At 33.9% G+C, this 143549-nt stretch overlaps 16 protein-coding genes and 1 long non-coding RNA gene across 31 annotated transcripts in view; 11 read left to right on the top strand and 6 right to left on the bottom strand.

Moving 5' to 3' along the window:
- LOC107064638 (uncharacterized) overlaps positions 1 to 400 on the top strand; it is a 1876-nt gene extending 1476 nt beyond the window's left edge. Inside the window, exon 3 of the mRNA XM_015317536.2 lies at positions 124 to 400. Within this exon, the coding sequence (XP_015173022.1) occupies positions 124 to 365 (242 nt within the window). The 3' untranslated portion in view covers positions 366 to 400. The remainder of the gene's footprint in view (positions 1 to 123) is intronic.
- A 554-nt stretch (positions 401 to 954) lies between these two features.
- LOC107064637 (uncharacterized) lies at positions 955 to 3615 on the top strand. The gene is made up of 3 exons (XM_015317535.2): positions 955 to 972; positions 1773 to 1839; positions 2217 to 3615. The coding sequence occupies exons 1-3, from the start codon at positions 955 to 957 to the stop codon at positions 3464 to 3466; spliced, it is 1335 nt and encodes a 444-aa protein (XP_015173021.2). The 3' UTR covers positions 3467 to 3615.
- Positions 3616 to 23653: 20038 nt separating this feature from the next.
- Positions 23654 to 28862, top strand: LOC107064466 (uncharacterized). Its single transcript, XM_015317160.2, has 5 exons — positions 23654 to 23916; positions 25550 to 25962; positions 26213 to 26617; positions 26710 to 27129; positions 28305 to 28862. Exons 1-5 carry the CDS (start codon positions 23728 to 23730, stop codon positions 28828 to 28830), a joined length of 1953 nt encoding a protein of 650 aa, XP_015172646.2. The 5' UTR covers positions 23654 to 23727; the 3' UTR covers positions 28831 to 28862.
- Positions 28863 to 29621: 759 nt separating this feature from the next.
- Positions 29622 to 59196, bottom strand: Cad74A (cadherin 74A). Its single transcript, XM_015317501.2, is given in 16 exon segments — positions 29622 to 30589; positions 30778 to 32422; positions 32500 to 32794; positions 32862 to 33170; positions 33249 to 33808; positions 33883 to 34097; positions 34196 to 34548; positions 34625 to 35149; positions 35222 to 35271; positions 35274 to 35462; positions 35561 to 35999; positions 36187 to 36351; positions 36450 to 36721; positions 36909 to 37212; positions 53889 to 54027; positions 59031 to 59196. Coding segments are annotated over 15 exon segments (5571 nt in total). The 5' UTR covers positions 53931 to 54027; positions 59031 to 59196; the 3' UTR covers positions 29622 to 30381.
- On the top strand, positions 40519 to 53068 carry tap (basic helix-loop-helix neural transcription factor TAP). Its single transcript, XM_015317504.2, is given in 3 exon segments — positions 40519 to 48788; positions 48791 to 48948; positions 49178 to 53068. Coding segments are annotated over 3 exon segments (705 nt in total). The 5' UTR covers positions 40519 to 48763; the 3' UTR covers positions 49700 to 53068.
- A 4611-nt stretch (positions 59197 to 63807) lies between the features above and the next one.
- On the bottom strand, positions 63808 to 70784 carry LOC149032208 (uncharacterized). 2 transcript variants are annotated; one of them, XR_016176956.1, is made up of 3 exons: positions 70672 to 70784; positions 68883 to 70066; positions 63808 to 68811 (listed from the first exon to the last, which is right to left on the bottom strand). It is a non-coding gene; the product is annotated as an uncharacterized LOC149032208 (long non-coding RNA). The 2 variants fall into 2 exon arrangements; XR_016176955.1 differs by having other exon boundaries at positions 70583 to 70680.
- On the top strand, positions 70697 to 74903 carry GC (gamma-glutamyl carboxylase). Its single transcript, XM_015317506.2, has 10 exons — positions 70697 to 71063; positions 71366 to 71664; positions 71736 to 72057; positions 72153 to 72335; positions 72407 to 72570; positions 72660 to 73051; positions 73464 to 73664; positions 73996 to 74234; positions 74303 to 74617; positions 74712 to 74903. The coding sequence occupies exons 2-10, from the start codon at positions 71412 to 71414 to the stop codon at positions 74875 to 74877; spliced, it is 2235 nt and encodes a 744-aa protein (XP_015172992.2). The 5' UTR covers positions 70697 to 71063; positions 71366 to 71411; the 3' UTR covers positions 74878 to 74903.
- Positions 74904 to 75711: 808 nt separating this feature from the next.
- On the top strand, positions 75712 to 81744 carry LOC107064625 (organic cation transporter protein). 3 transcript variants are annotated; one of them, XM_089173661.1, is made up of 10 exons: positions 75867 to 76364; positions 77067 to 77188; positions 77283 to 77342; positions 78040 to 78211; positions 78289 to 78528; positions 79504 to 79762; positions 80212 to 80380; positions 80464 to 80792; positions 81057 to 81340; positions 81426 to 81744. In XM_089173661.1, exons 4-10 carry the CDS (start codon positions 78047 to 78049, stop codon positions 81687 to 81689), a joined length of 1710 nt encoding a protein of 569 aa, XP_089029787.1. In that variant the 5' UTR covers positions 75867 to 76364; positions 77067 to 77188; positions 77283 to 77342; positions 78040 to 78046; the 3' UTR covers positions 81690 to 81744. The 3 variants fall into 3 exon arrangements, with proteins under 3 accessions (XP_015172995.2, XP_089029787.1, XP_015172996.2); XM_015317509.2 differs by lacking the exons at positions 75867 to 76364; positions 77067 to 77188; positions 77283 to 77342 and adding an exon at positions 75712 to 75845; XM_015317510.2 differs by lacking the exons at positions 77067 to 77188; positions 77283 to 77342.
- Positions 81745 to 81855: 111 nt separating this feature from the next.
- Positions 81856 to 90175, bottom strand: LOC107064592 (odorant receptor 10). Of its 7 annotated transcripts, none has more exons than XM_089173662.1 (9): positions 89487 to 90175; positions 89242 to 89379; positions 85134 to 85251; positions 84765 to 85026; positions 84517 to 84636; positions 84301 to 84391; positions 83518 to 83681; positions 83309 to 83441; positions 81856 to 82562 (listed from the first exon to the last, which is right to left on the bottom strand). In XM_089173662.1, exons 3-9 carry the CDS (start codon positions 85180 to 85182, stop codon positions 82509 to 82511), a joined length of 873 nt encoding a protein of 290 aa, XP_089029788.1. In that variant the 5' UTR covers positions 85183 to 85251; positions 89242 to 89379; positions 89487 to 90175; the 3' UTR covers positions 81856 to 82508. The 7 variants fall into 7 exon arrangements, with proteins under 7 accessions (XP_089029788.1, XP_089029789.1, XP_089029790.1 ...); XM_089173663.1 differs by having other exon boundaries at positions 89582 to 90175; XM_089173664.1 differs by having other exon boundaries at positions 89790 to 90175.
- On the top strand, positions 87845 to 89184 carry LOC107064595 (ubiquitin-ribosomal protein eS31 fusion protein). The gene is made up of 4 exons (XM_015317430.2): positions 87845 to 87958; positions 88375 to 88489; positions 88607 to 88824; positions 88910 to 89184. The coding sequence occupies exons 2-4, from the start codon at positions 88387 to 88389 to the stop codon at positions 89057 to 89059; spliced, it is 471 nt and encodes a 156-aa protein (XP_015172916.1). The 5' UTR covers positions 87845 to 87958; positions 88375 to 88386; the 3' UTR covers positions 89060 to 89184.
- A 144-nt stretch (positions 90176 to 90319) lies between the features above and the next one.
- On the bottom strand, positions 90320 to 93122 carry LOC107064594 (ribosomal protein S27A). Its single transcript, XM_015317429.2, has 4 exons — positions 93103 to 93122; positions 90939 to 91053; positions 90604 to 90821; positions 90320 to 90517 (listed from the first exon to the last, which is right to left on the bottom strand). Exons 2-4 carry the CDS (start codon positions 91039 to 91041, stop codon positions 90368 to 90370), a joined length of 471 nt encoding a protein of 156 aa, XP_015172915.1. The 5' UTR covers positions 91042 to 91053; positions 93103 to 93122; the 3' UTR covers positions 90320 to 90367.
- LOC107064465 (cyclin-dependent kinase 2-interacting protein-like) lies at positions 90940 to 101626 on the bottom strand. 3 transcript variants are annotated; one of them, XM_089173669.1, is made up of 5 exons: positions 101412 to 101626; positions 101055 to 101278; positions 100701 to 100809; positions 99907 to 100108; positions 90940 to 91053 (listed from the first exon to the last, which is right to left on the bottom strand). In XM_089173669.1, exons 1-4 carry the CDS (start codon positions 101464 to 101466, stop codon positions 99912 to 99914), a joined length of 585 nt encoding a protein of 194 aa, XP_089029795.1. In that variant the 5' UTR covers positions 101467 to 101626; the 3' UTR covers positions 90940 to 91053; positions 99907 to 99911. The 3 variants fall into 3 exon arrangements, with proteins under 3 accessions (XP_089029795.1, XP_089029794.1, XP_089029797.1); XM_089173668.1 differs by lacking the exon at positions 90940 to 91053 and adding an exon at positions 95998 to 96169 and having other exon boundaries at positions 101412 to 101625; XM_089173671.1 differs by lacking the exon at positions 90940 to 91053 and adding an exon at positions 98461 to 99157.
- Positions 91459 to 92331, bottom strand: Ip259 (NSA2 ribosome biogenesis factor-like IP259). Its single transcript, XM_015317428.2, has one exon. The coding sequence runs from the start codon at positions 92329 to 92331 to the stop codon at positions 91552 to 91554; it is 780 nt and encodes a 259-aa protein (XP_015172914.1). The 3' UTR covers positions 91459 to 91551.
- Positions 93397 to 98261, top strand: LOC107064591 (uncharacterized). Of its 2 annotated transcripts, none has more exons than XM_015317423.2 (4): positions 93397 to 95688; positions 95829 to 95933; positions 96033 to 96195; positions 96305 to 98261. In XM_015317423.2, exons 1-4 carry the CDS (start codon positions 93851 to 93853, stop codon positions 98141 to 98143), a joined length of 3945 nt encoding a protein of 1314 aa, XP_015172909.2. In that variant the 5' UTR covers positions 93397 to 93850; the 3' UTR covers positions 98144 to 98261. The 2 variants fall into 2 exon arrangements, with proteins under 2 accessions (XP_015172909.2, XP_089029786.1); XM_089173660.1 differs by having other exon boundaries at positions 95829 to 95954.
- Positions 101627 to 101775: 149 nt separating the features above from the next.
- Positions 101776 to 104618, top strand: LOC107064590 (cdc42 homolog). 2 transcript variants are annotated; one of them, XR_001475505.2, is made up of 6 exons: positions 101776 to 102085; positions 102484 to 102683; positions 102776 to 102885; positions 102966 to 103163; positions 103256 to 103410; positions 104331 to 104618. XR_001475505.2 is itself a non-coding variant. In XM_015317422.2 (5 exons), the coding sequence occupies exons 2-5, from the start codon at positions 102506 to 102508 to the stop codon at positions 103343 to 103345; spliced, it is 576 nt and encodes a 191-aa protein (XP_015172908.1). In that variant the 5' UTR covers positions 101777 to 102085; positions 102484 to 102505; the 3' UTR covers positions 103346 to 104289. The 2 variants fall into 2 exon arrangements, 1 of the variants encoding a protein (XP_015172908.1); XM_015317422.2 differs by lacking the exon at positions 104331 to 104618 and having other exon boundaries at positions 101777 to 102085; positions 103256 to 104289.
- Positions 104619 to 109785: 5167 nt separating this feature from the next.
- LOC149032207 (uncharacterized) lies at positions 109786 to 133135 on the top strand. Its single transcript, XM_089173659.1, has 4 exons — positions 109786 to 110010; positions 115955 to 116079; positions 116249 to 116392; positions 132846 to 133135. Exons 1-3 carry the CDS (start codon positions 109800 to 109802, stop codon positions 116255 to 116257), a joined length of 345 nt encoding a protein of 114 aa, XP_089029785.1. The 5' UTR covers positions 109786 to 109799; the 3' UTR covers positions 116258 to 116392; positions 132846 to 133135.
- A 6489-nt stretch (positions 133136 to 139624) lies between these two features.
- The window catches only part of LOC107064632 (uncharacterized), a 26051-nt gene continuing 22126 nt past the window's right edge, over positions 139625 to 143549 (top strand). The window contains exon 1 of one of the 2 annotated variants that reach the window (XM_089173438.1): positions 139625 to 141874. In XM_089173438.1, coding sequence (XP_089029564.1) covers positions 141280 to 141874 — 595 coding nt within the window. In that variant the 5' untranslated portion in view covers positions 139625 to 141279. The remainder of the gene's footprint in view (positions 141875 to 143549) is intronic. The other variant, XM_089173439.1, reaches the window with a different exon arrangement.

The following is a 143549-nucleotide window of genomic DNA, read 5'->3' as shown; positions in this document are numbered from 1 at the left end:
TAATTAATTAATTAATTAATTATTTGTGTTTCATCGATTTCACGTTCTACCGTTTCACGATTTTCAAATCACCCTGATTCTAAAGAAGTTTTCACTTTAAAAATATTATTTATTAATTCCTAGGTGGTATTCCTTATGGGAGTGTATCAGGTATGCTAGCAAAATATCCAAGATATTCAAACCAACAAGAGTTCCAATCAAGAAAATTATCAAACATGAAAGCAATTCAACCTGTGATCGTGACACCCAATTTTAGAGCAACAAGATTGGCAGTATCACATGGAACGCGACCTGTTCAGATTTATAATCTTCCAGGTGTAATTGCACCTGGCGTCATCGGCACGATCAGTCAAATTGGATTTTGAAAGGTTCATCGTCATTATCTTCTTCTTGAGAATCATCGTGTTATATCTAATAGAAATATATTTTTTATTGAAGATTCGAGCTTCATCATCTGTTATCTACCATTTCGCAAGCATTCAATAACGAATAGAAATTAATGTTATATATATATATATATATATTTTTTTTTTTTTAAATGATTTCTCACATATTACATATTAACACAGCTTAACGAACGTTGATGCATTTTTATTGTAAATACAAATGTACGCCATATGTTTTGACTTACTAGAATGTAATATTAATTATAATAATATTAATATTAATAATAATAAAAAAGAATTGTAATAATTTATTTAGATATAATGTAGAAAATACGTAGTTACAATTATTATTCGTGCGTTAAGTAAGTTGCAAGCATCGAACGATTGAACCATGTAATTGCATCGAAATGCCGATTATACGTTCAAATCCATATATATATATATATAAATTGATACACTCGTATTATATTTTAAAAACAAAAGGGACACAGAATTGTTTAGAGAGAGGAAAGTATAAATGACATCGGAGTCGTTGCATATACCTTAGTCGTCATCAATCCCACGCACGATGCATTACGGTCTGCACGTGAGTATCTAATGTGCGTACTAACATTAATTACAATAAGTCATACTTTAATTACATGTTTTCATTAAAACAAAATCTTGCAATCGTCAAAGTGTAACTTCGGTGCTCGTTACAAAATCCCAGAATAATTGAATTATAATTAAAACAATGTAATTAAATATTTTAACATCATATTAATCAGAGTGTTTCATATAAGATAATAATACTCGATTATTATTTGATTTATGATAATTTCTAATCTATTTTTCTAAACGATACAATTTCGTATTCTTGATTTAGCCTTTTAACACGGATTTCCTAGAAAGATAGTTCCTGTTTTTAGTCCAATGCACATTAAAGACAGACGTGATTCTTAGAATGATTTAAAAATGAGTTGCAAACGCGAATATTATGCTAATCTTGCATCCTGTTACTGCGTTTCGTGATTTCTCCCGATCGATGAGCGTGTGCACCGAATATCTTTGATTATCCTTAAAACCAACGATCCTAAACAATTTGGAAAAAAAAAAAACAAATACTTTTACTCTTTCCGTGAAGACGCAATCGAGGATAGGCATATACGTAAGAAGGTTCCGCACGAAGGGACTCACTGACGATTTATCCCTCGTCCTTTTAATTTGACGTTTATGCTTCGTTGAATGGAACATTGATAATGTTTGTCATTTTATTCTCTATTCCTAATCTATTCATTAAAAAATATCCTAACCGTGAAAACTTCCTTGTGTTTAAATTAGGAACACCTTAAACTGTCTCATTTGATTAATCAATATATGTAAGAACAAATAATTATTCTTTTATAGATATTCCTATGTTACGTAACACTGTGGAATTTGTCGAATATTGGAAGTGCTGCCAAAAGCACGATCAGTAAGTAAATTATTTAGAATATTTTAATAATGACAAAAATCATGTGTAATTCAATTTGAAGAATAAAAAAAGAAAAATATTTCTCGTTCCGACGAATTTGCTTAGAAATTTTTCGAATTTTTCTATCTCTCCGTAATCCGATGATTTCATGGAATTTTAAATTATTTTTATCTTGTAATGATACCGGATCTTAATCCGAAGCGTGTTACCTTGACCAGACCGTAATAATTTACAAGTTATTTAAATTCCCAAATATCTTACTCTTTAAGTGTCTTCTAAAAATAGGTCCACCTTTATAAGAAAAAAAAACACACACACACAAAAAAAAGAATCTTGTCGATTAAAAAAAAACTATTGCTAACTAAATTTTATTATAGATTCCGACATATTGACGACCTTCGCTAAAAACGTCGCTTCAGTACTGACACCAACTCTATTCGGGGATTTTCCGACCAATCGAGCTAACAGATCATTTTTCGAACTATCATCGGTCACTAAGATCAATTCTGAAAGGATTCCAAGGTTATTACCAAGTAACAAAGACAAAACTGACCAAGCTACAACTACTGAAATTTATCAAGAAGAAATTAACGCTAATAAACATAAGCGTTTAATAAACGTCAGAAGACAGGCTGATGATTTTTACAATCCTTACGAGAGACCAAATTATCCTGACAATGCTGGTTATCGACAATCACAATTTTACGACCCTTACAACGGCCCAAATAATTATTTTCAACCAACCGATGGAGATGACAGGACCAACTTACGTGGAAATTTGAATCTAGGTCGTCCAGTAAATACTAGAAATTTAGCAAATGATGAAAATATCGAATCACCAGGTCGTTTCGATTCTATTTATCGAACTCACGAACAAATTTCTAACGATAGAAATTTTGGAAGACCGTATAATCGTTTGAACGAATTCAATGGCTATTCATCTTTCGAAGATCGACGATCGAGAGGTGATCTCAGATATCATCACAGTCCATTACCAATAGATGGACATTACTTTGGACCATTTGGATTTGGTCCACACTTTCCTTATCATCATCCCTTAGGTTACAAATATCCCTATGGTTATTATGGCAGACGACCAAATACAGAATCCAATAATTCTGGTGAGAATAACAATAGCAAGGAAGAAACTAAAGAAGAAAATGGATCGGATCGTCCAAAACCTGATAATCGTCGACCAATTTATGGTGGTTATAAACCTTTCTATGATTTTCCTCCACCTTACAAATTTGGTCCAGGATATTATCATCATGGAGATTACAATGAAAGTTCCGTAGATCATCGTCATTATCACGATCCTTATTATCACAAGTATTATGATTATCCATATTACGATGATTTTTATCCTGGACCGTTTCGTCCTTATAATTATGGTCCGAAATCGAAAAATGGTAATAAAAATGGTAATAATGATAATGGTGGAGGAAATTCTGAGACACAGGTGAACAAAGACGCGGAAACTATTTCGGCGAGTGAGAAAACGGAGAAAACGATAGATGCTTCCAATTTAGAATATAAAACTAAAATTCCAACGATTCCCTTTGAAGATGGTTCAGAAAATGAACGAATTGCCGATGATGAATTAGATCATATCGATCCTAATGCTTAATTTATAAAGAAGAATTTATGATCTTTCTCAAAATTTCCCGAAAATGTCTTCCTTTTATTTTTTTTTTTGATAAATTAAACAATATTGCATGCTTAATATTATTTTGCGTTATTTTACTAAATAATATCGATTCTACTCTATATTTTATCTTGTTCTATACGTTAAATTATTCAACCTAAAAAATATTGTGTCTGTAAAATTACTAAAAAAAAAAAAAAAAAATAGAAGAAACTTTTCAGACGACCTAATATATTTATATTCAATAAAATGATCTTTTTTTCTATCATTGATGTATATAACCAATTCGATAATTTGTATATAAATAGAAAGATTATCAAATAATTGAGTGTCATAATGATTATTCATTCTCTTTGATCCTATCTCACACTTATTCTATTTCTAGAGGTTTAATTATTCGTTAGCGTGTCTGTTAGATGACAAAAGGAAATAAGTAAGTATACTTGCTATTATCATAGAATGAGAAAAGTTCAACGATACTCGATACTCAATAAAGGAGCGTTCAAATCTTTAATCTCAGACTCAATGGTAACCGTTTCCCATGGTAATGATACCTGCTGACATGTTCCCACTATACATCGAGATAATCCCTATCCTGTGATTATACTTAACTCAACAATATAAAAACACGTTCATATAAAACATATACGATCTACTAATATTCTTCTTTCATGGGATTTAAGTTGCTCTCTTGAAGACTTACTATATCTATGTCGTCGATCACGACCGTATGCAACAAACGTTTATGCAACGAACTGTGCATGTGATTATATAGAATTATAATTCTCTTCGCATATTTCTTAAAATAGAAAACACAAAGACTTTTAAACAAAAATAACAAACAAATTAAAAGAAGAGAAGAAAACAAGTATTTGTCTCTTATCGAATTAAGTAATAAATAATGTGAATAATTAAATTGAAAATAATGATGGATTATTTAAAATGAAAATAAGTCATAGAGTAGGAAAGAAAGATAAGCAATAAAAATAGCTCGTAAAATTGCATTTGACATTTCGCTGTCAACTTGAACATTAATCGTTTGCGTCGACTTACATCATACTATGGTCTTTTTACGCGTCCCTGCACCATACGCAATAGATACTATTAAACTTGGCGTTATCATTGTAACTCACAGTATATTTCTACATTTTATAATTAAATGTTCCTTTTTACTTCTTCTTCTTCTTTCTCCCTTTCTCTCTCTCTCTCTCTCTTTCAATATTATTATATAAATTTTCAGTAGGGCAAACATTCGTCTTTCTTCTCTTATTTCTGTTTCGCTTACGATACTCGTGACAGGAAGGTTTCATTCTTAACTCTCTAACACATCGATATCACATATGGTTAGTACATATATCGTTGAATGATCGCTAATTATGATGCACTAAGCAACGGTTTCGCTTGACGTATTATTTCTCTCTCTCTCTCTTATTTGTATAATAAGCAGACAAGCTATTTACGGTTATTAATCAAGAATCGTCGACGACATAGTCGTTGGGAAGAAATTTGGATGTCAAGGCACTCTATGTATGTATATATATATATACATTATGTTTACTTCAGAATCAGCCACACATGTGCGACCACGCCATGCATTATTCTTTCATAACGTCGTCTTCTATTCGTATAATCTTCCATGACAATAGGTCTTTGCTATTAAGTCCGCCAGAACGGACCAATACCGTAGCCAGGGAAAAAAAAAATCTTATAAACAAAACTACTGCGGTTTTCTTATAAAAGAGCATTACCCGTGTCTAATCTCGACAGTTTTCTTTGAGAGAGTACTCGTCTTCTTCTTCTTCTTCTTCTTCTTCTTCTTTTTGTTAGATCGATCGATCAACGAAAAACGAACGAACGAACGAACGAACGAACGAACGAAAGATGGCCTACTCAAAACTCGTAAGACTAATTTTTCACTATGATTATATAAAAATTAATTATTACTTTTATATTAGGACTTTTAAAAAATATATATATATAAATATATATAAAATAAATAATGTTCTATATGGTAAGATTTATTTATACGTCACGATACGTGTTTTGTCGATAATATATTCACAATTTTTGAAATATCATTTTTTATTTCTTTCTTTTCTCTCTCTTATGAAAAACTTTCTCTGTTACGTGTCATCACGATAGTTCTTCTTCTTCTTCTTAATAATTTTGGTTGTTTTTTTTTTTTTTTTACTTCTTACTTAGTTAATAGTTTTGTTGTTGAGTCTCATCGTCGGCATAGCAGTTGCAAAACCAGGATATCTCGGCTATAGATTTGGTGGATTTGGATACCCATTTGGCGGCTATGGTTATGGCTACAGATATCCATTCTACGGATATGGTCATGGTTATGGATATTATGGTAGAATTTTTACATATTGATTAAACATTTTATATAATGACAAATCTATACGATTTCTATCGATTCTAATTTCTTCTTTTTTTTTTTTTCCTTTTTCTTAGGTTATCCATATTATGGCTTTGGTCACGGTTTTGGTCATTATGGGTATTATATATGATCATTGAACCAATGACAAATAATTTCTCTTAAGAATAATATCAATAAGAAAGTTAATCCTCATTTATCTCATATTTCAAGTTAAACGAAATATTAGTTGGTAATTTCGTAAAAATTTTTTGACAATTTATTTTTACGTGATAATATTGTAATTCACAAATTTATACTATGTTATATCAAATGATTTATTGCATTTATATATATATATACAATTATTTACAATATATTATGTATAAAATATAATATAATATTAAGTGAAATGAAATAAAGAAGATTTACTACGTTGATTCTATTATATAAATGATATTGCAATATTTTAGCGAAACTAACGATTTCAAAATCTTTTGAAAAAAAAAAAAAAAGGTGAAGAAGAAGAAGAAGAAGAAGTTACGTTGAATTAGAAAACTAATTTTAAGCCAGGTAAATTTCTAAAAAGGTGACAATAAATTATCACTACTTTACTACCCAAATATATTTCGTCAGCTAACATTTTTGGTAACTTGTAACAAACAGTGATATAATCTCAAAGACTTTTGTATCATTTATAATACACGTTGCTTAAAAGATCGATGAACTCAAAAAAAAAAAAAAAAAAAAAAAAGAAAAAAAAAGGTTTCTTCAATTCTTTTTTTTTACCACAATTGAATTTTTTACAACGAAATTTCGAGTCACATTTATTAATCGAAAACGTGTATGCATGGCTTGTTGCAATACGAGAAGACATTTTCGGGGTCTCGTGACCCAAATCCATGACCTTCTTTGACCAAATAAATGGTGAATCTTTGATCATGTTTTACAGTCGAGAATCGTTGTAATAATAAATGACAAAATAAAAAAAAAAATAAAATAAATAAATAAGAGAAGCATCTTTTAATGGAAAAGCAAGCAAGATCATTGAATATATAATGCATGCACATACTGATATGTGTTGCAGATATTTATATAGTATATAATAATCGTGTAATTTATCCCATTATAAATGTTATCGTACATTTTCACTTTCTAAAGATGACTCTTTACGAAAATTGCAGCATCGTTATTATGAGATGAAATATCAAGCGCATCATTGATCATGCAGGTTCGTGAAACTTCTTCAACGAATAGCACGAGAGAAAAAAAAAGATGACAAAAATGTTATCTTTAATTATATTTAATCATAGTACTATAATTGACACACTATCAGATATTATTCAAGTAATATATTAGTATTAATAGATGTCATTAATGTAAGGGTAATCATCTTATCTAATATAATTTATACATTATTCCTATAATAAAATAATTTTATTAGAAAATATTGGTCGGTATACCAAACGGGAAAAGACCACTAGGGGTAGACCGAGACATAGATGGGAGGATATTAGAAGATTAGAAGGGACCTGATAGAAATAGGATATGAAGACCACGAATGGAAGGATTGCGCTCAGGGAAGCATGGCTCAATGGCTCCAGGATTTAGTATTTGCGGCAATGAACTTTCGAGTTCCTAATGTCAGTTATTAATAATAATAATAATAATAATAAAATAATTTGTTTTCTATCGAAATAACATACATAATACCTAATTAATATTTGTCTTTGTTAATAAAAAGGTGAACAAATTATTGATAAATCGTGCTCTCCTTTTCGTATTTGTATTCAATGACGAAACAACACTTTCATTTTCTACGAATAACGCATCAATTATTATATTTGAATAATTTATTTCTAGTTTTATTTATCATTACTTTGTTCATACGTTTCCAAATTAATATTTGTCATTGTTAATAAAAAAAAGTGAACAAATTATTGATAAATCGTGCTCTCCTTTTCGTATTTGTATTCAATGACGAAACAACACTTTCATTTTCTACGAATAACGCATCAATTATTATATTTGCATAATTTATTTCTGGTTTAATTTATCACTACTTTGTTCATACGTTTCCATTATTTGAATGATAGCATAAAAGAATGTTATAATTACATCGGCAAGGAATAATTCGAGTCTAAGAAACAATAATGATATGACACGAATGAAGAAAATAGAGTGTTACTGGTATACGTTCATAGAATATTGATCATGTGTCTCATCTTCTTGAAGGATTTTCCTTTGTAAATATATATTTTTTTCTTCTCGCCCTTTCTCTTCTCTTAAAGAAAAAATAAAAAAAGAAAATAAAAGAAAAATCAAAAAATTAAAAAAAATATATATATATATATATACAAGAAGAAGAGAAATAACGATATAAAAATATTCGTGAAGTTTCGAAATCCACGCACGCTTGGGTAATAATTATGGAAAAGAGAGTTCCAATGAGAGTTCGTATCTTCGAAGAAGAGTCGTTGAGGTCGCTTATAACTTTTCAGGTCAACGAGCGTTACAGCATTTACCTTAAGATGATAGTATTACATATATATTTATATATATATATATTTATTTATATGCATAAGCGTATCATTTTATAGCTCGCATAACATGTAAAATAAAATTTTATTAATGCTACCAATCACCCTTGAAGTTTGAAGAAAAACTTCGTCGAAAGATTTGGTCGATATCTTAATCGATAGTCGATTACGTAATTCTTACGAGAAGAATCATCATCGTTAGAAACATCGTAACTTTATATTATTTCTCTCCCTCTCTTTCTCTTTCTCTTTCTCTTTCTCTGTTATATGTATATTATATTTCTTTTCTTTTTTTTTTTTTTTTCAATTTGTTAACCAATCATCCCAATTTGAGAACGGATTTTCTCAGCAGGTTTACCTTGAAAGTTTAAACACATTCCTTATTCTACATTGAATCGAATCTAATTCATTTTCAAGGCTTTCTTTCCTGAAACTATTTCCAAGGTCCTTTTTAACGACCCGTCGCTCCCATCGACAAATTCTTAACCAATCCATATCGACCTTCAATGATTATATTTTCATCTTAAACTTAGAAAGAATTTCATCAATAATTACGACAGATCGATGAGATGAGATGAGATGAGATGAGATGATACATTATTCATAGGTCATTGCCTTACCCGAGATCGAACATCTTCAATTTCTCTACTTGAAATGAATATTAAATAGAATTTTTCGTCTCTTAAACTTTCTACTTGTAACAGTTATTTATTCTTTTATAACCAAAAACCAACAAAACAAAACAAAACAAAAATAATATTTACACAAGACTTTTGCACGATTCGATGATGAATGAATCTTAATGATGATAGATCCTCGAGTGACTTTGTTGAAAAAGAACATAACAACGCGATTTCGAAAATCTTTCCGTTTAACGTAAATAATCTCTCCCACGTTATATGACACCTACTCCAATGTAGATCCGTGATAATTATCTTATAGTGAATTAAAGGTCTCTATCTTGAACGTAATGAAACATTGCTGGATAGAATCGCACTTTATTCAAGTACGTTTCGTGAAATGTAAGCAAAGGAAACATAAATAAGTCGTATCCTGATGAGAGAAAGGTACTACTACCATCACACAATATTTCCGTTACGTCCACGTATAGGTTCAGTAATCAATTTTCAAACTTCTCATTTTATTCTATACCTATCTTATATATTTGTACAGTATATTGTTGACACGAAACAAATTTCTTTCTTTTTTTTTTTTCCCCCATCTCATTCCCGACAATTCTTCTTATCATCCTTTAACAAACATCGTCTTTACAAAGATTTATATCAGAGTAAGAAAATATCGAAGGTCAAAGGAATCTCGATTACGACCTTTTAGATAATATATATATGCATATACATATATATTTACGTTTACACGTAAGAACGTATAAGTACATAGTATACATATGTATTAATACGATACCGTAAAGTTCCTTCATTCACGCTAAAACAAAATATACGAGAGAAAGTTGTGATCTATGAAAGAAGGATTTCATTCATGGATAATTGCCATTAAGAAACTGATACACCGAACGTTACCGTTGGCCTTGAGAATTTACCAATAAGATAATCAGTTTTAATCGAACTCCATGAGTCCGGTATTAGAAGGTTGTATACACCATGAAATCGACCTTTGTAAGCTACATGGCTAATCAGTGGGAAAGAAGTATCGAGTATGTTCGATGAGAGATTTTTCCTCTCGTCACGATCTGATCGATTTGTATCTATAGTAATAATCATCTTTCGATTGTATTCGTTCAGGAAAACGAATCTTTTGAATCTTTCTGTCTATGTTATTATTATATAGAATCTTTTACAACTTCTGTTTTCTAATATGCAATAAATGTAAATGTAAAATGCATTAATGTTCTTTAGATTATTCGTTACGTCGATATTACTTATATCGAGAAAGATCATCTACTAGTTTTATAAATATTAATTAAATTACATCATTTACTAATATATTCTTGTAATCGTTTCATTTAAGATGATTCAAATAACGAATTAACGATTAAGATGATATTATTTTGAATCCTTTGCAATTCAATTTTCAACCAATTCTCAATCCAATCTTCAATCAATTCCAATTTTCCAACGTTACTGACAAATATTACTCATTTTCAGTTATACTTAATGGATATTATTTAATGTATTACTTAAACAATATTTTGTAAATACATATTAATATTAATTGTAAGAAAACAATGAAAAAAGATAAAAGAAAAGAAGAATAATGAAAACACGTTTTTTACTTTCAATTAATCATTTTAATTGATTTTAGCACATATGTGATTTAAATAAGTTTAAAAAAAAATACAATTGGTTTTTCCTTATGGTGGGTGTTACACGTACATGAATGTAACAAATACATAAGAAAGACACGATTGATGAACTTGTACGCCGTTCAAACATCAAACATCGTTTTATTCTTGTTCGATACTACCCTTTATTTCTTGCAAACAGTTTTATGTAATACGTACTTGTACTACCTTCCTTTTAACAATACTTTCTAATCGATTAGTTTTGAAATTATTAGGTGTAATGACTAATTCGTTGCGTTGATATTAAATTTATTGCAACAAAATTGACATTTTATTGTCATCAAAGAATTCGACATTTGCATGAATGATGAATCAGAGTCATCGAAAATAATATACTATTTCAAAGAATAATAGATTTATAATAATAATAATAATAATAGTAATAATATATAATACTATAGTTTTGTAAAAAGATACTAAATGATACTGAATTCATTGCTATAGTTAATAATTAGAAAGAAATGTGAAGATCGATCATATTGAAAATAGAAAAGGGTTGTGTTATGTTTCTACCTTAATTGTTTAGAAAAAAATTGTTTGGAAAAAAAAAACCATAGGTGAAATGAAATCTTAAAAAAGATAATCGTCAATTGTACGATTGCATGAACAGTCAAGTACAGGGACTCTGACATAAAACGTTTCGTCAAATCATTCATTTTCTTTCTTCTTTTATTTAGCCTTCTTATTCGCACGAACAACAATAAGCAACCGTCGTTATACAGGTAGCATTTCCAGTCAAGATCCACATTATAATTACAATGCTGTAGTCGTGACAGGTATCATCGCATCTAAATAACTCGTAATACATTTAAGTAACTACTGAGTTTGTAATTAAGTATCTTTAGAATGGGTCTGTGTGCTAATCTGTATTATAATTAACGAGTTAACGTAAGGTCTGTAATAAGGTATTACGATATTAAATCAAAAAGCGTGTAATGTATATTATAATATATTGTTTTATATATTGAAGTGAAAACTTCTTTAGAATCAGGGGGTGATTTGAAAATCGTGAAACGAAAGTACGCGAAACCGATGAAACAAAAATAATTAATTAATTAATTAAATTCAATATATAATTTAATTCTATATATTTAATTCTATACTATTTAATTCTATATATTAATTAATATAATTAAATTCTATATATTAAAATTCAGTGTAACAATATGTTTGTCAACTAATAATTCCGAAACTATACTCAACTTATCTTAATGAAATTTGCTTTTATTTCACGTGATTTTTTCCAACTTACCACATAGCGCAATTTTTATCGCGATTCTTTCTTTATTTTGTATTATTTTTTATTACTAATTTCAAGATTTTTATTTAGAGTTAGGTTATCTAGGTTCTGTAAGGTTCTTTCAATAGATAGCTCTGTATTACAATTCAATTATTTTAAAGCTTGATTTTTTTTGAAGGTTTCACTTCTATCGTGTGCACACATCTGTTTTTTATACTATGTAAATAGTACGTATAATGAATTTTAATCTTATTTCCAAAATAAGATTTGATATGAGAAAAAGAAAGAAATAAAAAATAAAAAAAATAAAAAATCATTAATTGATATACCTAAACCTCAGCTCATATTTTTCTATTACCAAGAATGAATATATATTATATTATTATAAACATGAATGAGAATATATATCTATATATATCGCATATTCGAAATACTTTCAAATTCTACGAACGATCACGGACACTCGATGAAAATCATGTATATCCTTGAATCCTCCGAAACGGTGGATCGCAAGATTCCGTTGTGTCGGCGTACACAACTCGATGGACCTTTTGAAGATATAACTTGGTTGGCATCGTCCTTCTTTCCTTTTCTTCTACCGAAGCGAACTCTCACTTTCTCTCTTTCTGAATCCTTCTTCTTCTTCTTCTTCTTCTTTTTCATCTTCATCTTCTTCTTATTCTTCTTCTTCTTCTTTCCTTGCTATTGGCTCCCCCTCACTCACATCGATACTCTTTCTCTCTCTCCCACTCGAATCTGACACGAAAGAAGAAGAATTACAGCATCCTCTTGGACACATTGGATCGCAATAATTGCATGGACCGAACGCGTCTCTCCCCCCACCAACCCAATCAGGTGAATCCTATAAATGCTCTGAACGTTCGCTCGGGACGAAGAAGTCAACTCTATCGAGATAGACACTGAAGAAGCTCAGACGCGAGACATGCGTTCGTTTTGACTCGCCCTTCGCTCGGTTATTATCGTTAACGACGAGAGCTTCTTAAATTTAGTGAAATGGTAAGTAATTGACGAAAGTTTTGTGGATATTAGTGATTAAAGTATGATCAGTGAATTGAAACCAAAAAAAAAAAAACAAAAAAAAAAACAAAAACAAACAAACAAATTCATCCATTCTACCGGGAGGTGTGTTTTAAACGTATATTACGTGACGAAACGACGAAAGTGTGATCGATGTGGACAACCTTTGGTGGATCATTGTTTAATTAGCTACTCTTCGGAATTGGCACACTCCTGTGAGAATCACATTTATCGAGAGAAAAAAAAATTGAATATAATTACAATAAATGTAGTACGTGTAGAAAATGTTGCGTGTTATTAGAATTTCTTTTTTTTTTTTTTTTTTACGTGTTTAAAGGACTACGTACTATTTTTCTTATTTTTTATTATTTTTTTTTTTTTTTTTATTATCACAAATTAGATCACAAAGCTTATCTTTGTTGACTTATGATAGAAAACACGTGTTAGTTTGATATCGTTCTAGATTTTTTGCAATCATCAGCCCCTATTATATTATATTGTCCTCGTATTTGATACAATTTTATTTTCAATTATTTGTAATATTAAAAATTAATACCACATATCAAAAAAAAAAAAAGAACAAACTTTCGTCGTTTCGCACTTTCATTCTATGGTAAAATAATATTTCTGACGGTGAGCTTAGTCTTTGGTATTTGCACATAGTACGACCGTGCGCACAACCTCTTAGGAATTAATAGCAAGACTCGAACGACAGCCAGCTGTTGGCGCATAAATGTCAAAGGTTATCATTGTTTCTTAACTAGTGATACATCTGATGGAATTCTTCTTTTCTTCTTCTTCTTCTTCTTCTTCTTTTTTTCTCCTTTTTTTTTTTTATTGCCATTATAAGGACATAAACGAAATAACTTACTAATATGGTGAATAAAATGTTACTCACAAACAACAAATTTCTTCATAGATTGTAAGACCGTGAGACGATGATCGCATCTTTCAAAATACGCGCGAAAATATTATTTGCATTATATTTGCGTTTGTATGATGTCTCTCTCTCTCTCTCTCTCTCTCTATGTGTGTGTGTGTGTGTGTTTTACTAAGCTTATACATTTATCATATTCTAACGAAAACATTTACTTACGACAATACTTTCTTTTCCGACAAATGTTGTTTCTTTTTTTCCGTCAAATATAACATTAGAAAAATGTATTGTCTTAGAAACTACTCTCTCGTACTTATTTTCTTTTTTTTTTTTTTTTACGTAATTTCTTGAAACAAGAGAAAGAAAATAAAAAAAAAAAAAGATAAATGTGAAAATTGAAATTTTCAAAAAGTACTTATAAATATGTAATAAACTATCGAGAACAAAAAAAAGAAGAAATCTTTATCCGCATTATAGACAACTTTCCGAGTAATTTTCGTGAATGCAATCTTAAGGAAGACAACAACAATACGTCACGCAACAAATCGTCTGGTCTAATCCAACGTCCGTTCATTTTCGGACTAGCGCAATAGAGAAATTTCTAAATGATTTAAAGGTCAATTTTGTACGTTACGAATAAAAGACACTGTAGAATCGGTCGACTCGTACGTTATTAGAAGTCGTGAGGTTCTCTGACGTAACGTGACATTCTAACCGATCTTAGATATCTGAGGATGCTCCTTAAGCCTAAATCGTTTCCTACTTTTGCCACTTAAAATACGAAATAATCATGTTTCTTTCATTTTTTTTATTAAAATACTTTTTTTTCTTTTTTTTTTTTTATATACAAAAATAGCTTCTTCATTATCTAATTGTTTGTTTTTTTTTTGAAGTGAAAATTTCTTTAAAATGTGAGGTGATTTGCAAAAAAATGAAACGTGGCGCGATGTAACGCAACGATGAAACGGCCACGATACTAAGTAAGAAGAGAAAAAGAGGCAAACATATGGGATTAAACCTACGAGAGAATGAGATAGAATATATCTATACAGTTTTTTTTTCCTATTCTCTATTCTATTCCTTTTATATCCTTTATCTATTCCTTTGTAATATATGGTAACAATATTATAATAAATAAATTCTACAATTATCTTACTATTGACACTGTGCATTCGTCTCATTCTCTCGAAACTTGATTTTTGGTTGGTTTCATTTCTAACGTGTGTGATCTGCACACATGTTTTATTTATATACACATTATCATTTACAGAAACTAAAATCTTATTAGCAAAAATTGTATTAGATACGATTAATATTTAACTGTTAGTTCATGTTTTGTGTTGAACTTATAAGAATTGAATTAAATCGTGGCTCGTTACTTTCAAAACAAAAGTAGTATAGAAAAGAACGATATTTAACGAACTTACTAAACTATAGTTTAACTACGTGAGTCGATTCAGGAGTGAAAGATCAGGCCACGTCTATTTCTAATCCTCCTCTTTGACTTATACAACATTGTGTTTTTATTGTTAATATACTCGTCTCTATCAATTTGCATACATTATCCAAATATCGATAGAAATATGTTAACAAATAATCTAAAGTAGATATAAACAATTACAATTTTTTTTTTTAATATTTTACATCTAACAATTATTTTATTCTTAAAGAGTAGTATTATATTTTTGGTATTAAAAATATGAAGAAAGTTGCGATAAGATTGTAATTGATAATTGCAATTTCATTACGTAAGCAAATCACTCCTCTTGATATTTTCATACATTTTTTATATGAAGGTACATGTGTCTGTGTGTGTTTTTAGTAAATCGATCTATACACATATAAACACACACACACACATACATATATATAATAAGACAGCATGATGAATAACTTCACCAAATCGATCACACAAGAGAAAATGCTCGTCGTCGTGGGAGTCAGAAATGTAATTCGACTTGTCCATCTTTTCTTATATGAATTTCTTTTTATTTTTTTCTCTCTCTCTCTCTCTCTCTCTCTCTCTCTTTTTTTCTATTTCTTTCTTTTCTTCCCTCTCAACTTTTAAAATCGTACCTTATCTTCTCAACGAAACGATTTATTACCAACGACTAATCCGTCGTAGCTGACATTTATTACGAATGATTAAACAAAGATCAGGTACGAGCGTAAAATCTATGATTTAACGTTGAGCCAAAGTTTAGTGTCGATGATGCGCGTTGATGATCTTTTCAAAATATTTTTTATACTATTGTTCAGAAACATATTACATACTCATATTTATTATATGATACCTTAGGTTAGACTAATCCTAACGATGAATCCCTTTCAAATGATATTTTTCAAATGTTAAACTGAGTTATTAATATGAAGGTCAATGACAATTCGTCATTTGTTCGTGTAATGATTATTATTATTATTATTATTATTATTATTACGATGTTAAAGAACTTTCAATTTCTTTGTGGTTAGGTCTCATAACCACATACTCATTACTCGTACTACAAACAACTATCATCACCTGAGTTTATTACCTTCGGTAGTACTCTAGTCGTTTCGGTGGATTCATCTTATAGTACTATTCTATTCTCACCCACGTGTTTCCTTTCTTTGTATTTATGTAAGACGTTCCGATACAAGAACACTCATCGGCAGGATAATTTATTCTGTTATAATGATCGTCCTCGAAACGTTAAGATAAGATTAGGACTAATTAAAAAAATAAAATAATACCAATAATAAATAAATAAATAAATATTAGAAGATTGATACGAGATAAAATGACTTTGTAAATGGATCGTTAAGATAAAATCAGAATGAAATAAAAAGAAATGAAGGAATGAATAAGTACAAATAGAAATGAAGAGAAAGATATTATAATATTCGTTTAAAGAAATAAAATAATTGTTTTATTGTTTTTCAGTACGATAAACTTATCCTCGAAAGTTGAGATAAGAGACAAAAATGAAAGAAAAAAAAAAAATTAAATAAATAAATAAATAAAAATGAATATTAAAGTAAAAGCGAGGTATTTTTGGTTGTGTAATCGAGAGAAGTCAAATTGGTCAGTAAATTTCAAGATGATCTGCGGCCTTTCGTAAGAATGATAAATACCATGTCGTTCTTCTTTTCTGGCTCGTTGATTTTTTTTTATTATTTTTTCTTTTTTTTTTTTTCTACATCCTTTTCTCTCGATTTTTTTTCTTGTCCTTCTTTTTCTACCTACGTACTCTTTCCTCGAATTCTTCGAAGATTGACCGTCGATTCAACTTTCGATTTCGTCACAATTGGGACCTCTGCCTTTTTGGCCAGACGATGGGAGACAAGACTTTTTCTTCTTATTTTTATTTTTTCTTCAATTTATTTCATTTTCCTGCATTTTATTTTTAAATATCTTTTTAAATGCATCGACTGTAAAATTTCAAAAAGTTCATCTCCATTATTGAAGTAATAAAATTCTACGCTCGGTGAATTATATCTATGAAAAGAAAAAGAATGTGAAATAGGGGAAGGAATAAATAAATAAATAAATAAAAAAAAAGGAGAAAAAATTCTGTAAATAGATAGAAAAAAAAAAAAAATTATCATTAATGATGCTTCGATACTTTACTTTTTTATTAAGAGTGAAAGTAGAAATCTGACGTTCAATAATAGTATCTTCCATATTAGCGAGCGTACAACGTCCTTGTCGTGTAATAATGACGGAGATAAAAACAGCGGATGGATTTTCCATTTGCATGTACCATAAAACAAGGCGGATCTTTGTTATGTTAAGTATGATCATTTTACCTATCAACTATATATATATATATGTGTTATAAGTTCCATGCTTGAGGATTTTTCTACAATTTCAAAATAATTATTAACAAGTAAAAGAGATAAAGAACAATTACGAGGCGTGAAGCATTCCAATTCTTTCAAACATTCGTTACTAAGAAAACTTTCTCCGTACTAACAATTGAGAATAATATAAATAATATATGTACTTTTTTTTGTCTAGCATAGCAAAATAATAGAAAGATACGAACAAATCTGATAAAATTCGAAGAAAGTTTCGATTCTTTTGTTCGTATCATAGAAACCGTATCTCGTACATATCTCGAATAGGCGAATTCTCTTTTTAATGTTTCACAATATTGCTGTCTTTGTTTCTCTTCATTCTTCATTTTTCATTTAATTACGCGTATTATCACGTATAAAGCAACACATAATTAGAAAGTGCAGGTAAAAGAACGCAGAGACGTCTTGGTCCGCGCCTGTTCATCTCCTTGTCTATGCTTTATTAGTACCAAAGTCGTAATGCGTAACTACAACAGGCGTTTACATTATGCAAGAAACTATTTTCACCTGTCTCTCATGTATTCCATTTCAATAGATCTTTCAACGGTGAAAGAAGGTGCCGTATCTAACTCATTGATTTACGATACAACCAAATTATTATCCATGAAAGTTATCAATTAAATTAAATTGATCTGTCAACCTTCCTACAATGATATTTTTATGTAGCAATTATTATGAATAGTAATTTTGAAAATTGTCTGACCAAGGTGACGTACAATTTTGATTATGTATCTTATGATCGTTTACATATTCGATGTGTGATAATATTTAGAAATTAAACTAAACGGCATATATTTTCGATTTAAAAAACATGTTCCACGCACGGCCTGCTGTGTTTTCAAAGATTACATCACGAACGATGTACGACTTCTTCAGAGCTACTCATCGATTTGCGTCTTATAACGCGCTGGATATGGATTGCGTCTTGCTTCTTCGTGAAATGATGCAAGAAAGTTTGCACATCCCATAAGCGATGAAGTACTGACGTATCTTATAAAAGCTATCATTGCATTGATCCCTCGTTATCTCGAAACACATCTTAACGTTTTTTTTCCAAATTGTTAATACGGGGTCAGTTAAGTACATAATGATCGGATTCAACTTTTGATCAAATAATGTTAAAATAAACTCATCATTTTTCATCGAGAAGAAAATTTGCAAATTATTTTTTAAACAAAATATGAAAGCTTTAACAAGATCGTATTCCTTACGATTTCAAAAGATTTAAAATATCAATATTTATTAACCAATGCATTGAAATACGATGCAACGTGAGGCGTATGCAATTTTGTGATAATATATATCGCGTGTTTCACAGACCATAGAGATCCACGGCAATACTCTTGTAAACCACTGCGAAAAACCTTTCGCACACTTCTGACGGACACCGATCTCAGAGAATATTCTCTCTCCCACAAGCGTGCGATCATTCCATATAAATTGTACAACCTAAAGGTCACTGGACGTTTCTTCGAGCTAGAAACGTCATTCGTCGCATTGTATCTATAGGATACTATTATGTACGAATGAGATGAGATGATTCAGTAATGCTCTGTCAATACACGATAAATCGAATTTTAATTAATTAAAAAATTCTTTGAAATCTTTAAGAATGTCATTACATAAAAATATAGAAATTACTTTCACATTCATTCAAAAATTTCAATGCAGTGTATTTAACACTACGTTTATCAAAATCACAGGTTTGTAAATAACGATTAATTATTCAAACTATAAAAACCATCAATGACTATCTTTAGAGGTTTATCAAATTAGAAATCAATAAAAGCATTCATCGTACAGTGTATTTCGTGCCAACAAACCTTTCACGATCATCACTGCATTGTAAGATGTTATTATGTAAGTTCCTTATAGGTGGGGCATGAGATTATCCCACGAAGATGACGCTCGTATTATCGCGAGCTCTTAAGTCGAACAAGTTCACTGAAAAAGAAATAATATACAATTAAAATCATATTTTAATTTTCTTTATTTTTCTGTTAACAGTGGAAGCTGCTGTGTACCGCCACCCTCGTGGCGGTACTCTCCACATGCCATGCGCAGCAAATTGAAAGGGATAAACGGGCGATAGAGAATTATCCAATACCCCAAAGATCATTTGACGGATATCACTACGAAACACCTAAAACAACTTTTACTTTACCTCCTAGGTGAATAAATTAAATAAAATGTAAAATATTACTTAAAGAATATTCCAATTTCCAATGTGGGCAAGAAATAATGCGATGAACGAGTCAGTAAACATTTTTATTTGAATAATATTTCCTTTAACAGGGAGTATACAACGAAATCAACAATACAAACGAAAAAGACGTATTATCCAACGCCAAAACCACCAACGACACCAACGTCAGGATATACTTATCCCACCCCGAAGACTCCACTAATTATTTCAACAAGTACGACGACTACCACCAGGAGACCACCAGTTATTGTGACAGAACGGCCGACTACGACGCCAGGATATACTTATCCCACCCCGAAGACTCCACTAATTATTTCAACAAGTACGACGACTACCACCAGGAGACCACCAGTTATTGTGACGGAACGGCCGACTACGACGCCTGGATATACTTATCCCACCCCGAAAACTCCACTAATTATTTCAACAAGTACGACGACTACCACCAGGAGACCACCAGTTATTGTGACAGAACGGCCGACTACGACACAAGGATATTCGTATTCAACTCCAAGTAGACCTATAACTCCTCCAACAACACCCAAGAAACCAATTACTCAAACAACACCACATCCAGGTTATATAAAATCAACGCCAGAGAATCCGTTAACGTTGCCACCATACACACCAAAACCACCGTACCTGCCACCACAAACACCAGCCATACCACCATATCAACCACCAAGGACTCCAACACCACCACCATATAAACCCCCACAAACGCCACCCAGACCACCATATCAACCACCTCAGACCCCGTCTAGACCACCGTACCAGCCGCCGCAGACACCAGAAAGACCACCATATCAACCACCTCAAACTCCATCTAGACCACCGTATCAACCGCCGCAGACACCATCTAGACCACCGTACCAGCCGCCACAAACACCAGAACGACCACCATACCAACCTCCTCAAACTCCATCTAGACCACCATACCAACCACCTCAAACTCCATCTAGACCACCGTACCAGCCGCCACAAACACCAGAACGACCACCATACCAACCTCCTCAAACTCCATCTAGACCACCCTATCAACCACCGCAGACACCAGAAAGACCACCATACCAACCTCCTCAAACTCCATCTAGACCACCGTACCAGCCGCCACAGACACCAGAAAGACCACCATACCAACCTCCTCAAACTCCATCTAGACCTCCGTACCAGCCGCCAAAGACACCAGAAAGACCACCATACCAACCTCCTCAAACCCCATCTAGACCACCATACCAACCACCTCAAACTCCATCTAGACCACCATACCAGCCGCCACAAACACCAGAACGACCACCATACCAACCTCCTCAAACCCCATCTAGACCACCCTATCAACCACCGCAGACTCCAGAAAGACCACCATACCAACCTCCTCAAACCCCATCTAGACCACCCTATCAACCACCGCAGACTCCAGAAAGACCACCATACCAACCTCCTCAAACCCCATCTAGACCACCCTATCAACCACCGCAGACTCCAGAAAGACCACCATACCAACCTCCTCAAACCCCATCTAGACCACCCTATCAACCACCGCAGACTCCAGAAAGACCACCATACCAACCTCCTCAAACACCAGCCAAACCACCGTACCAACCTACACCAACTAAACCTTCTTATTTGCCTCCACCTTCGCAACCAACGAGACCTCCTTATCAACCACCACCATCGCAACCTACGAGACCTCCTTATCAACCCCCACCATCACAACCTACGAGACCTCCCTATCAACCCCCACCGTCACAACCAACTAGACCTCCTTATCAACCTCCGCCTTCACAACCAACAAGACCTCCTTATCAACCCCCACCATCGCAACCAACTAGGCCTCCTTATCAACCTCCACCATCCCAACCAACTAGGCCTCCTTATCAACCTCCACCATCCCAACCAACTAGGCCTCCTTATCAACCGCCGCCTTCACAACCAACAAGGCCTCCTTATCAACCTCCACCATCCCAACCAACTAGGCCTCCTTATCAACCTCCACCATCCCAACCAACTAGGCCACCTTATCAACCCCCACCATCACAGCCTACGAGACCTCCCTATCAACCCCCACCATCACAACCAACTAGGCCTCCTTATCAACCTCCTCCTTCACAACCTACGAGACCCCCGTATCAACCTCCACAAAGAAATACGATACCCACGAGACCTTTTCAACCTGCCACCTATCTTCCACCGGAAACTACTACTAAACGCCCAACCCCAAGTACCACGCAATCTACAACAATATATACACGAAAACCAACAACTACTACCAGAACTACTCCCAGCAAGCCTTCATCCTATCTACCACCAAATCCTACACCTTCGGTGACGACAAAGGTCTATACTACTCCATCCATTCCAACGGATTTTTCGTCTAAGTTAACGACGAGATCAACAACAATTTACACAACAACACCGACCGTTCCATCGAAGATAACGACTAAGCCAACTTATCTGCCACCAATTACCACTAAGATTATTTATGATACAACAACCCCGACCATTCCATCCATAAGAACGACAAAGTCAACTTATATACCACCAAAATCACCAACCACTAAGATTATTTATGACACGACAACCCCGACCATTCCATCCATAAGAACGACAAAGCAAACTTATTTGCCACCAAAATCACCAACCACTAAGATTATTTATGATACGACAACCCCGAAAATTACAACGACTACTAAGCGTACCTCGCAGAGTACGACAAGAGCAACTTATCTTCCACCAGACACGGGAACTCCGTTCGTTTCAAAGAGCACCTCGTCATATACACCAACTATACCAACTCATAGCACTAGACCTGATCCTTATCTCCCACCATCATCCGAAAAACCAACTTATTCCACTATAACTGCTCCTCCTTATCCTACACCGCTGTACAGTATAACGCCGAGCACACCAACGTACAAACCACCAACGGGAAAACCTGCCCCTACTCCTACTTTACCTCCGGTAACCTACAGACCAACAGGTTACAATTACCCGATCCCTGATATATTCTTCGATTTTCGTAAACGATGATCCAAATAAAATTCGTACAATTTAGTTGAACAACTAAATGTACCGAGTTTTAAAGACACTTTTTTTTTTATATAAGTCTCCTCTTTTTTTTTTTTATTCCTTTTATTTGTATACATTTGTATGTAACACACAATTACACGTTAATCACGTTAATTTAAGATATCGCGCAGTCAGCTAAGTTTCTTCTTCGCGTCAAATAAGGTTAGAGAAAATATTTGAAAATGTATCATCCCCTTATCATATATGTTTTAGAATTTAGAAGAAATCTAAGCAGTACATATAGAATGTAATGATTTGTAAAAAGTTCTAATAAATATTTTTCTTCTTTTTTTTTTCCAAAAAAAAAAAAAAAAAAGAAACAACAATAACATTCTTGTATTATTTGTTAAAAAAAAAAAAAACTTATCACGCGATATAAATGGTTGAACATTGTCGAGGTAAGTAGCCCATAAAGTTACTTGTCTCCTCCTACCATAACGAGCCTCCCCCACGGACAAAGAAAATTTCTACTTACTTGATAGAATCACTAGTGAAAACTTTATGGTAAAGAACATACACGCTTGTTAGTACCATAGAAAGCATCGGAAGAATAACATCTCGTGATAAAAAAATAAAAAAAAAATAGAGATCAATTATTTAAGGTTTTTAATCTGAAAGAGTATTTGAGTATTTAACTTGACAATTTGTTAACAAAATCAAATTCATAACGTATGCATTGATAAATTTATATAAAATGAACATTAGATATAGTCTCGTATCTAATTTATTCGATAACAGTAATTATCGATGAATGATTATAATGGACCCCGATCAATCTAATTCGCGTAAACAAATGTTGCATCCTGGACGAAGAAGTGCTATAAGTATATCCGAACTTGGACTTTATTTCGATCGTAGTGATCGATATCGCAAAAATCATTACAATTCGATCGTGAGGAAATTTGTCATTGGAATAATGGTACTCATAACAGTGATACTGGTAAGCAACAATTATTATTATTATTATTATTATTATTATTCCTATTGGGGTATTAAGTATTTCAAGACGAAAGACCCGGTTTTGAGACCAGGTCCAATCAATTCAACGAATTCGTAATTATTATCTAAGTTTTAGATTGACGATATAAATGAAATTATAAAAAGAATTTTAAACGAAATTGTTACTTAAAGATATTTAGTTAAATGAGCGTTAAACTTTGCTATTCTCTTCTATACAAAGATCACACACAATATGAGCAAATAAGTATGTATTTATATAAATTATGTATCGTGAATCATAGTCCAATGTCTTCGTTAATACTTAATCATTCTAGTCAACAGCTATTAAAATCATATAATTTGTCATATAATTGTAATTATTTCAATTTTCTTCTAATGTAATATGTAATTCTATCTAAAAAAATAAAAAAAATAAAAACATTTTACTCGTATAAATGAAAAATATTCTACAATTTCAGTAGAATAAGTGAATTATGAAGATAAGTTTAATTTTATGAAAATGTGTAGAACAATTTTTGCAATGTCTGGTTAAAAAAAAAAAAAAAAAAAAAAAAACAACAATACAATAACAGAAAACAAACAATTGAGCGTACAATTATCCATTTCTCGAAAGTTTTCTTTGATGATTAATGTGAGAGGTACAATAGAGACACGAACTATTAAAATTTCACCTAAGATCCAAGAGTATAACACCTTCCTTCTATGCATGACGAGCCAAGCGTCAAAGAGATTTCTGCGTCCTTCACATATGGGCCGACCATAGTCATTTTGACTAGGCGGATTTAAATCTAACTACACGCGAAACACATCGAAATAGGGTTAATGAAAATAAGATTTAATTAATAATACCTACATCACTGTATTCGTTAACTGTATCCTCGAAAAATTCTAGTTCATTATAACGCAAACGTAGCTTAACAACAACAACAACAACAACAACAACAAATTTTTATTATCTATCAAATTCATCGTATTATCTTTCAAATCTTAATTTATATAATTCCATTTGTGAATAATTGACAACAAAAATTTATTCTTTCTTATTTGATTCAACAAAAGGGCAGAGAAATGTTTTTGTTTCTCCTGATGTTAAATTCTGACGAAAGGGAAAGGATGATGAGTATAAAGAGGAGAAAGTAACGACTCGTCAGCTTGAGACATCATCAATGTATAAAATAAATAAATAAAATTAAAAAAAGGAAGAAAAAAAAATAAAAAAGAAGAAACTCATAGTTTAATACACAAATATCAAGATACTCGAAAGAATATATTACATGGTCGTTGCTTCTAACAATGCGGAAGTTATGGTTATGTGACTTTTCTCTGTCGAATATTTTTTTCCATAGATAATTTTTTTTTTCTAAATATTCAAGATTTATCATTATTCTTAGTTAACATTACGAGTTCCAATAATTTTGAATGATCGTCTTTGATTATGTAAACTTTGCCTTGCATATACTTTTCCTATTGGCTAAAGAATTTCTATTCTTTGGAAAAGTATACTTTTACTCTTATTATTGCTGCAACCTTTCAAGATTATCTGTAATAATAATAATAGAAAAATGACTTTTTCTCTTTCTCTTTTAATATGAACGCGTGAACTTTTCCTATAGGTGGCTGTATTTTTATACGATTTTACTTCCGCGACATCATCAAATAAAATAAATCAAGAAACTAAGCACATATATGTACTTCAAAATGCATTAAGAAAAGGACCGAGTGTTTCTAAAAAAACAATCGATCCTAAAATCACTTCTGAAACAACCGTACATCCTATAGAAAATCATTCCTATGATGATAACACTGAAGACATGTTATCACATCAAAATGAAACATCTGACCAAGTTACAGAAGAAGCTTCTATGGAACATATGATCGAAGCAGAATCGAGATCACAAAATCCGAGTAATTTTAAATTAAGAAAGAGACTTTTAAAATCTATTGATGATCATAACGACGAGGAAGATGGCCCAGAAAATAAACAACTATTTAATAATCATGCGATGATTTATAGGATAAAACAAAGGTAATATTATTTTCATTAATTATAAAAGATAATATTAATGTCTTGACAACTTGTTATCACATAAGTATTGGTAATTATGACAATAGAATAAAAATCGAAAAATTAGAAACAAATTTATAGAAAATATATATTATAATATAAGTAATTAAAATGTTAATTAAATCAAAAAACACGTTGTGGTTTTTTTTTTTCAAATTGTCTTGACTTATCTTAATTCATTATCATAATTATCGAAATATATTTTGAATAGATATAAACCTCCAGAATCGGAGGAAGAAGATAATTTAGAAGATAGAAAACCAATGCCATTTCATTGGGAATATAGGACCCCACATCCTAGCTCGTTCAAACGTATCAAATTTCCCCAATTAACGCAATATCGATATCCTCACGCTTCGAGAAATATTCAAGATATCATCAAATATCTTACAAATGACGCAGAAATGCCTAGCAGAGGTATCAAGTTCACCGGAGTTTATGTTAATCCTAAGAAATACGATGTTTATCCTGAAATTGCTGAAGCTACTTCTAATTCTGATAGATCAGAAGAATTCGATGATTCTTACTACTCTTCGAATTATAACGGAGATCCATTTTATCAATATAAACCTAAACACCCATCTGACGTTAATCTTTTAGCCACTTCTAATGTTAGGTAACAAATAACCGAACAATTTAGACTTTAATATGAAATAATATTTAATTTATTTATCTTTTATAAACAAAATGTAATAATCATTTTTCTAGATTTTCACCAGCAGGTATTAACAGATACAATCCATATTACGACCCATACTTTGTACGACCAACTTTTACAAAACCACCACCACCAACAGCCGAATCGCAATTACAAAATGCGTATATATCGAATTATCAGAAAAGAAAAAAACCACAACCTTTCAGCGTGATGTTGGATATTTATCCGATTACCGATATAGTCGAACAGAATAAAAAAAATGGCAAACCAAAAGTACAAATTCCTACGGAAGATTACGACATTAGAAGACCGATTCAATTTAATAGAGGTCCTAAATTTTATTCCTCTAATTCTCAACCTATTCCTATAGTGGCTGTACCTAATCAACAGGCTTTAACCGAAGAAGAAGAGAGACAACAAATGATACTTCATTTGAACCTTTATCCAAGAAGAAAAAATAAACTTAGTAGGTAAGAATAAAATTCTTTTCATTTTGGTTAATTATAAATTATAAATTGAAATAGGTAAGTTCTTCTTGATTAGAATCAATCGTTATGATAATCATCATAGAAATTGTTTCCATTAGCAATAAGACTTTTAAAGTTAAAGTCAGAGCTATAAGTGCGTTATTACATAAACAGTATTCAGTTGCTTTCTCAAATCCCATTCCTTTGACGTCGGCTAATGAATCGGCGCGTTCTAACTTACGTCGCGCATCAATAACGACCAAATGAAATCATTGTAAACGACGTGTAATAAACGTTTATGTTTCGACTCCTCTTAGAACGTTTGTAAACTCGACTGACTTTCACTGGTATAGTGAATACACGTGGTATAGTATTAAAGAAGACACGATGATTCTTTCATTCTTTTCAATCTAAAGACGTCACTCATGAGTCGTCGTGACCACAGCCTCAGGCTCGTCAAGAACTTATCTCACGAAATGCCACGGTCTGAATTCGAGACCATTGCGAGGTCATTGAATATTCTTTGTTAAACTAATTTGCATCATTGTTCCAAATATGATCCAACTAGTTTTATAAATCAAAAATACTCGGCTAACAATTGATCTCTGTCAACGTTCATTTTATATATCTTTCTTCTAAATAATATATGGAAATTACGTGTCACGTTGTTTGTCCGTAATAGACTCCTAAACTATTGAACCGATTTTAATACAATTTTGCACATTGTGTGCAGTTTCATCCAACTTGAAATATAGGATAGTTTATATCTCAATTTATAATCGCAATATTATTTGTTTATTAACAAAGAGTCATGATTATCTCTGTTAGTTAGTTCGAAAAGATTCTAACTGATGGCAGTATAAGGTAATTCGTTGACTTAAAGACGTGTGTATCGAACAAGGCGTGGCGGAGCATCTCTAGTTAAATTATGAAATTGAATCGTCTTGAAAATATGTATTCAATAAATATTATAGTCGATTAATGAAATTAATTAAACAATTCAAATTTCAGCTTCGATTTGTTTATTTTTTTTTTTTTTTTACACTCGATAATAAACGAAAGTCTTCTTCATTCATGAGAATTATTATTCTTATATATGCAAATAAAACTTGAGATCAAATATGTCTATCGATTTATTCAAATGTAACTAAATATATTCAAACGAAATTACTTTTCAGACATGAATTAATCCATAGATCGGAGAATATGGAACCCGAGGAACGTCAACAAATGGTCAAAAAGATAATGACACCTTTGGAATCTATTGCTAAACATTTAACCGATCATTCGTCTATCGAAAATTCAAAACAAGATGAAGAAGATGAAGAAGACCTAGAAGATGAAGAAATAATTTTACCAACCACTCATCTTCAAGAGAAAGTTTTGACGATCAAGGACGAAAATAACGCAAACGAAACGAATTATCATAACGAATTATCCGAAAGTTCGATCATACCTTCGAATCATAAATCAAGCTTGGAAGAGGATTATGCTAGCACAGAGAAATACGAGTATGAGGCTCAAAAAATCATCGTCACAACGACAGATGCAACAACTACGATTAATAATGAAAACAGCAATTGTGAGAACACAACAACGATAGAAAATACCAAAATGATCGATATTTCTACCGATATTGATACTCTCGAAGGATTTGAACGATTCGATCGTGGTTTTACTCATACAAATAAAGATACTAATTGAATAAAAAAAAAATGAAAAAAAAAAAAAAACAATTATGCATATATCTTAAAGTAAAAATATTATAAAACGAGATATTTTTTAATTTAAACAAAATTAGAATAAAATAAATATTTAATATCACACACGGTAATTTTTCCTTATTCGTAAAAATCTATATTTTATTATGATCTTTTTTTTTTTTTTAATAAAAATTATTTTAAAATAAAGTATAATATTATTTTGAAATATTTTCAAGTAAAGTATTTTGTTATATAATATAATAGATCAAAAGTAGAAAAATTAAGTGTATATTAGATTTGTTAATTAACAATACGATTGTTGTAGACATTCTTTTATGTTATTTTTTATGTAACGCTTAATAAATGTTATAGTTCCATGAATTAGTATATTATCATTATTATTCTAATATGACGTTATATTTTCAGACGCACATAATACTCAATTTTAACTGCTGTGTTAAAATGTCCATTAGATCAAATTGTTACCTTGACATTTTCTTTATGAATATTTGCATGAAGCAAGATATTCGATTGGCATACGATTACCTACTTCAGAGTTCACGAAAATGACTTTAAAATGATGATTAACGAGTAAAGCATTCTATAACTAGATACTTAAATAAATTACTTAATGTAATAAGCGAAATTATGGATATATTACTTTATACAAGATTAATTATGTTGCAGATAATTCCGCTATCTATAATTATTTCTAAAAAGACTTTTTATTCGTTATTTAATATATATATATATATATATATATATATATATATATAAAACAAATTATTATCGTTTGTTATTTAATAGTTTGCGTAATAATGTACATTTAATTTTCTAATTTAGCATTAGTAATACCCAATGTACAATTTTTTTCTTTTCATTAAATACGATTTATATAATACAAGTGAGATTCATTTTTAAAACGCAGTTAGTTCCAACTACGTGAGTAATGACTATAAGAACGATCAAATTTACAAACTTAATATTACCTTCTTTTTTTTAACCCTTTGAGAACTGTAAACGCATATATTTAATTTAGGCTTCCATTTTCATTTTGTAATGAAAATTCAGTCTGCTCAACTTGCGCTCTTTCGTCAAAAAATATGCAACCTACGGTGTGCTTCTTCGTACAGAGTGGACAGTTCAGGGCACAAGATTAACATTGGAAAGACAGCACTCAAAGGGTTCAAATAAAGTACAAAAGTTATTATCTGAAAGATAAATCGACGTATTTTGGCACGAACGTCTTAAAAAGTATCTAAACTCAGTATTAACATTACACATTAAACTATAATTCGTATTTTATACACATATAGCACCATTCGATAATCTCATTGAGTCAAAATTCTACGAAATTAATTCGTAATTCGACCTTGAAAGTCTTTTAATAAAAAAAAAAGAGTTCGTTCCTGTACATGCACCATAGTGAATAATTGTAAACACTCTATAACGAAACCAAATTGAAATCCTTCAAATTATTTTTCAAAATCCAGCCTACTGTAAATTTCTTAAGACCAAGATTAAAATAATTTTGAAAGATCAAACAATTGTCCTATGCTCTAGAAAGAGTACTAGGATGATAAAGAGTTGTATCAGCACCCCACTCATAAGGACCCTCGTGTGGACCCAAAGTAACCATAGTACCAGGACCCAAAGTTGTGTGGGAAGCTGCACTAACCATTCCTGGTCCAGAAGATACATAACTCAAAGTTGGTCGTGGTTGTTCACGTAATCGTGCATGTTTTACTTGCCGTTTGTATCTGAAACATACAATCTCATCTAAATCTCTTCTTTCTCCGACCTCCTTTCGAAATATTACTATTTCTTGAAGCATAACGCGTTAGAACAAATGCTAGAACTAATAACTAATATTAACACCTAAATAATAAACTCATCTAATTAGATGATAATGAAATAAAAAGAAAAACGAAAGAAAGTATGAACTTACTTTGCATGCATGCAACAGAGTGTACAACTCGATACAATGGCTGCAATACCAACAAGTACAGCTATAGCAAGCACCCACATTTGTGTCATGGAGGCATCAGCCCGTGCAACAACAGCGGCACAATGTTGCACCTTTTCCACGTTGAACGTCTTGTAAACCTTCTTCAATTCCTCATTCTTTGAGTCTGTCAGTAAAGCTTTCATTTCGTCTAAATCGTAAGACTCTTTACCAACCATTTGGAAACAAGAACTAGTAGATGAAAAGTCTAAAGAATTGTCTTCTTTCGAATAAAATTGAGTGTCATAAACATTAACAGTAATTGGTAAAGAGAGAGCCATTTGAACAGCTTTCTCAAAATCCTCTAATGTCTTTCTAACTTCAACAGGTGGCTTAGAGAAGACAAACTTCAGCATATCCCTATCTCTTAACAAAAATATTCTCAAGGTTATGTTAGTTTCTCTACCGTGTGTCGCAGAATTATTAGCTGTCACTACAAGTTCCATATAACCATCCGCATAACCGGACATAGAACCGATTGTTCTAAGCTCACCCGTTTGAGAGTTCAACGAAAGACGAGGTGGTGTAACCAATGATGACATCGAGGAGTCTACCAAAGACAAGAAGGATACATTGCTCATATAATAATTTATCGATAAAGCATCAGAATCAGCGTCACTTGCTTCCAATGTTATCAAACTGGTATCGATTGGTACGTTCAATCTCACCCCAAGAGTAATGTTATCTTTCTTAAATTTAGGTCGATTGTCATCGATGTCGAGAACTCTGATAAGAACTTGCCTCTCCGAAGGATCTTGTCGATTATAAGGTTTAGGAACAACGTCCGATTTACTGGCTGAATATTTGAAACACTTCACTGTTAATAAATGACGATCGATAGACTCTCTATCCAAACGACCATTAGTTCGTATAACAGCAGAGTTATTTTCTAAACGTTCAACCGTGAATAATCCAGCTTCGTTTCCATAAATAATGGCATAATCAATCATTCCATTCTCACCGATGTCTTCATCGATTGCTTCAATGATACCAACTTTAGTACCATTTGAAGTTTCTTCTGGAACACCTAACTCGATCGGTGGACTATCTAAACTTCTCTTAAAATGTGGTTTATGATCATCGATATCGTTCACGATTACTTGAAGTACTCTAGTCGCTTGCTGCGGAGGAACACCCAAATCTTGAGCAACCAAAATCAATGTGTAACTGTCCTTAATCTCACGATCGAGCAGTTTCCTCGTTGTGATCAAACCAGTCTCACTGTTGATCCTAAAAGCACTAGCATCTTTACCAAAATTGCCATCTTCCAAAAACTTAAAAGTTATTTTTCCATTTGGCAGATTTGGATCATCAGGATCGGATGCTACAGCTTGGAACACGGGACTGCCTATCGTTGAATTTTCCGAAATGTAAGCTACTTCTTCAATGGTCGGTCTGATGAATAAAGGAACTCCATCGTTGCTAACTACGTCACCGATGTATAAAATTAAGATTACGTCAGTGAATAAGGGTGGTACTCCACCATCTTGAGCTCGGACACGCATGTTGTATGGTTCTGTTCTTCCCTTGCCTGTTAAAGGTCGAGCTGAAGAGATTTCTCCGCTTGTGTGATTTATCTTGAACAGTCCTGTGATAATCAGATTAATATTAGATTATTATTGATCATTTAAATTTGGTACAAAATTCCAAAGTTGAAGCAATTACCATTAGCTTCCCCTTCATCAATGATCTCGAAATGAATTCGGCCACCCTCTCCTTCATCTGGATCCGTCGCTGTAATATTTACTACACTGACACCTGTTGAGGCATTTTCAGGAATAACAGCGGTATAGGATTCCTGTGGAAAGATTGGTGCATTGTCATTGACATCCAAGATGTCAACTGTGACTAACGCCCTGGTACTCCTTTGTTCTGCACCACCCTGAGGCATGTCTGATGCAACGACGTAAAACCGTAAAACCGATTGTTTCTCTCGATCAAGACTCGTGTTAGCTGCGATCTAAAAAAAAACAAATATATCCATCTAGTAAAGTGTTAAAAAATTAATACTAGATTGTATTGTTTACCTGTATATTTCCAGTAATTGAATCCATCTCGAACAAATTTGCATTCTCGCCTGTTATAGAATATCTTACTTCACCGTAGCCTCTTTCCACTTCTTGTTCTGTGTTCGAACTATCCATATCGGTTGCTCTTACATTCAAAACGATCTTAGATGCTTTAGCTGATTCTAATACCGAAATTTTATAATCTTTCTGTGTAAATTCTGGATTATTATCGTTAACATCTTGAACTTCAACAATTACATTTGCTTCTGACATTTTTCGTGTTATTTCGTAATCCCTTGCGAGAGCACGTACTTTAAAACGAATAAACTGAAATAAGATAAATATATTCAAATTCTAATATTCGATTAATAATAAGATTCATTTGATTGGTAATAAATATAATACCTTTTGATTCAATACTTCGTAATCGAGTCTTCGACTCAAAACAACGTTTCCACTTTGAACACCGACATTAACATACCCCTCGTCATCTTCATCTCGAACGAGTTCAAATCTCTGAACTGAATATCCAGTTGTTGGCTCCTTTGCTGACAGCATCAACAGTGTTGTACCAAGAGGCTGTTCTTCTGGGACAGTGACTCTTATCACTGGATTATTAGGAGACCATCCAGTATTAGTAAAAGTTGGGTTATCGTCACTGTATGCCTGAACATATATGGTCACCTCTGCTTTAGCTATTTGTTTTTCTTTATCGACAACTGCACTTAAATCTTGCGCTTGAACAGTAAGTATTATGACAGCCGCAACTTGGTAATCCAATACTCGGTTAACAGTTATTAATCCTGTATTAGAATTTATACGAAAAGCTGTTTTATAATCGTACGGTGTTGTACTCTTCAATGCTACACCAGTTTTATCAACGGCTCTTATTGGTTCCACGATGGAATATTCCAAATATGCATCCGAATCTGGATCAGTGGCTAATACTTTTAAAACAGACTCTCCTGCAACGCATATGTGTCAACTTAATGCATAGGATCCAATGTTCGTTTGATTATATGTACTTCATTTAATGTACCTATGGCTGCACGCTCCGATACGTAGACCAAATATGTAGACTCGTTGAACATCGGTGGTTTGTTGTTCACATCAACGATATTCACGGTAACAGTTGTACTAGCTGTTTCTCTAACCGGTGTACCAGAATCAATCGCATGAACAATCACTTCATATTTATCACCTCCACTCTCCAAGTCTAAACGAGCATCTGGAGAAACCGTGATGATACCTGAACTATAGAAACATAACGTGCAAATGTTATCCAAAAGCATACAAAATTTGATTAGCAATATAAATTTTAATCGGACTAACAATTAAAAATGTTCAATCACCTCGAATCGATAACGAAATTATCTTTTGCACCTGATGCGATATGATATTGTAATAAATTATCCCGTCCATCAGGATCATTTGCTACCACCCTAATAACTTCGGTTCCCGGTGATGCGTTCTCCAGTAATCTTGCTCTATAACTATTTGGTCCAGGTAGATTGGATTTGTAATTTCCACGAAATATAGGCTTTTGATTTCCAGGTACACCAACTCGAACATAAAGTTTTGCTTCGGAATAGAGAGGTGGTATTCCACCATCCGTGGCACGAAAAACCAATTCGTAAATTCCTCTTTCCGTATCTCCAGATTTTACAGGCCTCAACATTGTCACTTCACCACTATCTGGATTTACCTGTAATAATAATTTTGTTGAAATCGAAATACTTTCAAATACTTTTTAAATTAATTTCTAACAGTAATACACGTACCGTAAAAACATTTTCCGTCAAACTATTTTGCCGATCGATAGTATACGAAACTTTTCCATTTCCTTGCATAGGCCCATCAATATCAGTGGCTCTGATAAACATTTGTGGTTCAAAACTAGTAGCCCCTTCGCGCACCGTCCTAGAATATTCGACTTGTTCGAAGATCGGATAATTGTCATTAACATCTTCCAACTCAATAAGAATATTAACAGCGGAAACTCTTCCACCTCCATCCTTTGATTCCATAGTCAACGAATAAGATTTTTGCATCTCGTAATCCAATTTTTTGGCAACCGAAATACCACCTTTTTCAGGATCGGTTAAGAATTTATCAGCACCGAAACCACGTAGAGTGTAAGTTAATTCACCAAACGAACCACTATCATAATCTCGAGCAAAGATGTCCCCAAATCGAGTACCTGGTTCTGCATTTTCAGGGACAGTCAATTTATAAACAGATTGTAAAAATTCTGGACTATGATCGTTGGCATCCAATAATTGAATATGCACTCTGGATGTTGCAACCTGTACAATTTAATTGAATTATTAAATATTCCTAGACTATGTCCATAAAGTTCAATAAAATTCTTAGCTTACCACTTCACTGGCAACCATTGCAACGACTTCAAATTCCAATTCTCTTTTGATTCATCATCTACGTCATAATCGAGCACACTAACATCTTTAGCTTTAACAACGACAGGTACTCTACCTTGTGCTTCCTCAGGACTAACTGTAAAAGCTTTACTGATTCCAGGATATTCTGGTACGTCTCGTAAGGCCAAAAAATATTTAGCATTATCACCGACATCACCATCGCTAACAATCATATTCAAACCTTAACAAAAATAAATATATTTTTAAATTAAATTACTATTATTATTATTATTATTTTAATAACAATAAACTTAAATATTATATATAAATAATATTCACCAGGTAAAGGAGTATCTTTTCCAATATCTTCAGAAATCTTCAGATTAAAATGATTCTCATTGAAAACCGGTACAAGATCATCAACATCGGTGACGACAATTGTCACGATTGACGTAGCAGAATCGGCCGGTATTTCGTTATTGATTAATTCAGTAGCCTTAACATGAAATGTATAAATTCCTCCATTCTGTAGGATTCTAGGATCCTCTCGATCAAGAGAAACATTCGTGGTCACGAGTTTCCCTATAGTGACGTCACCTTCTCGTAAAACATCCAGACCGAAATGACCCGAATCTTCGCCCTCCAAAGTCAAGAGCAACGGCCTCGGTTCACCTGTGTCACCGTCTCGTGCTCTGATCGTTAAAACCGTATGATTTCCAGCTGTATTTTCTGGTAGAGCTGCACTATACGGTGCATTCAAAAAAACTGGTGGTTGATCCTATACATAAAATATAATACATATTTATTAGAATATATTATGCTAAACATAGTTACACATATATCTTTCCGATCAGTGTTGGTAATTATAGACCTGTGTTGACTACTTCTTTATTAACGGGCACATAGGCGGCATGAGCCGTTAAGCATCCGGTTACTTTCATGACTTTGAACAGAGACCTACTTACTTGAACATCGAGGACGTCGACTGCAACGGTAGCTCTGGCTTGTAGCCTCTTCGATGGGTCACTCGGACTGTCAACTGCTAAAAGATTAATTAAATAAGAATTTCTCTTCTCATAATCTAAAGGTTTCGCCAAAGATATTTGTACATCGTATTTTCCTTCTCCTAACTGAAACAAAAAATATACATGTTATAAAATGTTCGAATGAATTTAGAGAAGACAGTGTATTATTATATCAATCAGAAATCAGAAATATTAAAGAACACCTTTTCAGTCGAGATGTCAAAGGTATTACAAACATCGTCGTCTCGCGATGCTGTAACACATTCAACGTGAATGTCAGCATTGACACCACCATCCTCATCAGTTATCATGATCGTTCCCGAAGGAAGCAATAATCCACCGACTTGTGCGCTTTCAGGCACCCTCGCTGCATACGGTCGACCATGATACATCGGCGGATTATCGTTTTCATCTAGGACTGCTATTTCTCGACGAAGTGATACAGTATTGGGCTCCGAGCCAGCGATACCTTCATCTGTAATATATATATATATATTTCTATTTTATCTATTTCTTTCATCATCTTTTAAACGTATATAACAATATTATTCAATGAATTATTTTTATGAATCGTGAATAGGTTCTGCCGCGCACGAGTGTATAAAATACCGTAATAAGTCGCAAAAGAAATAACGTTGGGAATCACGCCATAGTAGAATTACCCGTTATACTGATGATCACTTCGATCAGGTCTTGCGTCTCCCTGTCAAGCGTTTTTCGAAGAACAACCACACCAGTTTCTCTGTTAACGGTGAAGTACTCTCCACTTATAGAATAGTGTAATTTAGAACCTTCCGGATCCTCCCCTTGAAGAGTATATACCGGTGCACCTGAAGGTGTACCTTCGGAAACGGCCAATCTGGCCATGTCTCCTCCCTGAACGAAATGTGGTGCTCTGTTGATCACTTGACCACGTGACAGGGAGCACGTGGTCAAAAGTAGAAACATAAACATCCACATTGTCGTCTGAAAGTAAACGAAGTATTATATTAATGATAAATACTCATAAAAGGCATTAATTTGTTAAAATTACAGACCTAAAAGTGGTAATCGTAAAACGTTATTAAAGTAGGAAGAAAGAGAAGAGTTGTTAGAACGTTCAACTTCGATGACCCATTATCTAAAGAGTTACGACCGGATAACAGCGCTGACGAGTAAAAAGAAAGGAAGTAGCTCGCGTGCTTGAAAGGATGCTTCCTTGCATACACTCATAAGCAAAACGTGTCTACTTGTAGATATACCAGAGGAGACTCTCAATGGTTTTTTCGTTCTTGTTTAGTATTTAAAAAAGGAAAAAAAAAAAAAAAAGAAGAAAAATATCTTGTAACAAACCACCAACCGGTATACAACTACTCTCTATTTTTGGTGTCTCAATGACTTCGAACAAGTACATGTGGTTAGTGAAAAGCCGTTAGAAATCAGATTCCATTTCAGGAGTCCCCCTTGGAAGTTAAATGCTTCGAGTATCGAGAAAAGTAATTGAAAATTAAAGCGATCCGTATGTTCGTTAACACGATCAAAATATTTATTTGGTTTTGCCTTTAAGGTATATCTCGACTTGTATGATCAAAGTAACGTTCCACGATGGTTGCGTTAGGTGGAAAATTCGAGAAAGCCAGAAAGACGTCGGCGTTGCTGCACCTTTTGTTGGAATCATGCTGCTAACTTTCTATTACACGCCTCGTAGATACTTCCTAACGTCGAACAAAAGTCTTACACAACTCTATTACCTGCCCGGGATAAAATTATAATCCATTACAATTTGAGTTTTATTCTCACGTCATAACTACAGACTAAAAGATTGAAATCTTTAGGAATAATTAGAAAGTAGATAATCGAAATGTTTGGTTTTTTTTTTTTTTTTTTTTTTAAGAGTTAGTAAAACCTCGAATAAAACCATCGTCAATCTTTATTTTAAGATCAACATTCAGTCAAGAGAATAGCGTTCGTAAAATTGTGAGAACAAACGATTCTGTCAGGAGAAACGACAGCTATGAGGTAACTTCCCCACAATTTCTTAGCTTCCTCGTGCGTGCACTCAACATTACTTCCGCATTTCGTACCTTGTTATCAGGGATGTTCCCTCTTTGAAATAACCAGTTATTAATCAAACGGATCTGCCACGTAACTATCCACTTATTCTGATATTAAGAATTTTTCTCGTTCCTAGCAATGAACGATTTTCTAAGAAACAAACAAATTTCTTCACGTAACTAAATAAACAAATACTTTTGTCGAATATTTATTTAAAGATTTTAAAGCAACTAATAAATCACGAAAATTCATTCTAAATAATTCAACCAACTGAACTGATGACTCAGCCTTTGTGAAACGCAATAATCATACAAAATTATTATTATTATTATCATCTCACAGTTAAAAGCAATTTCATCTTTTCATCGTGCAATACGGAAAAGAAACTTCAAGAACCTTGACGACGATGACCGACAAGTGTGTGCAAGTTCAAACAGAAGTGGCCATTACTATCGGTCAAGTACGAAATAAATGATTGGACGAAATCGATCAAATCATCTCGAGTTGAAAAGACTACCTCTTCTAACTGAATCTAATAATAACATAATCATAAAATATTAAAGTATCATCAGATAAATTAAAATAACATTTGTTATAAATAATTATAAAACAATTATGTATGCAAAATGTCTATAGTACATTTTTAAAACAAACTAATAAGCTAACTGTTTTGTGATGGTTGTACGGAGTCTCTTTCAACGTCCTAGACTTGTTAATCGTTGACGAAGAAAGAGGAAGCAAAAGAGAAAGAGGGAGAAAGAAAGAAAAAAAACCGTTACGGCACCTCCCCTCTCGCCCCTCCGTTACGTTACGCGCATGGAATCCTGACACCGCGTGACCAGGTGATGCCAGGATGAATGACTAAGAAAAGGAATATCCTGCCACGCGCTCTTCTTATACCTCGCGTCACTTTCATCGGTAAGAAGCCTCAACACCGTTGTACTTCCTCGTTCAAATTTTGTTCTCATTAATCATTTGCCACGAATTTCCTTTCTTCATAATATTTCATAAATAATGTTTCTATTATATGTCAAATTATATCTTGATTATATTTTATTCAACGATAACATTGTTTCTATCACATTATGTTAAAATACGATAGATGTTAGATAAAAAAGAAAACATTTTATATTTCTCTTATTAACATTAGTTCACATTTAATCGTATAATAATAAATAAACAAAAGCAGTTGATAAAAAATATAATTTTCAAATAATAATTAGAGTTTAATTTTTGTAAGAGAATACTTTCATAATGAGTTTGGTTAACCTTTGCTTACTACACTTTCTGAAGTAACACGCTTACCACACTCGGGTCCTTTGGACCCGAGCGAGAAAAATTGTTATAAAAAAAAAACTATTGTATAAATTTACTTCAACATTTTTTTTGAGACTTCTTTAATATCTACTTAAAAAGATTATATAGGTTTTATAGCTTTTAATTAAATTTAAATATGTTGAAAAAATTACCAAAGTTGAGTACAATTGAGAAAAATGACTCAAGTTGCAAAAAAAGGTCTGGGTCCTTTGGATCAAGTGTGGTAAACAAAGGTTAATATTGGTGTATTTAAAAAAAATAAAAAAATGCATATTATTGAAAAGAATAATTTATCGTAATATTAGATTCGATCATATCGTATCGATCGTTTTTACTATCCACGAACTTGACACAAGTTTCTCGCAAGTTGAAGAACACTGATCCTGCGCCCCCGTAGTAGAGTCATGGACTCTCGCTGGTCAGACTGGTTTTCCTCGAACTGGCGAAAACGACGAAGAGAGTCACGAGTTTGGCAAGATATGTGAATGTCTTTGAAGCAACGAAACGAAACGAAACTAAACTAAACGCGAATGCAACCCAACACTACTTCATATCAACTATTGAGAATGTTAAACATGTAACTGAACGACCATGACCTTAATATCGAAATCAAACGTATCTTGAAATAAGACAGGTCAGGGTTCATTATTTTCCTATAATATTGATTCTGAACAAGATTGATTAATTTTTAATGTATCAAAAAATGAAAAATTCGTACAAAATAAATACGTACCTTAAAGATGAAAGAAAATACTCGTATATCCTTTTTAAACCGATCTCTCAAATAAATCACTTAGTATCTGAACAAAAGCAAATTCCATGAGTGAATATATTTCGCACCTCTCGAACATAATTTCTCATCTCCGTCAACTTCATTCCTTTCGTAAGAATTGTCTTAACGCGTAGAGACACTAGAAGAAATCCTTTCACTTATTACCTAGTTCCTTCCGGTTGCAACGAAATAAAACAACAACAAGAACAAAAATAACAAGATTTATCAACTAAATTGTATCTTATCAATAACAATCGTATAAAAATATATATAGATTGATATTTATACATTTAACATTATTTAATCACATAATCGTAATAAAATCTAAACTTCTTATACAAAACTTAAAGGAATGAAACGCACGAGCACACGAATCTCGAAAAGCATGACGCAGACTGGATGAGAGGAGAACTTAGCCAGTAAGTATTCTTGCTCTCCCTGTTTTCTATCTTTCTTTCTTTCTCTCTCTCTCTCTCTCTCTCTCTCTCACTTTCTGTCTCACACCTTTCCTTCACACATGAATATATACAACACATATACAAAGACTCTAGTTGATGATCTTTCGAAAAACGAAGCGGTGTCTGCCAGCCAATGGACAGGTCTACACTGCATCCTAAGGAGGTATGTGGCCTCCGCTATAGGAGTGGAAGGAATGAAGACAGAAAAGAGAGAGATAGAGAGAGAAAGAAAAAGAAAGAAAGAAAAAGAGAGAGAGAGAGAGAGAAAGCTGTACCAAGCCGGAATAAGGAGAGGCTACAGCCAGTCCCCGGTAACTGTGCGCGCGAAAGGGGCACCGGTGCTCCCACCTTAGCCCTTCCTTTCGTCCCTCCTGCCCCTTCAATCCTTTTCTTAATATCACCTTCCTTCTTCTTATATATATATATATATATATATATATATATATATATTCTTTCTTTTTTTAAATACTATATGTTATATACTATAATATGTTAGAAACATCATCGTTGTTAAATATATGTCGAGAATTAGCATCTTAAGTTAAAATTAATGTCAATGTATTTCTAAAACAATACTTATTTATATAAAGAAAATTGACAATTAGGCTAACAACATGTTAATGATTAATTATTAATATTGTTCGATAATATTTCATTACTTTGTTTACATAAAAGATAAACCATAAATATATTTTGTATTATTTTTCTATGAAATTTCATTGTTTGTTAAGGAATATATATATATATATATATAAATGTTATAAAAGAAATTGGTGATACTGATGACATACATTTAACGTGAAGATAATAGACTCTTCTATTTACTAGTTGGTTTTTTCTTTTCTTCTGTTCTACCTTTGTAAGAATCATAACGGAAGATAGATGTGGAAATAGAGCGAATCGATCATAACTTCGAACGAACAGCTATTTGTTCGATCTTTTTAAACACCTCTCGTAATATAAATAATATTCAAATGGTAGATAGTTTGTTAGCAACTCGTCTGCATATGTTAAATTTGTTGAACTATTGGAATGCACGTTTATCTTAACAGACACAAAGAGGAACGTAGAGACGTGACAAAAGTATTAACATCTAAGTCACGCACGTGTTTAATCATATTCTCATTGTACATACAATTCTTTTAGTTGAGATTTTGTATAATTTATTATAATGTATATACATACTTGGCAATATTTTTTATCAAGATAAATAAATAATTTAATTATGACTATTTAATACATTAAATTTATACTTTATATCACCTCATAGAACAATAATCCTATTAACTGCATTTTTGTTTTATTTTTAATATTTATTTTTACGTAAAACTTAACACAAAATTTTTACCACTGAACAACAATTTTATACAAATTATTTAATGTGTGTGTGTTTTTTTTTGTAACACGTTACAAATTAATAATATTTTTTTACCTTAATTTGTAATAATTTTTAAACAATCAAACAATAGGCAAGCTCATACATTTAATAATTTTATTATTCAAATTAAACAATTCTCGTGTCTGTTAGGACTGTATTTTTGTTTTATTTTTGATATTTATTTTTACATAAAATTTAACAAACAATTTTTACCAATTAACAACAATCTTATACAAATTAATAATATTTTTTTACCTTAATTTGTAATAATTTTTAAACAATCAAACAATAGGCAAGCTCATACATTTAATAATTTTATTATTTAAATTAAACAATTCTAGTGTCTGTGAGGATCATAAATAAAATTAAAAAAAAATACGTAAACCCAATTTAATTCTTCCTCGTGAATCGTTTTATTTTCTCACTTCCACAATAAACAGGAATCCAATTAGTATTCGTGTTAGTTATACATCAATGAGGCAAGATAGATAACTCGGCCGTCGTTGTAAGTCGATCCTCTCTCATTGGTTGTTTCTAGGAATAGTTCAAAAGGTCCTTTTACCAGTAATACTCTAGCAAGCTAGCTAGCTAGGCTAGCTAGCTAGAACCAAGGTAAGCAACACGTACAAAGTATAAACTGTGAAAGAGCAACGTTAAAATACCGACCGTAAAATTCCCACTTTTTGTCTATTCACTATCTTTATTTTGATTTCTTTCTCTTTTTTCTTTTTTTTCTCTCAAGAAAAGAAAAAAAGGGAATTTGACCAAAGTGGCAAAGGTTCGAAGTGGCCCAGGTAAGAAGATGAAGAAATGAGATGAAAGATAAAGGAGAAAAAAAACAACAACAAGTGGGAGAGATTGCTAGAATTTTAGAAAGAGTGAAAGAGAGAGAGAGAGAGAGAGAGAAAGAGAGAAAGAGAAGAGATTGGCGAATCTTGGAGAAGGGGCTGTGTACAGTTAGCAAAGGCCGACTCGAACAGCTCCACCTTCAACGATAAAGTGCCAAGCCATTCTCCGAACACGACAGAGATCATTTTATTCTCTCAGAATAGTCCACCGAGAGAATAGTTCAACTATTTTTTCTTTTCTTTTTGTTCATCATCTTCCCCCCGTGCTCACTTGAAAAACAAACAAATCGATTTCAATGTTGACCACTCAAATCTCAACGCACATTCCCTTTCACACAAACATTCCCGTGTCAATTACATTTTGATTAATCTTATGATACAATTAATTGAACTAATTCGAAAAATAATGGTGATTACTTAAAAAAAAAAAAAAAAAAAAAACAAACAAACATTAGTTACATCAATCTCTTCTTAACTTATCATTAACGTATTAAACTTGTATTCTTTCGTTGCATACAAAAAATTTGAACATACTCGACCATTAATAATAAAAATGGCGTGCCACGATGATTATGTCACTGCAACAACTTAAACGAAGCGTTAAGTGCGTTTATAATGGAACGGCTTGAGATGTTGGCAAAGCTGTGTGCTAAATACGAGGATACGTCGAAGGAGAAAGGACGAGTTATGTGCGAGATAGAAAAAGAAAGAAAGAGAAAGAGAGAGAAATAAGTTACGTAGACGTAGCGGATGCACTCTTAAAAGCACGATGAACTAACTATGAGGAAGAAACTAGAATGGCGTGGGATAAAGACATATAAATCTGCTTGCATAAAAGATCATCGTGTTGATCTCTTCTCTTCGACTGGCCGACATTTTTGCGATAGACTCTCTCATAACTCTTAGACCCTGGGAATTCTCTCTTGATCGTGAATACTTTTATTTATGTGTATTTGTATGTTACCATTGTAAGTGTACAAGTATGTGTTTCTTATGCCGGTTAACCCACTTCTCACGAAGCTACACGCCTTTTACGCATGAGACGAGATCACCTTTTACACGTGAAAACGATCGTTCATGTGTGCTGTAACACACAGTCGATACTCGAGAAAGAGCTTCTTTCGTGCTAATTAACGGAATCTAAAGAAAAAAAAGAAAAACAGAAAAGGAGACAAGTATTACGTTCTCTCTCTCTCTCTTCGTTTGCAGAAACTTATTAACTCATTACAATGTCATGTAATATTTAAGTGTCATGTAAATACTTAAATATCATTTTATTTTCTATCTATTATCGTTGCTTTGTGAAATTCATCATATCAATTAATGAAATAACCAACTATTACGATACAAATATTTTAATAATATTTTGAAGTTTTGTTTTAATAAACTTAATATTTTAATATGAGTTTATGTATAAATAATAATATTCATTTAATTTTATATAATTTTGTTTACAAGTATAACGAATAATAAAACTCAATTATATAGGATGAAACGTCGTGTAATTTTAAAATTACATATTTAGACTTATGTTTTTCATTAATAATAAATGACAATTTATTATTACTTTATAACAGAAATTTGTAATTATAAATATACCATGTATATGAAATATGAGATATTATTTTTATAAAAGAGCAATAAAACGTGAAGTTAATGAAATTAAAAATTAACGGACAATAAAAAAAAAACATGTAAGAATTCGTATAAAATAAATTCGAACTAACTCATTGGATATTCGATTGAACGAAGCTTTGAAATTCGATTTATAGCTATAGTCATCGATAAATTATCCAATTAGAACGAATCGTTTTTCGGCGAATGTTCAGAACCCTTTTTGCGAGACAACGAATTTCTCTTCTCGATTCTCGCTAAACCCTAGGCACGCCCCATTCTTTTTTTTATTTGATCTTCAATTCTGCACGCCCCAAGACCAAATCTTTCGTGTAATTTCCAATATTTCCGAGTAGAATCGATCGAACGAACATGTGTCCTCGGCGTTCTCGATTTCACGGCAAACCTTTTATCGACGACTACGGTTTGGTACGAATTTTCAAAGTGTCAAAAAAAAAAAAGGGGTAACCGTTATAAGTTGTAACGATACTTTTTTTTTTAGGGAAAGGGTAGACTTGAATTATATTCTAGGGTCTTCAAATACATCGAAATGCAACGAATAATGCGGAACGATGAAAAATAATTTTGTTTCTTAACTTTCTAACCTTCGTCAATTTTTTCCCTAAAATTCAATCGAAGTAACTAAACATTTGAAAGATTGAAATATTATGAACGTTTTCTCTTTCGGAAGTATATTCAAATAAAAACTACTTTGTGAAATGGTTATATTTGTTACAATTAGTATGAAATTTTATAGCAAATCGTTAAAAGTATCCATTTAAAGAAAATCTTATGGACAAGTTAAATGACATTAATTGTCTTTGAGAAAGCGCGAAAGTTTTCGCTAGAGTGATCGTGCTTAAGCAACCATCTCTAATCGTGAAAAAGAAGAACAATTTCACCAAGGAAGTTTATAGAAAATACTGGTGTAAAACAGGAAATTATGTACAACTAATATGTATGTACATTCTGATAATATTCTATCCTAGTAATACCAAGACTATATCTACCTTTTATACCTGTTTCTTTTACTTTAACGTTCAAATTCTACAAAACATTAACTTAACCCCGACATTGAAGCGTAAATACTTGTTGGTGTCGTTGATAGCGGAAACAATTTGTTTTTTTTTTACTTTCTCCACGACAACTAATTTGCCTAAAGTCGTTAAACGAGAAGTCGTATGTAAGTATAGGGGAACAAAAAAAGAAAAGAAAAAAAACATTCGCTACATTGAACGATAAAACAAAACCATTGCAAAATTGTTCGAAAGTAGTTTAGTCAGTTCTTTGATCGATCGAATGAACGTCAAAGTAAATTCAATAGAATCAAATAAAAATGTAAATCTCGTTGATTCGACGTAACACGATAGCTGCTCGATCGAGTAAAATAAATATTTCAAAAAGAGACGAGTAAAAAGGTGAAAGTGAATTCGATAGAAACTATCTCAGGAATTATCGTATGGATTTTAGCGATAATTTTGCTGTAATATTTTTTCAAAAAAAAAGAAAAAAAAATCAAGAAAAAAAAAAGGTAGGTAGGTAGGTAGGTAGGTAGGTACGATCGATTCAACAGGGAAAAGAGCCGCGAATAAAGGTGAAAAAAAGGGTCGACGGTGATTTGCACCAGCAACGCGAGAAGTTCTGTTTGTTCTCATTGAAGAAATTATTGACAGTGCACTCAGAATATCGTGAATATGTCATGATAACAAATCGTTAAGCAAACATACGACACGTGGGTCCTGATATATTTTTCGTTCCTGTATTATACGTCACCTAGGTGTCTTTTTATATTGTTCGAGCTGAGTCAAAGAGACACGATTAAACGAAGCTCTACCCACGATGGGGATGTAAGGATAGAATTATTAGAATTCAGAAGGCACGATCTCTTTCCATTTTTTTATTATATTACTTACTTGTCTTACGTAATTGACAACATGATTGATGGACGTTTACATAATTCCTTCCTTACTAACTTACTTGTCCTATCTTTTCGTCAATCCCTTCTAACATATTTTAATTTTAAATTCATTAAAAAAAAAAAAAAAAAGAAATCTATTCTAATTTTCTAGGTACGATATCATCTTCAAGATTAATACCAAACTTCCACATCCGAAAATTTTCTAATCAAATATTATCTATATAATGTTTTCAATGTGGTATCCGCCAAAAGATATGAATTATCGAATGTTGTCTAAATAAGCTTAAATAATAGAAACCTATTTGACATACCAAATTTGCAATTCGATATATGATTTTTACGTTGTATGACTTAGTCGAACGATGGTTTCTATAGCAATGTCATATAGGCATTATCAACTGATTAGCGGATACGACATATGGTCGTAGTTGGCTTTATTAGATTACCTGCCACTTATGTTTTAGTTACATATTGTGCGTAGCGATCAAGTCGAGACCTATGAAAGTGCATATTTCTTTATAAAGACAAAATTTTATTCATCCAGGTAAGTGAACAAATTCAGATTGATCTATTACAAGATTTACATAAAGATTCTACATGAACGAACAGCAGGATATTTTAAAATTCGCTCTTGCTCTAGCCCCTGAAAATAGGCAATCCGTTATACCGTGCAGCTATTATGGCTCACAAAATGTATTATAATTTACAATAAATGAAAAACAACGATTATAATTAATCAAAAACGTAACATAATTTTTTTTTTTGCAAAATAACAAATGATCCTACTCGATAAAATGAAATTAAGATAAATAACATTTAAAATCGTAAGTTTGTACAAGAGGATACACGTGACATATCTGATTAGTAAACGAGACAGGAATAATTATGAATCATTCTTAGAGAAAACAACATAAATGAAACATGAAACTGTACGATAAAATACGTCGAGATAAATCGTTTTGTTTTCTCGGTAGACAGAGTTAAAAAGAAGGGCGCTCGGTTGTACGCGAAATCTCAAAGCGGTGTAATCACCCTAAAAACCTCTAATCTTCTAACAAGGCAGCTACATGCTTCTGTCTTTCTCCCTCTCTTTCATTCTCTCTTTCATTCTCTCTTCCTGTTTTTTTTTCTTTTTTTTCTATGGCACGCGTCTAATGCATATAGAGAAAAGTGGGGGGTAGGGGAGAGAAAATGGGAGGAGTAAAAAGAAGGGAGAAGGACGAAGGGAGAGGAACGTTAGGTACCCCTCCGCAGTGATTATGGGGTGAACTCTTGGTACGGTGCCCCATAGAAGGTGGCCGTCGAGTCTCGTGGAGGGGGCGAAATACCCCCGGGACGGTATATATGCTCTAAGAGCCCCTTCCCACATGCACAGTACCAAATTGTACCCCGCCTAGTCCGCTCGTTCGATTCTTATTTTCTCCTTTACGTTATTTCTAATCTTCTCTTCTATTTTATTTTCTTCTATATTCTTATCTTATTCGTCTCTTTCAATTTTACTATGACGTGACGATAATACGATCAACAATATTTTTTTTTACATATTTTTCAATTCTTACGAGTTCAATTGTGATTCTGTGATCTCTTACGTGATATATATATATTTCCTGTGTTTCCAGAGGATTATACAATTTTATTGTCATCTTTAATACGTTCAAGGTATATATAATACACTACAACCCAAAAATTTGAGTACACCTACTGCATTTGTATGAAACACTTGTGAACAAGCTAAAGAATCAATTTTGTTAACAATCTTGCAATTCCTGCATGTCTTTTCTGTAACTTTGTTGTTATCAAAATTTTAGTAGACCTATCAAATTCTAACTAATAAACTTTTGTAGCAACCGATCTTATTTATGATATTATATTACAATATTTTAAACGTTCAGCTTCTTCGCTTTTATTTTCTAAGAACTGAGATGATGATGTCTCAGTAGTTTAGTTTAACTCTGATAAGGTTGGATATAAATAATACGATGAAAAATTAGCAACTTCAATTGACGTGTATGTAAATTTTTAATCGATGGTTTATTAGGAAATGCATGAACCTGTTTGTTTACAAAATACCATGTAAATTTTCGTGTGTATAATTTAATAAATAAAGTTAAAGAGAACAAATATACTTCTATTAGTTTGATTATCGTGATTGTTTTTGTGTTATAGTGAGTATTCGCGATGTCATCGGAATATTCGTTCTGTAGCGAGGAGGTTTCGACGAACATTCCAGTTCTTCCGATTCAGGCTTTGAAGTGAGTTTTGAATCTCCAAAACACGAACTATCCGTGGATCCACTCTTTGCCCCAGTCAAAGAAGAGAAACGTAAAAAAACTCGAAATACGCGAAGTAAAAGTCCAACTCAGGTAAATATTTTCAAGCCCCATTTTGAATTATTAATGTTATTGCTATTAAACTGGAAAAACTATTTTACAATCTGTCAATGAATTTTTCATTTGGTCAAGAATTAATTTTTGAAATATTTCTTATTTGAATCAAAAATCAGTCAAATATTGCTTGACAACAATAAAAATAGAAAGATTGTCGATAAAATATAGTAAAATGAAAGAAAGCAAATTTTGTTTGATGCTACAGGTACTCAGATTGAAAAGAAATCGTCGAATAAAAGCGAACGACCGTGAACGTCACAGAATGCACACGCTGAATGATGCACTGGAGAGACTGAGAATGGCCCTACCAACATTTCCAGAAGATGCCAAATTGACGAAAATTGAGACACTTCGTTTTGCACATAATTATATATGGGCTCTATCTCAAACTCTAGGAAATTCGGAGAGCAGTGAGGTCACCGTTAACGTCGGCAACGTCACAGTTAGCATCAGCGAAAATGGCAACATGATAACGTCATCAACCGGAAGCTGCGCTGTGGCAGCACAAAAACGACTTGGACCGAGTCATGCAACGACATTCCCCTATCCTCAAGAAAGATTCGTACCGGAATGGCAAGAATATGATTACTATAGCGATCAGAGTGTCAGTCCACCAATACCACAACAATATCAACCTTGTTACGAGCAAAGGATGTATCCACATCATCAAATTCCTCAACCACATCATCACATGGCTCATCACAACAGCATGTATCAGTGTCTTTAAGTTTTTATAATAATATCGCGTCGTCTCGTTTTTTTTCGTATAAAATTATTTTCAACGAAATAACAGACGACATTTTCTATATTTATCTGTGCCATCGAATACATTTCTATCATGCATCGAGCCATTATCGTATTTGAATATTTTCAATACTAATATGGTTCTACCGGTCATGTGTTCTCTTAACGCGAATTCATATATCGCGTAACAACAATACCAAAGTGTTTGCAAAGTTACGATAAATTTAAGGGGATATTCTGGTCTAGAAGCCTAAATTTTAGGCATTTTTCAAACTAACATAAGATAAAAAAAAATGAAAAACATTTTTAGTATCCATTTGTTTATATGATGTTTATTAACATTTTAAGAATACAAAAAAAAATCGTGAAAAAAAAAAACAAATAAAAAATTCGTAGAAATACAGGCTGGTGAAGTGGGGACTACAAAAAACAAACGGTGCACTCTGGTTGACATGATTCCAATCCTTGTGGTGATTTGAAACACAAAAATTTGGAAAATTCTTAATCAGTAAAGATGTCGCTATCGGGTGATCCTTAGCCAAAAAAAAAAAAAATATAAAATTCACAAAATGGCGTCGACATGAAAAAAAAATTGTTTTCTAACCCCTTTTTTTGATCTTTTCGAATTTTTTTTAAAATACTAAGAATTAAAATTTTTCAAAATCCAAGGATCACACGATGGAGAGATATATAAAGAAGATTTCCATCAAATTTCAAAGGAATCGATCGAGTAGAACTTGAGATATCGTGTTAACCATCTCAAAAAAAGTAGTTTTGAGAAAAAACGCGTTCAAAGTTTCGCGTAATAAGGGTAGGATACTTCGTCACTAAAACAGCTATATCTCCGAAAATAATTTGAATTTTAAAAAATCCTTTTAATGACATATTCTTAAAAGGTTAAGCTTTGAAAATATGAAGAAAGAAAAAAAATCGATTAAATTTCTAGACCAGAATACCCCCCTTAATCGAACGAAAGTTAACCGTAATATCATCAATATATATTTACGATGCAATAACGAAAACGTTAAGACAAGGAGAATTACGACGGAGAATATATATATATATATTTTTTACATACTGTTTCGAGATCGTTTTGTCCAAAATTTCGAACAGTTCTTTCAAAATAAATTAATCATAAATTTAGTCAATTTATGGCGTAGGAATGCGCGAAAATAACGATACGTATTATCGTAATTTCTTCTCCTTCGTAACTACTATCAGTATAACCGGTTTAATCGAGAGACTACGAGTCGATAGTCGATTAGGAGTTGTAAAAAAAGAAAAAGAAAAAGAACAAAAAAACGAAAAAGACAAATAAGAACAAGAAAAAAAAAAAGAAATCAATGAACAACGCTAAAAGGTTATCGTTATCTACTTTGTAAGAGAGTAATCTATTTAAATCGAATTTAGAACGTTTAAGTTAATTATAAGTTAATTATTATTATTATTATATACACGCTATATTTTTTATTAGCAATCTCTTCCTAATCCTTCGACCTCGATAGTTCAAAGTTACAAATAATTTTGATCAAACTCTTTTTCATAGACGACACGTATTAGTACGGGGGTTCCTTGATTGTTCTAGTCATCGATGTATTTTATTGTTTATTTTTAAATATAATATCGAACGCTTGATCTCATTTATTTTTATTATCTATAACGTATATGTAAGTCGATAAAAGAGAAAAGTAAAAAAGAAAAAAAAAGAGAGAAAGAGAATAAAATATGTATTATTTTAATTTTATAATTAAACTAGATAGAAAAATAACGTCGTCCTCATCCCACACCAGTGCTCTTATCTTTATTACGAAATTATCCATTCAGGGAATAATATATTGTACAGACTTTATATATATATATATACTTATATATCAATGAATAAATCATATTTTAAATATAATCATTATCCTTGTTATCCTTCATTTAAACGATACGAAAATAATCTTCGTCAAATTGGCTAAAGGATCGATCCACTTTATAGGAATGATGAAATCGCTTCCTATTTCGAATGAAAGGACACGTGTCGCGGCACGTTTCTTTTAAAGGAACAACCGTAGGACAGATGTATCACAAATCGTGCATGAGATTACACCTACCCGACTAATCCTAACGGATTACATCAGGAACGTGACTTTGAAATGCTTAGTAAATGTATCATCTACCAATTGAAAGGCAGGTTATCCTACCGCAAAATCATGTCATTCCATGACATTCCCTAACAATTACCTGACATTTATAACATTTCATAGAAAATGTATGAATGATAACTAAGTACTAGAACGATTATGCATAGTAAAATATCGTTCTATTTAGTAAATCGAAAAGCGAAGATAAAACGATTTCCATAACAAGAGTAAGTAGGCGTTTTCACCCTCTTTCTGATCGAAGTGCCGATCGAAGTGTTAGAAAAATAAATAGCTGAATACGAATACTTCATCGAATGGAAAAGCCAACCGAAAAGAAAAATAGAGACGAAGACAGTCTATCAAAACAATCGTGAAAAGCGCAGTATGGAAGGAAAATATTTTGCTTCGATTTCGCAACTTTGTTCGTTTCTCTAACATCGATAAATATAATAGAGGATTCAGACAAATGTTTGATAAAACACTGACTGATAAATTTAATTCAATATATCCGAAATACAAATAGAAAAGTGAAGAAACAATTATTAATTTTCTTTAATTATCTTGTATCAATTTTGATGACTATAATTTGTCAAAATGACTTTATATATTCGTATAAATTAAGCAAAATTAAGAAATATATTTAACAGATATTTTGCCAGAGACATGTCATAGAAATTCGTCACGTAGTTTAACAATTCGATCAATAATTTCGTATATAGATAGAAACTATTTGCAAACAGCACGCAAGCTGCGACGAATCCGTTAGCACGCTCGATAGTTTCCCCAAATCTTGCCAATAATGGTAATAGTTCAATGGAACTATTATGTCGACGATATATCACTGTGTGCATAACGTGACAGAAGGTTTAGGATCCAGAGATTCTATTGGGATCCAAGATTTTAGGGGATTCCATCGTTTTTGTCGATACCTTTACCCCGCTCCTAATAACCAATCAAACATTGCTAAAATTAAATCTTTCAACATTCAAACTGGCTATAATGATTAGATAAAAATCTATGACAAAGTTGCTATATCTGTAATTTTTAAATTATGGTCACTTTAACAAACATTGATTACATTGATTAATGTAAAAAAAAAAGAAATGTTGCAATTATATCAAAAACCAATATTGATTTTGTAATTTCGTTTCATAATTCGAAAGAACTTGTTCGAACATTCTGTATTAAAAAAAAAAAAAAAATCATCGTACAGCAAAGTAGAAAACTTTTTTAGCTTACTCAGACAACTCACGGCAAAGTCGTGATTTCACTTTAATCGACCTTTCGTTGGGTCGTTTCTGTCGAGTGCACATATCGATCGCATGCACGGCCGTCATTGTGTTGGGGTGCTGGTCTGTACGGTGACATACTGGTGGCTGACAGCCTTGGCTCCACCGTTGAGAGACAGAGAAAAAGACTGTATAAAGGGAGAAAAAAGAAAGAAAGAAAGAAAGAAAGAGAGAGGGAGGGTAGTTCAGCTACGAATTCGAAAACAGGAGAGAAGAGGGAGCATTTTCCTAATTCAGAAAAATTCGTGAAATTACCTTGACCGAATCGTTGAGCACTTAATCGAAGATTAATGGCCATGACTGCGAAGCAAAATTGCTTCCTGCAGTAGTAAACGAAAATGATCGATTTTATTTTGTCCATGAACACAATTTCCAATCTTCGAGATTTCTAAACAATATCACGTATTTAAAAAAAAAAAATATATATATATATATAAAAAAGACGTGAATAATCACATTCTTGTTAGATTCAATTTTTTAATTCTATATGAAATTTCATCGGTTACAACGTCATCCCCTGTTACGTAGTATAAATTTGTTTGTTTTTTTTTGTCAGAAAATAAGAAAGAAAGAATAGGGAACGTGTTTACCCTAAAAGACTATCGACGGACACACAGACACGGGTAGCAAGGCAACACGATGAAATAAAAAGGAGAACTCGAGAAAGATCTTTAAGCGTCGTATTTCGGCATCTGTTTAGCTCGTGCTAGCTCGTCGTATTCGTACGTAGGTACTGCTGCCAGTAGAAAATACATACATGCGTGGGGTAGAAAGACGGCTTTTCATTGTGAGTTGGCATTTGCAGGCTTTTGTGGTAAACCACAAACAATGGACGTTGGAACAGTAGTCGTACGTCATGGAACTTGCCCTCTGATTTTCCTCCTCTTCGGATTTATCTATACACATAAACGAAGATCGGTTTGCTAGTAAAAGATATCAAGTCTAGTTTTGTTTTGAACTTTTTTTCATTGTAGATTCGTCAACAATGAAAATAGTTTAGAATTGATTGACAACAATCTCAATATTAAATAAGAATTATTCATTTTTAATCAGACGATACGTCAGCGTTTCATCCAAGTCGAACATAGAGACTGAAGAAAGTTGACAGTGACTATCGAAAATAAATATAAGTACCGAACCAAGTATAGAGTACTTTGACTCGCGATCGAAATATAGGGGACAGATGTCTACGGGGGGCAGGTGTACCCCACTGTACGCGTGCCAACCAACCCCCCACTGTGCTGCCATTCAAGACTATAATTTACTTGAAGAATGCCCGGCCTAGCTAGGCATTCATCCCGGGATGACGTGAGCCAGTCCCTGTTTCATCGAACCTCCGAGTCCTTCGAAGTCGATCGTTCGTCCCCAGCTTGCAAACCATAAGCGATAACACCACGAATTAACGATAGACATTTACCAGACTTTCTCTTGATCAATGAAGTTTTTCTCTTTTGTTCATTTTTATTTTTGAAAAAAAAAAAAAAACTCAATTCAATCATCAATCACTGATTTATTGAAACATATTTAAACAAATCAATAATATTTACCTCGTGTATTTTAAATCATCTGAAAATTTGTCAATAACTATCAAATGTTCATACGCGTATTATTAATCACCATGAGTAGTATTGACACCCTAGAATCAGACTTTAATTACATACAAGAGCATGGATTAGTGTCTATGTTAGAACCGCCTTGGACAAATCATTGATTTAGTTTCCTCGTGGATCGTTCGCGGAAGTACGCGTTTTATTGGGTATATAGGGTGAGCTTACGTAGGATTACACGCGCGTTCAAAGCGCATTTGATCTCGAACGGTGAGTCTGTATGCGTTTTATTTGAATCAGGGGTGGAGTTTGTTCCTTGTGTGGACTTAGCTAAAGAACAAAAAAAAAACGAAAAGATAAAAAAAAACAAATAAAATACGACGAAACCTAGGAGAGACAACGTTTACACGAATTCAAATTGAAATGCACCTATTCGATCGAATAAATTCAAATAAATCTTTAATGCACTATTAACAATACTTTTAAATTTAAATATCTCCGAAGAATTTGATAGTTGTAAATTGAACAAACGGTAAATTTCATAGAAAGCATTGAACAGCTAAATATAACGGTGATGAATATTGAATTTCACAATTGTTCTCGCATAATCCACTAAATCGTCGATGAACAGTAACTTAATATCATAACTGAGCTTGTTCAAATTGATGAGCTAACCACTAACCAATAAATAGAAACTTAATATTGTTAGAACTACTTCTCAAGAGAAGACAAAAAAAAAAAAAAAGAATATTATTGAATGGGAGAATGATTTCACGCAAGCGTTATTCACATGAATGGCGAGACCGATCTAACGCTAGCATGGCAAACGGTCAGTTGCCCGTAAAATTTGAAACTCGCTAAAGAACTTATGATGGAATAATAAGTGATCGGACCGTTTAAATACGCGCCATAAATTTCATTCAAATGTTCTGACATCTTCGAACAAGCAAATCTTAACAAAAGACGATTGTGAAAATGTATTATACATAAAATATAAAATAGAAAATAATTTATATAATACATAATTGAATAAAAATTTTGATTAATATTTTTTGAAGAAATTACGTAGAATCTCTATGAAAAAAAAAAAAAATAAAATAAAAATAATGTTAACAGCATAGAAAATAATAATTCATAAAGATGCGAAATATATGCAATGTTATTCCTCCACTTTACACGGTGCCCGTGTCCCATAAGCAGTCAAGTGGTGTGGTGCCGGTAGCTGCTCGTGCCTCGTGAATTTTTCTATCCTTCTCATACCCAAGTAAAAATCCCTCGGTTTGTCGTCTCTTCTACCCTCCGTTTCCCCCTTCGGACACTGGCTGGCAGCTCATTAAACACCCACAGCAACCCTCGGGCAAAGCCGAGCCCTCACCCTGATTTAACTATTGTTCGATTCGTCAATGTATACGTACATACATGTTCCTTCACATAAATATACACATACACGCTCACATATACATGGTCAATCGTCGTAGACATCAACGATGGCAGCACCTTCGACTGGCGAACGCGTTCGCCATCATCGAGGGATGACGGCAACTACGACCATCTGTCCGTATTTCGGTTCGCGCCAACTCCAAGTAAGAACCACTTACGTGCGCAGTGGTTCTTACTTTGATACATGAGAGAGAAGAGAAAGAGAGATAGAAAGAGAAAGAAAGTGGGGATAGGAAAACGAGATTTAGTTGGAGAATGCAGGATATACACGTGTCTGTTTAATTCGCAACCTCCCTCAGGGTTGATTGGTTAACGAGCTTTCTCCTCCTTGAATCGACTCTTTTCCTGCATTTTTTATCAACTATCAAAACTTTCACGGAATATCGAAATTCGTGTTCGACCATGTGAAAATTTATCAATAAAATATTTACAATAAAATCAAATAATAACTTTCGGAAAAATATCCTGTTGTAATATTGATTCTATCTAAACAAAAGATAAAAAAGAATGTTATTTAAAAGACAGGTGCAACTAAAAACTCTGTACGATGATCTTTTGTTCATGATTTATCCATTATTTTAACTGGAATCGTATCGTTGTAATATTGAGCACCACCGGAAGCAAAGACATTGACGTGTCCCGACTACGACCGGTACACCGGTTTTGATTGTGATCGTTTCAACCCCATTCTTACTCCTTCTTATTTTCCCCTTGCCCTTTCTTATTCGACCACCTCGCGTTCTAACTGTGCACAAACCCTACATGTACATTATTATTTCATAACAATCGCACCGTAGCTGGGATGATAACTGTTATATATATATATATATATATATATATATATATATATATATGTTCTATCACGCGATGTCTGTCACGCTTCGTAGGATAAGTCATCGCTTCGACAAAAGATCAGTATTTGATATCTATCTTTTCCAAGTACATAAATACATCTACCTTTTAAAACTGCAAATTATAAAAACTATATATATTATTAAATTTAAAAAAGTAGGTCATTGAAAAACGATCATATTGACTCAAAGACGACTCCTCCTCTATTTTAATTAATTTTTTTTTATACCAAAGAAACACGATAGGGTGGACGATGGCTCGTCCGTTTGTCCAATGGTCCATTCCTATTATTTGATCATCTGCTAACGAGTTTAATTTCCATTTAATTCTTTACCTTTCATAGTGGAAATAAAACGAATTAAAAATCTATAACGAGTGACTTCGTATATGTAGAGGTACATACATCCGTTTCTATCGACTTCTCAAGAACACTAACAAAAATCTTGAAAGTGTAGCATTCATGAAAGTCGTTCAAGAAAATATACGCTTTTACGTGTGTTTACATATAACATACGTATTTTTATATAATAAAAATAACTTTCAAAGTAAAATCAATTTAATATGTGGCTCTCTTATTGATTTTTTTATCAAAATTAAATACAAATTTCTTTCGTTCATTTTATCAAATAATTTGATTTACAATATAAACATATCTCGTGTAAATAATGTCTACCTTTGAATTAAATAAAGTTTAAAAAAAAGAAAAAAATGAAATATTAATCGGATACTTTCCTTTTCTTTTTTTTTTTCTTTATTTTCACACGCACCTCAAATTTCTCACGCGTGCGTCTTATAGAATATAAAAATTGAGATTTAGCCGTTAATACGAAATTTTCACGGAAGATTTTAACGGAAGGAAAGGACCACCACGAATACATAGGGCCCCAGCACGAAATTCTCGTCGAAGCGTGCGCCCATTTTTCACGCTTCTTCTCCCACTCCCTTTCTCTCTATACTAAATGTTGAAAAGAAGAAAAAAAATCTAAGCGGTCCCTTTGAAATCCACCACCTTTAGCGGCAAACATCTAAGATATCTAGGATCGCGGTTAGTCGGTGATTGCAAAGACTAGGATTTTCGCGCTTTTGACCCTTCGGGTTGGGACGATCATCATAATCATCATCCCACTCAAGACGATAGATTTTTCTTTTCTTTACTCTTTCCCTCATGAAAAATTATTTCGAGTGAGTTTCTCTTTGAACTTTCGATCGGCCGATCGCGAACGTGAGACTCGAAGACTAGGGTGCATTTCCTGATACTTGTGGTAAGAAAAAGAAAGAAAGAAAGAAAGAAAAAAAGGGGGAAGGAAAAGAAACAGTTCTTTTTTTTTTTGTTACTTCTTTACTAATAATCGATTAAAAATCGTTCGAACGAACGAAACCGTCTGCCGGAAGTTTCAACTGATCCTTGGTATAAAAACTTTATAATACCAAAAAAAAAAAAAAAATAGGAAACCGACTGATCGATTAATACCACGAAGCATTTTTTTTCATTTACTTGCTTCCACATTGTCGTTATAGTTAAGCAAAAAAAAAATGACAAACCATGAAACAACATCCTCTCGACGAATTTGTTCACACACACACATATATATATACCGCAAGGTATCAGCCTAAGCAGGGAGAAAATAGGAAAATCAAACGGGTCTTGGTTTATTCCTGACGTCCATAACGAATCGATTTTAATGCATTACGAGGGTGAGCAAAGCGTTTAAACCACCAGTTCCTATAATTTCAAGCTACTTAACCATTTTGAAAAGATTTATCAGCACGAATTTTTAATCAAAAAATTATCTACGATTTTTATATTTTTCAAGTGAAAACTACTTTAGAATCAGGGAGTGATTTGAAAATCGTGAAACGGAAGAACATAAAGCTGATGAAACAAAAATAATTAATTAATTAATAAAATTCAATAATATAATTTAATAATTCTATATATTTAATTAATTAATTAATAAAATTCAAAGTAACAATATGTTTGTCCACTAATAATTCCGAAACTATACTCAACTTATCTTAATGAAATTTGCTTTTATTTCACGTGATTTTTTCCAACTTACCACATAGCACAATTGTTATCGCGATTTTTTTTTTAAATTATTTTTTAAATACTAATATAAAGATTTTTATTTAGACGTTATCTAGGTTCTGTAAGATTCTTTCAATAGATGGCACTGTATTACAATTCAATTACCTTCGAAGCTTGGTTTTCTTTGAAGGTTTCACTTCTACCGTGTTCATTATATATATTATCTATTATTAAATTGTTAAAGTGCGTTAAAAAGATTTCTTAATAAAATCACGCTTCCATCTTCGATAATCACTGACGCTTGCTCAATTCGAAGATAATAGGGCTTCTGAAACCTAAAGTAACACCTAACAAGATATAAGGTCTAAAGACAAAGACGTTATAATAACTGAGAACAAAGTCTAAAGATGTCAATTAAATCAGAAAAATAAATCGTTAAATGAATTCTCTTAATTGTATAAACAATTAGAAATATTTCTCATAAGTTATTAGAAATGTTTTCACTCGTAATTATCTTTTGCGGATCCATTTAATCGGCTTACAAGCCACTCTTCGACACTTTCCAACCAATTGGACGAACAACCCGCAGAGTAGTTTTCGCATCCTCCCAAAGTATAATATTCGGCACGTGCCGGTCACGTGTCTAGCTTGATGGATCTCACATGTGCGCTTCGTTTATGCGCATTTGGTTACGTTTAAAAGGAGCAAGGTGTTCTCCATAAATAACAACTATCTTTCCTTTCTTGTATTTAGAATTAAAAAAAAAAACGTTCCAAAAGATAATAACAATAAAATAATAATAATAATCGGATCGTCCGCTATGAAGTCGCGTGCTAACTCGAGTAGCTTAAGGGACACTTAAAAAAAAGGTATATAAGTAAAGAAGATTATGTTTTTTTTTTTTTTTTTTTTTTTTTATATATGAAAAGATCTCATGCTGTTCTAGGTAAAAATGGTTAACAAAAAAATCTTATTAGAGGAAATGTTAATCATTGAAAACAAATTTGTTAATTATTGAAATAAAGCTTATTTGACAATGATAACAACAAAATCTTATGAAACAACATTTAAAAGAAAAAACAAGCACAATGGGAAAGAGAAATTAAAAAATCCTACTTCAGTCTCTGCCTTATTTCTGTTTCTGCTGTATAAATAAATAATATTACAATATAAAAAATATTTTCATATAAAACTCAAATTCTTAAATGAAAACTATTACAATAATTAACAAAACTCTAAAATGATAGAGATTGAAATTTTCTTTAAAATAATCAATACAAACTAAATTCTAATATTGTTCTAATTTGTTAAATACGATTATATAACAACCTGTTTTTATTTTTTTTTTGCATAATTTCCAACGATTCTGAACTTTTCCCACAAATAGGTCCAACCGTATTACTTACTTCACCGATCGATCTTACATGGGCTTGACCTTTAATCGAAAAGAAAAGTCTGAACATTGTGGGCATCGTAATGGTGGTCGCGTGCTTGATCCATCGACGCACGTGATTCCCGATGTGCGATTGGAAGGGAAAACGCCTTTCGACAATCCTGCTGAGAAATTGATAGCTCGACCAAGTTCACACCACCGACACGTGTTCTAAGACTAGCCTGTAAAAGTGCCCTCGTAATTGAGATATCATGATCGCTTTCACGCCAACGACAGATTCTTAAGCTAATTCCGTGACGACGGCACGTGCCACCCCGGAATGTACACGTGATCCTTCAAACCCTCTTTTAACCGTTAGAATTATTCAGAATTATCTTTTGTGTGTCTTCTATTTGTTCCGTTTACATTGAACTTATAACAATTATAAAACGTTTTTTCTAAGCTATACTTAAAATGATAATTTAAATCATTTTAAAATGCAATATACGTAGGTTGGAACTTAAATAGTGGCAACTATTTATTCACAATCGATACAAAAGAGTTACATGTTTGATCCTGTTACTGTCCTTTAAAGTAGTCACCAGCGTTGTGTAGAACCCGTTAGCAGAGCCTGTTCTGTTGATGGTGGAAATGGAGCGGTCTACTGTCTGTCGAATCTCTGGAACAGTTCTGAAGCGAATGCCACGATGGGTTCCGCATGAATTGACGGAAATGCAGAAGAAATGGATGCGTTACGACGCTTGCTTGCGCTATGAGCGCAAAGGAGAGGCTTTCTTACGCCGTATCGTAACACTGGATGAGACATGGCAGTACTCATACAAAGAATTATAATCGGCCCATCATTAGGCCATACATGGCGGCCGATAGTCAATCATCGGCCGATGATAGGATACTATGATTGGACCTAGCATGGCTGATGGCCCGAATGATAACGCTAGGCCAAGCCTGGCAAACCAATCATCGACCAAACATCTGCCGATCATCAAATCAATCCCCGGCTGATCATCATTCCTAATCGTTGGCAACGGGTTCTACACAACGCTGATGATTACTTTGAGAGACAGTAACAAGTACAAACATGTAACTATTTTGTGTCGGTTGTGAATAAATAGTTGCCATTATTTAAGTTTCAACCTACGTATTTAAAAGGGATAGAACAACAAGAAAAACTGTTTTTCTAAACTATACTAAATAACAATTTGAATAATTCGATAGTACAAGAAAAGAAATGAGTTGAAGTTTAAAATCTTTGTGATGTATTTATATGATTATGCAAATTAATTAGATTCAAATGAAATTTATTCTAATACTTGTTAAATAAATAGACAATTCATTTAATCGTAATAGACTATTACCCAATCGATTTTGAAAAGAAACGAAAAACTAACGTGACGGCTTGGTGACTAAACGACAAACATTACATGTCATCCCGATTTGTGATATCAACCTTAACACGTGCCGTTCTTTGACGCTTGTCACAGAACACCCACGCGTGTTAATATTTACGTGATAAATTCTCTCCTCTCCGATTCAATGCATTTCCCATTGAGGATAAACTATTTGATAATCGGAGAAAATGATACAAGTTAACGTGATTAACAAAAAAAAGAAAAAAACAGGTTATTTGTAATTCCCACTGAATATCACGAATTATTACAAAAGTTTTCCCACACGTTCATATTAAAACCAATACTATAATACTTTACATTTATTAACCCTTAAAGTGCACGTGGGGTGTTTGACACCCCAACAAATTGTTGATCTCTCGAAAACGTTATTGAATTCGAAAAAATGGGTTATTTGTCTAGTGTTAATTCAGATGAGTATAAAACCTATTCTATTTTAAAAAAAGATGTATCAAACTACTTTGAAAAATTATTACGAGGTCTAAATATTAAATAGCGGCTTCAGGAGACGCGTTCAAACACGTTCGGGGTGTCAAACACTCACAGTGCACTTTAACTAACTTTTACCAAGTGTGCACTTTAAGGGTTAAATCAATAAAACTTTGACTATAAAGTAATAATTTAATTTTATATTGATAAAATGAAATATAACATTTGTAAAACATGATAATAACATTAAAATTATAAATAGTACTACATTATATAGAATTAAATATTTTCTCCTTAAATGATATAATATAAACAGTTAACTCTGAAAATATTGTTAATACGATGAAGAATTAAAATCAAAATAAAATATTCTGTAAAAAAAAAAAAAGAATAAGAAATAAATAAATAACGACAACTGTACATTGAAGTAAGTACATAATGTGTACCGAGAGGGTTTCATATAAACGAAACGTAAAGTACAGCCGGAGGATATTGATTTTGGTACTGCTTGTTGGTAAATGTTTGCATCACGTGAATTGCCTGTAGCCATTTGCACTAGCCTTCAATTAAAACACTCCTATCTCTAAAATAAAATTACCGAAGCTTTCACCTTTTATGATCTACTCACGTACTTACATATATGCTTAAGGGGTGGGGATGGGGGCGGGGGGTAAGGTATTAAAAATCTTTTTGTTGCATTTGTTTGTTATTTTTTTAAATGAATCTATAACATTTGAAGAAAACTGTGTCCAAATTTTAATAAATTCTGATTAATAGTAAACAGTAATTAAAAGTAAACCTAATTTATTCCATTTTTTAATCATCGTCATCAATTATTCCAACTTTTTCCATCAAAATCATTTACACATAATTATAAAAAAAAAAAAAAAAAAAAAAAAACAAGATGTAAAAAATAATCTCTCTGGTAATAATAGTTGTAGAAAAAAAACTCATGTACAAAACAAAAACGATCTTAATCGGACCTGAAAAAAAAAAAAAAAAAAAAGAAAAAAGGATACTAGAATAACGTTTTTGCAATGAATGCAAATGACTTGCCATTGGTGTATAATCCTTTTCAGTATGTTCCAAGAGGAAAAAGTTTGATCGTTTCGTCGTTGAACCCTCTACAAAAAGGGAGCCTGCTTTACCCCCTATACGAATGATCATACGCACCCGCACTTAAATCTGATCCAGATAACGAATCTCCTCTTGCAGTATAACCATGTACAACTAACCGGTATACGTACGTTCCTTTCGTGACGAGTTCTTGATCGACAACAGGACAATTCGATTGACCCGTCCAACTTCAAAGGGGAAATTTGATCAACTGCGTCGATCGGTGGTTCATCCTTCAAAATTAATTCGTTTTTTATTACCAAGTATTTTTATTATTTTTTTATGTGAACAAAATAATAAATAAAAAAAAAATAGAAAATAATTCGAAATAATTCATTCCAAGTTTGTTGCAATTGAAATCAAATAATTTCGTATAATTTTGTTACGGATATTTTTTTTTTACGGATATAATAGAAATAATAATAATAATAATAACAATTAATTTATATACTTGTGCAAATTATAAAAATATATTAATTATTACGTTATTTTCCAAAATCTTCATACATTGTACAAAGAGACATAGGAACGTGCAACATCCTTTCGCTGATATTGCAACAATATCTGTTCTTCTATTTGATGCTGATCTAACCGAGAGCTAATCTAACAGAAGATAGAGACTATGACGAAGAGGAAAAAGAAAAAGATAGAGGGGAAAAAAGAAGAAACAAAGAAGACACATTAGAATCTATTGTAAATCTCATCGAGGTCGGATAATCAGATACCTTTCTAGGCCGCCAGGTGAGCCAGTTCGAGCGTATAACGCCTTTTGACGTTAACGCCAGTACTCTTGTACGAGCGTGCACCATAAACGCACTCAACAACAATGCTCAGATCTTAATCTTCCGCCTTGCTTCCCTGTTATCCAAAGACCATTACCATTATGTTTGCACTCAAATATACTGGCTAGACACTATCCCTTATCGCAAAAACATATCAAGAAACTTTAGCAAAGTTCTTTCAAAATTTATTATTAGTACAAAATATATGAGAAATCATTTTTATTTTTTTATTTTTCAACTTATTAATCAACAATCATTCAATGTTTCTGTTCAAATAAAAAGACACATGTTTCATTTTAATTAATCCCACGATCATACATATCTTATCTTAATATATATAAATTACGTGTCACGTTGTTTGTCCGCAATGGACTCCTAAATTACTGAACCGATTTTAATCAAATTTTGCACACTGTGTGCAGTTTCATCTAACTTGAAAGATAGGATAGAATCGCAATATTATTTTATCGCGATAAGGTAATTCGTTGACTTAAAGACGTGTGTATCGGAGTGATTGTGAGCCACAGCAATGTATGGTAGGGCACTCTTAGTATTTTATATAACCTAGCTAAAAAAAAAAGAAAAATATTGTTTCTTTTTGTTATGAACTTTAACAAAGAACAATGAGTCAGTAACAGTAAAACAAAATTCGCCTTTGAGGGTAATAGCAAGGAGTAGCGGTACGAGATCGGTCGACCCAATTCAATGCTCCCAAATCTTATTTCAGCATGCAGCCAAATTGCAACTAGGGAGACCTCTTCTTTGTTCGTCGGTTCTGAAACTTCTACGTTCTCTTAGCATCATCCCAAGGGAATTTAAGGGCATTACGTACCCCTCTCAGGGACGATCGTTATCTCTTTAGCAACCTGGGATCTAAGAATTGATCCTCATGTATTTTATCATTTTCCTTCCTTTAGAAAATAGATGAAAAAAATGTTCGATAATTTGATGATTTCATCCTCTTGTCTTTGATACTTTCGGATATTGTCTTTGACTTTTTTCAATACGCAACAACGTAATAGATGTTGAAAAATATAAATGATTATGATTTTTTAAGTTCGAATAAATAGAAGAAATCATGCACATAATCGGAAGAAGCATGTTGGGGCCCACTACAATTATCGCAGATGTCTATCGAACTATGTTCTAGCCTAACCACTCAAATATCAACCCAACCGACTATGTCCGCTCCTTGAGCACAAGTAAAACAGTTACCATACGCGATAAAATAATATGAAGGAAGTAAAAAGAGAGTATACACACGCGCCATTGATTCCCTATGGATGATGATGGTTCCACTTCACGATAGCTGAAAGAAAACTGGTCTTCTCGATGAATACATTTGTCTAATAATAGATAAAAAATGAATTGTTTAACTTTTTTCAATACAAATTTCAAATCATTTGTTAAATTTAAATAAATCGGTTAGATATCTTGATATTTTTTTGGAAACAAAATGATACTTTTTTCAATTCGAATCGATGAACGTGTAAGTCTTGCTCGAAATCCCAAGAGAGAGAGAAAAAGATATATATATATATGTATCCCAGCTGGTTGTTGAGTCCTGATAAAAATCGTAACATTTTGACCGAAAACAAGATGAAAAAAGAAGAAAGAGAGAAAGCACATCGAAATCTATCCCCTTCGTTTCACCAGCAGCAATGACAGTAACGGGCAACAAGCACCCTTCGCAGTGACGATCGAGCCGACGTGGATGCTTTTTTTTCTATTTCTACCCCAACATAAGTAACTAGGGTACCTGTAGCCCTAGCTCGCGTTGTCCCCTTCATCTATCTTCCTCCCTGCTCCTCCCATTCACGAAAACGTCCTCTCGGATGAACGCGTACGAAGAATAAAAATCGCTCACACGTAAGAATCGCGAGTATGTCAATCCTGTTCTATCCTAAGAATATGAACTACCATGTACGCCGAACCATGCTAATTACAATTTAATTCCTTTACGGTGATAAATAAAAAAAAAAAGGGCTAACAGTGACGTACACATGATTTTATCCAATGAATCACAGTCTCGTAAGATGAATATTTTTTAAGAATTGGAAACGATGGAAAAAAAAAGAAATATGCACAAAGAAAAGATACAATTCTCTCGTGTGCGTAGTAGTAGTTGTTCCTGTTTTACGCGTGAAAAGATTTGGGGAAAAAAAAAAAGAAAAAAAAAAAGAAAAAAAAAAGATAGGTGGTCGACAGTGTGAAAATCCTCGTCTCGTTTATTGACAAAACATCTCTCGCAAATCCCGGGCCTCCGTTCACGAGGCGCGAAAAAAAAAATCCTAAAACTTTTGAGAACGATCTTTACGGCAGCTGCATCTAACAGACCGTAAATAATAGGTTAGCTCAGAGTCAGATTTCTGGAAGACTGCTCTAAGTTATGCAAACCAAATGGAATATCGATCAGGTGTTTTTTTTTTTTTCGAAATCGAATCTTTTCACGATACGATGTTTACGTTAATCAACTTCGTACTATTACCTTCTTGAAGTTAAATGAGTCTAATTTTTTAAATAACGAATAATTGTTATAACAAAGTTTCGTTAAATTGACATTCACGACGAAATGACGTGTAAAAATAAAAAAAATTAAAAAAATGGATTGACCAACACCATCATCAAGTATTACCCTATTATCTATGGACTGTCACGGTTTTAGAGGATTACACATCGATTACGAGGCTCAATTTTAAATCTCTCCACCACTCAGCCATTCTTCTTCATAACTTTTTCTTAGTGGCGTGGCAACCCTTTTGTGGGTTACTCGATGGTTTTACAATCAGTCACCCGTGCTGTGACATGGCCGATGGGTCGTCGAAGGGTTACCTCGTTTCGTTAAAGCGGATTACACCTCGCCTTCTTCTTTTTTCTTACACTTTTAACCGTAGTCGATATCGGATCGACGTATGGGATCAAATTTTTTGATCGATGAACTTTCAAAGAATATTTCCTCTCTCTCTCTCTCCTCTCATTGATCACAAACGGATATAAAAAAAAAAAAAAGAAAGAAAAGAAAAGAAAAATAACGTAACCCTTACTCTACGAGGATTCCTCGAGAAACCTCGTAGAAATTAGTTGGTTTTCATCGTTTATATTTTTTCTTCACGACCCTTCTCCTCATATTTTTCCTAGTCATTGTTTGCAAAAGCAGACCCTCGCGACGTTCAAGGGGGCGTGGCGATTTAAAGAAAGGGTTCCCGAATGGCTTTCGAAAACGAAATGACCGCAAAGCCGTCACGCTTGTTTCTGTATCTATAAAATAGCTCCTCTTCTGTCTCCCTTTCTCTCGTTTTTCTTTACCAATTACATCTTTTAAGTCATCAATAACACAAACATCCTACATTGATAATATAAAAAAAAAACCAATTTCGGTTGAATAATTAACGATGAAAAATTCGAATCTTTAGACGACTTATTCATTTTAAAAATCACTTATTAAGCTGATTTCCTTTTTTTTTTTATCAACAAAGTATTTCCGATAGTTCGAAGACGCGAAATAAAATCGGTCTCGGAAGTATCAGGAAGCACTCGATGCCTACTCGGTACTTGGAAACATCAGAGACCCCTCCAACGTACATTGCAAAGGTGCCCCTAGCTTTTTTCCACTATGAATGATGATGTATGGATGTTGGCTGGGCGCTAGGGGCTGAGTAAAGGGTTCCATTGTTGTGAACACCCCCCTGGAGAATGAACCCTCTCGCCCCGCGGGGCGAAACCTTCATGAAATATTACTGCCAAGCAACAAACTGCGTACTGCAGCCTGTATATATTGTTAATTTTATGCCCGATTTTTTGTCCACTCCATCTTACCCCCTCCATTACTCCACACACGTCGAAAGTGGTACATCCGAGCCGTTACTACCTTCCTACACCCTTTTTATTAACAAACAAACATTGCAACTGTTTTATCCCGAACAATGAGTTTATCCTGCTTATCGTTTACCGTTAACCTGTAAAAATTATTTCATTCTGTATTACTTGTCTTGTCAAAATGTAAATACTTTGTATAAACAATAAGTATATAGAAAGATTTTTTAAAACATAATCTATTATAATCGTAATAATATTACTTAAGTAAATGTAATATTTGGTATATTAATTACTAAGATTGCAATAGAAAGGATTACTCACACTAATGCGTTAAAACCGTAACCAGATCCACATTAGGGCAAGGAATATTCATATCCATAAGAGAGAAAGAGAAAAAGAGAAAGAGAGAAAGTCCTGTGTAGCTACCCTCTTAGATGTTAGAGAACAATAAAGGACCGCAATTAACCAGGGGCCCTGTAATCGGAGTCCCGATATTCGATCCAGAATATAATATGCAAATTCGATCGGACACGGTTTTAGAAATTCGCTATGGCCCTTCTTCTCTATCAACAATGCGTGACTCGTGCCAACAATAGGAAATAATAAACCGTGATAAATAGCCAAGCAAATACGCAGGACAATCCAAAAAAGTTCGTCGCTATCATTTCTCTCTTTCTCTCTCTCTCTCTCTCTCTCTCTCTCCTTCTTTACACTTCATCTCTTGGCATGTCCAGGTGCACGTCTCGAATACCCAAATAAATAAGAAGTGCAAATAACATGAACCCTAGTTCAGTCGATGGGTTCTTTCGACGAACAAATATCAGCATTAATTTTAACGCGCTTGCCTATGCATATTAACGAGTAAATTCTCTGAAAGCAAATCAACATTATCTTCTAATTCTAAAAATCACATACATCACATACATGATAAAAAGACATACGATTCATATTCACGAACAAACACGCTTTCAGATATATATATGTATATACAGCGTCGTACTTCGAGGAAGTTGATTTTGAAGAGGCAACCCTGATCAGAATGTGGTCCGCGGAGACAGATTGAGGGGCGTGCTGAAATAAATCAGCCTTTTGTTTTACAGCCCTAAAACGGCCGTTGGAGATTTGGAGCGCGAAGTGACGTCCATTCATAAGAACACCCCAGCTGCAAGAACGAAAAGGCTTCGTAGCTACTTCAAAGAACTCTAGAATAGTACACTACTCTCGAACGTACAACACGATTAGAAAGTTTAATCACCTTGGGATATTTTAATTATTTCTATTTAACAAAAAAAGTAAAAAAAAAAGTGAAAAAAATATTTTTATATATACCTACATATGTAATATTTTGGAACAAATTAAAAGGACTAAAATGTTCATCACCACACACCAAGTATTAACGAATATAACAATGTGAATTCTCTATTTCATATTCAAACAAATCTCCTGTAAACTTATCACCCGCGAATCTCGTTTCTTCTATCATTTATTTCTGTTAATACATATTATAGTCAGTGAAATATTTGTCAACATTATTTCTAACTCATATATCACATGTAATAATTAATAACTTATACGTTTGATAATATATAATAATATCAACACGAATAAAAATCCAAATCTTACAATAATTACGAAAACCATTTCTAATGAAAAAATATTTATATATATATATATATGCACACGCATACACATAAATACTTAACTCATTTTAATCCTGATAACAATATTGTCATCCTGTTCCATCTTTTTCTAGATACTCAATCACGTTGACAGTTCGTTGATGAAGTAAAGGGGTTAAGCGGTATGCGTCCTACTGGAAGTGATTCGAATTAATGTCCACGAAATCGTAGGCTTCAATCACGATCCCTAAGGAGCTGTCTGATGAAAGGGAAGAATTTAGCGCGTCGTAGAACGTCCTTCAGGATTTGACGATCATCCTCACCATTTTCTTTTTTTTTTTTTTTCCAAAAGAAAGTCTCCTCGTTAGGATACGATGACTAATCTAGTAAATGACTTTATTTCCAATATAGATCCCTTATAAAATATTTTCTTCAGTATTTTGGGGGGATCGTAATCCTCTTCCATCCTCTTGAATCTAATTTCTTATCAAATCGATATAGAGAATCTGAAATCAATTCAATAATAATTACTTTAGTATTGAACCAAAATACAAATGACAAATACAAATACAAAATACAATTTTATATATATTTATATATAAAAAAAAAAAACTTTGGATTAAAAAGAATAAAAAGAATGCATTACGATGGCAAATTATAGTATAAGAATGTTGATAAAAAAATTAAAAAAAACAGTCAGAACGAACAATTAGTCTAACGAATAATTTTATTTCAAACAGAACTATTTGAACAAAATTTGTCAATCTATTAGTAAAATTGTAATCTCCTTTCATCCATTTAAAAAACCCAATCAATAGAATCTTAAATAAGTTAAATAATTATTTGATTATCATATAAAAATAGAATTGATTTTTTTCACGAGTATCAATTTTCAAATATTTATGAAATAGCTCGCGATATGTAAAAGCACGTGGAAAATTTGAATAAAAGGGATGCGTGAAACAAAATGCGCAAAAGCGTATTGAAAACCCACACACACACACACACACACACACACACACATTGAATAAGGATAGCCGATAATATATGTATAATTATTGCGCGGGCGCGGGTCAATAGTCGAGTATGTTGCTTGGCGACGCTCTCTCACTTGGTTTTCTCTCGAACTGTGCAACACGGTCGGCGCATCGCATCCACTTGTCGTCGTCTTCCTCCTTCAACCATTCTCGCGCTTGCAACGCGCGCGGAAATACTTTAAGCAAGACCAAAAATATATATATATAACATAAAAAAAAAAAAAAAAGAGAGAGATCAAGTTTTACACGGGTCTATCAAAGTCCCAACAAAAGTCTTTCTTTCCTTTTATAAATAAGATCATCTGGAAAGGTGTGTGTGTACGCGCTGATCTCGAGATCGATCAGCTTTCATCTCACCCGAGTGATCACGATAAAGATCAGCAACCTCTTCACCTCTGGTACTTCACTTATTCTCTTTTGCGTGTATCTCGAGCACGTGTTAATGGACATTCTACCTGAGTATTCAGTAAGTACTCAAGATAAACTCTTCTTTGACTCATAATTTATTTGACTTTCCAAAGAGAAGACACGATTTTCATCTCGAGCACGTATTCTTGTTTACTACGTCGCATTCCAATAATTGTTTCACATTTATCTAATCGCGTTGCTATTAATTCCACTTCGACTCGTACGGTGCGATACGTTCCATCCCGAGAATCACTAAATTCGATTGAAGTTTCTTGAACTTGATACTAAAGCCAAAGGTGATCTTATTTTACTTATTGTATATTATTTGAACAAAAATGTTTTTTTTTTTTCATTATACAGAGCACAAATTTTCCATTGGATTAGAGTTGCCAAGAATAACGGTAATATGAAACTGACTAAATCAGAATCATCATCATCATCATCATCATCATCAATTTCTGATCAAACTATTATCGAGGACAATGAGAAAACATTGGAAATGAATAAATTCAAAATCAATTCGAAATGTTCGTATTATGAAAAATTTGAAGAAGCATGCGGCTTTAAATTCATCGACATATGCAATTTTGAAAATTTCGTAAGACTTCTCTACCGGCCGACGGATCCAGCGAATTTAGGTGTAACGAGAGCCCTTTTTGGTAAGTTATGTTAAACCTGTAAAATAGAAAAACATTGAATATTGTTGACAATATCAAATCATCGCGAATAGGTTTGTGTATGATAGTGGACGTTGTCGAAGAAAGAGGATTGGCAGATATCGATATAAAATGGGGAGATTCATGGGATTGTCATTTCCCATTGATTCACGGAATGACACCTCTTACGTTACCTTGGATGATAGTAATTTACGGTATAATGTGGTTAGGTGCTTTTGGGATCATGCTTGGTCTACAATTCAAGCTATCTTGTGCTTGTTTCGTCATTCCTTATTGGTACATATTTCTATTAGATAAAAGTTATTGGAATAATCACACGTATCTTTATGGTATCGTGGCAACTCTTTTCTGGTGTACCGAAGCAAACAAGTACTTGTAAGTACGACGCGTGATTAATCACTTATTATCTTTTTCGATGATTAAAAAAAAAAAACAAATAAAAGAAAAATGACACTTTTATTATCGCGCAGTGCGTTCGATGCCATTCACGATAAAAAAGTAAACAAAACCGTGCCACTGTGGAATTATTTTATATTAAGATTTCAATTTTTCGCTTTATACTTTTTGGCTGGTTTGAAGAAATCCAGTAAAGAATGGCTCGATGGATATTCCATGACGAATCTTTCAAGACACTGGGTTTTCGATCCATTCAAGTAAATCTCAACATTGAATCAACAATTTGAATAATTTTATTAAACTAAAATGGATCATTTCATTTTTACAGAATTGTCCTGACGACTGAAGAAACAGATTACTTTATTGTTCATTGGTTTGCTTTTATATTTGACTTAACTGTTGGATTTTGGATGTTATTCGATAAAACTCGACTACCTGCGATGATATTTTGTACGGCGTTCCATTTAATGAACTCGAGACTATTTAGTATAGGTAACGAATAATTAATTACTTTGTTTATATTCTTTCGCTATTTCTGTTCTTTTCTTATTTATCTTTCTTTTGTTTTATTTTTGTTTCAGGTATGTTTCCATACGTTTGTCTAGCAACAATGCCACTTTTTTGTAACTTCGATTGGCCACGAACATTTTACTCTTGGATCATATTTAAACGAAACATCACAATTTCCAAATTAATGAATATAATGAAAAATTGTTTTCAAAGTTCAGTTAAAAAACTGATTAATAAAGAAACAAATGGAATTGCAAATCTAAACGAATACGATTCGCAAAAATCTACCATGAACATAACCAAACATTGCGAGTCATCAGAAAAGATCAAAACTATCGATGATTCAAAAATGAACAATAATAAGGCAGAAAAAGTAACGAAAAAGCAACGATTCGTCGTATCCATGCTATTACTCCATGTTGGCTTACAATTCTTTTTACCTTACTCGCATTTCATTACTAAGGTATAAATGAGCCTTTTTCCTGGGAAGATTAAAAAAAGATCCGCTAGGAGGGTGGCAGCACCAGTGGGGGGTATATATGTTTTAAATTATCTATTGATAACAACGTTAAACGTACATTTTATTACTATTATAATAAATAAATATTGTAATCAAAAAAAAAAATTAAAAACAAATTGTAAAATCGTTAATTGTACGTCTGATAATTGGTACAAGCAGGATGGTGTAAAATTCAAAACAAATGTACCCCCCACTGGTGCTACCATCCTCCTAGCGGATCTTTTTGTAATCTTTCCAGAAAAAAGGCTCATTAAAACTATAATTTAAAACAAAAATAAAAACTCTATGATAAGTAAAAAAAAACAAAACAAAATGTCTTCTAAAGTGAAAATAATAAAATAAATTATCATTTCAGGGCTACAACAATTGGGTCCCAGGTTTATACGGTTATTCCTGGGATATGATGATTCATACTTGGGATACAATATTAGTTGTAATTCGTGTTCATGATAACGAGACAAACGAAGATCGTTTTCTCGATCCTGACATTTGGGTGCAAAGTGATCGATGGGTGAAACACGGTGACATGGCTAGACAATATGCTTTTTGTATAAAGGTTCTGATATTATTTTAAATATTCTAGTCATATATATTATTTCTTATCTTATTAAATTAACTACTAACGGGCTTATAAACTTTATCTGACAATCTTACACTATTGTTGCTTATCCGATTTGTTGTAATATTTTATCTCATTTTATTACAAATCTATTTCTACGGTAATATAAATACATTAACACATTAATTAATAATTAAATTATTAATTAAACAATTATCCACACTTTTTTTTCTTTTTTTTTTAAAGTTGTATTATATTTATTATGTGTACAATTTTGCTTTCGTCATTTTAAAGGGCATTTGAAAACGTTGTAAATTCGTTTTTGCAGAATAATATATTGCGAAAAAAAGAAGAAGCTCTAAGTAGCAATCCAATAATTAAAGAAAGAGATAAATGGGCTAGATTTTCATCGAATTTAAGTATCTACATCGATGCATGGTGTTCATTGAACGGAAGATTTCAACAAAGAATATTTGATCCAAACGTTGACATGTTGACAGTCAATTGGCATCCTCTTAAACATGTTTCTTTCGTGATGCCTCTTCTAACGCAATACAATTCTTATCGGTAATTTAATGATATTTCTTATATTTTTATTATTATAATAATTTACTGAAATGATTAATCATTTTCAGATATAAAATGAACGATATTCAAAAAGACGTATACAGTTGGTCGAACTATACCGATGTACTATTTGTAGCAGATTTCCCAAGTAGATCCTTGGAAAATTACATTGGCAGTGATTTCACGAACGTGTCCTTGATGATACTTGAAGGTAAAGTTGCGTATAACGAAGAAGATCAAATGGAGAGTGTAACTTTACATAAAGGATCATCGATCGATGTAAAAACGGAAAAATTTCATAAAATACAAACGATTAGTCCATATCCAGCATGTTACATGTATACATATACAAATCAAACGAAACAAATGTTAGATCTAGAAAGGTTTGTTTGTTATTAATAAATGTCAATGATATTTTATGTTAGACAAAAACAAAAAAAAAGATCGAATTATTAGAATAATAACATATTATTTCAGGAAAATTCAAGACACTAATACTAAGAAACAATTCTTCCTATTACAAGAATTAAATTATAAAATAGATTCTTGGGCAAGAGCATTGAGTCATCTAGCAAATGCCTTTTTCAATATTGTTTACGACGTTCCTATGATACGAAGAGTACGCATTAAACGAGATGCCTAAAAATACACACTTAAAAAAAAAAGAAACGTATTATCAGAATTAACATTCAAATCAATTTATATATCTAATGTTAAAAATCATGAAGAATATTTACTTTAGGTAAATAACACTATTATTATCGTTCGAAAATTTTAGAGTCCTATTTTTATACATTTTACAGTTACATATTTATACTATTTTATATATTTATTAATTAATACAGATTTTTATAATTTATTTATTTATTTTTTTTGTAATTATTGTTCAAAGTATTTTAATAAGAAAAACATTATATTATAATGCTACTATTTCAGACCTTAATGTGATTCTTTTGATTAAACATTACCAATAGATGATATTATAGGTAACTACATTACTTACCGATAATTTTTACATTGTCGATATATTATCTTTCATTATTATTTTTTGTTATATAGATGCGATATATATTTCATAAAATAACAAAAAAAAATATATTATTATTTAACAGATTAATATTACTACAGAAATGAAAGATAATATATAGTTTTCTATTTATATATATATATATTTATACACAAATGTAATATATCTTTTAGATAATTTTTATTTAAGAAATAACAATAATATATTATGATAAAAAAAAATAAAAATATTTATTGTGACTATTGTAAATCAATATTGAAATTGAAAATATATATTATACTATGAATCTCATTATAATTTGTAATTAAATTCTCATATTCATATTAAACATCTATAAATTACTTTTAAATGTTCATTTAGACCATGAATCACCTACTTCCATTAGCTTAAATTTACTTGTTTTTATTTCAATTCTTTATCTGTGTCTACTTATCTTACATACTATAAAATGTTATCAGATCGTTGCCGGTAGACTATAAACTGAAGGTTCATTGTGCATTCTCAACACACACTCCTTAGTCTTGTTGTTCATCTCTCTACGCATAAGTGTTTGACTAAGCACAGATTGAAACACACACATTTCTGTAAGTAATATAATCTATAAAAAAAAAAGTTAAAAGTATTTGGTAATAGAAAAACAATAAAAATGTCAAATAGGAAGTAAAAATATTCATTAAAAAAAAAGAAAAAATAGTTTAATCTAAATACATAAATCATTTGAAAACACAACAAAAACACAAGAGTCATCTCTGTGAGCTCGTTTTCTAATTTCTATTTTCGTTCATTCCAATTTCATCTAATCTTGGCCGACGCGTAAAAGACTGATCGAAGTACAGTAAGACCAAGCTTAACACTATTTAAGTATTACGCGATAGTATTGAGGTTCCCCTACATTGCACACTGTATTGATACATGTTGTATATATGTGTGCAAATGAAACAGAGCTTAACATAAGCATAAGCATAGCCTCGTTTAACGCTGTTTCGTTTAGTACTGGAACTTATTGGAACGTATTAAAACCCCGTTAAGCTGGGTCTTACTGTATGTTACAATTAACCCTTTGGGTACATTTGACAAGTGAGACACGTCATCCGCTTACTTGGGTATTTTGTTTTATTTATAATATTTATTTTAATATTTAGTAATGAAAATGTTGTTGCAAAAAACAAAATATATATTTATATTATCAATATAAATATATATTTCAAATAAAATGTATTACATTGACATATTAATCTATATATAATTACAATAACAAATTAAATTCGTTATGTATATATATATAAAAATTTGCAAATAATTCAGTACTCAAGGGGGTTAAACGAATTTGCATGATAAATTTAAACTCATTGAATAATAAAAATAAAATAAACAATAAAAATTTATAATTATCGATAAAATGTTTATATTAGATATATCAATTAGAAATTTTCTGAAAATTCTTGACTTGAGAATTGTAAACTGATGAGACTTGAATCATGTAAGTCTCATGTTTTAGCATAACATTAATGTATTAACAATAAAATAATGATTATATTTCGAAAATTTGTTGTATCAATAGGAATAAATGATTTTCTACAAAAAAGAAAAAAAAAATACTGCGTACTACGCAACTATGCATCAGAACGTGCTGAAAACAAATTTATATTATCATATTTTATCATTGACGTATGAAAATTACATTACACCTGTAAAATATAACCAAAACAAAACAAAACAAAAAGAAATTATGACAATACTTAAATAATTAAAAATTATCAGCTTTTAATTTTTATCAATTTCACGTATTTATCAATAATTCAAAGGAATTTAAATTACTACTTAACCTTGGGGAGAAATATTTACTTCAACAATATACGTTTCCGGTGATTATACATAATGAACACTATTATTACTGAAGCATCTGATAAACCGGTTATTCGACTCAGTAAGTTTAAAGCGTTAACATTAAGTGTGACAATCTATAAACAGTAAAAAGTGATCTTTGTTTGTAAAACTTGTAAAAATTATACTAATTATAGAGAAGCATTAAATGATACAACAACAAAAAAAAGGTCTATTTTCTCCTAAAATCAATTGAGGTAATTGTAAGATTGTATTACTTATATAAAATAACGTATAAATAATTAGACTACTCTTATTGTTTAATTATTTAAATCACGATAACTTTTTGTATTTTTTATTTTTTTCATACGTCAAAACAAGGATACAAATTAAATGCATCAAATATTCATTATCGTAAAAAATATTCTTTGCAAGTTAACGATGATATTTACAATTAAAATGAGTAATATATATATTTATGTATATAATATATTATTAATGTATATATATATATATATATATATATATATATATATATATATATATATATTTATTATTATATATTATATATTTATATATTATATTATTATATTATAATTATATTATAATATAATATAATATTATTATATATATTGTATATTATTATTATATATATTTTATATTATTATTATATATATATTTTATAATTATATATATAATAATATTAAATATATTAATATATATTTTTATTTAGATAATATATTAATATATTAAATAATATATTATTTTAAATATATATATATACTAATTTTAACATTTTTACAACTTACAATTAGTACATTGTTTTAATTAACCAATGATCATCATTAAATTCAAACGTACGAAGAAATTTAATTAACTGCGAACATTATTACAAACGTTAAAATTATAAGCGTACTTTCAATATGGTTTTTAATAATATTGCATTATTTGCAGATAAAACATGACAACATTAGACTCATCTCAAGTTAATCGAAAAGAACAACTTTTGGTTGCTCTCAATAAACTTGGTAAAGGTTCCACTTTTCTTTATATGATTTTTATTTTAACGACGATACCAGCCTGTTTTAATGGAATGCATTCTATGGCTTATATATTTATAGCCGAGGTAAGTGTTTCCCCCATAGAGAGATCATACCGATATACAATATAATTAAATATTAATGAAAATTATTTACATCGTAGATTCCTGAACATTGGTGTTCCATACCAATTCTTCATTCAGCTAATTGGACTAATGATCAAATAAGAAATATTTCATCCGCCAGTCCGTGCACTCAATACGATTATGATTACGATCATTTTGCAAAAATAGGTTTTGAAGAAGCACTTAAATATAAAAACGATAATCCAACAGTAAAAGTAACAGAATGCAAGGTTCGAAGTTTTGAACAGAACTTGGATGGTACTTCTCTTGTCGAAGATGTAAGTTCAAATATTATTTCAATTCATTTTTAACCCTTTGACTGTTAAACGCGTATATATACGCTCTCACAAATCCATCAATATATACGAAAGGCGTATATATACGCTCTCACAAATCCATCAATTTATTGTGATATGTAACATAGCAATTAAATATTGACAATTATTTCAATATCGTTTTAGTTAATTGCTTTTATATTTGAAATTCGTCGTCGTCTATATGAATTTTATTATCTTTAATTCGTTCATTATCGTTTGATTATTTTTATAATTAGGATTAAAAATTATTCAAATATCCTGTTAAAGTTATTATAACCTCTGTGTTATATTATAAATTTTTGTATTTTTTTCTTTTATATTTATAATTAACGATTATTATTTGAAGGAATATGCACAAAATAAATCAAATAAATTAAAATAGGTTAAAAAATTACTTTAACACGTTGACGACGGCACCGATTTTCAGTGTCTGCGCTGTGGGACGGCACTCAAATCTAAGATGCGCTTCATCTGGCGGCGCGTGATTTTTGTTTGTTCAAATCTGGACCAAGGTGGACCACCGGTGGTACGCGCCGCCCGATGGGACAGTCTAGTGCGGGCCACCGGTGGTACAAGCCGCTCGATGGGACAGTCTAGTGCGGGCCACCGGTGGTACGCGCCGGCGTGAACGTGTTAAAAAAAAGGAAAAAAAAATTCATATTTTTATTTTATTTGCCATTATTATCTGTTTTGGGTCAGTAGTCGAAAAAACAGTCGCAGCAGCGACTGACATGCGAAAATTGCGCCCCGTTCATATTAATGGATTGTTTCGAGAGCGCGTCACAGTCAAAGGGTTAACACAATATGAACAATAATAATAATAATTATTATTATCATTCAATTTTTGCTCTCTATAATTTTATAATTAATTGAAAATAATAAAATGAAAGAAAAAAATATCACCAATACGCTTTATAAATCAAGATATGATCCCAGTGGGACCTCGTGTGTGACAGACTAGCCGATAGATCCACCATCCAGATGATGTTCTCGTTAGGAAAACTCTTAGGAAGTGCATTGTCCGGTGTTATTTCTGACAAATATGGTCGAAAATTTGTCTACAACATTGGGATTATTATGCTGATATTATCTGGTCCAATTAGTGCAATTGTACCTTGGTACTGGTGCTTCCTGATCCTTAGATTAATTAATGGGATAAGCCATGCTGCTATTTTGTATCCTTCCTTTACTCTACGTAAGTTATTTTATCTTTATTTTTCAACGATGATAAACGAACACAGAAATTATTATTTTTCTATCCAACTCGCTTTTATTTATACCAAAAAAAAAAAAAAAGAAATCACTAAACTTTTCAATCCACCATCATATATATATATATATATATATATATATATATATATATTTCTGATTAAAATTAATTATTAATATATTCAGTTGATGAATAAAATTGAAACAAGTTGTTAACGTTATCTGTGTCAACACGTTCGTTCAGCTGTCGTGAATGTGTTAATTAATCATTGATTACTGACATTTGAAATACATTGACTCTTGATAATGTAAATATTCATCAAATTAATTTTAAATTGAAAGTATATTCATCCTCATCGTATTTCTTGAAACAGTACAATGTATATCAATCTATATTTTCTCTTAATATAAACTTTCAATAATTTTGTTATACAGTAACCGAAACAGCCGGAGAAAAACACAGACAATGGATGGGTGTAGCCTATAACGCTGGATATCCCATAGGAACAACAATTATGGCATGCATAGCATACGTGCTATACGATTGGCGACACAAACAATTGGCATCAACATTGCCAGCTTTAATTTTACTTCTTTTTATGTGGTAATGACAAAATGATTCTTATTAATTGAAAAATGTATCTAAATCTAAAATATTTTAATACTTCCTTAAGTTTTGATCATCAGGCTAATGCCAGAATCACCGCGATGGCTTTTATCACAAAATCGTATTAATGAAGCCCAAAAGGTGATCGAGAAGTATTACCGATCTGATAATGAAGAAGCTGAAGTAATCGAAACATACTCTTCATCGATTATGCATAAACCTATATTGCAATCTCAATTGGAAGAAAGGAAAAATTCTAAATCTAATTCCACTAATATTAGTCAAGGAAATAAATTAAAGGAAACTCTAAAAGGGCTGGTTGTTGTTCTTTGCAACTATGAATTATTAAAAAGAGTCATGATCACCAATTTTGCATGGCTTACAGCATCTCTCACGTATTATGCCTTAGGTAATACTAATTATTGATTATTATTATTATTATTATTATTAATTAGCGTTAGGAATTCGAAAGTTTATTGTCGCAAATACCAAATCCCACCAGTGTTCTCATCCCTGAACGCGAACCCCTTAATTCACGGTTCTCATCCTCTATTTCTTTTAAGATCCCTCCTAATATTGTTCTACTAATATTATTGATAATAGATAAAATTGTTACAGTATAACGTTATTCCAATATTGTTTGTTTTAACATATATGTATGTATTCATTACAGCGTTAAACGTGGACAATTTCTCAGCTAATCGTTACCTTTACATTCTTGTGATGGGTATCACCGAAGTACCAGCTTATTTGATACCAACGCCCATTTTGATATATGTGGGAAGAAAACAAGCTTGTGCAGTTATGTACTCGTTGACGGCCTTGCTTTTACTTAGTATTCTTGCAATACCAGCTAAAGAAACTCTGGCTATAATAATCGTTGCTTTAACAGCAAGATTTATTTTATCTGCCGCCTATAGTATCATGATATTATACACTTCGGAATTGTTTCCTACGGTAAATCAATCATTAATGTTATATTAATGAATATTGGAATATAAAAAAAAGAATTGGTTTTATTATTAATCATTTTTACCCGTAGATTACAAGAAATTCAGCAGTAGGCAGCAGTTCAGCAATGTCTCACGTTGGTAGCGTAGCATCACCCTACGTTGCTGATTTATTAGGCGCCATTGCTTGGTGGGCTCCAAGTACTTTATGTGGTTTCTGCGCTCTTTTGTCTGGTTTACTTTCCATGATGTTACCGGAAACGCGTGGGAGACCATTAGCCGACACAATTGACGAAGAAATTACGAAAGAACGTGGTGTCGTTGAATTCAAAAATTGTTTCATATGTAAAAGCTAACTAGAAACGATAGTTATAAATTGATAATATGTTTTATTTCAAAAAAAAGAAATAATTATTACCTGCTATTAACGTTATTAGAATAATTTTGATGTCTTGATAAATCTAATCTTATAAAATAAAATAAATAAAAACATTTGTATTTATAATAAATTATAATTAATAAGAAATTATTCATTGAAAATTCAATTATCCAAAAGTCTATTAATTATTAGCATAATCATTGAGTAATACTTTGGTTCAACTTACAAAAACATTAATACTGAGAATTGTCTACTATACTCATATTCTTTAATACAAGTTAAAAATTAACAATACTGATATTATTAGTGTTATACACATTGATTAAACAAATTTTATTAATACAAGCGTGAGTCCAGACGTATATGTATAATATATAACAGTTTTTTCTCAACTGAAATTTTGTTATTATGGACCAAATGAATTATTAAGAAATTAGAAAAAAGGGAGAATTTTTCTATAATAACATATAATTATTGTGGTGCTTAATAAATTTCATATATATATATATATATATATATATTCAAAGAATGATAAAGAAATTTAGAATAATCAATAAAACTTAAACAAAATATTAACAAAATAAAAACGGAATTCTTAAAACAAAATTAAAGACAAAATAAATAAATTTAGTCGTAATTTAAAAGATTGTAAACAAAATATAACAAATTTATAAGCTTTTCGGGGGTCTTTAAAATTTATCTGCGAACCATCGGTTGAGAAACACTGATATATAAGATATATATATATATATAAAACAATTTGACTTTTGTCTATACTACATTGAAATTATTTAAATTAATTTTGCAACGCGTGAAGTGTTGTAATGTAACAAGAAGTTGTCCTTAATATCTGAAATAATTAACAATATAATTCGATATCTAATAAAATTTACATAAGATAAGATTGCTCAAGTTGTACTACAGCCTAAATCATAGAAAATTTTTAAAATATTATTTATTTATATATAAAAACTAGGGGTGTTCCGCCATGCGTTGCTGTGGCTCACAATCAGTCCGATACACACGTCTTTAAGTCAACGAATTACCTTATACAACAAATAATTCGCAATAAAATAATATTGCGATTATAAATTGAGATATAAACTATTCTATCTTTCAAATTGGATGAAACTGCACACAGTGTGCAAAATTTGATTAAAATCAGTTCAGTAGTTTAGGAGTCCATTGCGGACAAACAATGTGACAAGTAATTTATATATATATTAAAATATAGAACATTTATTTTTTATATAAAATGTTGCAACAAATTGTTCATAAAAAAATATTAATTGAATGAAAATCCTACATCATTCTTCAGATAATATTACTATACAACGTGTCCAAGCTAAAAAAGGGCCACCTACATATTTTACTTGTTTTTAATAATATCAAAAATGCTTAAGACATACTCTGATTGATTTCAAAAGTAAAGCTATTTATTTAATATCAATATTCTAATATGTTTAATTAGTATGCCATGTATCATGACGTACTAATGAATTCAAACGCTAAAAATGTGATAAAATTGTAAGACTCGCGTATTACAGCTTGAACAACCTTATCCTATTTACGTATCTGTTATCAAATTTTGTTTACCACTTCTAATAATTCGAACGACATAGGATATAAACCACCAGCAAGCAAAACGGATTCTTTAAAGCTTCTTTGCAAGACTATTATTATAGTGGTTTGTATTTTAGAAGATTCCAAAAACCAAGGAATAGCATATCTACATAACATAAGTATATATATATATATATATATTTATTAAGTCTATCGAATAAATAATTGAAAATGAAACTTACACTTTATCTGAAATACCAGTACTATGATCAATAATTCTCTGTCCACAATAAAATACACCGAACAAATAACATACAATATTAACGATACGAACAAAAGCATTAATTATACGAACAGAAGAATTAACGAGGTTATAATTTTTATTCGGATTCACAGCTTGTAAAATCTAAAATACATATATATATATATATATATATAAAAGCATATCATATTTGTAAATATTAATTATGGAGGGTAGAGATAAGGAGTAACATCTCTGTATATGAAAAGTGTCCGTCGAAATCGAACCAATTAGGGTGGCGCCACAGTACTTAGAGGGTAAATTTTAAAGGAAGCGCCAAATATTATTAGAGTAGGATTGAGAAATAAAGAAGAAAAGGGTCGACATGATCGTTACCTCCACAATGAATGTCTCATGACAGAAAAAACATTCTTAAATATATAAAAGGAATAAATACTCAATAGAAAATAGAACGAATTTTTTCCAAAAATTGTAATATAATAATCATAAAAGTACACATAACCTCCAAAGGGTTTTGCGATAAAGTTGCCAATAATATTAAATTTTTTAACTCGGCATACTTCAATTCGTTTATAACTGCTATATTCATACCATACCTTCTAAGTTCACCAGCGCCATTCTGGATGGTTTTTGAACTGTTATTGACAAAAAAAGGCTGGACATTCTTTTTCACATTTTCTCCCATAAGAGATTTTACTTCTTACCTCTACCCCCTCCATAATATTAATAATATAAATAATAATTATACGTTATATATACTCACGTCGGTGCAATTCATAGTTAAAGATAGAACAGCCAAAATTAATAACCAGAAGTAAGACATTGTGAAACAGGAATTCATATGATCTACGAACCTTACACGACCAAACATTTCATGATAAAAAGAACGTCGTTATTGAGTATAAAAATAAAGAAATTAAAATTGAAAAAAATTGTTTATTTTATATAAAATAATTAATAAAAGAATAAATACACGTACGCGATAGCAGTTTGATGCAATTGAATAGCACGGGAGACCCAATCGTCAAATTTTAAATTCATTTCTTGTAATGTGATAGAACTTGAAGTGCTTTGGTTAAAAATTCGCTCGAAACGATACCTAAAAAGAAAAAAAAACAAAAAAATAAATAAACAATTAATATCAAAGTCCAACTACCGAATATCCAATATTTGAGAGCACAAAATATAAAAAAAAAAATAAAAAAATGTAAATTTTCTCAATTTTACCCAACGATCTGAAAAAGACCACAGGCATGTTGCATACAAATAGTATAAAATGTTTCAGTCGCAATAACAACCATCAATCCAACGAGAAAAATAGTATACATGTGCAATAAAATAGGATAAAAATAGATGTCCTCATCTATGAAATATTCCGCCACAAATGGACTCTGTAATCGATGGGTTCCGTTCAATGGTACGACGATATCGTAAATGAACAAAAAACTTGTCCAAACCAAAAGTATGATAATCGTAGCACAGGATAGCACTGATGATAATAATAAACAAAAAAAAAAAGACAAGAATAAGAAAAACAAATTATTACCAAAACCAAATATTTATGAATTAACAAACAAGCAAATTTGAATTACATACTCAGACACACGAAAGTAAACTTTTTTCCCTGTTGCGTATATTCTTCCATGATTTCGAGTTCCTTCTCATCGATCAATAAATGCCAATTACGTTGAATTCGTATAATCAGACACTTTAACTACATGAAACATGAAAAAAAAAAAAACAAAAAACAAGTAAAACCAAATTTTCAAGATAATCCTTCAAAATTAATCATATATCGTGAAACGTAAAATGTGAAACGTGAAACGTATGATCGTAAAAATATTCATATTTACATTTTCAAGTTGTAACAAATAAAAACCATATTTTCCCAGGTATATCAAGCAAATAAACACATAAGAAAAAATGTTGACAAAAAGATCGAGCGTAAGTTCGGTAGTAATGAATTTGAATATCTGAAAAAAAAAAAAAGAAAAAACCAACAAAAAGACATAAGTATTAGAATGATAAATGAATCATTTAATATATCTCATTGATTTTGTATCATTTAAAAATTTAAATTCTACCTGAACGAGTACGGATGAAATTAAAATGGTATAGACAATGAATCTTATTATTTTTTCCATGAGAACATTTAAAAATGATTTCTTAGTCATTGGCCAAGAACCAATAATTAACAAAAGAAATCGATTAATATTGTAATAACGTAAGATTAGAACGTCCATTCTTTTTTTTTTTTTTTTTTTTTGAAGAATAAACTAAAAAAACCGATCTAAATCGAACGACAACGAGTTATGCACTGATGACGTATGCGTGTACGTACTTTTCTTCTCATACCACAATTGTTCTTTTTCGCGTCATATGGCTAATTCTATAGATAATATCGCAAATATGGCAAATTACAGAAAATTTGACTCGAATATATTCATACGCACTTATTACGATAAGAATAAGCTATTTTTCTTGTTTTTTTTTTTTTTTTTTTTTCTATATCCACTTGCAAAAATAGTTTACAAACACCTATTGTACTCGATATGATTACGTATAATAATACATGCAAAACTGAAAAAACAATGAAAAGTTGTTACTCAAACTTCTGTACTATTTCCCATGATAACTTTCTCTTTCTCTCTAACATATTCTTACATAAGATATTTAAGTTCAATTACAACAAAACTCATTTTGAATTATTTACTTGAATACGTATGACGTATAATTTGAACGTAAACTTTGAAATTCGTTTCATATAATATCATTTGATACTATTTTTGAAAGAAAAAAGAAACATTACTTTCGATAAGAAATATAATTCATATTTATTTTATCTAATCATTATAAATACAGGCGGTCTAAGATAAATAATATTCTCTCGGAACTTTTATCAGATATTCCGTGAAATATTAAATAATGAATGACTCGAACTTAACTCCTTTAAAGGGTACACGTGGGGCGTTTGACATCCCAACAAATTTTTGATCTCTCGAAAACGGTAGTGAATTCGAAAAAATGGATTATTTGTCTAGTTCTATCTAGTGTTAATTTAGATGGGTATAAAACCTATTCTTTTTTTAAAAAAAGATGTATCAAACTACTTTTAAAAAAATTACGACTTCTAAATGTTAAATGGCGGCTTCAGGAGACGCGTTTAAACACGTTCGGGGTGTCAAACATCCACAGTGCACTTTAACGTAATTTTTACCAAGGGTTGTACCCCCTTCAAGGGTTAAATTACTCAATAAATTAAAGGATATTGCTAACATCATGTATGTCATTTTATGTCTTTTAATGTACACTAACTGTATACCAAAGCATATAACTTAATAATAATAATAACAACAATAATTATAAAGAAATAACAACAATTTTATAGTCAAACAAGTGGACACATGTGCATAATAAAAATTAAACGATTAATCTTATACATTAATACAAACTAAATAGGTTTTTAATATTTTCTATGCATTCCTTTAGAGCTTTAATAATACCTTCTAATCTAGTTGGCATCGATTCAACAAGTTTTTCGTAATTGGTGGTGTAATATTTGCCCATTCCTCTAATAACGCCCTTTTTAAAGACTTTCTTTTTTTTTCGTGTGGTTTGTTATTCCGGGCGCTCAGTCCTTGGACAGTTGTGCCCGAGCCCTTTGCGGGGAGCACCTATCATTGTGGTCATTGGTCCTGCGGGCGATGGTTCCAAGGGCATCATTTCTGACGCCCGCGATCCCAAAGCCACGACAACGAGCAGGCATGTCCCAACCAGTGATCCCAGAGACTTTAGTTCGTCTGATCGACACAGGGCCTTAAATTATCGTACACACCGGATAATTATCGTACGCACAGGAAAAATGTTGAATTTGTTGAATTTTTCGGATTGGATTTTCAAAATTTGAGAAAAGAGTAAAAGTTCCAACTTTGAAAAAGTTGATGACCTTTTTTTTTTTTAATCTTCAAGTTTAAACAAGCTGTCGTAGAGAGAGAGAGATCAGATCGTTCAGATCGTACAGTGGTGGTCCCTTCTTCTCGAGATATCGAATCAAAATAAGGTCATCAAGTTTTCGAATTTTCAAATTGGACAGTGATAATCGAAAATTATTGTACAGGCTGAATTTTGGATCGTAGAAGGCTTCAAATTATGTGACGGGATCACTGGTCCCAACGTTCGATGTCGGAGAGCGGGGACTCGAACTCGCGAACTCCGGGTGGGAGTCGAGCGTTTTACCGACTGAGCCATGCCATGCTCAAGACTTTCTTTATTTAGAGAAATTCGAAACAACTGACAGATGGCGTGATTGGTACCACCCTAGCGCTCAATATTTTTAACACTAGTTTTACTTTCTTATACAATAACTGTTTTATGAAACAACCATGTTTTTTTCTTTTCCAGTTCTGTTAGAGAAATTATAGGTATGTTTCAATTTATTTTACTTTTATTATATTTATCTCACTTAATTGTTTAAAATTATTATTACTGAACGATTGATATCTCTATCACTATTTTTCTTATTAACATAAACATTATTTTAAACAAATGAACATGTTATATGTACAAATTTACTTTAGCACATGGTTTGTGTGTGCGTGCGTGGACAAGCCTCTAATGGAAAAACAATGGAAAATTAGGTTTTTCGTTGAATTATAATAGGAATGATATATATGTTATTGGAGACTTGTTATATGAAAATGATATAAGAAAGAAAAACTTGAATTATTAAATATAATTTATTTGTTGATCGGATTAATAATATCAAAGGGTTAACTGTATATTTTGTTAATTTATTGATTTACTAATTTGATAAATTGGTATTTTTTGCAAAATTTAGGAAACGGTCATCATGCAGATTTTTGTTAAAACACTCACAGGGAAAACTATCACCCTAGAGGTAGAGGGATCCGACACTATCGAAAATGTTAAAGCTAAAATTCAAGATAAAGAAGGTAAGTAACAACCGGTTATTAAATCTATTATAAAAAAACAAATACTACACATATTTAAGGAGAACAAAGAAAGAGAGTTTAAATGAAAAGATAAATAAATTTGTTTATTTTTATTAGGAATTCCTCCCGATCAACAACGATTAATTTTCGCTGGCAAACAATTGGAGGATGGCAGAACTTTGTCAGATTATAATATTCAAAAGGAATCTACTTTGCACTTGGTTCTGCGTTTACGAGGAGGTGCAAAGAAACGTAAGAAGAAGAATTATTCAACTCCGAAAAAAATCAAGCACAAGAAGAAGAAGGTTAAGCTTGCTGTACTCAAATTCTACAAGGTATGTATTTACGTATAGAATTTTTTGTTTTGTATTGGTTTTTATTATTATAACTCGTTCAATGTATAATCTCTATATTTGTTAGGTCGATGAGAATGGAAAGATCCATCGTTTGAGGCGAGAATGCCCTAGTGAGCAATGTGGTGCTGGCGTTTTCATGGCAGCAATGGAAGACCGTCATTATTGCGGTAAATGTGGTTACACGCTTGTCTTTAATAAACCAGAAGATAAGTAAATGATTACTTAAATGAGTAATTATTTATAATATGTACATTTATAATTTTTATTCAAGACATTAAATATTTAACATATACATATATTAAATGTAAATAAAAAAATAATAAATATATGTATATTTCATTTGTTAAAAGTTATTAGATTAATTCTTACATATAAGTAAACATTATCACTCATTACCTTATTTTGTAGATAATCGAATTTTTTTTCAATTCAATGCATCCTTTCTTTATTGCATCCTCATAAATTTCTTTATATGACTCTTATACTTGGCAAACACATTGTTCTTTAACAATTGATCGTTTAAAAAATTGTTATCTAAAATACAACAAAAAGAGATAATTAAAAAATATATAATTTTAAATCATCGTTCGTACAAAATTATATTTAAAAAAAAAATTAAAATAAGAAATATTTATTATTACTTATTATTATTATTTAAAATGTGATGCTAATGTGGCGCCACCCTATAATGCATTTCGACAGACACTTTTTCATATACACAGACGATTCACCTTACCTCTACACTCCATAATCTTAATGAACAGTTTTCTTATACTTTTGAAAGATAAAGGTTTTTGACGTCGCAACCATTTATCGCTAATGACGCTAGGTGGCAGGATAAACTCCAGCGGAAGCGGGCGTTAGAACCACTCACTTATCTTCCGTCTTTAGCGTTAGCTAGTTTGAGTTCTCTTCCGAATAAGATAAACGCACCAATCACGTACCTTGAACGTTTCGCTGGATTTACGTCCGCTTCACCAATCAGTGAAGCCAGATCGCGGAACATTTCGACCCCTTCTCTCGAGCCCAGCACGCCTCGCACACAACAAAATTTACGTGTCGGTGTACCGACAGAACCGAAAGAAGCCGAGGGAAGCCGAGATAGCTGCACGACGGAGGAGAAATAATACCCCCACCACGCGTCGCGAAGAAATACATGGACACAATTCACATTTGAACAATGTGTAAAACAATGAGTAGTTTCGGAGTCTATAAAAAACAAACAATATGACACTGAATTTTCATATATAAAGAAGATATTTATAATACATTTCTATTATATTATGTCACAGTAGCATAGTATTCTTCGTTAACCACGTGTGTGTGTGTATTCCATTTAGATTCACCATGCTATTTCTGCTTATCGCTGTTTACATTCAAGCATTCCGATAATCGCATTTGCCCCCCCCCCGCAAGAAATAATGCCAAATTGCAATTGGATGACAAACATCGTTGAAAATTAATACAGGCTTAGTACTTAAGAAGATTGTTTCATTTAATAAATTGTTTACATATTTATCATTTACTTATCTTCTGGTTTATTAAAGACAAGCGTGTAACCACATTTACCGCAATAATGACGGTCTTCCATTGCTGCCATGAAAACGCCAGCACCACATTGCTCACTAGGGCATTCTCGTCTTAAACGATGGATCTTTCCATTCTCATCGACCTAACAAATATAGAGATATATACATTGAACGAGTTATAATAATAAAAACCAATACAAAACAAAAAATTCTATACGTAAATACATACCTTGTAGAATTTGAGCACAGCAAGCTTAACCTTCTTCTTCTTGTGCTTGATTTTTTTCGGAGTTGAATAATTCTTCTTCTTACGTTTCTTTGCACCTCCTCGTAAACGCAGAACCAAGTGCAAAGTAGATTCCTTTTGAATATTATAATCTGACAAAGTTCTGCCATCCTCCAATTGTTTGCCAGCGAAAATTAATCGTTGTTGATCGGGAGGAATTCCTAATAAAAATAAACAAATTTATTTATCTTTTCATTTAAACTCTCTTTCTTTGTTCTACTTAAATATGTGTAGTATTTGTTTTTTTATAATAGATTTAATAACCGGTTGTTACTTACCTTCTTTATCTTGAATTTTAGCTTTAACATTTTCGATAGTGTCGGATCCCTCTACCTCTAGAGTGATAGTTTTCCCTGTGAGTGTTTTAACAAAAATCTGCATGATGACCGTTTCCTAGATTTTGCAAAAATACCAATTTATCAAATTAGTAAATCAATAAATTAACAAAATATACATTTAACCCTTTGATATTATTAATCCGATCAACACAAATAAATTATATTTAATAGTTCAAGTTTTTCTTTCTTATATCATTTTTATATAACAAGTCTCAAAACAGTTATCAATAAGCAATGTTCCATTTATTTCGACCACTATTTACCACTAAAACCATTTATAGGAAAATGACGCAAGCAAATTTATACACCTAATGTGAGAATACCTTAAAAATATACTAAATATACCCAAATGATATACCAAATCTAGGATTGATCCGATGGTATACAACCGTACAATCTCCTCATTCGAACCATTGGCAGTTAAGTTCTATGTATATTAATAAAAAAAAAGAAACAAATATATTTATAAAGATATCTTTATTACAATTGTCATTAGAATAATACACAGGTAAAATATAATTTAAATAAATTAAACCTAATTTATAAAATTAGATTAAACAAGTAATATAGCATTGATACAACCATCATTTTCTGGATTATTTGTGACTTGTGCATATTTACCCCATACAACTTTACCAGATTGCGTTACAAGACCTAATTCTGAGATATTTACTTCGATAATAGTACCTTTAGTTATGACACCTAAATTTGTATACATAGGAGAGCTAGGATTTTTTTTAACATCTATAATCGGTAGACAAAAAGTTGCTTTCAATTCTGGATGCGTAACGTGAGCTTTTTTAAAACGCAATGCCATTGGTCTAATAAATCTTTCAAATTTAGGTGGTTTCCTTGTAAAGTTTTCACCGACAAATGTAACTTTGGTTACCATTCTTTTCCAAGACTTTCGTTTGGTTTTACCACTTCTCATAACTCTAAATACTTCTGATTCTGATTGAGCTTTCACTTTAGGTATCGGTACATCCCATTTTCCAGCTTTTTCCTTTCGTTTTTGTTTAATCATATTAGACAATACTTTAGCTCGTTTGGTAACATCTCTGTCGAGGAGATATACTGGAACAGCTCCATCCGATGGTTTTTCCGTTATTTGTTTAACATTTTTCTCTTCATGAGCTTTGATCTTTTTCTTCATTTGAATCTTTTCATTGCGACGTTCTTTATTAAAGATTTTAGCCTTGATACCACGTAACGAACGAGCACGTTCTGCTCGTTTATGAGGTTCTCGTGCTTCACGTTTTCTTTTTCTTTCTTCATAATCCAAACGTCGTCCATATAACTTTCTGTGTTTCTCGATATATTCATTTTGCGGCATCTTGGTTGTTGAATAGCTTCTTCAAATTTCTGTAAAAAAAATAAAAAAAAAAACAATAAATAAACACTTTATGTAATGAAACTTGTTAATATGATGAATGAAAAAACTGTAATTTTTATTTATGTACCATAAACAATATATATTATAAGATTAAATGTATATCATAGACTTACCTTATAAATTAATTCACAATTATTGCAAACAATCACACTGTATATGAAAATATTTATCTATTGGCTACTATTCTTTAGCATTCAATAGAATGCATTAAGTAAAACATACAGATTTGCAATGTTTGCTCATTTATTAACCTCTTCAGGAACGATTTTTTATAACAAGAAAAATATGACTTCTATTTTTCTTTTTTAAGATTAACATAAGCAGAAATAAATATAAAAGTAATAAAATATTAACCTCTTCTACAATTAACCTAACCTTACCTTTAACAATTAAATTAATATATATATTGCGATATTTGACATTTAGACAATATGCGAGTGGTAATTAATGCATCGAAATTATACATCCCTATTAGAAATTGAACGAAAAAACCTAATTTTCCATTATTTTAGCATCGCAGGCTTGATAGTACGCATATGCGTACATGCCATGTGCTAACGCAAGTTTTAAATCAAATGCATTAATCTGTTTAATATAATTGTTTATGTTAAGAAGGATAACAGTGATTGAGATATCAATCGTTCGGTAATATTAATAATTTTAACAACTAAGTAGATGAGATAAATAAAAAGAAAGTAATTTGAAATATACCTGCAGTTTCAATATCAGACCATGGAAAGGAAGAACATGACAAGATTTTAAAAAAACAATATTTTTATAAGAAGGGAAAACTAGTGTTAAAAATATTGAGCGCGCATCAATCTGTAGCGGTACAACCACAAGTCGCGCCCTCTACAAGTTACTAAAAGGCTAGGGAACTATGCGAACAAAAGTAGTCTGTCCGTAGCCTTCCATGCGTAGAAACGAATCGCGTCGGCTTCGTTGATTGGTGGAGCCATTTTGTTTAATTCTCTTATTTTTTTTTGTATTATTTCTTTTCTTACACGTCCCGGATTTCGGCATCAATTTAATGTAGAGGGTTTCTCTACAGTAAAATAATATTAGTCTGAACTTTCTTTATAGTTTTTATTTCGAGGACGCGACTCGTTTCTACTTTGGTGAACACTCATGAAAGGTTACGGACTACTTTTGTTCGCATGGTTCCCTAGTCTTCTAGTAACTTTTAGAGGGCGCGACCTAATGCCCCTAACTAAAGAAAATCTTTATGGTAGCATATCTATATGGTATCTTATAGTATGGTTTTTCATAAGAAATATTGTGGAGTATGCATAGTGCTCGAGACAACATTTTCATTCTTAACTATAAGAAGAATTTAATGCCTGTTTTGTGCTAATTTTTGTTTAACAAATTTTTTTCAATATCTCTCAAAATATGATTTTATTAATTGATAAAGTGTAATTTTTGTTAAGTGAACGAAGAAATTGTAAAATAATAGGAAATGGCAGAAATAGCGAGTTCGAGCGTGTTTACAAACGATGTCTCTCCATCGCCTAGTTCATCCGATCTTTTACAACAAGCAATCCAACAAGCTGTTGACGATGATGAAGATAATTTCGTAGCATTTTTAGAAAACGATGAAAGTGATTGCCAAATGATTCATCTAACTCCGGAACAGGCAAAGTCATTAGGTATAACTTTTGAAATAACTGAAAATCAAGAGGTTATGTATAAACATAGTGATGCTAACGATATTCTCGATACAAGCAACATTACGGAAAATAATCATTGTAAAACGGATGATGTTAGCTCAGTTTCTCCCGAAGAAACTGCATTTCCAGAGGAAGATTTCAATTTTGAAACGAGTCAAGTAGAAAATGTTGAAGAAATTAATGATATTGCTAAGACTGATTGCATGGACTACTCAGAATGGCCAATTCATGAAGATGCACAAAGTTATAAATTGCAGAGTGTTGCAGATAGTTTGACTTCAGGAAATATATGTTTACAGCCTATTAATTCGCAGTCGCAAACATTGGAAATACAACAAAACACTTCGCATACGCAAAAAATAGTTGTAGAACAGCCAAAGATACATGCAATAATGACGGACATTGGTCAAATTAAAACTAAAGATAATTCATGTTATGTAGTAGAAGATGACTCGGTACAAAATCAATCAATAAATAAAGTGTCCAGTTCTCAAGCACAAATAATACAAAAATTACCAATAATTTTGCCATCTTCTCAATTCTTTTTAAAACCAGCGCAAACAATATTGAAACCGGCAAAAAATGTTAAATTAATACAAAATATAAATAAATTTGTAAATACTAATATAAATTCTGTCAATCAATTGCCAACGATCAATATTAGTTCAAATTCTAATTCTGTGTTACTTTCCAAGGCAACGTTGATCAATACCTTATCGCCACAAATAATAAAAGCAACTCCTATTACGACTCAATTTTTGAACACAAATAATGTATCTGCACAGCTGTTGAATACATCTCACATTATAACAGGAAACTGCGAAATAGGAAATCAAACAAGCACTTCTCAGATCGCAAATACTGTGGTAAATAGTGCTCCTGTATTATCACAAAATGCAACGACTTCACAGATACGATTGTCACCGGCGATAAAAGCTACATCATCATCGTTACAAAAAAATAATATATCTCAGCTTTTAGCGCCAATGATCAAAAATGCTGCTACTATAACTAAAACAGTAGCAAAACCTGCACAAGTTATTAGTAATGCGACAATATCTACGGAACTTAAACCAATTCAAATTAACTCAAAATTAATTAAGGCCTCTTCCTTAACGGGAAAAAAGAGTTTAATAACGCCTATGACGAAGATTATAACGCAAACAAATTCTCCGGTTATATTTAGAACAGCATCGATTGCTAAAACACAAGATTCTAAAACAACGTCTAATTCAACCTCTATATTAAAACCAACACAAACATTATCAACACCTATATCTATCTTGAAACCACAAACTAAAGCAGCCTTACATAATTATACTAAAAATCAAACAGTTACAATAAACCCTAGTAATATTATTAATAACATAACAAATTTCTTAAAAACAACACCAATTATACAACAGAATGGTTCATCTGACAAAACTGAATCTTTCCAAAATGGTTTTTTAAAGCAAAAGATTGTAAATGCTCCATCTGTAAATGGAGCATGTTCGAAGATCAATAAAAAATCTAAAGGAATACCTTCTACAAAATCTACAAATCCAGAAACGATAGATACATCTAAACCATTGGGATCTAGTGAAAATCCTATACAAATAGTACAACAAGGTCATCATTTTCGTAGGTACTGTTAACAAATTATTATACATTTACTATCATTATTTTTACATAATTGTTGTAACTTTACGCGTATATGCAACGCATATATGTAGTTTGTTATATAAATATATTGTATTGTTTTCTATGTCTTACATTTGATTTTAGCACACAACAGCTTTCGCCGAATTGTTTGAAAAAAATCTTTAACATAATAAATCAACGTAATCAACTTGAAGAAACGTCTATGTCTGATAAGAAAATTGTGTATAGGTCAGTTATGAATAAGGATAAGTAAGTAGCGAATAGTGAATAAAAATATGAGTATTTCAATATCTACAAATAAATGAAAATTTATGTATTTTTATACAGAGTATTATTACCAGAAGAATTAGCTTCAAATTTGAATAATCCTGGAACGTTAATCAAAAATCGTGGTGGCAAACGAGGACGACCAAAAAAGAATGCCATTAGGCCTTCTTTGATCCCATCAAAAACAGCAACAATTCCTGAGGAAGAACAAGTTGAATTGAAGGTAATTATTATTATTATTATTTTTTTTTTTTTTTGAAAGTACACAAAATACGTATAATTTAAAAAAAAAAAGATGATTTATAAATAATATATTAAAATAATAATAATAGGATGACAAAAAAAAAGGAATAGCCAGAACACGTTCTGGTAGGGTTACAAGACCTCCGAGACATATGGTACGAGATTACAAACATTTACATCATTCAGATTTCTTACAACCTGACTTGGATGATTCGGACGGCGGTTACAGTGACTATAATACAAACAATGACAAGATTGAAGATGAGGAATCACCTAAAGAACTTCTCACAGGTTTGGAAATACCAAAGAGAAAAATATCTGATCATTTTCGATGTCCTACGTGTATGAAAGTATATTTGGGAAGGACACGTATGGCAAGGCATTTTGAATTGCATCCGGATCATGGTAGTCCTGAACAGTTACCACCGCCTACACCTGATCCCGAACTCAAGCAATCCAGCAATCAAGATCCCTTAAAACGTAAGGGCAAAAAAAGGGGACCATGGGCTTATGTTACACCCGAAGCTAAATCAGAGCGACGTAAAGTAAAGCTAAAAGAAGCAATATCGGTATGTGAAGATACTGAAATAATAAACATAGCCGCAAAGCCAGTACTTAATGCACAATCTCTATACGATTTATTAGTTTTAAAATCAGATAACAATGTTAGAAATTTTGTACAAGAGGTCAAACAATTGATGGATAAAATAAGAGAGAAAGCCGGTGAAATGTTATCTTTAGTAAATAATGATAAAGAATCCGATGAAAATTTAATAGATATTAAAGAAGAATTACTTTGCAATGCCTTGGGTATTAATCCTGGATTATATAAAATCAATAATGATGCACTGAATCATGATGAGGAAACTTCGTACCTAAATCAAGAACCACCAGCAAAAATCATGAAAATGTCCAATTGTGAAGAATCTAAAGAAAATAATGAAGAAAGAATGTCTAGTGGAATTTCAGAAAGTTCAGATCTTAGTATACCAGAATTTATGAATGAAAGAAGAACTGACTCTGCATCAAATTCAAGGTGTCCAGAAGTATTATCCGCATTAACATTAATGAGAAAAAATCCAACTGTTGATAACAGTAAAGCTAATGACGTTTCGTCACTTTTCATTTCAAATTCTGAAATTTCCAATCATATTTCCGAAAATTCCGGATTCCAAAAATTACATGCAAACCAAGTTCCCAAATTTTCAAATTCAGAATCTCATAAAGACAATTTTTCAAAGTTAACTGATAATTTAGGATCGTCAAGTCATTCGGAAATTTTTGACAAAATAGAAAGCAATTACGATCAATCGAAATTGGAAAATATGGATGATGAAGGTTTTATAAAATTAGGATCAGTGGAACAAGACTTAATGAAGCTTGAAAATGGCTCTTTGGGATCATACGAAAAGCAAGATATTCAAAGTAACTTGAATAATATTCAAGAAAGATCTCAGGCCTTTGTTAAAGGATTTCAAAAATTGGTTTCTAAAATAGAATCTATAAGTACGTTGGAATTAAATAATGCTAAATCGCAAAGTTCTACATTGGATACAAATCCATGTAAAATATTACCAACAACTTCGATTTGTAAAGTTTCAGAAAATACTTCTGTCTTGCAAGATACAGTACCAATTATTTCTAATAATTATGATACTACTAATATATTTGATAGTACAGACAATCTGGAAATGTCAAAAGTAAGTCAATATGATCATATAGCGCATTTAGATATTTTGAATAGCAGCAGCGAAATAGATAAAAATCTTTTGATCGACGATAAATTAGTCGAACAATTAAATTTGGTTGATCAAACCAATTTAGTCGATGAATTGGTATCAGAACGATTAAAAAATATTATGCCTGATAATATCTTAGAAGATTTTGCAGTACTAGGGGAAGAATTTAATAGAAATTCTAGAAGTTGATTTTTAGATAATTACGCGAATAAAAGTATTATATTAATTAAAATTACTTGTGCAGTGTATAATAATGTTAGACATGCAGTACTACAACAACTATTTGAATTTTTATACGAAACAAATGTATTTTTGAGATGGATTGCTACATGTTTTTCTTTCTACAAAACTTTATATATGAATTTGCATTAGTTCAAAGTAGAATGAAACCCCTTATTAGGTAATTCATTATATATATATATATAAATATATATATATATATATATTTTTTTTTTTTTTTTTTTTTTTTTTTTTTTTATAGACAATTGTAAAAATGTACAATATTATTCAGTGTCTAACGTACATGTAAATATAATTCGTAGATATACATAGTTATTAACAAAAATATTCTCATGTATATTAAACGGACATCCTAAAGTTATTTTTTTGGATCACACAATGTATAAAAAAATGGTTGCTGCTATTAATTCAAATGTAAAACATAATTCCTTTGAATAGCTTTGAATTTTATCTATAATAGTACATTCAACTTTTTATCTATATTGAAGTGCAAATATTTCTTTCATACAAAAGAAAGAAAGAAACAAAAAATAATAGAAGAATCAATTAATTAATATGTACATTTCATTTTTATATAAGCAATAATAAGTTTGTTATAATATAATTAGACTAAAAATATGTTATAGACACAATTTACTTTTTATTTTAATGTAATATTAATTATTGTAATATTTTTATGTCGTTTTGATCTATTTTTAGAATTTTTTTTTTTTTCTTTTTTTCATGATATTCTTTGCCATAAATTTTTCCAATTATAGAAATGAGGAAGTTTGATTTTTCAACTAAAATTATCTATAAATATCGAAATAGAATAATAATAATAATAATAAGAAGAAGAAGTAGTAGAATAACAATAAAATAAGAAACTTTTCAAACAAATTGTAACATTCAAGCAAAGGAGAAATTCGTTTTTTCTTTTCTTATTGCTGACTGCATAAAATAATATTTTCCATATGTATTTATCTGTAAATATGTATTCTACATTTTTTTTTTTATATTATACGAAGTAAAATATTAACAATAAGTCGTGAGATGTATATGTAATTATGTGTATGACTGTTATTCTAACTAGTGCTATGACATAAGACAATGCTTAAATAATTATGTATAAGATTTATACTTCTTCCTCATATACATATATAAAAGTGTTTCATTGTTAAACATCTATATTTGAAAAGTTATATATATATCTATATATATATACACACACATAAAATTATTATGTTTGATTTGTTAATTATCTTTTGGATAAAATGGAAACATATAGATCAGTATTTTTTCAGTGATATTTCAACAGATAATTATCATTTTATTTATAATATTTTCAAAATAAAGATGTGAAGTAATGATTCACTTTGTTCAAGCGCATTAGCAAAGATTTAGCAACACATCCATTAATTTATATTTTTACTTATATCTATTTGTTATGATCTCAGGAACTACTTATATATATATATACATAAATAACATATTCTCAATTATGTTACGAAATTTATGCAAAGATATCTGTATATATATGTATATAAACAAAAAAAAGCAAAAAAAGAAAGAAAAGTAAACGAGTGGAAAAAAAAATAAAAGAGGACTTTTTTTTTCTTATTAACACTGTATATTGTTATTATATAACCCTTTTTTAAAGCAAAAAAAAGAAAACAAATCAATCAAAATCGGAAATCATGCATTACATATATATATATATCTAACATACTTACTGTAGTTATCTATGTCCAGTTTCTGTGAGCATTGCTTCTAATAATATTGTTACATTTTTTGATAACAAAGGTTGATATATCCACGTGGAGAGGTATAACATTTTTTGTGATTCTGTACGACAATGAGCAATATTTTCCAAAACTTCATATTTCATTCGCATTTCATTGCTATAATTAGTATGTATCATTTCCACTGTACGACCTATAAGATATTATTTCATTCTAATTAATAATGTACATCAACAATAAGTACGTAGGTTTGAAACTTAAATAGTGGCAACTATATTTATTCACAACTGATACAAAAGAGTTACATGTGTTTGCGCTTGTTACTGTCCCTCAAAGTAATCACCAGGGTTGTGTAGAACCCTTTGTCAGCAATGTGGAAGGTGTAGTATACTGTTAGCAGAGCCTGTTCTCTGTTGATGGTGCGAATGGAGTGGGGTCTACTGCCATGTCTCATCCAGTGTTACAATACGGCGTAAGAAAGCTTCTCCTTCCATCCATTTCTGCATTTCCATCAATTTATGCGGATCCCATCATGGTATTCGTTTCAGAACTGTTCCAGAGATTCGACAGGCAGTAGACCACTCGATTCGCACCATCAACAGAGAACAGGCTCTGTTGACGATATACTACGTCTTTCAAATCGGGCAATGGGTTCTACACAATGTTGGTGACTACTTTAAAGGATAGTAACAGGTGCAAGCATGTAACTCTTTTGTATCAGTTGTGAATAAATAGTTGTCACTATTTAAGTTCCAACCCTACGTATTTAAAAGTTATGCTTATACCAAATTCAGATATTGGCCAAGTTGTAAATAATTTCGTTGTAGTTTTATCCAATGTTATTAGAGCATTTATCTGATGTACTATTTGTTCCAAATTTTTTACTGAATTATCCTATAACATATGAAATAAATGTGATAATTATTATTATATATGAATATATGTCTACCAACAAGTTCTGTCTATTTTGACAAAATACCGGTTCAATTTTTCGTCTTTAGGGATAAAACATTTTGTTAAAAAATTGAAAAATTGTCAATTGAAGTGATAAGAAAATATGAAAATTTATGACTTTTGTATTATTCTAAAAATGGGACAGAACTTTCCAATAGATCTAATATAATTTAATTAAATTATACCAAGGTATGGCAAAGTTCCTCAAGATTATCACAGTAATCTTGTAATTGAATGGTATAATTTCCATTGGATTTTTCTTGTATTATAGCTTTTAAGATGTTCACTCCTTCAAGAGTATTATTATTCCATTGTTGAATAATCCCATGAACATTAGCTGCTAAATCTCGCAAATGACGAACAGTTCCAGTTAAATTCTTTCCTCTTAACGATTTTGAAAATGATGATACTGTTACAAATAATAACATTAGTTTATTAAGAAATAATTGTTTACAATACAATAAACTATAAATGTTAAGTTATATACGAATAGAAATGATATTTTGTAAATAGTTTTTATATAAAAGAATCAAACGTCTTACTAGGAGTGAGAGGTTGTACTGTTCCCTTTATTGCGCATTTATCATTTATATCCATAGTGTCATGTAATAGTAAGATGCTAAAAACCCTTTAAAGATTTATTATGACATATTTAAGAAACATAAAAAGAATTCAGTTACATTTCATTATATTCTAACCATGTTTCTTTTTTTTAGTAGTTTTGTTACAGTCAAGTTTCGTAACAGTGTTGCCATCTACAGAATTTAAAAGGTTATTTTGGTTATGTTCACATATAATCGTTATTCGATTAAAAATCAGTTCTAAGTATCTTGGAAAAGATAAAAATTGTAAAAAAAAAAAATACTTTAGATTGTGTTTTAAAAAGTAGATGAAAATAAATATATTAATATATAATTAATAAAGTTTTTCTGTCCAAATTACATAGATAGAAGATTCAAAGAATTTCAAATATTACCCGCGCGTTATGGTCCAAAGGAAAATTGCGAGTTTTCAGGCCTGTACAAATTTTACTTCTGAAACAGTGAACTCCTAAAAGTTACAAGTGCTGAGACTGTGATGATAAGTGGAAGGAATTAAAAAAAAAATAGAAAATAGAACTGTCGTATTAAATGCACTTACCATTTATTAGTTTACTTTACGTATATTCAAAGCTTATTCGTGGTTTTAATCTTTAATGGCGATAGTACGATACTAAGTAAGTCATTCATTATACATTTCTATCTATACATTTTAAATTGCAGTCATAATAATGATAGTTTTGTTAGTTTAACAACAGATGACGATTGGTATACCTAATTCTATTCGCATTGTTTTGAAATTGGTGATAATTCTTCAAAAAAATCTTCATTATTCTGACACGACACATATGTATGTCGAATTTAGGTTATGAGAGCTCGTTGCTGGAATTTTGAACATTTTCAATTTTTGTATTTTATTAAGAATCATAGAATAATATTTGTGCAATGATTATTGATACAATAATTAGATTGATGTAACATTCGATTTTTTTTTTATAAATTTATGTAAATAATCATTAAAATAGTTTTTACTTGTACCTTTGTTATACTAAAATTTGATCTGTCAATGTTTTAGGAAATAGAGAGCAGTGAGTAAGATGCAAACAATAAAGTGTGTTGTGGTCGGAGACGGAGCTGTGGGAAAAACATGTCTTTTAATTTCATATACAACTAATAAGTTTCCTTCGGAATATGTGCCTACTGTTTTTGACAACTATGCTGTAACGGTAATGATAGGTGGTGATCCATATACGTTAGGATTATTTGATACCGCTGGTAAGGGCAATGAGAATAGCATTATTAGTTAAATCTTACAAGTAAATTACTTGCATAGATTAAATATACGTTGCATTATAATTATATCACAGGTCAGGAAGATTATGATAGACTAAGACCTTTAAGTTATCCGCAAACAGATGTATTTCTTGTCTGTTTCTCAGTTGTTTCACCATCGTCTTTTGAAAATGTTAAAGAAAAGGTAACTGCTGTAACATTTGTAGTTGCGTATTGAATAACACATATGATATTTAAAATATTTCATTTCAATGATCGTTTTAGTGGGTTCCAGAAATAACTCATCATTGTCAGAGGACTCCATTTCTCTTAGTTGGTACTCAAATTGATTTACGAGATGACGTTGCTACTATAGAGAAACTTGCAAAAAATAAGCAGAAACCAATTTCAGCGGAACAAGGAGAGAAACTTGCAAAAGAGCTGAAAGCTGTGAAATATGTAGAATGTAGTGCTCTGACACAGGTATATATTATTTTTGCAAATAAGTTGAATTTAAATTATTTCAGTTTTTCTATTTAGTATCTTCTATTGATCTTTTTAAATGTTCATTTTAGAAAGGTTTAAAAAATGTATTCGACGAAGCTATATTGGCGGCATTAGAGCCTCCAGAACCGGTGAAGAAAAGAAGGTGTATGCTTTTGTAAAGCATTTTACTGATTTTGCAATACATTGTCCCTGACTACGAAGTAACAACATTAAAATGTATCAGGTGATTATCTCCTCCATAGTAGATTAACGATAGGAGGAAATTACGTCTGTACGAATGTTAAGATATAAAAAAAGAAGTATTCATTGAAGGGACGTATTAGAAGCCGCTTATATCAGCGCAACAACTGCGGTTTGCCTATGCGTTTCCTGTATTTGATTTATTTTTATCTGTGTATACATTCCATACCAAATTCTTATATCTCTTGGCCTTATTATTATTTTAATTTAAAAAAAATTCTTTTTTTTTTTAAACATTTCTTAAATAAGGTTAATAATAGCATTAATTTTGACAAGATCAAATAATCCTGATTGATATGCATAGCCCAAAGGAATATATTTTCTTTTCTTTTTTGCTTTTAATTTGGAAACAACAAAATAATATATCTACATATTTGAATATTCTCAATTTTTGGAAAAGAAAAGTTTCATACAAATTATTCAAAGATATTATATACTATTTTTGTTTGTTTTATCTTTACGATTAATGAATTGGTGCTATCAAGCTAAAGTATTGGTTAAAAGTGCAAAGTATTATACAAAATCATAACTTTTTCAATTTATTATAAAAACCATTCATATGGTATTACTCATTCGACAACATGTTGAAACTCAATAGTTTGTTTTATTAAAGATTAACGACGGTATTTAAAGTTTTATAAAGAGTTTGTAAGATATCTATTGGCATAGCATAAGGGAATCGCAGCATCAATTAATTGGACTAATGTCAGATAGTTTAAAGAATTAGCTTATGCTATAACATTAAAAGGAGAAAGGAGATACTAAGAGACGCTTCGATTCTCTTGTATATAAGTACGTCATTAAAATATATATATTATATATATGTCACGTATTAAAAAAAAAAACAAAAACAAAAACAAAATATGCAAACAAACGATAACATCAAAAAAAAAATTGTTCTAGACGATTCGCGTATGGCAGCTAAATTCGGTCGCCAAACCTTCTCCAACTCTCGGACAATTTAATTGCATTTGAGCGATGCAAACGTATTTTTTAGTATATTGAAGAGTATTGTTATGTGTTATCATATAAATAAGCGAGGACAGAAAATTGACAGCACTCTTACATTATAAGATTAATGATACTTTATCAATCAGATATATATATATATGAATCGTACACATGTCTAAGATATTAGTGAAATGTGTACATTTTTGACTATAAATCATACTTACATCTTTTTCCATCATTTTTCATTGTTTTTCATCATTTTTTTAAACTTTACGTACTGCGTACATTAACGCAATGGATAGATAAAGAATGACATAATTCTAAACGATGGGTATATATACGATGATCGGTTATCATTAAAAGGCGAGGTATGTTAATCATTCCTATTCGAAGGAATATCGGCTATCTTATTAAAATCGTATGGTAAGTCACGAATAAACACACATTAAGTTATTAATTTTTAAAACAAGTATTACGTGAAAAATCTTTTAACAACTTTTACACTATGAACTAACAGTTGGAAATAATTGCATTTATTATTAGCACTGTATACTGTGTCGAAATATGTACACATTCGTATTAAAAGAAAAAAGAAAAGAAAAGAAAAGAAAAAAAAAACTATTCGCATAAATATATTTATACCATGTAACATGAACTTTTATTTACTATTATCCTGCAATTGATGAAGGTTGCAAATATACAGTTAATATTGAAATAATACTTCCAAAACAAATAATCTTGTAATATGTTGAAATATAAATTAATGAAGCTAAGGGTGGTGTGCTGTGGCCATTTCAAAATGAGCCTTCATTGAAGAATATGGTTTTAGATTATTAGGAGGATAGAGATAAGTTCATCGAAAGATTAGAGATTTTGCGAATTAGTTTAGAAAGCAGGTATCGTAGGTATCTGTATTTTATCATAGGATAGTCTATTATTCTTTTTCGTTTGGGAAGGTCCTTCAGGATTACTCCGGAAGCCAATAGGTAGATATATCTATGATGGAGCGACGTATCGACTGTGGACCGTAAAAGCGTACGTTTACGGTCACGATTCACGTGGGAATCCTACGAGGATTTATTCCTTTTTTATCGTACGGATCGCGTTCAGTATATCTCGGGTCATTACAATTAAATCTACTATCAGCTTCAAACTACCCTATACGTTTTTCCCTCTTTTCCTCGCTCTCTCTCTCTCTTTCTCTCTTTTTTGTTCCCTTCCTTCCTCCCCCTAACTCAGTGGTTCTTAATCAGTGTTCCGCCAATTTGCTACAAAATATTTCGCGAAATTATGAAAACGAAAAGCATCGATCGATGGTCCAGTTGCCAATTATAAATGTGACACTATGCTTCTGTTTCAAACACAAACAAGATTCAATTTTTGTTGTTAGTTTTATGATCTTACAATTAATGAATTTAGTCTTTAGAAAATTTTCTTTACAATCAAAAGTATTCCGTGACTTAATGTTACGGCTAAGGGCTTAACGTTAGCTTAACATTTTTGTAATTAATCATTTTCTGTAGCTTAAAGCTTATAAGTGATAACTCGAATACAAGAGTAGTAAAGTTTCATCTTTGCCGGAAAGGTAAGTTTCGGTTGGAAAATAACATATGTAAGATGGAAAAAAGTAAGATTGCGAAGGTAGGAGCAGTGGCAAATGATGGGTATGGACGATAGTGATTTGATTCTCGGTCTTTCATTGGTATGATCGTACCTCTCTTGTTTCTCTCGTTCTCTTTGGAATGGTCAAAGGAGAAGGAGGAGAAGGAGTCATTGGAGAGGTTCGGACTTGGAGGGTTTGTAATCCCCTCGACGAACCGGCACGTGCGAGCGGAAATGCAGGCTGCCGAGAAAACGTAGAAAGACGGGAGGCATCCATTTGACGATCTCGATGGGATATCGCCGGACGTGGATCGCCCACGATCGTTCTCCGAGATCATCGTCCACCTTACCGATTGTGAGTCTTATTTTCTTTCTCTCTCGGCACCCTACTCTGTGGTTATTTCAATTAGGTGGAATCGCGTATCGGACGAGAGGAGTCACGGACGGACTGCGAGGAGCACGGACGCATCGTGAACGTGCCTCCTCTACTCCCTTGACATTATCACTAATCATTTTCGAATCGATGACCGCGTGTGTGCGCCCCTAACAGAAATAGAAGAAGGGGAAACGTCCGATTATTTACGGAGTTATTAAAGTCGGTTCTTTTACCTTGGAATTACATGCAAGAATCGTAGTACTATCAAACTCAAAACAAGAGATGCTCTTTTCAAATTATTTATCTATATAAACTAACTTTAATAAATAAATTCTAAGATCGATGACAACGTATATGGGCCCTTTTTACCGTGCGCCCTAGATTTCTTTCTTTCTCTCTCTCTCTTTTTTTCTTTTATTATATCTTTTTCTCTAGTCATAGTAAAACAAGACCCACAAGTAGCCAGGTGACGGCGATGGGAGCGGTAGGGGGTCCGTAAAGGCACGTTGACACAAGTCATTTTTACGCGGGTATTCGAAGTGAGCTCGATGGGCGGCCAGGTTCCGTCTTCTCGGTTGCTTTATGCCGACTTTCCTATCGGTAGAAACAGCAGCACGATATCTCTGAGTAATGGCGCGAGATCCGTGCCGTAGTTGCCGAGGGGGTTGCCGAGGGGGTGTCCCCCATTCTCTTCTCATTCTTCTCGAATAGGATTTTCAAGTGAGGAAGAGAGAGAGAGAGAGAAAGAAAGAAAGAGAAAGAGAGATAGGGATCGATGGGCCGAGGTGATTTTAGTCACCCGTCGCGATGTCCCTTTTTCTACGTGCCACCCTGATGAAATTCTACATCCGTAGTTATATCTATTCCGCAGAGTTTAGATCTATCTCTCTGAGATAGATTCGATCGTTTAAATTTCTTCATTTTTTTTTTCTTTTTTATAAAAAATGTATTACTTTAATTATTGAAGAAAGAATTTTTTGTTGTTTTTTTTTTTTTTTTTTGTGATAATTAAAAAGGAGGCATATGGTTGGTAGGTACATGCACGCGTCCTCCTACAACACCGGTTTTTATAACGACTATTAAAGATTTAATGAACTACAGTACCACCATAATTTCACCTTGTCGCGTTGCCTAATTAATATAGAATTCGAGCTCTAACTGGATGAGGATATATATTCGCGCGGCGTACAGTTATCGTGATAAAATCGGCTATAACCTTTCCGTTATGATTGATTTTATGACTCCATTGGTTTCCGTAGCATCGACTTTTTCTTGCCTCTTTTGTACCTCGCGAGAAATGATGAGATCGACGTGAAGGAAGAGTATCTCGATTAAACGTTTTAGCGGTCAAATTTTTTATTATTATTATTTTTTTTTTATTTCTCTTATATTTCTCTTATCCTTATTTACTTGTTTTTTTTTTTTTTTTTTTTTTTTTTTTTTTTAACTAACAATCAGATATAAAAGTAGATTTCTAAATTTGATGATGAGATCGCTCGCTTATGAATTATACATTGTTAACGCGTCGCTTAAATATATAAACGAACATATATATATATATATAAAATGTGATATCATATACGTGCAAATACTCGCTAGAAGATGCGAACTGCGTGTAATTATTCTTACACACGCGAATCTCGTTGGATCGCGTGCCAATTCGTTGTGTGAACAGGCACTCGTGCGTAAAGTGTAAGATAGAGCTTTAATGTGGAAAATATTTCTCTCCTTTTTCATTAAATACGATCTGTTTCTGTTGATGGAAAACAACGAACGACAAAATTCTACACTGAGGAAGGAGATTCAGTATGAGAGGAATGGAATTGAAGAAAGTAGGATAGAAGAGAAGTATTTTTTTGAAATGTATGCATAAGGAATAAATTTATAAATGAATTTGTTTTTGTACTTCTTGAAAAATGACAATAGATATTTATAAGTTCGGATAGATAGATAGTAATGAATTATCTTTTATTCATGAATTTATTTCATTCGTTGTATTTGATGATGCAAATGATTAACATGAATTAGTTGAAATTTGACAAATTTTGTATTTTAATCCACACAAAGGCGAATCGTTTGTATACTAGTTTCACGTTAGTCATAGAAAATAACGTGAGATAGGTAACAGGAATATAGGAAAGATCGAAAGACATCTATTGGAAAGCGTGGATCCAGATGACGCATCTTTTACGAATAGATCGCGTCGTTTGTATAATAAATCGTTTGTCATAAAAGTACTTCGTTCCGTGGTCAAGCGTGAGGTCCGTTTCGCGGTTGGACACGTCCTCGGCATATTATTTTCATCGGTATGCTCGTATATCTTTTTTTTAACCCTCCGTTGGTAGATAATGCGATCTATTTTTTATCTCCCGTTCCTTAACCGATGTCACATTTTATGTCCAGCGATGATCGCGAAAGTAATGAGAAGTATTTTCCTCGACAAAAAAAAAAAAAACAACAAATGCCTTCAAAAGAGATCTTTTCTTCTGACCATCTTCTGGAAGGCTTCGAGAGATGTCTTCCAGAAACGCATTTAATCGCCATCGGCTGTTCTCTCTTGTCTAATCGTTAAAGTGGCCGTGTATCTTGGAAGATATACTTGCTCTTGAGGAACTCTAAGATTTTCCGAGGATCCTAATGTCGAAAAAAGGCTAAAATAAGACGAGAAGCAGTGTCTGGATATAGGGTCGAGTGGGCTGGCTCCTGGCTGGTGTCTCGCGATAAAACCGTGCCCAAGTGGCACGCGTCGCCACGATCTTGCGCTTTTTGCCGAGGCCAATGATATAAGAATGATAAGCCACCCCAAAGATGCACACACACACACACACCCCCTCATCCCATCTTAGTTTCTCTTTTTAGACTAAACCAGACGTTGAGTCTCTTTTTTTTTTTCCTAGTCGATCGGTATCTCTTTTCTAAGTTTCTTTGTTTACATTACCTTGTTACATTTAGCCTTATTCTGTTGTACTCTATTTCAAAGTATAGACTCTGAGATTCTTTATCAAGATTAAACGATTCAACTTGATTATGAAGGTGGCAGTGCCTCGATGTATCGATTTCAAGTTTTCTCTTACATACAAATTCTTGCTGATTTCATATAATTGCGAAGAGAGGAAACATTCGTTACCGATTATACGATGTAAGTTCTTTCAGTACAAAAGGGCAAATCTTAAATTCATTTTTTAAGCTTAAAGAAGCTCGCTTTATCTTATGAAAACCTTCTCCTCTTTGTTTGAACTTGTGAAGTACCCCTACAGTAGATATTATTGATTTCTTATTACGTGTTTGAATAAGGTGATATCCTTGGAACATTAATAAAAGATCTTTCTCATTAGCTTGAGATTTTTTTTCTATCTTCTTTTTTTTTTTTCTGTAGATATTCATCGTGGAACAGTCAAAAGAAAATGTTTGAAATGCTATTCGATCTTTGCGACGTCACGTAAATGCGTTTTCAAACAAAACGATATTATCGAATCGAGGCCGGATCCGAAAGTCCAAACAGTCCCGATTTACGAGCGACTTTGCTTTGGATGGGTAGGATGGATCGGCGGATAAAGGTGGGCAGCAGAAGAGGAACAACGTGGGTGGCAACAATAGCTCTTGAGCGAGCAGATTCTGGTGGCACAACATGCATTGTACGACCGCAGTTTGAAGGTGATTGATTACCGTTGCCGATCGAACGCACACGCGTGCCTGTCCTTCTGGCTACGCTTGCTCCCCCTTTCTCTCTCTCTCTATCTCCTTTTATCTTTCATTCCATCCCTTTCTCACTTCTACGAACGCAGGAACAACGCTTTGCTCGGCCGATGACAAAATTCTCGTCATCAATCGAATTCTCGGACTTTCGTTAAGGATTTGATCGATCGAGATGCAAGAGAAGATTGTAGATTTGCCATTTCGAACGACTCGAAGAAGTAAGCTTTTAATGTAACAATATTTTTCAGGTTCTTTAAATATGCGATGCTTCAAGTGATTCGACGAGGATTCGTTTGGAATGTACAACGTCGTCTATGAAAATTGATTTTGATCGATTAGTTTTATACATTATTATGAAACTTTGTTCGCGCATGCTCGAAGAAAGCGATGTAATCATGGCTCGAATCGTGTCACGTTACACGAAATACCATTCGGGGTGCATCCTTTAAAAAAAACCACATCGATTACACACGCTCGTTACGGTTGCTGCTACTCGATAAACCCAATGCTACTCACTCCTACTCCCCATTCACCCTCCTCCTTTTCTTTTATTCTCTTTTTTACTAATTTCGATCGCTACTCGTATTCGAACTTATAATAGCGAACAATCCAAGTATTTCGTGTTTATTTTCATAAAAATTGTTTTGAAATTGAAACATCTAAAATGTTGCCACATGTCGCGAAGGCATGATCCCTGCTATCATTACCAAACCCCCTTCCTCGTTGTAAGTTACCTCGCTCGTATGCTACCGTCATATGGTGAAACTCATCACAACGGACATTCGTGAATATAGTCGAGCAATCGTGGGACTCTACGCGATCGAATTTTTGTCTATTTTATTCCTCTTGCTATCAAATATTACGTTTTTCTTTTACAAAATGATATCTTCAACTGAAAAAACAACTTATCGTTAATATTATCGTCATCGTGTATCGTAATCTTTCAATGTGAATAAATGTCGAATGTTACACAATATTACAATAACTTACTCCAAGGAAAGAACATTTTTGTAAAATAAGTACTCGTGAAACATCAGTCGTTGTTGGATCTATCCGGTAAGCAAAGTTTACGTATAGGATAAATTCTCTCTCTCTCTCTCTATCGTTTCATCGGACAATGTAGCAGCAGCGTGAGACATCGAAAGGGTGAAAGGGGAAGAGAGGAAAAGAGAGGGTTGGAAGTACCTCATCAGGCTGATAACCCACGAGAAGCGCGTGTCGCCCACTCACGGTGATTGCTGCCACCAGGCTTGTACCTCTCCTTCCCTTCTCAAGCACCTTTCTCGATATCCCTACCACTCGCCCTTATCTCCCTACTTTGCTTCAACGTGGTTCACCCGTCGGAACCTCCCTGTACGTGTTTGCATCACCATCCGCTCCGGAGAATCTCGACTTGTTCACCCACACACTTCTCTCTCTCTCTCTCTCTCTTTCCTTCTCTCTCTTTCTCTTTCTCTTTCTATCTCTTTGATTCGAATCTTCCTCTTCGCTCTTTGAAAGATTTTAGACCAAAGTCGTCCACGTTTGTTCTCTCTATCTCCATATCTTTCTCTCGGTTATCCGATTCGTTTCAAGCTGTTCTCGAGTGGAAGTAACTTTGAGAGAAAATAAAGCGATAGTACGCGAGATGTTTCATATAGTTTGGGTACACAAATTTTTATTATGAAAATCAATTCAGTATCAAAGAAATTTCATTTTAGGAACAAAGGAAGATTTGTTTTTACCATGTGTCTCATTGTCCATTGATTTATATTAGATGATATTTATGTTCGTAGATAATCGTTTATCTTTTTAATTCAATGGACTTTATAATTTAAACGATGTTTATATATATATATAGGCCTATATAGGCCTACACACTTTGGGAAAATGGTGAGGATTATCTATAGATCTGATTTATAGATGTTATCGGAGTATTAAGCGGTGGGTTATATAAAGTGGACATTTTTTTTTCAAGGATCAAGCGTGGTAATAATATTTTTATACCACTTGTACGATAAATCATTACGGTTAGTTGGAAATTAGTAGGCCATTGTAGAATAATTTTTTTGACAAGAGATAAATATATTTTGTTACATAAATGATCTTATATTTGACATTAAAGTCGAATCTGACGATATTATTAACCGTTTTTATCTTACATTTATTTGTCTTCTTTATTTTTCAGTCAACAGGCAAGGTCTTATTTCGAAACATCTTTTTTTTTATATATATATATATATATATATATATTTATATATATATATATAATGTACTGCTAGCAGATCCGTTAAAACGTTTCAATTTTTGATCGTATTCATTGAAAATGCTATTTTACTTTTCTTCAAGTTGATTCGTGTCGATGGTACGCAAGAGAGAACAGGTGATGGTTTGTGTGTCACGCGCGATACATTAAACGTGTGCGGAACGTTACTCACAGAAAATTGCTTGCTCCATCGGTTTGATTGGTCATTGTACGAAACGAAAATTGCCTCTGGTCGCTTTACTCATGATTAGCTCGCGGCATGCGTGATCCTACCAATTCGATTTCACTCTTTTTCTGTATCATTATTTTCATGAAACGCTGATCCAGATGACGGGTTTATCGTTTATTTCCAAGTATCATCTATTTCTTTTCGAACGATAATACGTTGATTAGCATTTACAGAATCGAAACGAAAAGATGAAGACGTTTTTTAAAGGGTTTTTACGCTTTTCATTCGCGAAATCGTAGCAAGGAGAGAAGACGAGAGGGAAAGTAGAGGTAGAAGTAGAGGAGATTCGTTAGATTGGGATTGGTTGGCTCTTTGGTTTAGCTTGGTTCAGTGTCCATAAAAAGGTCTGTCTTGGTGCACGACTCGGTATCTGCACTTCGAAGCTGAAAACGTGCGGGAGTTTAAACGCAATCCAATTTCTCAGGCCATTGAGTGCGCCGACTGCCATCTGTCTAACGGCTAGCCCCACTAGCTTGCTTTTTTACAGGCGGACCGTGAAATGCGCAAACAGAAGGACCTCCTTCTCCGGCTTTCTCCTTTACATTTTAATCAAATCATTTCTCTGTTATGCGTGTCAGGCGTACTCCGCCTTAAAGGATCTCGCGGGACCGAAGGGTTTAATCTCTATCTTTTTCTTATCCTTCTTTCTTTCATTTCTCTTTCTTTTCTCTAGATAAGAAGGGAGAGAAGGCGCTCTCCTATTTTCTTTCCTTTCTTTTTTCCTCGGACACGAAGATAGAAATTTATTTTTAATTATACTCAATCTACGAGTACCAGTCCGTGATCGCGATTAACAGCGATCACGCCGATATTCTATTGACTCGTGCGAGCTTCTTTTATGGGCAATTACGAACGCGGAAAAGGATAATTAATAACTGATTTAATTGTTAAGATGTGATCGTATACATCCACCTACAATACAATTGAAAAGGTTTCACTCAACGGTAATAAAGTTTCGCACGCTATTCTTGGTTTTTGCTTTTTTGTGGTTAAAAATGTGAGGAAGATAACAAGTCTACGCTTATATTATATAACAAGATGGACGTTTAAAGGTACTTTTTGGTGCTCGTACAAAGAGACACAACCATTGTCAAATAAAAAGCGAGAAGACTGTGAGGCTATATCTTACGTCTTGCGCACAGCAGAGGGATGCACTCGAGTGCATTCGTTGGGAGCCGTCGTCTTGTTGCGACCGCGCAGGAAAGCAACTCCGTAGATCCGTAATTATGCTGCACGATGAAGGTACGTACCTCCGTGACGTTCTTCTTCGTTCGAGGATGTGGTAAATTGCGATACAATTGTAAGCCCATTGTGATTCGCAATCGGAAACATCGAGAAAAACACGCGGTTCTTTCCGTTCTTTGCTTTTCTTTGTAATGAGGAACGACATATCTGCGTTATACATATTCACATATATTTTGTATATACGTGAATTATGCATACCTAACATGCAAGACATCTCTACGAATTGACAAGAGACGATTTGCTAACTTAACTTTCATAAGTTTCTCAAATAATCGTACAAACGGAGAATCATAGATTTGATTTTCAACGAGCGGTCGATGGAAATCGAGGTACAAGAATGATAGTTGAAGTGATTCCTGATCTCGGATCCTGAAATTGATCTTCGCGATGGCGTTTGTAGACGCGCGGAAGAACAGTAGCTCGTTTTCATCAATTTTCAGAACGCTGACACACGCCGATAGACTCTTTTCTTCTTCTATCAACCTCCATAGTCCGCCCCTTTCTTTTAGCTCTCGATTCTCAAGAAGTCACCCTTCCACTCGTCGTCGTTTTCGTCCTTGTCTTCTTGGCATTTAACTATCTCTCGCTTGATATCGCTGGAAAAGAAAGAAAGAAAGAAAGAAAGAAGGACGAGGAGTGGTGAGGAGAAGAGAAGACAAGAGAAGAGAGGAAAGGAGAGGGTTTAGTAGGAACGAAGCTCGGCGATAGGGGGTGGATCGTCTAGGGTTGAACACGCTACTGGTTATATTGGTAGTGGTGGTGGTGGTGGTGGTTGGTAGTGGTGGTGGTTTCCAGTGGATTCTGGAGCAACGGCGAAAGGGTGGCGAAGGGGTGGGAGTAGCATAAGGGGGTCGATAAAGTAGCGATCGTGCACGGGACTCAATTACACGCTCCGGCGCTCCCTCTCTCATCCCCATTTCCACCCTTCTGCCGAGCGCGCGCGCCTAACCCTCTTCCTCCACCACACTCTCTCTTTCTCTCTCTCTCTCCTCCGCTCCCCGCCCTACCCCTCTCTATATCTATCTCTCTATCTTTGCTATCGACACTACCAACCCTGAAACGATCCTCTTCGTATACACAGCAACGTTCTCTTTCTCTCTGACTCTTCGGACCGTCGCTTTTCCAGACGTCGCTCGAGTCGAGTTCTCTCGCACTTCCCGTTGGGATCACTAAAAGGACGAACACGCTCGATTCGAAGCAGAAAATCAGCCAGACACGACCTGATGGCAATGTTTCTGTTGCGAGCTCCTCCTCGTCCAACGTATCAAGTCTCTCACTCTTGTTTTCTTTCTCCCTCTTTCTCTCTTTATTCGTACTCTTTTGCAAATCAGGTGTGTTTGCCAATGTATGACAAAATGTATGACAGTTTGACAAAATTGAGAAGTACGTCCAAAATCTCTGTTTGTACAAACGATATCGTTTCTTTTTTTATCATGGAAAAATACAACATGCATATGGGATCGTTATTTAACACGAGAACATATCATAAGAATTCTAAATCTTTGTTTTGTTATCGTCTTTTTCGAAGATATTTTTTTTTTTATTAGATCGAAACCATACTGTGATTTTCCTTTAAATCGTTTTTGTAACAAACAAACAAAAAAAAAGAAACAAATATTTCGTTATTAGTAATTTGTAATAAATGTACGACGAGCCGACAAGAAAATATTATTCATTTTGTACGTCTTCAGTGCGTTTATTTCTTTTCAAAAATAAGAAAATACACAACCTATAAACTTTCATTACGATAAGTATCCCGAACTTTTCTCAGAATTTCTCTCCGTGTATGTAAATACATTGGTAAGAGAATCATGCGTTCAGGAAACGAACACATACAAAGTTTTTACGAACGTTTAATGTGGTTCAGTTAGTTATTCGAGTGTTTGCGTTAACGTCTGTTGGAAGTGAACTAATGTAAGTGAAATTTTTTGGTGCTTATCTCGATACCGAGTATAGAAATTTTCCAAGAAAATATGAAATATTTTCTTCAAGTCGATTGATTAATTTGTCGATAATTTAATTATTGTTTTCAAAGAATCGAAACTACGCTTCGTACTTTACGCTTTAAATTTGTGTAAAAGTTCTCTCTGTTTTCGTTAAAAAATATGAAACCAGGCAAATTAGAATGAAGATAGGTAATGTGTTCATCATGTAAATAAATATTCACAACCATGAATTTCCAGGAACTGATTCCACTGAGAAAAGGGACAAAAACAATGGATCGTTTAAGGCAAGGAAAGAGAGTTCAGCCCTACGGAATTTTCGTCTATACATCTACGAAAACATGGCTGCTTTATTATATTTTATGGTAGGTACTTATATTTTTCTCTCTTCTCATTTATTTGATATTATAAAAAGATTATCATTATATAGAAAAATATATAAATTACTTTATTTTCAAGATTATTCGCCATCGAATTTACTTTATTCGCATTTTTTTATTAACAATTTGAACGATTCTTTTTTTTCTTTTGCAGCTACGATAACAAGAATTTCTGAAAATAGTCTCAACCTATGTCAATGTCTATCTACTTCATTTTCAACTTACCACGGATCAACCTTTCTCAATTTCAATCTGCAACGTAGATGAGTGTTTTGGAACCATCGCAGAATTTCTTAAAGTAAGAATAATTTCAAGCCTTTTCGGTACTCATCGTATTGAGGATAAAAGGATTAAATCGGCACGAGTTGCTTGCTGGTTTTAATTTATCAAATGAATTCTCTTAGCGAGATAATTTAATCGAGACATTTTTCATGGTTTATTTATTGTAAACTTATTTATTTGTATATTATTATATTATTTGGAATGTTTATATTATTTAAAATTCGAAACAGGTTCCTTCTTCTGTTTCATCTTCTAATATCTACCCCGTTTAAATTTTCGATTAATTAACTGGAAGATTCCCTGCGGTCTAAAGAACTATTTCTAAGGATATTTCTCGTTATCGATATGGATAGTTTGCAATTATTATCTATATTATCGATTGCATCGCCATTAGTCTGAGGATAAAAGTATAGAGGATCTTCGGTGGTAGGAGAGGACGTAATCGATCCTTTGGGAAATGAAGAAAAGGTCCTCTTACGTAATCGATCTCGGTTGCACGCGGTAGCGTAGCGATCTTTTGGCGTATCGACTTTTATCGATGAAGAAAGAAAAAGGTAGCCGTTAAAACCGTTTCGTTTAGAGACGCATACGTCTTCTCTCGATTCAACTTTCCTCAAGGTGGTAAAGCAACGTCTCGCTTATATCTCTGAGTTTGGAGGCTCCGACGACGTCGTCGCGAATCGATCTGGCAGACAAGTTGATGGCAAGGAAAGGTCTCGTCTTAGACGCCTTTACCTCTCTTTCCTCTCTTTTCCTCTCCCTTCCTTTTCCTTCCACCTTTCTCCGTCAGCCCATCACCCACCCCGTCATCCCGTCAGCTTTCTCCGCCATTGCCAGCGAAACGGCTTCCTGCTGGTTTCTCTCTGCTCCTCTCCTCTCCTCTCCTCTCCTCTCCTCTCTTCTATTTCTCTCTTGGAGAAAAGCGGCACCTTCTGCGCTTGCTCACTATTTCTCCAAGGGGTTGGAGTCGATCGTCGCGAGAAAAGCTTTTGCTCAACCAGATAGCGTTGTAGTTATCTAATTGTAAGCGAGTCTTGAATCGACTCCACTCAACTCGACTCAACTCCGACTCGAATCGTCGCATTTTTCATAATTAATTCGTCGCTCCTTATTCTTCCTCGTTCTCTTTCTCTTTCTCTTTTTCTTCTACCTTTTTATTTCATTTGCAGAGTTTGACTAAAAGATGAGGATATTTATAGCGTACTATCTCTTCTCTTTTTGACTCGGATGACTTAACTTTAATTTATTAGCTTTTGAAATTTTAAATCTATTTTATTACTAAAATCATTTGAATGAACCGATCGTGCATTATCGGCACATGTAATTTTAAACATTTACCATTCTGGGACATAATATCGTTATAGTGTCAGAGAGACAGAGGGAAACGATCTAATATGTGGCGCGAAGGCTGGCTGATCAATTAGTAAGGATAGGTGTGAAAATTAATTAGTCCTCCTTCGAGCATTCACGATGTCTGCGGGTATTAATTCGATTGCGCTTCATCTTTAACTCGTATTAGAAGTTTGGGAAGCACCATTTGGATTATGAATAGCTGTCGGAGAGCTTATTAATTACTCTTACTCGGTCGACTGGCGCGAGGAGTGTATTTTGCTTGGATTTTCTTGTTTATTTCGATATGACATTTTTGTTCTCTTCGTCGTAAAGATATTCTCCATTTTGGTAGATGCAGATTTTCCTAAAAGCTTAACGAAAACTAGAGGAAAGACGGTCTCTCTAGTTCGTGACTCCACGTACTTAACTCGTACTCAGAAACGTGCCAGCTGGGAGAACTTGAGCGTTTCAATTACCCTAGATGCATTAGCGGAATTGTTATGACTCGTGCTTGTTACAATATCGGTAACGATCCGGTAGTTTATTGCAGTGACTTGTAAATGACCGTTAATACATGCTACGATCACGCGAGTATTACCGACGAAAGAGCATCATCTGGGTGTCCGACCGATCGTCCGACTCTGCTCGCAAAAGAAAAAGAATTTCGGAGAGTAATTTTCGATTTTGGGAGAGTACACGTAATATCTGTGTTCTTTTGCGTGTCGTCTACGCGAGAACACATCGATCATGTAGGACCGAGCGAAGGCGGCACGCTGTAAATCTCAGCTCGTTTTATGCGAGAATAAATTGCGAATATATCTTCATACGATCGTCTGGCTTTAGCCGTTATTGGGCTTTTTCAATGAACGCGTCGCTCCTTCGTAGGAAGACCCCTGCTACCCTTAACGGGGAGCACAAAGAAAGGACATTTTTGGACACGCGAATTGGAGATCTCAAATTTCCACGGTGACTTCGAAAAACGAAGAAGAATCGGCATCGCTCGCGCGACCGAGGCACCCGGATGGACGGGAGGAAGGAGGAAGAAGATTGCGGGACTCGTGGTGGTGTTGGTGGTCGTGCAACGACCGTAGAATCACCAGGGGTTGCTTGGATGATTCAGTAGTGAAATATATTAGAAGGTCGGCGTAATGCCTTTCTTTCTTCTCTTTTAAAAATCGAGTGTATGAAGCGAGGCAGACAATAATATTTCACATGCCGCGAGGCTAATTGAATGCTACCACGGTAGTTCTGGGCCCTTAGCGGGTTCCACGAGACGAGAAGGAGAATGTTGGACTCCCACCATCGAGCTGAGTCCACGCGGTGGGGCCTTGCCACCTCCACTTCCTTCTGCTCGATTCGGCTCAGTTTGGCTGGCCTCGGATCTTCTCTTCTCTTCTTTTCTTTTCTCTTTTATCTTTTCTTCTCTTCTCTTCTCTTCTCTCTTCTCCTCTCTGGCAAAGATCGTAGAGGGACGACGCGGACGGGCCCGCCGTAGAGTAGACAATAATTAACCAGCGGTTAGTTTACGTCACCCCCCGCGGCTCCACGTGTATTCCCCGAGGCCGAGGCTCGCGGCCTCGAAATCCATAAATATGGTTGTCCGTAGGTGTAGCGCGAGTGAGGGGTCACACCTTCTTATAATTATTAACACGACAAATGACTCGCCTAAGGGTCATATACAAAGGCTGAATTGGCTACGCTGATTTGGCTCGGCTCGTTTTTCGATTCACGTTTATGGATCCTGTCGCTCCTTCCTCTTCGTCTCATCCTCTCTCTCTCTCTCTCTATTTTTTTCTTTTCTGTGCATTCTCTTCATAAACTGATTTTTTCGTAGCCATCCCGGACCTTTTTTAAACTCTTATTAATGACGTGTGCGTGTATTTGTGTGTTTTCTCTCCGAAGATTTCAAACACTTTTGATAGGAGGAGCATCTTCTTATCTTTAAATATCGTTTTCGTGTGTCACAAAGTTTTCTTTCCGTCACAAGTCACTTCCGACACACCCGTTTGTTAATACATCGATATCTTGTCAGTCTCGTTAGCGTTATCGCTGTTGGTATAATCGGCTGCTGTGTTTCGAGCTTGACAAATCGACGTCTTTTCTTTTTTTCTTCCATCTTAATTTTTTGTTTGTTTGAACCTGAAACTGTTTTTTCTTTTTCAATATCTTTCTTTTCTCTCTCTCTCTCTTTTTCTCTTTGCCGCTCCCTACGCGATCCTACATCTTTCCAAAGAGATAGATTCTCATTGATTGATTTGTGGGCAGCAGAAAGTGGGCGTGGCACAGCTTTTTGAACGATAAATACCAACGCGAGATTTCCATCTCTCTCTCTCTCTCTCTCTCTCTCTCTCTCTCTTTTATTTCTCACTCTTCCTTTTTATTTTCATTCTATCTCTAGAGAACTAGTAGACACCTGCTGCCCCAAAACCTTTTCACACTGGCCCTGACCCATCGATGATCCCTCGAAGTAACTTCTTGTTCTTTTCTAGAGGATCCGTCGAAGGTGTCACGGCACTTTGTCGAAGTTAGATTCTAATCGGACGTGGGGATAAAGAACGATCAGGAGAGTCCAATAGTCGAAAGGAAGTCTTCTTGGAATTGAAATAAAACAAAAAAAAAAACGTTACAATTTTTTTTTATTCATCTTCTATCGTACTTTTCAAATTCAACGAGAATTTACATTTTCCAATTAGTCAAATGCTTGTCTATAACTTGAATATTTTTAAAAAAGATTATACTTGTTCCATGAAAGCAAGCTATCGTTCTTCGAATAAATAAAACGAGAAGCGGTAATATAAGACCTGGTTGTACGATCTTCGATGAAACGAAGATGCTATAAGGCCCCACAAAACTGGGTGATGGAGGGGCGATGAGGGCTGCGTCGGAGTAAGAAGGCCTTCTCTCGCTCTCTCTCTCTCTCTCTCTCTCTGTCTCTTTTTCTCTCGTTTATCGCGAGCGAATGGGCCGATTATAATTGTAAATGCTACCATAAACCAAGCCTAACGCCGGTCCGCGAGTTGGAATGAATTGGCACACGCTGGGGGTAAGGCTTCGTGTGGAATCTCCGGGGGTCTCTCTCACGAAGCGGAGGAGAGAGACCGAGTAAGAGAGAAAGGGAGAGAGAGAGAGAGAGAGAGAGAGAGAGAGAGAGAGAGAGAGAGCAAGAACCCTAGGGACAGAAGAGTGTTGTGAATGTTTCTGAAGAATAGCGTCGTGGGCCCGAGGGCCCCGACGCGGCCATTAACTTTCTCGCACCGCTAAATCATCGTTGCTGTCATCGTCCTCGTTATCTACCGCCCCCGCCGATTCTTACTCCAGCGGCTATTTGTATTAGCCTTCTCTATTTCTTCCTTTTTTCACGTTGATCCTCCTTTCGATTCAAAAGCACTCTTCTTTGGGGTATCGTCAATTGCGACGTCAATATGAAAAGTTTGTCGAAATAACGATTTGATAAGGGTGTTTGTACAGCCTAATTAAATTTGTTAATTTGACTAGTTATTAAATAATACGGTATTCGTACGGTACGATTGATTATTATTCTATGAATTTTGAATCGTATCGCGTTATTTAATTCGATCACACAATCAGACGACGAAGAAGAAGAAGAAGAAAAATGTTACAAAGATACGGGATTTTTTTTTTTGATAGTTTTATCTTGGTTCATTCATATAGTAGAATGGTTCGTGGTAATGAAAGTCTCATTCTTGAGTAGTCCGTTGAACGTCCGAGGGATGAAACGTTTTTAACGCAGAGTAGGTATATACCGGCTTTTATTCAGTGTTCTCGCGAGAAGGCGCGTACATGGACGGTCGAGACGTAGTCGCTCGCGTGGATATATTCCGGATAGCTCCGCGGGGGGTACGTCACTGTCCCCGATGCCTTGGCCGCGTCTCTTGGCTAGCTATATCCCTTTCTTTTCTCTTTTCATCTCAGGAGCCTTCCTTGGCTTGCCTGCTGGTCACCGCATTCCGATCTGCCCTTCTTCGCGTCTCATCACCCTCCACCCTCTCTCCAAAAGTCGTCTTCTCGCGCACAGTTAAAGAAGCACACGTAGAGGCGCACACGCGGACAATCTGTGGCAAAGGGGACACGCGGAGAGCCGCAGCCAGCCACGCAACGCGCATAGGTGATCCGGGGGGAACTGGGGGGAGACGAAACGGAAAAGTTGAAGCGTCCTGACACTCTCGTATAACCGGGGGTATCATCGTAGTTGGCTGCAGCCTTTAAGCTTTTATCCCTCTCCAACCGGGAAGATAACATCGGGCTCGGTCCTCTTCTCGGCTCGACCAGCACTTAGAATAAGAGGGAGACCCCACTGAGCGATGCACCGCGGTGGGTATTCCGGGTACAACCTGCCACTCGTCGGCCCACCCTCATGTATGTCCGTACGGCGTATATGTCACGGCCGTGTATTAGCCTCTTCTTCGTCTCCTCCTTCGCCCTCGTCTTATTCGAGATTTTACGCGCGTATCTCTCCTTCCTTCCCTTTTTTATTCCAAAAATATTCCTCCTTCTCACTTTTCCTTTCTTCCTTATTTCTTTTTCTCTCTCCAATCATTCTTTCTTTCTGCCTATCGATGAAAATTAATTTCATTTTGTTTTTTTTTCTCGTGTTTAACTTTTTGTGTGCCATTAGAATCATTTTGCGAGTCGAAGTAACGTATAATCTTTTACACGTCTCTTTGTGTACGGGACTAACGCACACAACTGTAAGGAATAGTGGCAGAGTGACCGCGAGGAGAATCGGTAGACGAAAAGAATATACGATTCACGAATCCGATAACGAGCAAAGGGCAAAAAAATGAGAGGATATATCCTTGAAGAGATCCTGACGTATTCTAATAGGGCAAGCTTTCGCACCGGTACACGCTCATCTCGCATGTACAAGTCTTTGGAACGTAGACCTTCTCTTTCTTCTTCCCCTCCTTCTCTTCCTCCTCCTTTTCCTTCTCAATCGCCTTGATTTGTAACACGAACCGATATCGAAAATGTTCACCGCAGTCGATTGAAATTAAACAAATGATTTTAATCATCGAGTTTACGAGTTAACATTTTCAAATGTTCCGTCAAATACTGGAGAAAAAGATTTCCCTAAGATTTTTAGCGTCGCCAATCACAAAATCGCCGGATCTCGTATAAAGTTCGTTTTTATTCTTTCATTTGTCTCTTGTGGGCCATTAGAGAGGAGGAGAGGGGTTTGTATATTTTTCATTCGGAAAAGATTGGTTAGTACGAAAAAAAAAAATTCAATTACAATGCAACGTAACGAAATAGGAATGAGGTAATGCGATACAATGATTATTACATCTCCGATATCCAAGCTGATTTCACCTTCAGCCGGAAACAGGATGAAGTTGCAACGTATCCAGTAACGCGTCTCTCTCTCTCTCTCTCTCTTTTCGACCGTTTGTTCAATCTTTTCGCGTTACACCTAGGATTTTTCTGATAGAACAAGAACGCTCTTGCATCGTTGGATAGAAAAAAAGTCGATTGTCGAAGAGACAGGAAATGTTTATCGTGCAACGTCATTGCACGTAGGCGTTCTCATCTCTCGGTATTGGGTAGTTGTCCATTATTTGTGAACTACCCTGTATAAGCCTACCTTTTATCTATTTATACAGAGCTAACAAGATGTTTCACGGATCACTATAGTGCCAAGGGATCAGATACGCTTTGGAGGTCCCAGCCAGATTTCAACTCTCCAAACTGACGAGCGAGCCTGAAACTCCGCATATATTACTACACGTTACACCGTTCTACGAGGCAGCATCAGCGGCGACGGCAACGGAGAGAGGCAAGAAGATACAAGACGAACCGTTCTCTTTTTTAACCTGAACGCAACCCTGTGCTTCTTCTTTGCTCGACCATTAAAAACTTCCGATTTTATTTTGTCTCTTTGGCTTTCCTTTCAACGTTCTATCGTTTCTGCCTTGGTGAAAGGAGAAAGAAAGAGAGAAGTTATTTGTTTTTTCAATAACTTTTAAAGATCAAAGACTCTGTTATTATGTTCTTAATCGATATTCATTAAAACGCGCGACAGCAAATGAATTAATTAGAAATGCTTTTCGATGGAATAAACTACGGTTGGGGAAAAAAAAAAAAAAATGTTGGTCGAGTTAATAACCGATAAAACGTTTTAACGAGTCGACGATGAACCTTTCGAAAACTGATTCGGCATTATGGTTGCGTCTCTCGAAAGATAACTCTCTCTCTCTCTGTCTCTCTATCCTTATTCTTTTCTCTCTTGATTCTTTGCTCTTTTTCGCTCTCTTTTCTTCTCGGTCGAACGAAAGGAAGCGTCTCGTCATCGTTTGTCAGCAATCCAAGTCGTTTCTCGTTCTGAAGTAGCTACGCGCTAATGTTGTTTTCAGCGCTACCGTATAATCGCAGCCGCTATTGTCGAGCTGCTCGGAGAAAAATGTTTTTCGGGCTCGCAACCTCGAGGAGATATTCTCGAGAATATGTTTGAAGAGGTCTGCGGTGGGACGAGACTCTTTTTCTTTCTCCTTCTTTTTTTACTTTCTCACTCTCTCTCTCTCTCACTCTCTTGGAAAGATAGAGCCTTGGAAGCACTCGTCGTGATCGTTGGAGCCACGAAACACTCGAAAGACGTATATAACGAAAACACTAATTCTACCTCGTCGCTCTGTTCTCATCGACTGCTGCCTTGCCGTCGCCGCAGTCCTCCTCATCGTCTCAGACAGCGAAGACGAACGTCAGACGTTTTACCATCTTTTATCTTTCATTTCCACTCCATGCGATGTAGAATTATGTAGAAATTTGAGAGCCAAACAGAGCAAGATATGAATTTATTCTTCTCAAGATAAATGCATATATTTTTAACTCGATTATATATTCTAAGTAGACGTAGAAATCATCTGAGTTACGCTTAGAATTTTTATTCGATTTCTAATTTATCCGCTCGAATGAGAATTGTAATTTTTTTTTTTTTTTTTTGGATCGAACCAATGGCATTGAAATAATTTCGCAATATCTAAACGCGATTAATTTGATGTTCATCGTTTTCAGTCACTCTGTAGCTTTTTCCTTCTCTCTCTCTTTCTCTCTCTTTCTTTCTCTTTCTCTTTTTCTCTTGGGACGCGCGCAATCTTCCATTGCGTGGCGATTTGTACGTGATGGTTCACCTGGTATGCAGGCAATAATTCTGGCTATCGGGCTAAGTATTAGGCGGCAGGCAATATAATGACGTATCTAAGACAAAATAAAGGGTATAAAGAGAAAGAGAAAGAGGGAGGCCGCGGGAACGCGCGTTATTACACGCTATTGGGAACTAATTTGAATCAATTTACTTTAGGTGGCCCCACAGGCCGCCCACCCGCCTCACCGAGCGTTTACCATTGCATCGAGGATGCATCTGGACGGTATATTGCTAGGAAAGAAAGTTTTCATTCGTCGATTATTCAACGCGATCGAATCTATAAATTATAAAAAATATATATATATATATATTTTGTTCTCTCGAGAATATATTTTTGTTCTCTTTTCTATTGTGTATTGTAAAATAAGCATTTCTCACGGTCGACATTTCGATCTCTAATCCGTGAATTAGAAACGAGTAGCGATTTTATTGAATTCGTTACGGCTTTGTCTCCCTTCGTTCTTCTTTTCGCCCTTCTCTTGCCGAGTCGTAAATCCCACCGCGGCAAGATTTACTGGCGTATAGAATCAAACTTTTTTTTTATCTCTTATCTCGTTCACTCGAATATTTACCACACCCACCCGTCAAATATCTTTTTTAAACTGTCCTACGTGTAGTTGTATACAAATAAGACACAACGAAAAGATATCTCTGACGAAATATCGATGGAACAACCCAGAAAAGTTCTCGAGAATTTACGCTTGCTCGAGAGGTCAGGAAACAATAAAAAAAAAAAAAAAAAAAAAAAATAGAAAGTATTTAAAAGACTCTTTGGTGGCACGAGTCGAGGGGAAACGTTAGCAACCCCTTTCGAGCTAACTTGTAATTCGTCGCGGAGATTGGGATAGATGGAGAAAGAGAGAGAGAGAGAGAGAGAGAGAGAGAAAATAGAGAAATTAGCCATCTCTTTCTCGATCGTAAATCATGGATTAAAATGGGCGCGAGTAATTCGCAGTACAGTTTTGACCGTAAACAGTTTAATCTCGTTTTCTCGCGACAAAATCGACCACGTCAAAACAAGAAATTGTTCATGGGTCTGCACTAGGGCAACCCTTGGTAACCACAAAAGGGGGTGAGTCAAAAATCATAGAGAAATATGATGAAATCCTTGCTTAATAGCTTTAACTAATTTTAGTTGCACGATCTCTGTATTCACTAATTTCTTTCTCTGTCGTTCGTTCGATTGTTTTAAACTCGATTCTATAAAATCGTATTGCAAAGGACGAAAGATGGAAGAAGCAATAGGGAGGAAGCACGATGTCGCAATTTCCAAGCTACGGAAGAAAGGAAAAAATGAGGAAACTTTGGAACGTGGTACCACGTTCGCGAATACATTAGAATGTCGGTTCCTCCCTTGTTCTGTGTCCCGGCCTAGAATAGCATTCACCGTAAGGAGAATGGTAGGAGTCGCGGTAAGGCGAGCGCGTAGAAACCGAATAATAAATAGAAGAGGAAGCACGTGATACAAGTTGGAAGGCAGGAAAGCCTCCCTTTCGAGACTGCCTCTTCCAGAACGAGGAACAAGGGGTGGTGATCCGCCCACGACTACTTGCTGAGAATGAGAGAGAAAGAGAGAGAGAGAGAGAGAGAGAGAGAGAAAGAGTGTACGTGAGTGCGGGGCATTCGGCGACATATGCGTACGTGTACCGAGGCAATATGGAGAGATAGAGAGAGAAAGAGAGAGAGTAAGGGAGGGAGGCAGGGAGGGAGGGATAGTCCGGCCACAGCTTGCAGGGATGCCAGCCTTCGAAGTACACCCCACGAATGTTAACGCGCGGCATTAGCTCGGTATTGGTTAGAAATGCGGGGGTGAGCAATAATTCTGATAACGCAGCATGTTGTCATGTTGCACGGCATACGAAATGGCCACGACTGTTGTCTTTATGCGAAAGACGCCTTCGAACCTACCGATTCCTTCTCTCTTTCTCTCTCTCTCTCTTTTTCTTTTTTACTTATTTCTTCCTGTTAATTTTTCCCTTTTGAATTAAGGAAAATTGCAGCGGGTTCGGCAATGTTTTATATTATATTATATTAAATGCAAAGCTTCAGTCTTACTTTATTTTAATATTAAAGATTGTATAACACTTAAATTTTATAATAGAACCTTTCTTATAATACGTCCGCGCTTCTTAAGTGATCTTCTTCAACTGTCTAGTAACTATTTTCCGATATACTTCCTATCCCTCTTTTGTCTTACCTTTTAGTAACTATTGTTCTTTGAGCGCGCATATTTGAATATTACATTAAGGTTAGATGAAATTGAGGATTACTTTCTTATTCCTTTTTTAACACTTCCTCTTAATCCTCAATTTCCTCCTTACATTATATTATATATATATATACTTTTTTTTACAAATATGTAATCCTTTTGTATGCCTAATCAATTATTAACTCTAACAATACTACAAGAAAAAATAAATTTTAGTTCTCTTAAATAGCTATCTCGCAGGAAAAAATTTGGTTGTATTTTACAATGTTATTTTGTTACTAAATATTCTTTAAATCTCTCAAACTTGTTGTAATTCAATGCTTTTGTTAATATATCAGCTATTTGGTTATTGGTGCTAACATGTTTTATGGTAACATTATTTAATTTTATGTGGTCACTTAGAAAGTGATATCTTACATCTATGTGCTTAGATCTTCTATTAAATATACCTGTTTTCATTAACTGAATTGCACTTCGATTATCTACATGCATTATTATTTTAATTGTTTTATCTAGGAGTTCTTCTAAAAAGTTTTTTAAGTATAGCACCTCTTTACAGCAGTCTGCTGCTGCAATAAACTCAGCCTCTGTTGTTGACAGTGCTACTATTGGTTGTTTTCTAGACGCCCAGCTGATTGGTCCGTCACACAGCATTATTACGTATCCACTGGTGCTCTTTCTTGTTTCAGTATCGCCTGCAAAATCTGCATCACAGTAGCAGTGCAGTATATCGTCATTCCCAGTCGATGTGTATGAGATTCCACAGTCCAAAGAACCCTGTAAATATCTAAAAATTCTTTTAACATTTGTTATATCACTACCATTGGGTTTTTCCATTGATCTGCTACAAAAATTTACTGCATAACATATATCTGGTCTTGTTTTCGCAGTAAGATACATCAGATTACCAATGGCCTCTCTGTATGGATAATTTTTATTTTCTTCTTGGACTTCATTTTTCACATTGCTGTTTCCAAGTATGGGTGTGTTTACTGGATTTGCATCCTTCATGTTAAACGTATCCAGAATTTTCCTGGTATATTGTTCTAAAGACAATTTTATTTTACCATCACCGTTTTTTATCTGTATACCTAGAAAAGATTTTGGATTAGTAATTATTGATAGGTCGAAAATTTCTCTTAATCTGGAAACAATGTCTTTTAAAACATCTTCATTATCTCCGAACATTATTCCATCATCAACATGAATTGCCAAAATTGCTGTGTTGTTCTTCCTCTTGAAGATACATTTTTCAGTAATGAGCTGTTGAAATCCATGTTCCTTTAGTGTTTCAGTAAATTTTTTATTCCAGCAATTTGGTGCTTGTTTCAGTCCATACAATGCCTTTTTTAATTTTCCAAATTTTTCTTCTTTTCCATAACCTTCAGGCAGTTTTATAAATATGTCTTCCTCTATAATTCCATATAGGAATGCTGTTCGTATATCAAATTTTATATATTTCCATTTGTTTTTACATGCTAATGCAAATAGTGCTCTTAAGGTTGCGGTATTGACAACCGGACAGAAGAGTTTCTCGTAGTCTAGTTGGTCCTTTTGTTCAAATCCTCTTGCAACCAAACGTGCTTTGTGTCTCCCGTCTTCCTTTTTTGTAAATATCCATTTTGTGGAAATGCATTGGTTCTTCATTGCTTCTTCTTCATCTACGATGTCCCATGTATTATTCTTATGTAATGAATCCTTTTCATCCTCAATTGCCCTTTTCCATTCTTCCTTTTCATCACTGTTCATAACCTCACTGTATGTTAAATATGCAATGGGTTCTCCATATCGTTCTGGGCTTTTTCTTGGTCTTTTTGATCTTCTTAGTATCTGTTCCAATCCTTCTTGGTCTTCCTCTACATTCAGCATCTCTTTTTCACTGTCGGATTGTTCTTCATAGATTTTTGTTTCTGGATCCTTCCATTTTTCATCATGCTGTTCTTTCTTTTCATTAAATTCCTCATTGGTCTTAATATTTTCAATTGTATTACAGTTTATTCTTATTGTGCTGTTCACCATCTTTTCTTCAATGCATGTTACTTCTCGCGAAATTCTTATTTTCCTATTCTCTGGATCCCATAGTCGATATCCATTTTCAGTATATCCAACAAATATCATTTCCTTGCTTCTAACATCCAGTTTCTTCAATGGTCCTGGAGTTTTTACATATGCTTTACAACCGAATATTCTTAAGTTTTTGAGGTTAGGTTTTCTTGAGTTCCACAACTCATATGCAGTTTTCTCATTTATGGTGGTTGGACTTCTGTTGTGTAAATAAGCTGCAACTCGCACTGCTTCACCCCAAAGGTTTTTATTTGTGTTACTTTCTGTAAGCATTGCTCTTACCTTTTCAGTTAATGTTTTATTCATCCTTTCAGCTTTACCATTTAGTTGAGGTGTGTATGGTGGAGTAAAGTCCATTTTAATTCCTTTATATTTACACCATTGCCTTACTGCATTATTGGCATATTCCTTGCCATTGTCACATCTAATTGTTTTTACCCGTTTCTCCCATTTATTTTCTGCTAATTTTATGTATTCTTTTATTTTATCTTCCATCTCATTTTTATGTGCTAGGAGAAATACCATTGTGAAATTAGTATAGTCATCAATGAATGTGCAGAAATACCTCTTTTTATCCCATGTTACTGGTGTTATTGGGCCGCAAACGTCAGTGTGTATTATCTGCAAAGGTCTTGTTGCTCTTTCTCTTACACTGTTAAATGGTTTCCTTTTCTGATTTGCTTTTATACAGGTTTCACAATTGCTTAGCTGACCAAGTATCCCCTTGTCTATCTCCATTCCAGTTGAGATTTCCAGGAGTTTTTTCATATTATCTACACCCAGGTGTCCAAGTCTTTTGTGCCAAAGTAGTTCTGCATTAATCTTAAGTGATGTTTGCATAGCTTCTTCTCTTGCATTGATAGTATATAATCCAACTGTGTTTTTTCTTCCTTCTAATATAATTTTATTATTTTTACTTATAACTACTTTATCTTTATTGAATGTTACCTTTCCTCCAGCTTTAGTAATTTCGTTCACTGAAAGTAAATTCTGTGTTAAGTCGGGAACATAGAGAACATTTTTTAGTTTGCACCTAGCCATTTCTAGTGATCCGAGCTCTCGTGCTGTCATTGTGCCTTTGGTACTAGCTATGTTGATCTTAGTATCTACTGACTTTGACTTTGTCAGATGATCCTTCTGGTTTGTCATGTGTACCGAGGCTCCCGAGTCGACTATCCATTCTTCCTTGGACTCTTCCATACCTGCCATAAATGCCACCTTTCCACTACTTGTTCCTGGTTCATATTCATTTAATCGCTTTCTAAAAAAACAACTATTTTCAGTATGATTAGTTTTCTTACAAATTTTACATGCTGCAGTTGATCCTTTTCTGCAATTCCTGGTGTTATGATTATTTCTCTTGCAGTTGTGACAATACATAGTGTCTTTTCCACTTTTCTTACAGTTTGCTGCAATGTGTCCTCTTTTGTGACACTTGAAACATTCTCTTGTTTCAACTTTCATTGCTATCTCTTCCTCTTCAGCTACATGGTCCCTTGCTTCTTCAGCTAAAAGACGAGCCGTCAAGTTTGTGAGGGTTCGATTATCTGCTGGTGTTGATTCCCATGCACTGATGAAGTACCTGTACTTTTCTGGTAATGTCGTTAATATTTTGGATATCAACATGCTATTATCGATATTTCCTCCAAGAGATTTTATTTTATATGCTATATTATTTAATTCAGCAATGTGTGTTGCCACATTGTGGTCTCTTTTCATTTTATATTCAAAAAATTCTTGCATTGCAGAGCATTTTTGCTGTGCAGTGTCTCTTTCAAAGATTCCTTTTAATTTGTGCCACATGGCATATGCTGAATCACATGTTATTAGATGAATTTTAAGGGTATTATCTATCGTACTTACAATAAATCCTTTTGCATTCGCATCTTTTCTCCTCCAAACTTCATTGCGTTCTTCTATTGGTGTTTCATCATTTATTTGATTGTGCAGATCAGCTGCTTCTAGAAAGATCGTCATTTGGAATTTCCACATGTTATATCCATTTGCATCTCGCAATTTCTCAATATTATCCATTGTTCCAGTTATATTGTTTTCACTAGCCATCATTTCTCTCTTGATATTCATGTATATTTTCTTGGACACTTAGTTTTATTTTATTTTATTTTATTTTATTTTACACGCGGTCGTTTCAATTGCCGAACACGTGCTCTGGGCCCATAACCTGTTAATTTTTCCCTTTTGAATTAAGGAAAATTGCAGCGGGTTCGGCAATGTTTTATATTATATTATATTAAATGCAAAGCTTCAGTCTTACTTTATTTTAATATTAAAGATTGTATAACACTTAAATTTTATAATAGAACCTTTCTTATAATACGTCCGCGCTTCTTAAGTGATCTTCTTCAACTGTCTAGTAACTATTTTCCGATATACTTCCTATCCCTCTTTTGTCTTACCTTTTAGTAACTATTGTTCTTTGAGCGCGCATATTTGAATATTACATTAAGGTTAGATGAAATTGAGGATTACTTTCTTATTCCTTTTTTAACACTTCCTTTGCTTCTGATAGTTCGTAGTAAAATGGAGCAAAAGAAAAGGATGCGCACGTTCGACGTTCCTACGAAATTTGTCTTCTCTACTCTTCTTCTTTGGTCATATCTGCGAATGAAATAAAGTACTTACTTATACTCTTATAATATGTCGCGTTTTATCGTATTATTGTAATGCACACGCAAAATTCCTATATTGTTGTTTACATACTTGGCACATTCAATCGTAATACGATTTTTAATGAAGCTCACGCATTTTCATATTTTGTGTAAATATTTGTGACTGATCATTCCTCGATTGATAGTTCGGATAAAGATTATTCGAGATATAGTCGTATTCTGGGGTAAAAGACGCAAAAGTATGTATATCGAGACTCTTACCGAATGGTAGGACCCTTAAAAGGCCCCGACGGTAAGGCATTGGTGCGGTTATTCGAGCGCGTTGGTGACCATAAAAATTTGTGAGGATACTTTTCTGGAAAGCAGTACGTCACAAGACTGGAAGAACGTAGGATCCGGTAGGATGCTCCCAGGGTCATAAACGTTACGGTGAATGGCGACTAATAAATTAGCTATATCGCGAGCAAGCCTCGACCTTCCCGTTTATTCTTGCTCTTCTTTTTAATCGATCCCCAGAGTCAAGCGCAACATTTTTTCCTTTACTTTCTTATGATAATGAGAACGAGCCAGCCAGCTTACCCCCCCCCACCACCCCTAATAAAAGCTTCTTTCTCTTTCCTTATTTTCTTTTTTTCTTTCTCATTTTATCTCGGCTCGTTATTTTTTCTTTTTTGTTTTTTCTTTTGTTCTTATTTTTTTCGGGCTATTTTCATCGATAACCAAAACGCTTGGTTTTTTTTGGGATAAACTAAAAGAAAAAAGGACAGCGACGTTAATTATTAGATTATTCTTATACAATTTTCTTTCCCTTATATATGTGCCTGTAATTATAAAATAAAAGTGGTGGTCTAAGGTAAAATCCATATCACATTATTTTCAACTAAATTAATTCAATGCAATTATGACGATATTGTTCAAAGTGAACCGTTAAATAGTGTTTGTTATTTCAACATTATTTGGAATTCATTTAGTGTTCACAAATGTAATCCTTGAAATAATATCTCGAAACGAGTAGATACATTATAACTTTAAGACCTCTTTCATAATTATGAGTACATATATTTTTCTTTGTTAGGAGAAAAACACAGAAGGAAGATTTTCGCTGACGCCAATGATTTCTCTCCTTCGGCAGGAAGAACCAAAGGATTGAGCATATTGTACGTTTTCAATGGTCGATCATTAAATCCGAAAAAGGATCGAGGTAGTACCCGCCCACCTACGGGGCCTGATACGCAGCCTCATGGAGAGCACCGCTACCAATTACTATACCCGCGGACCATTAACCTTACGTACATAGGTGGGTAGGTAGGCAAGTACATACATATCTACGTACGGTGTGTATACCGTACCGGGCCAGTGGTATAATCCTTTTTACTTCCACCCTCGGAAAATACAAAATCTTGGAAAATATTTTAAAACGATGCAACAACGTTTTATGACGATTTTACAAAAACAAAGACTCGTTGCGTTCGTGGAAGTTTTTAGTTTTGTTTGTTTGTTTTGTTTTTTTTTTTTTTTTTTCAACGATAATATCGTACTTTTAAATAGGAAAAATGTTGGAAAAGCGGATAAAGTTTCTACGCCATTGGTTAGGCGGGCACGTAGGCGGCTAGTGTACGACGTGCAGATTCAGCGTGTCCGTACGTTTGGCACCTGTATGAGTGCGCCGTCGATAGACAATGTGTTTCACCCTCTCTTTATGCGCGTTCGCGTATAGGTGCGTGTTTTTCGTGCGCCTGTTCCCCATGTGACGTTTAAGCGTGTACGTGCGAGAGCGGCGATAGTGAAAGGCGAGGAAGGTAGCTCGTAGCCAGGAAATCTATCTCCTTCTATCTCCTTTTACCTTCCTTCTGCCCTTCGCCCCCCCCCTTTGCCACCATTCTCTTCGCCTTCTTCTTCTTCCATCGCTGGCGACTTTTGCTCACCGCCCTGTAATCATCGCGAGTCAGTGGCGGCGGTCGCTAATTATGTTTCATAACACTTCTTACCCCCGCCTAATATATCCACTCCCTTAAGGGCAGTTCTCTTCATTTATTTACATCATATTCATCCTGGGGGATAAAACGTTCTCTTGCCCTTTCCGCTTCTTCTTCTTCTTCTTCTTCTCCTTCTTCTTCTTCTTCTTCTGCTGTTGCTGCTGCTGCTGCTGCTGCTTCTCTCGTTTCACCCAAACTCGTTCGTTCAAGATTCGAAGTCGATTTTCGAGAGCAATTTCGACTCGAGCAAAAAGCGCGAAACGATCGCGAGACGGCGAGTCCAAAAGAAGTTGCTTTCTTAGGTAAAAATGTTCATCGTTTTATCGTAATCGTACGCGTCGGTGCGCACCTATCTACACGTACACAGTAGGTATCGACTAAAAAAGAGATTTATGCGGATCGCCGGAGGATATGAGATCGGCTTCGATTTGCCTTTTAATCCGTTGAACGCGACGTATCGCTGCTATTCGTCTTCCGTAAGCTGGTGTTAGTGATGATTCTGAACGCGCTCGCTCGAGAACACGTGTGTGTCCTAGTACGCATGTAAATGACCCTAGTGTATACGCTCGCCGTTGTTTGTTACGTACAGGATTGCTGCGGGGGGGGAGAGGACGAATAAAAAGAAAGAACGGAGTAAGCGCGAGTCGTTCGTTAGTGCGTCGTTATTGACCTTTCACCCGACCTGCATTTTTATTTTCGCGACATATATGTACGTGCGATATCGATGAGGAGGATTCTCGACTCACGATATTACCTTGTAACTTTCTTTGAAGAGACAAGAACCCGTTGAAAAGTTTTAACGCGACCTTATTCGACGTGTTCCATCCTTTAGTTTTAACTTTTCCTTTAATTAAGAGCAAACGGGTAGATATTTAAAGGGCTTTTAAATGCGAACGTTAATGCGCAAGTTCTCGGAGAGAAGTTTTCCACGAACTTGACACTTTGAGGGGAAAGAGAAAGAGAAAGAGAAAGAGAAAGAGAAAGAGAAAGAGAGATAGAGAGAGAGAGAGAGATAAATGGGATTTAAGTAACTTGGACTTAATAGGCGTTTTCGTGCCTCTCGATTGATTTTGGGATTACCGAGAAGATTTTGGGTGCCAACTGCGATCGTTTTCTTTCTTTCGGCTCCTTTTTTGCTACTTTTCTCTCTCTCTCTCTCTCTCTTCCTTTCTCTTTGAATTCTTTTACGAAGAAAACTCAGAAACAGACGCGTAGTAGTCGGCAAATTGGTGGCACTTCTGTGGTCGAGCGATTAAGCGATATCCGCAAAGGAAATTGGCAAGCCGAAGGAAATCTGCTTTTAATTAAGTCCTCCCTTCGAGCTTCTATCGTCGTCGGACCTTGCACACTCGTGGAGAAGAGTCAGAGAAAGAGACGAGTAAACGAGACGATTTGCTCCTACGTCGAAAAGGATTATGTGAATTTCCTTTCTTTCGTTATTTAAGGGCTAATTCATTAGGGACAGGATAGCACAAGGATTATGGATCTTCGTATAAGAAAACGACTTTCGACGAAAGCAGCAAATCTTTCTGTGTGGTGGTAACATTTTAGAATATTTTTAAAGGTAGAAAATAATTGCATCGTCGACTCCTTTGCGGACAGCTTTTCCGCGTAGCGTCTCCTAAACTTGTGCTTGGACAATTAAGTGGTTTCAAGGGAGTCGCCGTGAATAGTAACAACCGGGAGCCATACAGAGAGAGAGAGAGAGACAGAGAGAGCCAGCCAGCTTTTTAATTCAACCAGCGGCCTGTATAATTTTCAGTGTTTTTTGCGGCGACCAACCTCATGATATTTATTCTCCTCGGAGCTTGAAAAAGAAAAGTTAGAAGAATATGGGTAAAAGAGTAACACAAAAATGTTGGCTTTAAGTCAGCTTCGGATGCGAATACGTGAAAGAAAATAAATAAAAAGAAATGGCTCACCGATACTCTCGATCGATTTCAAGTTGAAGGAAAAGGTAGACTGATTTTCACGGTTTGTTTAAAAAAGTCAAGAGAGGTGGCAGTATCTCTCTCTCTCTCTCCCTCTTAAAGCCGAGCATCATTCTTTTCCGGCTGGCAAACCGACGGCCGTCAAAGTCCAATTTGTTACGAACGTTGCACGAGTTGTTGTTGTGCTAGTTGTTACAAGAATCGTTGCGAAAGCTGTCACGCGAGACTGTTTAGCTCACTGTTCTTTTCCACAGAGTGACAGAAGGCCAATAGCTCAAATTGGAGTTGAACATAGAATCCAAGGAAGAGATTCTCATTCGTTCTTTAATGATAGGTATTATGAAATATCAAATAGCGAAATGTCTCTAAAGTGTGTTAGTCATGTGTCGAACCAACAAAAACCTCAAATACCGAAATGAGTTAACGTCGAGGTAAGATTGTTATTGTTTTACTTTATCGATGTCTTTGATAGCTTTTTATTTCATCTTTTCATAAGAGGAATAAAAGAAAAAAAATAATAAAGAAAGTTTAAAATATGAATAAAGGTGATTCTCTTGAAATGATCGAAAGTCATGTCTCTTTTCGAAGCTGGGTATCGAACGATCGACATGTCCGTTAATCAGATTGAAACGGGCGAAACGTATGAGGAAAAAGTAGGAAGGGTGGGTAGGAGATGGGTAGGGGATGGGAAGGGAAAGAGCATCGAAAGACGAGAATAAGTGCCGCGTAACCGCGCAGCGATTTGTCCGGATCAGCGTCAGACTAAGCAGATTACGGGCTCTCCCCAAATGAAGCATCAACCCCGAGGACTACCTTGTGGCGATCGAGGAGTAGCCACGGATCTCGAAACTCCATTGGGAGGTCCATCGGCATTTCTTCTTTTCTCCCTTTTTCTTTTTATACGTGACTATTTCTTTCTGTATAGGTGAGTCAAGGAAACGCCCTCTTCGATTCACCGATTCGAAAGATACTTTGGTAGCTTCTTTTCGAGGGATTAATATCTTACCATGTAAATATATGTAGTACTACGATCTCTTTCGTCGCATTTTTTTTTCTTCTTCTTCTTCTTCTTCTTCTTCTTCTTCTTACAAAGTGAGAATTATTTTCTCTCTTCCGATATTGATTTATGGACAAAAATCTTCATCCCTTCTACAACCCTCCTTCCTTTAGTGGTTTATAAATTTTTAATAAATTTTTAAGTATAGGAGAGAGTTTGTGTGTTCCCAGGATACACGAGGTCTGTTTCTTTAACGTAGAATTTATATCCTGCGTGACTCTTTCTCTTGTTATCAAAGAAAAACGTTAGAGATGAATTTTCTCGACAAATAGTTAACGAAACATGTTGCTGTTCAGGCGTTAAGAGTGGCGATCTTTTTTTTTCCTCTCTCTCTCTCTTTCTTTCTTTCGTGTACAACGTCGTATATATTGGTGGTCTGCTGATAGGAGAAAGGTAGAAAAAGATAAAATATATTAAATATCAAAGTCGTATCTCAGAGTATAGAGAGGAGGCGCCGTCGTAAAGCATTCGACGCTTTTCGATATGGCGAAAGCTTAACACAGGTACAAGTCACGTCGTTTTACTCGGCATCGAACGCTTATAACTCTTCTAGCGAAAAAAGAGGGTCGGTAGTGCGAATGGTACGCGTACCTACACGTTCCTATATTTATACGCGTATATGAATATATTATTTTATCGATCGAAACTTGTAGACATGTGTAGCTATAGCTAGCTAGGTGTATCGATACTCTCGCTATCGATAAAAGTGGTAGCGTCGACGCATTCGCGATAGGTACCTATGTCGTAGGTATATAATATGTATATATAGACCGCGTCTAGATAAACGCTTCATTATTCCGCGTGTTCTATCGCTACAGATGTAAGGGACGATTTATATTCATGACCTATATCTAGAGCAAAGAGGAACAAGAGGGAAGACGTGCCACGGATAAAGGTGTCGTTTCATATTTTTTCTACGTTAGTAATATATAGACTACGAGCTCTCGTAGATGATTTTTTTTGAGAGAACATTCGTTAGTTTTCTTCAAGGAGTAATGGGAAATAACGAAGAAGAGAGAGAGAGAGAGAGAGAGAGAGAGAGAGAAAGAAGGTAGCCGCATAAACGCACATAAACGCACATAAATGCTTCAGTTATCTCTTGATGTAGCACGTGCCCCTTTTCTAATGCTTCTCTAAAATGCCTGCTCTGCTTTCGGTTGCGTTTGATAGAATCAAAGAGACCGACAGCCGAGACCGCTTCCGCTCGTTTCGGCTCTTCCTCTCGTTACTTTTTCTTTGTTTAGCGAAATAAAGCTGGTCTGGTTCCTAGAAATTTACTACCGCGGATCCTGCTACGTTCCTGTCTACCGAAAACCACTTCAAAAGGAGCGCCCTTATTCAGTAACTTTGTAATATTTGATTATATCATTCTTTTATCTGCCGGTAGGTACGTTCGAAAAATGAAGAAAAATCATGCTAAATCGTACGGGTAGCTAAATCGTTAGGTTTCGTTAGACGAGCAGGAAAGTAAACTGACGTGAGCGCAATTAAGAATCCAAGATCGGATCTAATAGTAGCGCGTTGTTAATTAGAGTTTCTCGCATAGACGATGTTAACGGCTTGTCAATTAGAAGCATTAACGAGCTAGATAAGCGGCGATTATACGCAACGAGCATTTTTTTCTTGATAATTCTATAAGCCAGACGAGAAGCCAATGCAACAGCGAGCGAGAAGATTCACACTCGGGGGTAACGATCGAGCTAAGAAAGTATTATATACATGTCTTACTTTGATTTCATTGCGCAAGATGCGCATCATTATTCTCACGATAGTTGGTAGAATCGAGTAAATTCTAAATTATCGCGAAAGGTTTAAACGGTCATGGGAGAATTTTCGCGACAAGTCGAGGAAAAGATGGAAGAAAAAAAAGAGACCGATAAGAGAAATTGTTTGCGGATTATGTTGTGCGCGTAAACGATCGCATTTACCTCCTGGTAAGGGTAATAGCATAACGCTCTCATCGAATTGATTTGCGCAAGCTCGTCTAATTTTCAATAATAGCTCGCGTCGCTTTGAAATACCTCCGAAGTATGTAATTACGATAATTCGCTGATGATATCATTCACGATCGTCGACAACACACATGTACCTAGCAGCGTATTTATCGCGCGAGGTAATTTCCAGCTATACGATCATTATAATATCCGGGGCAATCAGCTTCTTTCTCGGGCTCGGTTCGATCGTTCGCGCACGTAAGTACTTTGACGTCGACTTCCTATTCGATTTCTCCCTTCAACTCCCCTCTCTGGCTCCTTTCTCGATTGCTATACAATCCTTTTTTTTTCTTTTTCTTTTTCTTAAAAGCATCCGTCTTCTTTTCTTTCCTTCTACGTGAATCCTGGTGTATAGAAAAAACGGAAATAACCTTAAATCCCGACCACCTATTGCCCTTATTATCGACTGGCAAGAAACGCGTATTAATTAGATTCGACGATCGAACTTAAAGAAGGAAATTTCGATTTAGCGGAGAAAAAGTGTCCGTTAAGAAATACGAAGACCAAATTTACTGCAAGGAAGAGACAACATTTCAATAATAGGGATTCTTGCGGGCGATCGTTGGGTAAAACAATGTCTAGCGAAAACAGAAGGGTAAAATGGCAACGACGGGAACTCGAGCCAGAATCAATCCATCTTTTTCAATGACATATGTAGTTGGACAACCTTGTTTTCTGTTAAATTTTTGAAGACGTTTCGAAAGCCGAAATATACTTTTCTAGATATATGGAAATTAGGAGTATACATTCGCACGTTGAGTCACTTAGTAGAATGTCGAATGGAAAAGATAGGTTCAATTAAGATTGAGAAGGAACAATAAGAGGGTTGGTAGAATAAAAATAGGGAAAGGCTGAAAATTGGAAATGCGAGCACGGACTCGATAGAATGAACGGAGTAAAAAGGGGGATAGAGGGAGAGAGTAATAAGAGATCCGGATGTAATCGTCGAGGAGCAGGCAGGGTATCCTCGCACGTAGACGCTGACGGCTTGAAGCAACGTCGCTTCTGCTTCTCTGGAAGCCGCGTCTCCCCACCCACCCATCTGGGCACCGGTGGGTGCTGCCGAGGGCAGCGAGTGCGAGCCAGCCATAGCCAGCCAGAAGCGAGCAAGCCACCCACCCATCGCTGTTAGCCGCTCGCTCGTGTTTAAAGCTCCGCCAGTAAAACAATAAATTGCTCTCCGCTCGAGTGCTCGGGGGACTCCAACCTCTCCCTCTTTCTCCAGCGGTAGGAGAGAAGAGGTGGAGAAGGAAAGCGGTCCCTGTCAGCAATTGCCCCCTCTCGTAAGAAAAAATGGCAACTGCTGTGAGTTGGATGGCGCGTACGAGACCATAATATCGTACTACCCTGCTGCCGACGAGGACTACGCTGACGACGAGAACGACGCCGACGCCGATGCCGATGCCGACGCCGACGCCGACGCCGATGCCGACGCCGACGCTGACGACGACGACGACGACGACGATGACGACCAGGAAGAAGGTGGCAAAAGGGTGAGGGGAAAAGACTGAGGGGAGACACAACGTGGAATCGAAAAGAGGATTACTCGGTAAGGGGACCGCCTCTTCCCGTTATATCTCGTAGCGGACAGACGACAGAGAAAAGCGCGTGATAACGCTCATGCTTGGGAGCCCTGGTGCGTTTTGGCTAGAGTAGGCGGCTCCCGGTGTAATGCGGGCGTGGCCACGCAAAGTAACGCGGTCCCCGCCTACTTTGAAGCAGCCTTGTCGACGCGAGTAATCGCCTTCCTTTTCTCTCCTTTCTTCTTCTCTTTCCTCTCGCGTCCTCGAAACCGCCACCGCCACCGCCACCAACACTGCTGCCGCCACCGCCGCCGCCAACTCGCGAGGGTGGGGACCGAAAGCAAGAAGCGAGCGACGGTGGCGAGGGTCAGTCTGTCGAGTAACCGGTCGCTCTAGCGTTTCTCGCTTTTCGTTCCTTCTGCCACCGTAAACTTCTTCCTCTTACTGTTATTCTTATTCTAATTATTGTTATTCTTCTTCTTGTTATTATTCGTCGTTTCTATAACGTTCACCTAAAATTTGCTTTATATGGATTTTTTTCGAGTTCCATTCCTATTTTCCCAAAACAGTGTACGTGTTTTGAAGAAACGTCAAATAACAACGTGTTGACTGCTCTCTCGCGAGATTTATTTATAAGGAAGGAAAGAGAGAAAGAGAGAGAGAGAGAGAGAGAGAGGGTGAGGTGGTCTACGATCGGTAACGACACTACACACGTCTACTACGATTGAGAAACGTTGGCCGTTCCTAGAGTGTCAAAGATCGTTTTATGCAAGATCGCGAGAGCATTGTTTCGTTTTCTTCAAACTTGGATGCGTCTGTCGATTGACATTGCTTTCGGAGACGCGGCATGTTCGAAAGCATTCAAGAGATTTCGCAGAAATCGTTTTCATTGTTCGAAGACGATGTCAACGACATCAGGCGGGGGGGAGTTCTATGAGGATTCGAGAAAGAATCAAAGAGAAAAGTGAGATCCTTCGAAAAGCCAAGAAGGAGGCAAACGCGAGGACAAGTAGGTACTCGTCGAGGTGATGTTGCTGGAGTCGCGAAGTTTTGACGGCAGGAAGAGAAACGGACTGACACTGACTTCATTCGTGGGTGGAGACGGCGGTCGGAGCGGAGGAGGAGGTGGAGCTGAAGGAGGAGGAGGTAGAGGAGGAGGAGGTGGCGGCGGTAGCGAGGAGGACGACGAGGAGTCGAGGGATCATCGCGTCTTTCTCGGTAGGAAAATGCAGGGCGAGAGCGCCGCCGCCTCCGCGGTACCAACCGGAATTTCCGGCATTTCCGGATGTACAAGGGATGACACCGATGACAGCTCCAGTACCTCACCCAATGCCAGTCTCCTAAACAACATCAACAATAACTGCAACTCTAATCGACAATGCGCTACAGACTTCAGCATCGCGGCCATCATGGCCAGAGATTCGAGGCAACAGCAACAACAACAGCAGCAGCAGCAACAGCAGCAACAACAACAGCAACAGCAACAACAACAATCTCAATCTCAATCGCATTCTCAGCAACAAACTCAACAGCAGCAACATCATCATCATCATCATCATCATCATCATCATCATCGACATTCACAGCAGCAGGCCGTCGGCGGCGGCAAGCTTCATCAACACGGTGAGTTTGAGTTGGTACCGGGTTACTTTGGCAACCTAGAGCTTCTTGTTAAACGACTTTACGATGCTCGTCGAATGTAACACAAGCAATCACGTGCGTGTGTATTCGTGCGTGGCTTATATGTAACAACAACTCTTTTAATAATAATTATAATAATAATAACGTTAATAATATTAACGTTGGGTCCGAGATTAGAAATACGTTGCAACGCATTTTTTTTTATACAAATTTATTGATTACATTTTATCCAATTTTACTAATAAATCTGTCCGTCTGTTATCCTTTATCGAAAGATTAAATATCACGTTGTCCAGATCGTGTGTCTTTTCCCAAACCATCGCGATAACTTTATGGACGAAACAACGAAATAAATAATGACGGAATGATAATTAATTGTTTTTCTTTTTAATAGGTAGTAATTGCGATTCGTATCATGCGAATAAAATAATTCGTTTGCCGGTCTCGAATGAAATTGTTAGCAGCATCGAATATGCACTCGATTTATATGCCACACACAACCAAAGGATGAATATTTATTCAAGTAAATAGTTCTCCTAAGAATATCTTCGATTTGATCGACTTGGCAACATGTAGTAAGCGTCTTTTAAAATAATCACTTAAATCCTTCATCGTTGAGATAAACAACGACGCGTGACGAGCTATTGTCGATTTTTTGCAGATTTTTTGCTGATAGATGGGATAATGAAACGTCGCTTTGGTCGAGTAAGGAAGACATCTGAAAAGACAGGCGATTTTTTCCGATAACGTTCGAGGGTTCTTTGGACGCGAAAAAAAGAAAACAAAATTATTTAAAATGAACATTTATGATTCGAAAACGAAACAAAACAAAAAATAATAATAGGAGGGCGATTGTTTGTCCTCTACGATCGGCCGAATTTTCTCACGGAACGTAAATCGTCGCGAAACGGCCGCTGGGTGAATAAGTTAACGCGGTACGGGTGCTTCGATGAAATATCTCATTGGAAAGAAAAGAGAGAGAGAGAGAGAGAGAGAGAGAGAGAGAGAAACGGGGTGAGAGAGAGGGAGAGAAATGGAGAGAGGGCGCGAACGAGAAAAGGCGAGAACGAGCGAAAGCCACGCTCGTATACGATCTGCCCAGGTGAGGTGTCTCATCGGAATTCTGGAAATGACCGTTGCGTCTCTCTCTCTCTTTCTCTCTTTCTCTCTTTCTCTATGGGTCCGGCCAGACGTCCTCCGGAGAAGAGCGAGAGCGAGAGCACTAGATGTAGCAGGGGAAAGGGGAAAGAGAAAGAGAGAGAGAGAGAGAGAGAGAGAGAGGTCCCAATGGTGTTTGGTTTCATCATCGCGTATCTTGGACGCCCGCGGCGAATAATCGCCCACGAAGATCCTACTGCGACGAAATTTACGGTTGGACACGCTGCAATTCACCCACAGAAACGTTAGTGTCGTTCCCAAATAAATTTAGGTTAAACGGCGATGCGAGGACGAGTCGAGAGAGAAGCGAGAAATCGAGAGTGCGTGTGCTTATCTCTTTCTCTCTTTCTCGCAGTTTTGTGTCAATGTATATGCATATAATATTTGTATGTTTAAGCGGATCTAATAGTAGCTACATAAGCATAGACTACTGCGACGATCGAAGAGGATAACTTTTTCGCAGGGTCGAGTTTTCTTCTTTCTCTTTCTCTATCTCTTT

Source organism: Polistes dominula, unplaced genomic scaffold, assembly GCF_049000335.1.
Source record: "Polistes dominula isolate Pdom_NZ unplaced genomic scaffold, Pdom_raw_medaka contig_33, whole genome shotgun sequence".
NCBI lineage: Eukaryota > Metazoa > Arthropoda > Insecta > Hymenoptera > Vespidae > Polistes > Polistes dominula.
Note: the sequence above shows the minus strand (reverse complement) of the source record. Positions and strands in the feature narration are given on the sequence as shown.

What these genes read in the sequence shown, in the direction of transcription:
- LOC107064637 (XM_015317535.2), top strand. An exon ending in TGCTGCCAAAAGCACGATCA is followed by an intron (nt 1,840 to 2,216) that starts GTAAGTAAATTA and finishes ATTTTATTATAG; the next exon opens with ATTCCGACATATTGACGACC.
- LOC107064466 (XM_015317160.2), top strand. Translation starts at nt 23,728, where the DNA reads ATGATTATAATGGACCCCGATCAATCTAATTCGCGTAAACAAATGTTG. An exon ending in TACTCATAACAGTGATACTG is followed by an intron (nt 23,917 to 25,549) that starts GTAAGCAACAAT and finishes CTTTTCCTATAG; the next exon opens with GTGGCTGTATTTTTATACGA. An exon ending in TTAGCCACTTCTAATGTTAG is followed by an intron (nt 26,618 to 26,709) that starts GTAACAAATAAC and finishes TCATTTTTCTAG; the next exon opens with ATTTTCACCAGCAGGTATTA.
- GC (XM_015317506.2), top strand. Translation starts at nt 71,412, where the DNA reads ATGAAACTGACTAAATCAGAATCATCATCATCATCATCATCATCATCA. An exon ending in AATATGCTTTTTGTATAAAG is followed by an intron (nt 73,665 to 73,995) that starts GTTCTGATATTA and finishes TCGTTTTTGCAG; the next exon opens with AATAATATATTGCGAAAAAA. An exon ending in ACGCAATACAATTCTTATCG is followed by an intron (nt 74,235 to 74,302) that starts GTAATTTAATGA and finishes AATCATTTTCAG; the next exon opens with ATATAAAATGAACGATATTC.
- LOC107064625 (XM_015317509.2), top strand. Translation starts at nt 78,047, where the DNA reads ATGACAACATTAGACTCATCTCAAGTTAATCGAAAAGAACAACTTTTG. An exon ending in GTATCCTTCCTTTACTCTAC is followed by an intron (nt 79,763 to 80,211) that starts GTAAGTTATTTT and finishes TTTGTTATACAG; the next exon opens with TAACCGAAACAGCCGGAGAA. An exon ending in TCTCACGTATTATGCCTTAG is followed by an intron (nt 80,793 to 81,056) that starts GTAATACTAATT and finishes TATTCATTACAG; the next exon opens with CGTTAAACGTGGACAATTTC.
- LOC107064592 (XM_015317425.2), bottom strand. Translation starts at nt 85,182, where the DNA reads ATGGAAGAATATACGCAACAGGGAAAAAAGTTTACTTTCGTGTGTCTG. An exon ending in GTTTACTTTCGTGTGTCTGA is followed by an intron (nt 85,027 to 85,133) that starts GTATGTAATTCA and finishes TATTATCATCAG; the next exon opens with TGCTATCCTGTGCTACGATT. An exon ending in GGTCTTTTTCAGATCGTTGG is followed by an intron (nt 84,637 to 84,764) that starts GTAAAATTGAGA and finishes TTTTCTTTTTAG; the next exon opens with GTATCGTTTCGAGCGAATTT.
- LOC107064595 (XM_015317430.2), top strand. Translation starts at nt 88,387, where the DNA reads ATGCAGATTTTTGTTAAAACACTCACAGGGAAAACTATCACCCTAGAG. An exon ending in TAAAATTCAAGATAAAGAAG is followed by an intron (nt 88,490 to 88,606) that starts GTAAGTAACAAC and finishes TATTTTTATTAG; the next exon opens with GAATTCCTCCCGATCAACAA. An exon ending in CTGTACTCAAATTCTACAAG is followed by an intron (nt 88,825 to 88,909) that starts GTATGTATTTAC and finishes TATATTTGTTAG; the next exon opens with GTCGATGAGAATGGAAAGAT.
- LOC107064594 (XM_015317429.2), bottom strand. Translation starts at nt 91,041, where the DNA reads ATGCAGATTTTTGTTAAAACACTCACAGGGAAAACTATCACTCTAGAG. An exon ending in TAAAATTCAAGATAAAGAAG is followed by an intron (nt 90,822 to 90,938) that starts GTAAGTAACAAC and finishes TATTTTTATTAG; the next exon opens with GAATTCCTCCCGATCAACAA. An exon ending in CTGTGCTCAAATTCTACAAG is followed by an intron (nt 90,518 to 90,603) that starts GTATGTATTTAC and finishes TATATTTGTTAG; the next exon opens with GTCGATGAGAATGGAAAGAT.
- Ip259 (XM_015317428.2), bottom strand. Translation starts at nt 92,331, where the DNA reads ATGCCGCAAAATGAATATATCGAGAAACACAGAAAGTTATATGGACGA.
- LOC107064591 (XM_089173660.1), top strand. Translation starts at nt 93,851, where the DNA reads ATGGCAGAAATAGCGAGTTCGAGCGTGTTTACAAACGATGTCTCTCCA. An exon ending in TCAGTTATGAATAAGGATAA is followed by an intron (nt 95,955 to 96,032) that starts GTAAGTAGCGAA and finishes ATTTTTATACAG; the next exon opens with AGTATTATTACCAGAAGAAT. An exon ending in AAGAACAAGTTGAATTGAAG is followed by an intron (nt 96,196 to 96,304) that starts GTAATTATTATT and finishes TAATAATAATAG; the next exon opens with GATGACAAAAAAAAAGGAAT.
- LOC107064465 (XM_089173669.1), bottom strand. Translation starts at nt 101,466, where the DNA reads ATGGATATAAATGATAAATGCGCAATAAAGGGAACAGTACAACCTCTC. An exon ending in AGTACAACCTCTCACTCCTA is followed by an intron (nt 101,279 to 101,411) that starts GTAAGACGTTTG and finishes TATTTGTAACAG; the next exon opens with TATCATCATTTTCAAAATCG. An exon ending in TTGGCCAATATCTGAATTTG is followed by an intron (nt 100,109 to 100,700) that starts GTATAAGCATAA and finishes AATATCTTATAG; the next exon opens with GTCGTACAGTGGAAATGATA.
- LOC107064590 (XM_015317422.2), top strand. Translation starts at nt 102,506, where the DNA reads ATGCAAACAATAAAGTGTGTTGTGGTCGGAGACGGAGCTGTGGGAAAA. An exon ending in TTGAAAATGTTAAAGAAAAG is followed by an intron (nt 102,886 to 102,965) that starts GTAACTGCTGTA and finishes TGATCGTTTTAG; the next exon opens with TGGGTTCCAGAAATAACTCA. An exon ending in AATGTAGTGCTCTGACACAG is followed by an intron (nt 103,164 to 103,255) that starts GTATATATTATT and finishes TGTTCATTTTAG; the next exon opens with AAAGGTTTAAAAAATGTATT.
- LOC149032207 (XM_089173659.1), top strand. Translation starts at nt 109,800, where the DNA reads ATGCGTTTTCAAACAAAACGATATTATCGAATCGAGGCCGGATCCGAA. An exon ending in TGTACGACCGCAGTTTGAAG is followed by an intron (nt 110,011 to 115,954) that starts GTGATTGATTAC and finishes ATGAATTTCCAG; the next exon opens with GAACTGATTCCACTGAGAAA.